This window comes from Bubalus kerabau, chromosome 12 (assembly GCF_029407905.1).
Source record: "Bubalus kerabau isolate K-KA32 ecotype Philippines breed swamp buffalo chromosome 12, PCC_UOA_SB_1v2, whole genome shotgun sequence".
NCBI lineage: Eukaryota > Metazoa > Chordata > Mammalia > Artiodactyla > Bovidae > Bubalus > Bubalus kerabau.
In genome coordinates this window covers 34922846-35032597 of record NC_073635.1, presented here as the reverse complement: position 1 = coordinate 35032597, position 109752 = coordinate 34922846, and the positions used below count along the sequence as shown (strand labels likewise).

The window sequence follows — 109752 nt, the reverse complement described above, 5'->3', positions numbered from 1 at the left end:
AGGTCACCCTCTCCCTCGGGGTCCCCACTGCTTCTCGGAACCATCCTGGAGACTGGACGCCGGCTCTGCGGGACGCACCGCGGGCAGATAAAGGCTGTGTCTCTGGCAGCCAGGACGGCTCGGGGGTTCGCTCCCCACGGAGTGGCCCCGCAGCAGCTTCCAGGAGTTGCCGCCGCGGCCGCGGGCGCGCGGCGCGATCGGAGGCGGCTGCCCTGCCCCCGGGCGCGCTCCCCGCGGGCGGCCGTCCTGCCAGGAGGCGGTGAGGTCATGGGACCCGCGGCTCCGAGAGATGAAAGGGCCCCGGCGCGGCCGGCTGGCACCAGGCGAGGCTCCCAGCGCGCAGCCCGGGCGCAGCGCGGGGGCCCGAGCGCCGTGGGCCCAGACTCTCAGCCCGGGTTGGGGGGCACCGCGGGGGCCTCCTGGGTGCCAGGGAAGAGGAGAACGACGGGATCCGGGTCAAACAAAAGAATCCGAGGGCGGGGAGGCGCGGGGGCGGCTACCTGCTTGAAAGGAGCGTTCCTAGAGCCCTGCGCGCGCGCGCGCGTGCTCACACACACACACACACACACACACACACACAGCCACTTGGCCTGCCTTTGATGTGCGGCAACTGATCACCGATCAGATTACGGGCATTTCATCTCCCTGCTCGTCTGCCTTTGATCTGCACGCTTCATTTTCTTTTCCCGGGTTGGAGATTTCGTCTGGGCTTGTGCCGACATACATTTTTGGGAAGGTACAAGCGTTGGGCGCAGAAGGGCTGCCAAGGAGAAACTCAGTTGCCGAAAAGGGTGGTGAGTCCTTGGAAAGACTTCAGCACGTTGAAGGTACCGCGATTTCTGTTTGTTGTGGCTTTCGGTGCACTTTTCCTGCGTGTTCTCAGAAAAGAGGGTTTTAGTCTAGGGGGCCACGAGCATTTCTGTCCTTGAGTACTCTGTGTGTGTGTGGATGAAAGGAAATCCGATACTCCGGGGTCGGTTTGGTAGTTTGTACAAAGGGTTTGCAATCTGCCGCGCACATTTTACTTGGAAATGAGTTGTTCCAACCGGACCGAAGGGGAGGGAGCTAACTTGAGCCGTCTCCCCCGCCGCTGCAGAGCCCGAGGTCTGCAGGCTGTAACTGCTCCAAGTATTTACAAGTTGCTTTACTCAGTAAACAGGCGGAGGGACTCCATGGATGCCAATGCTTTCCTGTTTTCTCATAGAAAAGAGCATTGCATCTCTGGTAATACTGTTTCTTTATTTATTCTCTCACCTCCAAGACGCCGGCCTAAGAAATACATTTCCTTATGCAATATGTCCCCTCCAAGGAAGCACTGGAGAGCCATTCAAGTACGATTAAAGCCCTTTTCTGGGTAAAACTTAAGAACTGTCAGACAGGGAGGGTTAGGTTGTGCTGAGTTTGGTTTAAAAAGAAATCCTCTGGTGATCTTCTGGAACCTTTGCACAAGCCTCAAGTGCAGACACATCCCGGAGGTTAATATTCTTAAACTGACATGTACTTTTAATGCAGTGACAGCTGTTCTGAGTTAAAATTTGCCAACTGTTTATGAAAACTGGGTGATCAACAGTTACGATGTGACACAGTTTTTAGTCCCATTTTACCTTTAGTTTACACTCAGTATGGCAAAACCAAAGTATATGGCTGTGCTGAATTTACAAGTTAACTTGTCAATTCAATGATCACGCGTGCACAGTGGAAATGTAAGAGCACCGTGTTCATATTCGCTCATTTCAATGTTTTGGTCTTAGTTTTACTGGGGTAGAGTAGGTATCATCACGGTAGTCTATTTAATGCCAGCCGAACCACAAAGCAAGTATAAGTGATGAGATCAGTTATTTTTTAGTCAGAAATTCTGTTGAGACCGGAAGGGCCTAATGAGCCTCATTTCATGTGTAATTAATTTTTCAGAGCCAATTAATTAAATTACTTTCTAAAGTTTCCTCTTGATATTTGAAGGAGCATAATTAGCATTATTTACTTAATTTTAAAACTGATAGCTGTTAAGTGGAGATTATTTAAAACCATACCAAACTGACTTTATTTTTAAGATGTATCAGTAAGAATTTAAAAGATTTAACTCCTGTTTGTAGTCATGCCAAGACAGGCATTTAAATTTTTGTTTTACTGACAATGTGACAAAGCATGTTCACAAAATCCTGAATGATCAGCTTAGGTTGATTTTTTTTTTCATTTGTTTGCTGAAAAAGTCCTCTTTACATCACACCGCAGCAATAATGTTCACAATAGTTAGGATAAAACAATAATTAGGATAAAGAAAATTAAACTTTTAAAATAATGACTAAAGAGAAGATGCCTAAAGAAATAGTGTGCTTAAGAACTCAGTCATTTAATTCAGATTTGGGACTTAAAATTTTTTTTAATGACTATTATTCTGCTACTAGGCTCATTCTAACAAACACACACTTTTTCAACAGAAAACAAAAGGGAAAATTGGCAATTATCTGATTAATTTAGGCTTTGCAGAGAGCTTGCTTGGGCAAGTCAAGTCATTGAAAATCCACTTCAGGGTCTGAATTAATTCAGCGAATTGTTTACATCTTGTGTCTTGGTTGAGAAAAGAAGCAGATTGTATTTGATTTTAAAAGAAGGCTGCCTATTGCTAAATGTACAGGTACAGTCTTAAAAGTCATCTCTAAACTGATTGCTTTATGTTGATTTTGACTGTGATTTAAATCGGTAAGATTTCCACTGAAGAAAACCCTTACATTACATTCTTCAAAGCCCTTTCCTATCTGATGCTTCAATGGCAGCTTTGTTACTGCAGAAACTCCAAGACTTCAAAAGACTTATTTCTAGTCCTGATTCTCTCATTGAGCAGCTATGTGACCTTAAGGGATTCACTTCACTCACCAGTGTTCTCATGTGGGGAATGAGGGAGTGGACCAGATCGTCCTCCTGAAATCAGCAGGGTGGAATTTTTATAGCTATTGTACTGATGAGGAAGCTAGGACTATGGAAAAGTCACTTGACTTTCTTAATTAAGTTACGTGGCCAGTTTTCCAAGTCTTGGTCCTGTGTCCTTCCCAGTTCACCATGGATATTTTCCAACACCTGCTAAAACAAATGCACTGCTGACTGGAGAACAGGGTTAGTTTGAAGATCAAGATAACCACTTCCTTCTGCTGTGTAGTTTTTGTTTCCATGAGATATGTGTCAGTCAACTGGACCAGTCCTCTGATTTCCCGATTGCTGTTGCTTCTGTGTTTCTAAGCAGTCTGAACACAATTACTGCCACACGCAATTTACCAGAACATTAAAAGTAATTTTCACAAAAATGTAAAATATCTATGCAATGTGGAATTATATATACTTGTGTATGTGTAGATACAGGTGGGCATATATATTATGCACATATTTTGACATTATATGCACATTCTTTTTGTGTTTCCAAGGAATTGATACTTTCTTGAAGGATGTCAGTGAAAGTGAAAAGTTTGATGTAATAGTTAACTAAAGGTTGTTATTCCTTCCTGGAGAGTCCCAGTGGGATTTTGTGAGATTTCAGTTTACAGATTCAATATGGGCTTGTACATGATATATATTTCATATTACATTTGATTATATTAAGAATTCTTGAGCAAGTTTTCACTAACTCCTTCTGGGATTTTTTTCTTGGAAAAAAAAAGAATATATCTCTTGTGAATAAATTTATTTATTGACTATAAATTTTTCACATATACACTGATCTCAAGGCCAAATAGCTATCTCTCATGTGTTATCACCCTCATAAAGATTTCATATAAAGCTTTACAGATTAACATTCACTAGCATTTATTAATGCACTAGTTATTAATTCACTCATATCTATGGAGTTCTTGTGTGCCAGGCACTCTGACAGTATTTTTAGGACACCATCTCATTTCCAGCAATTAATTTTGCCGCTGCAATTATACAGATGAGAAAGGTGAATCTCAGAGGGATTAAATATCAAATGCAAGCTCACAGGACTAATTAAGTGCACCATTGGAGTCTGATTTCAATTCAGGTTCTTTTGTTTTAGGGCTGGGCAGTTAATTCTGTTATAAGAATTGCATGGAGCTGAACTTGACTGTTTAGCACACATTACAGCCAAAATTTTAGGAGGGGAATGGGCTTTTAAAAAATTTTTGTTTGGTATATTTTATGAGAGTTATTAGAATTTTTTGATCAAGTTTTCCATCACTGGCCTAGAATCTTCAACTATAAAGGACCTCAGGATCTAAGTCGTTCTTTATCTGCTTCAGGACTGGACCACAGTCATGCATCCATCATTGGTGTGGTTGGTCAGACTCTCTGTGATAGCAGGGCCAGTCCAGGACACCCTGGAAACTTTCAGAAACCAGTGCACCATTAAGGAGTGATTCTTTAACATGTTGTCAGCACTACTTAGAGGAATGGGCTACGAAAGGGGGCGTGAGGAGGCTCCCTGGTAGCCATGCTCCCTCAGGTCCACTCACTGGCTGAAATCACCACTCCAGCCTGACCATCTCTCCCATCCTTGCTTGCAAAGTACTTCAGCATCACCTATTGTGACTTAACTCTGCCCTTTGATGAGGGGGCGGAGGGAGATAACATGGGGGTTCTGAGCAACTTGATCAGACCAATTCTTCCAACAACCTGCTCCCTCTCTGAGAAGCGTTCTGAGAAGCACAGCTTTCTCCATCCTGTCAGTGGCGCCCAGGACTCAGACAGCCCTACAGCCTAGCTTTGGGGGCTGCTACCCAGTAAGCCTGCTTCTTCATCCCACCATGTACAGAGGAGTCAGTCCCCTGTGTTTCTTGGGAAGCAGAAAAGGAGCATCATGGCCTGTTTCTTCTCTCAATAAACACAGAAGAAGATTTTGACCAACGTAGTGTCATAAACTCACCAGGATCAGTGCACCTGCTGCAACTTATAGCAATTTTGCACTATAGATGTCATGAGTTTGACACTATATCAACTGAATAAATACCCTCCTTGGCCTGTGTTAGTCGCTCAATCATGTCCAACTCCTTGTGACCCTATGGACTATAGCCCACCAGGCTCCTCTGTCCTTGGGATTTCCCAGGCAAGAACACTGAAGTGGGTTGTCATTCCCTTCTCCAGAGGATCTTCCCGACCCAGGAATCAAACCTGGCTCTCCTGCTTGCAGGCAGATTCTTTACCATCTCAGCCACCAGGGAAGCCCTAAGCCACATGTATTAATTTATGCATTCTTGGTATGGTGATGATTATATTAGGAGTCAGGAAGCCTGGATTTTGGATCCTGCTTTGTTATTAACTTGGTGTGTGACCTTGGACAAGTTGTTCCCTGTCAGGCCCCTGCCCTACACAGATGGTCTGACATCATTGGTCAGCAATGGGTGCTGGGAATTACTTAAATATTTGGGTTTTTGTTATATTCCCCTTTATTTTCCTAACTATATTTGGCAAACTTTGTAACTCTTTGAGATTTTTACCCCTATTTATTTATTCATTCAACAAATTTTTAATGAGTACCTACTATGCGCCAGGCACTGTGAAGGAACAGACAGAATTCACAATTCTCATGTGACTTGCATTCTGCTCCTTTCCCCCATGGAATAGTGTTTTATGCTGGAAATTACTTGAAAGTCAAGCAATTTTCCATTAACTTTTATTTCAGTGAGCTAGCTTATCACGGAAACTATTTTCCCAAGAGGTTTGTTAACTTCATTGGTTCAACTTTTTTAGGAACATATTCTAAACAAATACACTTCAAATCAGCCTAACTATTGCTAAAACTAGCTTCAGAAAGCCAACTCTTAACGTAATCTTTAAAACTACACCTCTACCAAAATCCTCGTAAGAATTTGGCTCTTTCAGGGAATTGCTTAGTGGTCTAGTGGTTAAGTCTCTGGACTTTCACTGCCATGGACCAGGGTTTGATCACTGGTCCCAGGGAACTAAGATCCCTCAATCCCCAGTAGCCAAAAAAGAAAAAAAAAGAATTTGGCTTTGTCAGTAAAATTTCAATTCATTAATAACAACCAGTTGGGAACTTCCCTGGGTTTCCCAGATGGCTCAGCAGTAAAGAATCCTTCTGCCAATGCTGGAAACAGTTTCAATCCCCAGATAGGGAAGATTCCCTGGAGAAGGGATTGGCTGCCCACTCCAGTATTCTTGCCTGGAGAATCCCATGAGGAGAGGATCCTGGCGGGCTACTGGGTCCACAGGGTCCCAAAGAGTCACACTGAGCGACTGAGAACACATGCATGTGGGACTTCCCTGGCAGTCCAGTGGTTAAGATTCCACACTTCCACTGAGGGGGTGTGGGTTCCATCCCTGGTCGATGAACTAAGACCCCAGATGCCAAAAAGTTAAAACAAAAAGAGTAAAAATGCACTCAATAGTCACAGTGCAGCCATTCAGTGCTCCTCACTGTCAAGCACCATTTGGGTTATCACAGATCTCTGATGCTTGGCACTGTGTGCCTGACAAAAGGCTGCCATTTAGTGAGCACTGATGGTGTGCCAGACACTGGGCTGAGCTCTTTGCATCCCTTATCTTACTGAACAACGACCAATGGAACAACACCTTTCGCAGTTGAAGAAGCAGAAGTTTGGGAAGGTCAAGTAACTTTTCCAAGGGCATACAGCTAGTGAGTGGTGATTTAGCATCCAAGGCCAGAATGTGCAACGCCAGCGGCCGTGTGTGTGCATCAGACCTGTCCATGGAGAGTTAGCGAGCTCAGGGGAAACTCAGCCACACACATGCGAGATGGTGCAGAATGACTGAATGAAGTAATGTGCTACTGTCTCAAGCAGAAAGGGAGGCCAGAAGAAAACAAAGGAGTTCCTGGTCTGGCAGATTAAATTCCTCTCAGAAAACACTAAATGTTCATGTGAACGTTCGATACTATCAAAGGTGTACGTTTGAGCAAAATATGCTGCTTCTTGAAAGCAGAACTCCTTTTAACTCCTTGAGGAAGTAAGCTAACTCACAGAAACAGGGCAGGAGGGAGAATGTGGCAAGTGCTGTCCTTGTCTTAAGAAGGCCTCAGACCTTAGGGAGACTCGTGAGAGCTGTGGCTTCTGGCATGCGAAGGAGTCAGGTGAGGGAAAGAGGTGAGCATGAAGCGGAAGCTTGGGGAGCAGAGGAAGGGCAAGTTCAGGGCACGCTGGAGGCAAGGCATGCAGACCAGTTTGGCCGGAATATGAAATGGTCGGTCCAGAGGGAGGAAAGATAAGGCTGAAGATGTGGGTGGAGCCCAAACATGGAAATCCCTGACTCCTAATTTAAAGGATGGAGAAGCCATTCTTCACAGTGAAGAATCCTTGTAAATCTTTTCACTGGTCAGTGACCACGATGTAAGGCAGGAGGAAGACAGATGGGCTGGACAGGGTAGCAGGGAAGGAGGTTTGAAAAGGCAGGGCATTCAGGTGAAAGGTGCGGAGGGCCTGCACTGTGCTTGAGGTGATGGGGTTAAGAGAGAAAGAGGGAAAAGGGTGAATGTGTGAAACCTTACAAAGAAGCAGCAATAAGTCAGCTTAAGGATGGTAGATGGAGGATCCCCTGTGTGCTAAGCTCTGGGCTACTAAGAAAATAAGAGGTGCCCTCGGGGAGGTGGGGTCCAGTTAGACAAACAGGTGACTTCCATCTAAGAGGGAGCTTGTGAGTGAAGTTCAGGGAGTATTGTGGTCCCAGATCACAGCTGACAGGTAGGTTTGGGAAATGCAGGCTCACCTTGAGTTTCAGGTATAATGTGTGTGTGCATGCTAAGCTGCTTCAGTCGTGTCCAGCTCTTTGTGACCCCATGGACTGTAGCCCTGGAGAATTCTCCATCCATGGGATTCTCTAGGCAAGAATACTGGAGTGGGTTGTCATTCCCTTTTCCAGAGAATTTTCCTGACCCAGGGATCGAACCGGCATTGCTTATGACTCTTGCACTGGCAGTCAGGTTCTTTACCAATGGCGCCACCCAGAAAGTCCTCACATAGGATACGGCGTATCATTTGTAAATTATTAAAAGTGAGTTATTATTGCAGTTTCTATTCCGGCCATGATAACCTAGAGGTTGACACTTGGAAGGATATTTTTAAAGTATTTTTCATAACTGCCTAGTACTGCCCTGGGCATTCTCAGTGTGGGGTCATGTGTATGGGTAACTAACTGTAGCAACGTACTCAATCTACAAACACTTATTGAAGGCTACTATGGGCCTTGGGGTACAGAAAGGAAACTATAGGATTTGGTTCCATTCAAAGGAACGTGAAGTTTTGCCAGGGAATCAAAGCCAACAAAGGGAGCAGTGCGCTCCTCTGCACCAATGCAATGCCTGCGTGGCATCTTGGGCTGGAGAGAAGTTTGTCCACTTACTCACTGGCCAGATGATGATAATTGCTTACATTTCTATAGCATTCTACTGCGGAAAAACTTTTTCTGTACTTGGTCATTTTACTTCCTCCACCGAAGGTGCGGAGTAGGCACCGTTAGCTCCGCTTCTTAAGTGTGCAAAGTGAAGTTTGGACACCATCCGTTCACGAGATGCGTGTGGAGGCCTGGATCCCCGGGAGCTTGGACCAGACCGCGCTGGGCCTATGGGTGCACCGGGCCCTCTGGAAGCCAGTGTCCCGTGGACCCTCCGGGAAAAGCCTCTGTGAGTGGGGACGAGCCCGGTGGGCCAGGTCCTGGTGATCTGGACCCACTGCACTCGTGTCACGTGGCTTCCCGCGCCTTTCCTGGCCCAGAGGCGGGCTCAGGGTAGGTGATGAGCAGCGCAGAGGCACGAAGCCTGGAAGCAGGTCCAGGTGGACCCGAGGGTGCCACTCTAGCCGCAGGCAGTGATACAGCCCCGCTCTTGGCGGTCCGGATGAGCACTCTCCGCCCTGCCCAGGCCCGCCTTCGGGATGCAGTCAACAGCTCCCGCAGCCCCGGGGGCCACGGGCGGCTCAGCTGCGGCCTAAGGTGCCGGGGGCCGGTGGGGACAGCCGGCAGCCCAGGGGGTGTGCGGTGCCTCTGCTGTGGGCGGGGCCACGATGTAGGCGGGTCATGGGGTGGGCGGGGCTCAGACGTGGGCAGGGCAAGCGGTGGCGCCGCCGGGAGCCTGCGGGCCGGAGGGGACGTGGGCGGGAATCCTGGTGGGCGGGGCCCCTGGTGGGCGGGGCCGGGAGGCGGTGGTGGTTGCCGGGCTACCGGGGAGCGCGGGGCCGCGTCGCGGGGCAGTGCAGGGCGCGCGCGTGAGGAGCGGACCCCGGCCCAGCTCCGCGCCGCGTGCCGCGCGCCCCTGAGCCTCCGATCGCTGTCGGGACCTGCGGGGTAGCCTCCAGGCGCCGGGGAAGGTAGGTACCCGCAGCCCACCCGGCCACGCCACGCGGCTGTCCCAGCCCTCGCCCCGGCGGATCCCCGCGAAACGCGCGCTGAGAGGAGGCGGCCGCGGGTGGAGGCAAGGGGTGCCAGCCTGGGCTGCCCGTGCGCAGGGCAGGGGTCGGGAGGACAGGGCCGGCGGAGGCGACCCCCGGGGAGGGCCGACGGCGGGGGGCACGGAGATGCAGGAGCTGGGGGAACGCCCCCCGGCCCGCGTGGGCGACCGGACCGAGCGCGCCGACCCTCTGTGCAGGGATCTAGTCAACAGAATGCTGCGCGCAGGCGAAGGTGTGTGTGTATGCAAGTGTGTGCTCGCCCGGCCTGGACCGGGCGCTGCAGCCCTCCCGGCGGGAAGCGGTCTGCAGGCGGGCGGGCGGTGTGAGAGCCCGGGAGGGAGGAGGTGCGGGCACGGTGATGCACAGGGCCGCTCTCGCAGCCTTGGTCAGGGGTCTCCTGCCATTCAATGGCATAGAGATGTAGCTCATTCCCTCTTGAGGAGGAAGTTTGCAAGCACCCAGCTGCAGCGATCTGTTTCGTTGGTAGAGAGCTCTGCGTCACACCTACAGTTACCATTGTAGGAAATGCATGTCACTTGTTTGTTTGTTTGTTTTCATTTAAAAAAGGACTCAGTTTGCAGACAAACAAGACCATTAGCCATTGTTTGGTATTTCTTTAATTGAAATAGTTTAACTCAAACTATGAATGGGTGGTTTTTACTTCAGTGACAGTTTTCCTTTACTGTTTACAATAGAAGAAAATTTCTTTATATAAACAGGAAACAGTTACTGTTAAACAAGACTTAGGCAAACAGAAGAATTTATTTTGATGTGTTGTTATTTCATAATCAGAAACCTGTATGCAAAGGAGAAGATTATATTGCATTAGTTCAGGGTTTACCCCCTATGTTTTCTGTTGTACAGCTTCACCTTAGACGTCTTTGCCATGCTTCTTTCATGTAGTTTAAAAACATGTCTTATTTCAAGCACTTTATCATCTAATTTAAAGATATATAACTAGAGGGGGTGAGAATAGAGTCCTACCCTGGAAGACAGTTTTTGACAGTTATCATTCACAGAGATGTCAGTACTTGAAAAGAGTTTTTCTTCACATAATATTTATCAAGTCCTGGCAGTAATACAGAACACAGAAATGCAGTTTCACTTTGAAAATACTCCCTTGGCATGAATACATGGTGCTTTATCGTGAGCTCTGTGTTTGTTTCTTTTTAACCCTTGTAAGTGTCTCATGAGGTCTACTTTGTTATGGAGGCCAGGTGTCTTTAAGTACTTTGGAATTTTTTCCATACTAAGTGCTGACTCTAGGATGTTGTATTAGCATTTTCTGGGACATTCATGGAATTTTTTTGTTTCTTTGATGGGAGTGTCTTTAGGCCCTGAGTCCAGACTGAATTTTGAATTTGAAGGTAAGCACATAGGGAGACTTTTTTATGCACTTGAAATTGTAAAGTGCCTTTCCCACCCAGATGACTTGAACAAAGAACACTGCTAACATTTAAGAGGCTTTTTAAAAGAACAGAAAATTTGTTTTTTAACCTCAGATGATCATGAAGTTTAACTTACATAGAATGTATTTGTACATACATGTAATAATTACATGCTGTGCTTAGTATGTTAATTTAATTTACTAGTTGTAGCTCTAATATGTGAATCCAGGGTATTTGGGGACATTTGACATCTGAATGTGGAGTTCTGCTAACACTCCTGAAGAGACTTTGGTTCTCCTTTTTCACCCATTTAAACATCCAAACCCAAGCTTAACCCAGCCCTCTGCAACCGGATGAGCCATTCAAAAATTAACAAAACACAAACAAAGACTGAAGGATCTTTAAGGAAAATAGCCAAGTCCTCTTAAATCTGATAAATCAGTATTTAAAGTCAAGCATTTAAAGATCTGGAAAAGGCCAGCATGCTCTGTCTGTCGACAACAGATTGAATAAATATATGCCCCGAATAAAGAGACAGCTGCTCATGTGATAAGAGAGCAGGAACAGCTTAACAGTGAGAGGTGTTTGTCTCATGGCAGCTGATTCTTAAATGTTCATAACCTTTCTAAAATGACCTTCTGGCTGAAGAAAAAGAACAGTCAAGCAGTACGAACGCAATTTCCTTTCATGATTTACTGGCTGAGCAGTGAGTTCATTCATCGTCTTTTATCTGTCTCAACTGTTTACATTTAGAAGTAAGATGTTTAAACAGTATTGGGTTATCACGTAGTCCACACATCACAGAATATGTGCCTTTTAAATTGAAGTTTTGAGAGCTGGGTTTTTAAAAGGAGGACAGCCAACCTCAGCAATTATATACCAGAGGAGCTTGTCTACCTGAAGATTAAATGTTATTCAGCCAACTCTTCCCCTGTGTGTGCTCGGATAGTTCTAAGATGAGGAAGTTCTAAAAATGGAGGCCACTTATAATGGAGAGCTCTGCACATGCTACAGAGAGGGGTTTGGGCCTCTGTCCAGACTTCTAAAGTGAAAAGTTAAACAGCTGTGTTGTAGACATTGTTATGCACAATTCTCTTAGAATAGACTGTATGGATGTTTGGGGTCCCTTAGACCCTGATGCTACAATTGTCCTATTTGTCTTTTAGGACTGAAAAACGTTAGTAAAGTTGGGGAAGAGTACCCAGTTACAGTATGCTAGTTGATTAAACATTTTGAGAACACTGTGGCTTCCTAAGGCAAAAATGACAGCATTTAAAACTCAGAGAAATAAAAAGAATTATTTTCAAAAAACCTATCCTAGTTTGCTGCTGCTGCTAAGTCGCTTCAGTCGTGTCCAACTCTGTGTGACCCCATAGATGGCAGCCCACCAGGCTCCCCTGCCCCTGGGATTCTCCAGGCAAGAACACTGGAGTGGGTTGCCATTTCCTTCTCCAACGCATGAAAGTAAAAATTGAAAGTGAATCAGCTTCTGTTAAAAAAAATTGTAGGAGCCTGATAGTGAGTGGCCCCTAATGGTTTTGAACTTTGAAGGAATTGAAGGTATTGTATTTGGCAATAGAACATTTTAAAGCTTGTAGAGTTTTTAGTAGAAAATATTTCTTGTCTTGAAAAGGGAAATCATTCCCACTTCCCAGCCAACAACAATATGTATATTTTCATTACCGCATACTTTCCTGAGCTTTCTAGGCCGCAAAAGGGGCTGCAAATTCTACTGTGTAAGAAGAACAATTTTCAGGATAGAGTGAAACTGAAGGTGAAGATACAGAAGAGCCAGCAGCTAGAGGTTGTTGCCATGTGTGGAAATAGCAGCACCCTAAATTTCTAATTAATTTTTTATTCTCTTTGCATATGGAACTGAGATTATTCTCAGCCAATATTTATGATTGTGTTCCACCATTAAAATATAAGAGGCCGTACGTGTAGCGTTGGCGTCATTTCAGTGCTGATTTTATAAGTTGTAAACCTGCCAGTTTAATGTTAATTTCTTAAAAAAAATATCTCAGCTTATTGCATATTGGAAAAATGTATGAGTTGGTTGTGGCTTCATGACCTAGTGTATGTATAGTTTTACTAGATGAAAACGTTTTCCTGTTGCATGCTCTGCGTGTCAGATAATAAATCAAATGGCTTTGAAATGTGAGGGGAAAAGGAAAATTAAGCAACTTTTTCTCGGAAAAAATTATTTAGATTATTTGAACCATTCTAAGATTCATATATTTTGGTCATTTATAAGATCAAAAATAAGGACCATTCTTGAAGATGTTACTGAATTGTTAAAATTTGGAAAGGTCACACAAGCTCTTCCTCCTTGGGGATGTTTGTTATTATTATAGCTCTATACTCAGAAACACCCTCCTCACCTGAACCGTGCTCTCCCACCATCACTTACGTTTCAAGCTTAAGGTGTGGTTGGTCGCACACATTTCCCCTTATATTATTTTACTCTTTACGACAACCCTAACATTTTACTGTTTCTAGTTAATGAATTTCTTCATTGCTTCAACATGTATTGCGTGCATATTTTGCATGTGTTACAGTTCTAGAGCAAAATCACAGTTCTGATCACCAAATACTCCAACCCCAACTGGTGATGAACTCTTAACTGCTCGGCTGGTGATGCAGGAAGGTTGTGACGACAGGGGAGGTGGGGACCATAGCCCCCAACGCCTGAATTCCTCAGCGGATGGGATGGCAGCCGCTCAGCTGGAGCTTGGGTCGCCTTGACATGGGACTTGTGGATGCCAGGCTTTCAGTTTTCAGGGAAAGTCTTCATTTTTAATATGAAAACTGATCTTTAAAATTAAGTGCTATAGTGACTGAAGGAAGCGATGCGTCCTGACAAGATGCATTTCAAGGGCAACAGAGAGAGAGAAGGAACCGGACGGTCACCCTGTGGGTTGGCAGGGCACCCAGGGTGCTGCAGGAGCCCAAGGGAGGGTGCCCACGCTGGGTTTAGGGAGACCCAGTGTGGCAGATCCAGGGAAGGCATGGTAGGTGAGGCCCCGCGTGCAGGAGAGCCTGGGGGCAGGAGCGGGGGTAGCTGGAGGGATCTGTAGGTTGGAGCAGCCCCGTGGTTCAGATCCAGTGGGTCTGCCGCTCCCAGCCACTCTTGGAAACCCTGAGCTCTGCCCAGTGACACACGCACCAGCCCAGGTCTTCGGGATCTGGATCAGCAAGGGGAGGAGGATGCCTTTCATTTCCGCACCTGTGGATTTACCCTCACCTGGGGCTGGCAGTTAGGTGGCCTCCATGTTAGTTACCATTCATTCAAATGAGCAGGCTGAGCAGCTTGATCTGATAAGCAGTCACTTTCTCTGCCGCTGAGAAGTGTTTACCAGCTCTGGGCTCTTCATTTTTGCTTGCCTGGTTCTCTTGACACCTGCTTGCTGTTGTTGAAGAGAGATGGAGAGACAGCAATCCCACACGCCTGGATTCCTGTACACCAGACATCTTTGGTCTTCTGCTGATTGCCACGGCTGTTTTCTCTGCACACATTTTGGAAAAACAGGCACCAGACTGCTAGTTGATGTATCGTCTGGACACTGAGGCAAAGTGTGAAAGCCCCTGTGGGCCCATTGTTGTTTAGTTGCTAAGTTGTGTCTGACTCTTTGCGACCCCAGGACTGCAGCCTGCCTGTCTCCACTGTCCATGGGATTTCCCAGGCAAGAATATTGGAGTGGGTTGCCATTTCCTTCTCCAGGGGATCTTCCTGGCCCAGAGATCAAACCCACGCCTCCTGCATTGGCAGGCGGATTCTTTACCTCTGAGCTACCAGGGAAACCCAGACCCATTGTCCATAATCTCATAATGTGTATATTCTGTGCTTGTCAGGTCCTTCCCCAGATAAACAGAATGCTGGCATCTATAAAAAGCGTTTCTTTACCTGGGCCAGTCCCAGAAGTTAAAAGCAATTTCAGTAAATACCTTTTTATTGCCTTATTTTTATTTTAAACATTATTACTTACATGCTTGTTATTCCATTAAATTTTCCTTCTTTTTTTTATGAATGCCAACACATTGCATAAGTGATTTCATTTTATTCCAGGAAATTCAAGGTCACGCTTAGAACACTCCCCCGGCTGAATGGTTTATTTCTGAATAGTTCTTGGTCGGGCAGTCTGAAGAGGTTCAGCAGCTCTGTTCTGCCAGGAGCTCAGGCCAAGTGCCCCTTTACCGCACCCTCCCTCAGGTGGCTTCTCCTCCTTGCAGGCACTAACAGCTGTTCCGCAGAGCTGGTGGGATGAAGGGTTGCACTGCTGAACACGTTATTTAGGTGGTTGTACAGCTTTGCAGTATCGATCAGTTTGGTGGAGTCCTACAGAGCTAAGGGTCTTAGATACTCACTGGGATGGGTACAATCCTTAGTCAGCCTGGCAGAGCGCCCAGAGCCCTGCCTTGGGGTCACCAGGAATGAGTTTTCTTTGGTTTCCACCATTTCTAGTCCATGTGTCCTTTGGGTCTCAGTGTCCTCCCTTGTATGGGGATAAACACCTCATGAAGAGAGTAGGTAGTGAGGAAAGAAGCTGTCTTTTGTCCAGAGCACGGACATGGTCCTCGATGCTGTGAATGCCTAGTTCACTGGCCCTGTTCTGTCTTCAAACACCCTCTGTAGCCTCAGGTCCAGAGGTCTGAAATGCTGCCTGGTCAATCGTGACCATTTGGGTGTCCCACATTTGTCCAGCAGGTTGCAGCCTTCAGGGACTGTCAATACACTGGATCGTTTGCTCCTCAAGGATAATGTCATTAACAAAGGCAGGGTGTGTTCATGCTAAGTAGCTTCAGTCATGTCTAACTCTTTGTGACCCCATGGACTATAGCCTATCAGGCTCCTCTGTCCTTGAGGATTCTCCAGGCAAGAATACTAGAGTGGGTTGCCATTCCCTCCTCCAGGGGATCTTCCCGAGCCAGGGATCGAACCCAGGTCTCCTGCATCTCTGGCGTTGGCAGGCAGGTTCTTTACCACTGATCCAGCTGGGAGGCCCAATAATGTCAGCACCCATTGCTGACCTGTATTGAGCACTTATTATGTGCCGGGAACCGTCATGTCTCAGAGCTGTCAGGCTCACTTATTGCTCACAGCCATTCTGGACGCAGTCCTGTCACTGCACCCAGTTCAGAGAAGAGGAGACTCGGGTCAGGTCCACAGTTAGTGATGCTCCCAAGGGCAACAAAAACCATGGCATCCTCAGCAGCCATCATCCTTTAAGCCTTTACTCTGTTCCAGGACGCCAGCTGTGCCGCTTCCCTGCATTATCTCCGCAAACCCTCCCACACCCCACAGAAAGGGCCTGTTTTTGTCTTTACAGATATGTGATCTCAGAGTGACTTTGCTGAAAACCCAGGGATCCTGGCTGCATTTTCTCCTGACCATTCCCGATTACCTGCAGGCTGTTTTCAATTATGGTTGGTTTTCCTCAGTTCAGTTCAGTCACTCAGTCGTGTCCGACTCTTCCATCACCAACTCCCAGCGCTTACTCAAACACATATCCATCAAGTTGGTGATGCCATCCAACCATCTCACCCTCTGTCATCCTCTTCTCCTCCTGCCTTCAATCTTTCCCAGCATCAGGGTCTTTTCAAATGAGTCAGTTCTTCCCATCAGGTGGCCAAAGTATTGGAGTTTCAGCTTCAACGTCAGTCCTTCCAATGAATATTCAAGACTGATTTCCTTTGGGATGGACTGGTTGGATCTCCTTGCAGTTCAACAGATTCTCAAGAGTCTTCTCCAACACCACAGATCAAAAGCATCAATTCTTTGGTGCTCAGCTTTCTTTAGAATCCAACTCTCACATCCATACATGACTACTGGGAAAGCCATAGCTTTGACTAAATGGACCTTTGTTGGCAAAGTAATGTCTCTGCTTTTTAATATGTCGTCTAGGTTGGTCATAGCTTTTCTTCCAAGGAGCAAGTGACTTTTAATTTCATGGCTGCAGTCACCATCTGCAGTGATTTTGGAGCCCCCCCCCCCAAAATAAAGTCTCTCACTATTTCCATTTATTTGCCATGAAGTGATGGGACCGGATGCCATGATCTTAGTTTTCTGAATGTTAAGTTTTAAGCCAACTTTTTCACTCTCCTCTTTCACTTTCAAGAGGCTCTTTAGTTCTTCTTCACTTTCTGCCGTAAGTGTGGTGTCATCTGCATCTGTCATCTGAGGTTATTGTTATTTCTCCCAGCAATCTTGATTCCAGCTTCTGCTTCATCCAGGTCAGCATTTCTCATGATGTACTCTGCATATAAGTTAAATAAGCAGGGTGACAATATACAGCCTTGACCTACTCCTTTCCCTATTTGGAACCAGTCTGTTGTTCCATGTCCAGTTCTAACTGTTGCTTCTTGACCTGCATACAGAGTTCTCAGGAGGCAGGTCAGGTGGTCTGGTATTCCCATCTCTTTCAGAATTTTCCACAGTTTGTTGTGGTCCACACAGTCAGAGGCTCTGGCATAGTCATTAAAGCAGAAGTAGAAGTTTTTCTGGAACTCTCTTGCTTTTTTGATAATCCAACAGATGTTGGCATTTTGATCTCTGGTTCTTCTGCCTTTGCTAAATCCAGCTTGAACATCTGAAGTTCATGGTTCATGTACTGTTGAAGCCTGGCTTGGAGAATTTTGAGCATTACTTTGCTAGCATGTTAGATGAGTGCAATTGTGTGGTAGTTTGGTCATTCTTTGGCATTGTCTTTCTTTGGGATTGGAATGAAAACTGACCTTTTCCAGTCCTGTGGCCACTGCTGTTTTCCAAATTTGCTGGCATATTGAGTGCAGCACTTTCACAGCATCATCTTTTAGGACTTGAAATAGCTCAGCTGGAATTCCATCACCTTTACTAGCTTTGTTCGTAGTGATGCTTCCTAAGGCCTACTTTGTGTTCCAGGATGTCTGGCTCTATGTGAGTGATCACACCATCGTGATTATCTGGGTCATGAAAATCTTTTTATACAGTTTTTCTGTGTATTCTTGCCACCTCTTCTTAATATCTTGTGCTTCTGTAAAGTCCATGCCATTTCTGTCCTTTATTGTGCCCATCTTTGCATCAAATGTTCCCATGGTATCTCTACTTTTCTTGAAGTGATCTCTAGTTTTCCCCATTCTATTGTTTTCCTCTATTTCTTTGCATTGATCTCTGAGGAAGGCTTTCTTATCTCTCCTTGCTATTCTTTGGAACTCCGCATTCAAATGGGTATATCTGGGTTTACCTGCAGAAGACTATTTGAACTTGGCCTTTATACCACCATAGCCACTCCATAGATAGTCCGCCCAAGCCTAAACTACTTCTCAGCCTCTTGGTATAAAAAGCCAGGTTAAAAGAGAAGCCACAGAAAAGAGAAGTGACATAGTTCATTGGCACATTTCAGCCCCCAGTTCCCAGTTTAAGAAATCTTCTGTGAATGACCGCTTGCATTTTTAAAGTGAATTAAGTTATTTAAAAATACGTCACTATGTCATTTAATCCTGTCTCCTGATCTAATGTGGGCTTCCCTGATGGCTCAGCAGGTAAAGAATCTGCCTGCAGTGCAGGAGACGCAGGGGACTCGGGTTCAGTCCCTGGGTCAGGAAGATCCCCTGGAGGAGGGCATGGCAACCTGCTCCAGTATTCTTACCAGGAGAATCCCACGGACAGAGGAGCCTGGTGGCCCACAGTCCATGGTGTCACAAAGAGTCGGACACCTATGAAGTGACTGAGCATGCAATCTAATGTACTGAATGCCTTGAGCAGGTAGTAAGATTTCACATATATATGTATATTTGTCTGAAACAAAAAATATTTACCCTGTGCACCACAGAAGAATTAGATCTGTCATCCGCAACCAAATCTCAGGTGTTTTCCACGAAAGTGTTTTTCATTGTTTTGTGCTTCTTCATCCACTTAATTCCACACACGTTCGCTGAGCACCCTGGTGTGCCTGACACTGGGAACGGAGTCCCAGGTGTGGTCCCTGCTGTGAAGGACCGTGTCGTCTGGGGAGTGAACCTGCTGTGCAGTGTTGTGGGTCTTGTCCGTGAACATGGAAAGGGCTGTGGGGCCAACGAGAGCCGCGCTTTTCCCTCTGCTTGGCTGTGGACAGCATTCAGCAGGGTGGTCACTGAGCTGGCTCTTGGAGGGACTCAGAAGGAGAAAGGCTCTCCAGACCCAGAGGAGCAAGATCACGGGCGTGCAGCAGAAGGGTGGGTGTCAGGGTGTGGCTGAGCTGGGCGGGCAGCTTGGGCAGGGACCAGTGATGAGATCTCTAGGCCAGCGGGCAGATGAAAAGGGCATAGGTGTGTGGCCGAGGAGTTTAGAAGATAATTTGCAGGCACAAACCCACTCTGCCCCTGGAAATGTAGGCGTAGCAGTGCTCCTTTTGTATTTCCCATTTAAACTACTCAGTTTAGTGTGTGTTGGGAAGATAATATTTTGGGCTGGTCAGAAAGTTCCCATAACATCTTACCAGAAAACCTGAATGAACTTTTTTGGGTGAAAGAAAAAAGTGAAAGTGAAAGTTGCTCAGTCGTGTCCGACTCTTTGCGACCCCATGGTCTGTATAGGCCATGAAATTCTCCAGGTCAGAATACTGGAGTGGGTAGCCTTTCCCTTAACCAGGGGATCTTTCCAACCCAGAGATCGAACCCAGGTCTCCCACATTGCAAGCAAATTCTTTACCTGCTGAGCCACACGGGAAGCCCGAACTTTTTGGCTAACCCAATACACATCAGCACATTGGGTCTAGTTTCATTAATTTTTGTCTACCGTATCATCTAAAAAAATTTTGTGATGCAAAAATCATAGTACTTTGTTCAGTGTTCTCCTTTTTGGGTAGTATATGTATGGTTTTTATCTCATCACCTTTTTTAATTTATAAACTTTTAAGAAGGATCATGTTACTTACATTTTTGGCCCCCAAAGCACTATACATGTATTTGTTTCATTATTAATGAAATATTTATACTACAAAGAATGTTCAGGATAAAGAGGGTAAAAAATCCCCCCAGATTGCCACAGTATAAACCTAAACCATTGATAATATTTTGCCATATTTATTTTTGTACATAAAATGGGCGTGTCTTGTGAAGTCAGAATCGAATTGCCTTGACTTCTAGCTTGAGGTGTGTGTCATCAGTCGTCTTTACAAGAAGATGCTACATGTTTTGTCTGCCTTCCACAGTAATTAGCACCATGCCCCAGTAGAGTTATCTGTCCTAACTGGACGTTCAACTATAGACTGATTATTCACAGACTCTAGAAGAAGGGGATGACAGAGGATGAGATGGTTGGATGGCGTCACTGACTCAGTGGACATGAGTTTGAGCAAACTCCGAGAGATAGTCAAGGACAGGGAAGCTTGGTGTGTATCGGTCCATGGGGTTGCAAAGAGTCAGACACGACTTGGCCACTGAACAATAACAACGGTGCAGAGACTCTAGCAATCTCTTTATTCCTCGTGTTCTATGTATATACTTTGGTATTTATAACCTCTTTTCTGTGTTAGTTTAATTCCATATAGGTTTTGTGTTTTTTATCTTAAAAAAAAATTGAGGGCCCTGCTGGGAAAGAGACAGCCTGAAGCATACCATTCAGGGAATGTGATGCTATCTTCTGATCCCTATCCTGCGTCTACACAGCAGCAGGTTGCATGGTTGGGTAATTGCTGGATGATTTTGAGATATGCAAGGGGGGTGAGGAAAGCTATGATCAAGAAGCTGGAAAAGAAAAAAAAAGAGCTGTTTGAATTCATTCAAAATGGGTTATTCACTCAACCAAATTTAAAAATGACTTTTTGTTGCTGATGTTTGGACCTGCTGGGGCAGCCGGGATGACCACCTGGACAGTCTCCTGGCAGGGGTGGGGTGCCCCAGGCTGGCTGTTTGGTCCACAGTTGGGACAGCAGCCTGCTCAGCTCAGCCTGCTTCCTTTGTTGTTACTGTTGCTGTTTTTCTTGAGCTGTTTGATTTTTGCTCTGGTTTCTTTCCAAGTAGTCAGGCTATCTGCTCTGAGTTCTTGTTAGAAACTGAACCACTGTTCCTCTGCCTGACTGGTGGAGGGAACAGGTGAGTCTTTACTTTTTAAAAAAGTTCAAATAAATCTCTTCTCTTGACATGGCGTGAGTCTGTAAAAACAAAACAAAACACACTTGTCTCTGCATTTGGCAAAGAGAAAGAGGTTTAGTTTGTTCTTCTTGAAGTGTCAGGGTAGTGCCTCCAGTTCATCACTTGTAAATGATTTTTAGGTGTGTTTTTTTTTTTTTTAATAAATGCTCATTTTTCTGCTAGTAGATAATTTGCACTGTACTGGTTTGGGGAAGAGTTTACAAATGCCAGATGTTAGTTGTTCTTGCTTCTTAGTGAAGCTCAAGATCTGAGACACAAGCACGCAGTTTGTATTCAATGGAGCAGGTTGATTTCACGGTGTCTGTCATGGGGACACTGGAGCCACCCACCGGGGTTGGCATCCAGCTCTGCCTCTTACCACCAGTGTCGCCCGAGGCAAGTGACTCAGCCCTTAATGAGCCTTAGTTTCCTCATCTCTAAAGTGGGGAAAATGACAGCATCCACCTTCTAGGGTAGTTGTGAAGATGAAATGAGTTCTGCTAAGAATGGCGTTGTGTGCTTAGCATGTGTTAGTTATTTTATCATCGGTATCATCCTATATGACTAAACCCATATAAATGGGAAGTTTCTGTAAGTATGAATGTAATTTTCTGCTGGGTGAAGTTGACACTGTAGAGACTTGGACAGAAAGAAAATAAAGGCATGTGTTGCCTAGGAATTCAGAGCCGGTAGGTGTTTTCTATGTACTGTGTAGGTTGACAAAGCTTCAGTTCTCATAACCTAAATTTTTAAAGAGTTGTTTAGTATTTATCTCTGGTATCTTTGAAAAAGATGAGTTCTTTTTAAAACATAAATGATATTTTGTTTTATTAATATACGAAATAGTATTATGTTTTACTAGTGTATATAGTAAAGGGTAGCACTGTGTAGTAAATACAAAGCAGTCACTCCTGGATTAACATTAACTGTATCTTCTTCTCTTTTAGAGCTCTTCAACCAGAAATACATTTAATAAGAGCAATGGCTTCAAAGGTGCTACTCAGGCAACAGAAATCTTTCACGGTTGTAGTTTTACTAGCCTGTTTGGTAAGTCAACTCTTAACTTTCATAAGAATGTAGGGGAAAAATTCATAGAACTAGTACCCAATCTATTTCCCATTTTTAACCCCATATCTTCAAAATTTTCTTTCAAATTCCTTTTATCATTGTTGCATTTAATTAATAAGTCAGAGGTTGCTGTTGGGTCTTGACTTTTGTGGCAATAATTGCACTTATTTATTTCAATCTCGATGAGATCATCAAGTCATGGCATTACTTATAGCCCCAGGATAATGATGCTTCATGGGCTCACAGGCAGGTGACTCCTGGAGTGACTAACACTTTCCTCTAAGATTGGTTGTCAAGTGTGGTTAAGAGAGGCTGGAGGTGATTACTAAACTTTTAGCCCCAAATTAGGATCTTGAACCCCACCTTGAATTCTCCCTCCTGCTTGCTCTAGAGGATAAGGCTGGGATTTTATTTAAAGAGGTTGGATGACATTGTTGTAGATATTTGCTTCAAGTGGAGGCGGTTTGTACTGAATAACTGCACATGCCCATGCTGTCACTACTAAAGCCCATTCTATGCACCTCCGTGTAAAGAGCATTGCACACTCCAGTCTCTATTCTGCCCATGCCTCCTGAAGCTCTCAGTTTTCATTTAGGGCAACAGAATTAGCATCAGGAATATTACTGAAGGGGTCCTTGCTTGGCAAGAGAGTTTGAACTGAATGTTGTCACCAGTCTGAGATTCTATTAATTCCAACACTTTTTAATGAAACACCAGCTATTAAGAAGCAGATATACATACTTTTGTAGGATGAGCGCACATATAAGATGAACTTAACTGTCTTTAGGTAAAATAAGAAATAAAGTCTGTATCTTGAAAATAACTTACAACCTTTGTTTTTGCAAAGTAGATAGTCCTTCCATTTAAGACCTATGCTGTGAACCAAAGTATATTGTAAGGACATAGAGAACAGACTTTCAATTGCCAAGGGGGAGAGATGGAATGGGAGGTTAAGGTTAGCAGGTGCAAACTGTTATATATAGGATGGATAAACAAAAAGTCCTACTGTATAGCACAGAGAACTATGTTCATATCCTGTGATAAACCATAATGGAAAAGAATATTAAAAAATAAAGTATATACATATATAGTGGTAAAGAACCTGCCTGCCAATGCAGTGATGTAAGAGATGTGAGTTCAATCCCTGGGTTGGGAAGATCCTCTGGAGGAGGGCATGGCAACCCACTTCAGTATTCTTGCCTGGAGAATCCCATGGACAGAGGAGCTTGGCGGGCTACAGTCAATGGGGTTGCAAAGAGTCATACACGACTGAAATGACTTAGCATTTGTGCATACATATATATGTGTAAATATGTATGTATGATTGAGTCACTTTGCTATACAGCAGAAATTAGCACAACATTGAAAATCACCAATACTTCAATTTTTAGAAAAAGGATATTGTTAGGTCCCAATTAAGTGGCAAAATGGCAATCAATAGGAAAGTAACACTTTTACTTTGAAGAGCAGAGGATTTGGCCATTTTTGTCATCATCATAATTATTAGGAATTTTACTGATCTCAGTATTGTCAGAATTTTTTGAATGATGGACTCTAAGTAAATGTAATTCAACTGAAAAGGTGGAAACTTCTGCATCAAAGTTGGGTGTTAGATATGTCTAAAAGATAATAGCAGAATTCTTGAGGCCAGTCTATATGTTCCATTTATTTATTTATTATTCAATTCATTATAGCTGAATATGTTTATATTAAAAATCAAAAAAATACAATTTTTAAATTCAGAATTTTTCCAGTTGAAGAAGTACCCTGGGTCTCTGCATATCTGTTCTTTTAAGTCATCTTCTCACTTAGAAAAGAGAATAGCTTCTAGCAATTTTTACCTTGGGTTCACAAATGTGTAGGAAGAAGATGGCGATTGATTCCAGAAAAGGGGAGTTCTCATTCAGAAGCAGAGAGAGGACTCGGGCTTGAATTGTTTCGCTGACTTTTCCAGAAAGTGGTTTTCCTTCCTAAAGTGGAAACTGAATTGGTCTCACTCTGAATTAATGTTTACCTTCAGTGGTTATGTCGATAATACTGAAGATACTGTTCCCTTTTTGTGAAAAACAAAATTACCTCACCTTAAGATAACGTTTTGTGAAATGTTTTTTTTCAGGCGTGTGGAGTGATTTGTGAAACAGGAGACTGCGGACAGCAGGAATTCAGGGACCAGTCAGGAAGCTGTGTTCTGTGCAACCAGTGTGGGCCAGGCATGGAGTTGTCCAAGGTAACTGTTGGGTGTGTGGGACGGTCGTACGCCTGTGTTTTTTATTTATATTTATTTGCTTATTTGCTTGGACGCCTCAGGTCTTGGTTGTGGCACACGGAATCTTTTGCTGCAGTGTGAAAACTCTGTAGTTGTGGCGTACAGATTTAGTTGCTCTGCAGCATGTGGGATCTTAGTTTCCCGACCAGGGATCGAACATGGGTCCCCTGAACTGCAAGGTGGATTCTCAACCACGGACCACTAGGGAAGTCCCACGTCTGTGTTTTTTTAAATGCATTCTTATCAGCTGAATTCTTTTCCAGTTGATGACTGGTGATGACTTCCTCCTTTAGCCAAGTATTGAACAATTCCCTTCTCAATACGTTCGATTCATGTGTCTCACTGAGACAAAAGAAGTTGATTCTGGTAACCATAACTCATAGTTCTGTATACTTTAATGTTTACCATATTTTATTAAAAGAATAGAATCATTAAACAATAAGGTCTCACTGTGTAGCACAGGAAACTATATTCAATAATCTGTGATAAACAATAATGAAAGAGAATGTATATATTTGTATAACTAAATCAGTCTGTGGCACAGCAGAAATTAACATAACATTGTAAATCAACTATACTTCAATAGAATAATTTTTTTAAATAGTTTTATTTATTTATTCTTGTGTGTGCATGGGCTTTTCTCTAGGTGCAGAGAGTAGGGGCTACTCTCTAGTCACAGTGTGTGGGCTTTCAACTGTGATGGCTTTTCTTGTTGTAGAGCACAGACTGTAGGCACACAGGCTTCAGTAGTCATGGTACGTGGGCTCAGTAGTTGTGGCTCCCAGGCTCTAGAACTTGGGCTCAGTATTTGTGGCTTTGTTGCTCTGTACCACGTTGGATCTTCCTGGATCAGGGATTGAATCCTTGTTTCCTGCATTGGCAAGAGAATTCTTTGCCACTGAGCCACCAGAGAAGCCCTGAAACAATCTCCTTAAAATTAAAAGAATCATTAAGGTTTATTTGCATTAATTAAAAAGAATCAGCATTCTACTAATGATTTAAAAATAAAGCATTGATAGCAGAATATGTTAATGTTCCTATTTACTGGGCCTTCTTTTTCTTAAGATGAAGGTTACCATTGCTAGTCAAGGAACAGAGTCCAACAATGTCTTAAGTAACCAGGCTCCAAGGGAGCAGTTGTTTTCCAAGCCAGAGTTTTGAACATTCTTTCAACAATGCCAGTGTGATTATTATTTTTCCCATGCTGAGTATGGACTTCCCAGATGGTGCTAGTGGTAAAGAACCCACCTGTCAATGCTAAAGATCTAAGAGATGCAGGTTCAATCCCTGGGTCGGGAAGATCCCCTGGAGGAGGGCATGGCTCCACTCCAGTGTTCATGCCTGGAGAATCCTGGGGACAGAGGAGCCTGGTGCGCTACCGTCCAGGGGGTCACACAGAGTTGGACATGACTGAAGAGACTTAGCAGCAGCAGCATGCTGAGTATAAGCTCCTTTCAGGAACATCTTAAATAGACTCATCTTCAGGACTGCTTATGAGTCAGCCGTGTTCTAAGAGGCATCTTGGGTGTTCTGGGGCCCTTCTCTGTCCTGAGCACCTTGGAAGCTACGCACACATTTGCTTTATTGACTGACCTTTCGAAGATGTTACCGGTTGTGGACAGTTGATGTATCGTTTTGTTCTAAATAATGCACCAAGATCTTCCTGTTAGAAAAGAAACAAAAAATGTCTCTTTAAGTGACTTTTCAAAGAGAAGTCCTTTCCCCTCCAGTCCACTGTGCTCTGAAGTTGAGTCTTGTCATTCATGGACTTTTGATTGATGATCTGCAAACATTGGGAAACAAAGAATTATGCATTCCACAAGTAATTCTGTGGATGGCCTGTCTGGGTGTTGTGTTTAATATGCGATGGCTTTCAGCCTCCTGGGCCTTCCGTCTGGGCAGAAACTGGCTGAGTTTTGAACTCTGCAAAGTCAAGTTAACTGGAGTACCCTGACTGATGTTTTTTTTAATCCCTGTCCATTGTAAAAAGGTCCTTTATAATGGCAGACTGCATATCTGGAATCTATCGACAAAGTTAAGAATGTAATCATGCCTGGGAGGAAAATAGCAGTGTTTCTACTCCTCAGAGTTCTTTTTCCAAATCTCTCTTAAATCAGAATGAAAACTCACAGATTTGAAGAGATGAGTTAAGTCATTTCTAAGAAACTGTTCACTAACCTTCATCATTTATCTAGAAAATGAAGATGAAGTTTCTATCAGCTCCAAAATTTTTTTTAAAAACTCATCTTCTGAGGTTAACTGATAGTAGTTTCCATATTTCATAATTTCCCATGGATAGCCAGAAGAAGTATTTTTCATTAGGGAGTAATTTTCCCTGATTGTTGCAATAGCTGTCTAACTATATTTCATTAACAGCAACAAAAGGAAGCAATGAATAACTCTCCTATGCGTACTCTTTTTGTTTATTAGTATTTATGATCTATTTCCTCATTTTAAAAATGTCCAGGACAAATAAAGGGAAAAAGACTAAAAGTGAAGGTAATGATGTCCCTGAAACATTAGATTCTGGAAACCCACTCTACTACTGTAGGCAAGAATCCCTTAGAAGAAATGGAGAGGCCATCATGGTCAACAAAAAGAGTCCAAAATGCAGTACTTGGACACAATCTCAAAAACAACAGAATCATCTCTGCTCGTTTCCCAGGCAAACCATTCAGTATCACAGTAATCCAAGATTATGCCCCAACCAGTAATGCTGAAGAAGTTGAAGCTCAACGGTTCTATGAAGACCCACAAGACTTTCTAGAACTAACACCAAAAAAAGATGTCCTTTTCATTATAGGGGACTGGGATGCAAAACTAGGACGTCAAGAGATACCTGGAGTAACAGGCAAATTTGGCCTTGGAATACAAAACGAAGCAGGTCACGAGAATGCACTGGTCATAGCAAACACCCTCTTCCAACAACACAAGAGAAGACTCTACACATGGACATCACGAGATGGTCAATACCAAAATCAGATTGATTATATTCTTTGCAGCCAAATATGGAGAAGCTCTATACAGTCAGCAAAAACAAGACCGGGAGCTGGCTATGGCCAAGATTATGAACTCTTTACTGCTAAATGCAGACTTAAATTGAAGAAAGTAGGGAAAACCACTAGAGCATTCAGGTAAGACCTAAATCAAATCCCTTATGATTATATAGTGGAAGTGAGAAATAGATTCATGGGATTAGATCTGATAGATAGAGTGCCTGAAGAACTATGGATGGAAGTTCATGACATTGTACAGGAGCAGTGATCAAGACAATCCCCAAGAAAAAGAAAAGAAAAGACAAAATCGTTGTCTGGGGAGGCCTTATAAATAGCTGAGAAAAGAAGAGAAGCTAAAGGTAAAGGAGAGAAGGAAAGATATACCCATTTGAATGAAGAGTTCCAAAGAATAGCAAGGAGAGATAAGAAAGCCTTCCTCAGTGATCAGTGCAAAGAAATAGAGGAAAACAATAGAATGGGAAAGATTGAGATCTCATCAAGAAAATTAGAGATACCAAGGGAATATTTGATGCAAAGTTGGGCACAATAAAGTACAGAAATGGCATGGACTTTACAGAAGCACAAGATATTAAGAAGAGATGGCAATCCACAGAAGAACTGTATAAAAAGATTTTCATGACCCAGATAATCACGATGGTGTGATCACTCACGTAGAGCCAGACATCCTGGAACACAAAGTAGGCCTTAGGAAGCATCACCATGAACAAAGGTAGTGAAGGTGATGGAATTCCAGCTGAGCTATTTCAAATCCTAAAAGATGATGCTGTGAAAGTGCTGCACTCAATATGCCAGTGAATTTGGAAAGCTCAGCAGTGGCCACAGGACTGGAAAAGGTCAGTTGTCGTTCCAGTCCCAAAGAACTGCTACTGCTAAGTCGCTTCAGTTGTGTCCGACTCTGTGCGATCCCATAGACGGCAGCCCACCAGGCGCCCCTGCCCCTGGGATTCTCCAGGCAAGAACACTGGAGTGGGTTGCCATTTCCTCCCCCAATGCAGGAAAGTGAAAAGTGAAAGTGAAGTCGCTCAGTCGTGTCCGACTCTTAGCGACCCCATGGACTGCAGCCTACCAGGCTCCTCCATCCATGGGATTTTCCAGGCAAGAGTACTGGAGTGGGGTGCCATTGCCTTCTCCATCCCAAAGAAAGGCAGTGCCAAAGAATGCTCAAACTACTGCACAATTGCATTCATCTCACACGCTAGCAAACGAATGCTCAAAATTCTCCAAGCCAGACTTCAACAGTATGTGAACCATGAACTTCCAGATGTTCAAACTGAATTTAGAAAAGGCAGAGGAACCAGAGGTCAAATTGCCAACATCCATTGCATCATCAAAAAAGCAAGAGAGTTCCAGAAAAACATCTACTTCTGCTTTATTGACTATGCCAAAGCCTTTGACTGTGTGGATTACAACAAATTTTGTGGAAAATTCTTTAAGTAATGGGAATACCAGAACACCTGACCTGCCTCCTGAGAAATCTGTATGCAGGTCAAGAAGCAACAGTTAGAACTGGACATGGAACAAGAGACTGGTTCCAAATTGGGAAAGGAGTATGTCAAGACTGTATATTGTCACCCTGCTTGCTCAACTTATATGCAGAGTACATCATGACAAACACTGGGCTGGATGAAGCACAAGCTGGAATCAAGATTGTCGGGAGAAATATCAATAATCTCAGATATGCAGATGATACCACCCTTATGGCAGAAAGGGAAGAAAAACTAAAGATCCTTTTGATGAAAGTGAAAGAAGAGAGTGAAAGTGTTGGCTTAAAACTCAACATTCAGAAAACTAAGATCATGGCATCTGGTCCCATCACTTCATGGCAAATAGATGGGGAAACAGCAGAAACAGTGAGAGACTTTATATTGGGAGGCTTCAAAATCAGTGCAGGTGGTGACTGCAGCCATGAAATTAGAAGACTCTTGCTCCTTGGAAGAAAAGCTATGACAAACCTAGACAGCATACTAAAAAGCAGAGACATTACTTTGCCAACAAAGGGCCATCTAGTCAAGGCTATGGTTTTTCCAGTAGTCATGTATGGATGTGAGAGTTGGACTCTAAAGAAAGCTGAGTGCCAAAGAATTGATGCTTTTGAACTGTGGTGTTGGAGAAGACTCTTGAGAGTCCCTTGAACTGCAAGGAGATCCAACCAGTCCATCCTAAAAGAGACCAGTCTTGAATATTCATTAGAAGGACTGATGCTGAAGTGGAAACTCCAATATTTTAGCCACCTGATGTGAAGAACTAACTCATTGGAAAAGACCCTGATGCTGGGAAAGATTGAAGGTGGGAGGAGAAGGGGATGACAGAGGATGAGATAGTTGGATGGCATCACCGACTCAATGGACGTGAGTTTGAGTAAGCTGTGGGAGTTGGTGATGGACAGGGAGGCCTGGTGTGCTGTAGTCCATGGGGTCGCAAAGAGTTGGATACAACTGAGCAACTGAACTGAACTGAACTGAAGACCCACTCGGAAGCAGAAATTTACATATGTTGAGGGTGTTCCTGCATGTCCTGATATATCCATTCTGCAGGCAGGCAGCCTGTCAGCTTTCACCCTCACTGTCTACACAGACTGCCCAGCTCCGTTTAACAGACTTAATGTGTCTTTGCTAGAGGAGTGAACAGATCGGTCAACCTCAAATAGGTTTTGGAAAGTAAGTGCTAGTACATAGTGTACATGGTGCTTCGGCACTCAGTCGTGTCTGACTCTTTGTGACCCCACGGACTGCAGCTTGCCAGGCTCCTCTGCCCATAGGGATTCTCCAGGCAATAATACTGGTGTGTTGCCGTGCCCTCCTCCAGGGTATCTTGCCAACCTAGGGATCGTACTCAGGTCTCCCACATTGCAGGCAGATTCTTTACCGTCTGAGCCACTTGGAAAGAAAGGTAACAGTTAAATCTAGTAATATAAAAGTTAATGAATGTGTGATCAGTGTGTTATTAATAATATGTTTGCCAAGTCTTTTAGTTTGGTTTTAGCTCTTAGTAAATAAAATTAGCAAGTAAGCCTTGCTCAGGCTCTAAATTGTAAAATATAAGAAAGACAAAGGATTCAAACATACCAATGGAAGTAAAAAAATATTTTTATTTCCCCATTAATTAACCAAGGCAAAGGATATGAGGGTTTTTGTTTTTTTTTTTTTAATATAAGCCATTACTTTGGAACTAGAAATCTCCAAACTGCCTACCCGTGAATTTGCTGTTTTTTCCTTCCAGGCTGATTTTATTAAATTTTTAGCAAGTACATATATCTTTCAGAGGAAAGAAAAGTTCTGAGTATATTAAAATCAGATAAATTACTTAAATCAGCAGGTATGTTCAGTTGGTTAATGAGTCACTTCCAAGTTTTTCAAAGTGAGGTAAAACATTTCTTTTAACTAAGTTTTTGTTAAATTGTTAGATATCAACATTTATAAATAATCTAATTGCTTTCTTCTTGGAATATTAAATACATAATTTGGAGGGGGAATCTGTTCATTTGTAGGGAAGCAGATGAGTACAAACATCTTTGCCTTTTAAACTGAAGCTTACCAGTTTGGTTACCTGTGGTGTTTGATATTGTGAAAGCACAATAAATACTTTTAGATTAGTTATGAAAAAGTAGAAAAGCTGGGTCAAATGATCCATACCCACAACCAAAGTTTTCTTCATGTTAAGAATTTTAAAAGGAGCATTTTCACCAAACATAGAGCTTTCAAATAATCTTTCTTCTAACATTACTATATAATGTATTTTGCTGTACTAAACATAATTTAAAACTTATATTTTCTACTATTGTGTCTCTCTAAAATAACAAAGTCTGGGTCATGCAGTTCTTTGAATTGCAAACATGTATCTGTATCTTAAAACTCAAGCTTGGAAATTCGTTGGGTGAGCAGGTATACTTAAAATTTCCATCTGTGGTTTTATTACTCCTAATTATTATTTTCTTTGGAAAGCTTTCAGCCCTGCCTTTTCGCAAGGTGTCTGGCTTCCTCCCCCATGGTTAGGTCCCTACCCTTAGGACACGCAGTGGGGCTTGTTGCCAGCCGCAGGGAGCACTCACCCAGGGCGCTATGCTCTCCACTCACCTGCGGTGTTGGTCATGGTTCCGACCGCTTTTCACTTCCTCCCAGTCGTGAGAGTGTAAGGCGTCTACCCTGCAGCCCCAGGTTCCATAAGATCCTTGCGGCTCATTGAGATGGACACCCTTTCCATCTTTGGCCACTTTTTAAACGAGTACTTGTTTTGAGACTTCGTGTGTATACTTTCTGTTATGTGCATCTGCAGGGTGTTTCTTATAAAAAATAAGGCCTCTCTCTCAAAATGTCTGTCACCGTGACTCAGTCATACCGATCATGCAACAAGAATGGACAGTGGTGGCTGACGTCACGAGCCGGCTTCTGTGTGATCTCCGTGTATGCCATCAGAAATCCTCACAGCGTAGGTCTGAAGAGGGGAGTCTAGCTGCTCCTGTTCACAGATGGGGAACCAGAGACACAGAGATTAGCCGGTGTGTCCACCACCGCTGTTCGTGAGTGATGGCGTGGGGAGGGTGGCAGGGCCACTTGGGCTACCCTCTGCCTATCGCTGCCAGGGCATGGCGCACCTGGCCGGGCTTTCTGTGCCGAGGAACATCTCAGCAGCCCATTTGGTTCCCAGGTTAACCGCCCCCCTCCCACCCCGCCCAAGAGCCCCAGGCACCATCTCTCTCATTTAGGCCCTTTTTAAAGAAAATTTCATATTCATTTTGTTACTTACATTGATATAGTATTGGGTTGGCCAAAAAGTTCGTTCTGGCTTTTCCAAAATGAGATTTTTGGCCAAGCCAGTACTAACATGGTTGTACTTACTGTACAAGCCAGTCTTAAGATGGTTGTAACAACAAATTAATACATTTCAGTACTCATGTAGCATTAATGGAGCCATGATAGTGGTCATTATCAGTGGGTCACTGGAATCTCTGATATGTTAAGGTAAACAAACACGTAAGTACACATATGTATTTGTATGTGTAAATATGTATTATATTAGCATTACATAATTGATATTACATAGCTCATATATAAGGGACTTCCCAGGTGGCGCTAGTGGAGAAGAATCTGCCTGCCAATGCAGGAGACCCAGGTTCAATCCCTGGGTCAGGAAGATCCCCTGGAGAAGGAAATGGCAACCTTCTTGCCTGGAGAATCCTAAGGACGGAGAAGCCTGGTGGGCTACAGTCCATGGGATTGCAAAGAGTTGGACACAACTGAAGACTTAGCACAGCACAGCACAGATCATATATAGTATAAATACATATACAGTGTATATTACATTTATAGAATATGTAATTAATATTTTACATGACATATACTGATACATAATTAACCTGTATGCAAAATTTTATTATTTTAATTAGACAAATGTATTTGATCAGCTTCCCTGGTGACTCAGAGGGTAAAGAATCTGCTTGCAATGTGGGAGACCTGGGTTCAATCCCTGGGTTGGGAAGATTCCCTGGAGGAGGGTATAGCAACCCACTCAAGTATGCTTGCCTGGAGAATCCCATGGACAGAGGAGCCTGGGGGGGCGGGCTACAGTCCATGGGGTCGCAAAGAGTCGGACACGACTGAGTGACTAAGCACAGCACAGCACATTTGATCAGCAATATATGATCCATGCAAATGTTAGCTCAAACTCTTTATTATTTAAAATTAAAAACTCAATTAAGGAGGAATTTAAATGGGGAACAAAAGAGAAATCTTCAAAAGAAAAAAAAGACTTTTTAGTAACTCAGCTTAGGAAGTAGATTTCCTGAATCTTTTGGAAAGTAATGTGGTAAGTCATGGAACCATTCGGAGTCTGTTTTGAGGGTTTTATTCCCTTGAGCCATATTTACTGTCTCCCCCACTGCATGGTTTAGGTTTTAGTTTTTGAGAGTCTATGATAAAGATAATGAATAATGTCTTTTTCCTATTTCTGAGGCAAAAAATACCACGTGTGGTTTCCATGGCTCTGTGAGCAGCCCCGCCGGTGTTTTGACCAGGACCGTGTGCCTGAGTGTCAGGTGGCGTCCCAGGGGCTCATGAGAGCAAACAGCATTGGGATGTGTGGGAGATGATATTTTCGTTTTCCCGAAGTGACCACGTAAGACTTGGATTCTCACCATCTCGAGTTTGCCCAGCCCCTCCCCCGCACCGAGTATTGATGCCAACAGTGAGCTTTTAACTCGGTCGCCTCTCAGCAGTAAATCAGGAAACTAGTTTTTGCATGAGCCTCTGGAAACAGACTTCAAGTCTCTGGCATGGTTTTCAAAGTAAGCTTTGCTAAGCAATTATTGGGATGATTTTAGTTAATGTGAAAAAATTGACTCTTGTAAACAACAAGAGTTTATGCGAGTCTATGCGGGGCTTCCTATTTTTAAAGACGTCTCCCTCTTGGAAAATTGTTTTCATCCTTATGAACAAAGTTACACAAAATTTAGTGTAATTTTCAAGCATAAAAGGATTCATTTCTGCCATTTAATTACACCGTTGCTCACTTTATTTGTGTTTAATTATACCTAATCGAGCCTAGTGATGTTTGGCAGATATTAACAAGCTCTAGCTTGTCATTTTTCTTTAGAAAAACTCAACTGTGGGTTTTCACAAACCGAAAGTTTGGGGCAGGGGATGCATCTTTGGTGTTATTTTATTAAGGGAAATTAAAAAGCTGATTTCTAAACACCGGCCACATGAATCTAATTCATCATTCCCATTTCTGTGCCCTAGATTTTCTCTATAAATAACTTCTTCTCCATCCAAGTTGAGCTTTTAAAGTTCAAAGAACCCAAGTTAATAGTCACTGGCCGCACAAATAAATAGTGCTTTCGGCTAGAGTACCCAGAGTGTGTCTCCAGGACATTTCGTGGTCTGGGAGGATCTCCCCTGTTGGGGGTGGGGGCCTGCTCCCCCAGCATGTAGGTGGGATCCACTTGTGTTTTTGTTCGGTTCTGGCTTTGCAGAGGGAGGGAGGAGAGAAGGGGATCTGAGGACTGTTTACTTTGAGTCATTTTGCTACTGGAAAGCCACCAAATGTGGCTTAAAAATATTGGGCAGAGTGACAGAGCCATGGCCGCCGGCTCTGTCCAGCCTCCTGCTGCCTCGGAACCAAGACAAGGCAGCCGCTTGGTGCATCCGCGCCCTCCCTGGAGGAAGGCTTGGCCTTGCCAACCAGGAAATATTGCCATGACCTTTACAGGCTTGCTCCCTGGAGTTAAATAATAGCACCAGTAGTAATGGTAGTAATAATAACACACTTTAGGAAAATGCACAATATTTGTTCATCCATCTTAAACAGCAGGCAGTTCTTTATTACACATTGGCTTAACTACTGCTAAAGAAAAGTTACTCAGTGTCTCTTGTTGAGGATGGTGGAACAGGGATGACTCAGAAACTTGGCAGCAGGTGTGGGGTGCGCTGTGGTGGGATTTTACAGGGGGAGGGGGTCATCTCTGCATATATCCTGGAGAAGTGGGAATTCATGGCTGAGGAGCACTGTAGTCCACCAGGCTCCTCTGCCCATGGGATTCTCCAAGCAAGAATACTGGAGTGGGTTGCCATTCCCTTCTCCAGGGGGTCTGCCCAACTCAGGGAATGAACCCATGTCTCCGGCAGGTCATAATTTAAAAAATAAAGGCCATAGTATTGTCTTGAAGCCTCCATGTGTTTCTAGCATGGATATCAATGGGAGATGGTCCTCTATAAACAAAAGTGAAAGTGTGGGGAAACTCACTCAGTTGTGTCCGACTCTTTGTGACCCCCGGACTATACAGTCCATGGAATTCTCCAGGCCAGAATACTGGAGTGGGTACCCTTTCCCATCTCCAGGGGATCTTCCTGACCCAATGATTGAACCCAGGTCTCCCGCATTGCAGGCAGATTCTTTACCAGCTGAGCCACAGTGGAAGCCCGAGAACACTGGAGTGGATAGCCTATCCCTTCTCCAGCGGATCTTCCTGACCCAGGAACCGAACCGGGGTCTCCTGCATTGCAGGCAGATTCTTTACCAACTGAGCCAAAACATGTCACTAATTCTAGAGCCCAGGCTGGTGACTGACTCACTGTTCCCTCCCACACCACACCCTGCTAGACACACACACACACACACACACACTCCTTCTAATAAAAGGGTCAGAGGGAGAACTCAGGGCCACCTGGGATGTGTCGGACAGAGGTTAAAGCAGTACAAAGAACTTCTGTTCAGGAGCTTTTGCAGCAGAGACTTCAGCCTACAACTGGGTTCAGTTTCAAATCCAGGTGGACATGTGGGGGGGCAAGCGCCTGGGAGCAGTATGGGGATCGGGGTGGGAACTCCCGAAAAGGAAGCATCAGGGGAAGGGGCATCCCAGCTAAACAGACAGGGGGATTCCTGCTGAAGGTGGGCATATGATCAGACATCACCCCTGAGTGGGGAGGATGGGGGGGAGGGTGAGGAGAGCTGGTCAGATACGGAGAATAAGCATGTGTGGAGAATGGGAGACACCTGGGCTCTTCAAGACCAGACCTAAGAACAGGGCATGGTCAAGAAATTGGCTCAGAGAAGCTTGTCCAGTTTGGTCAAGTGGAGGGTCTGTCAAAAGTAAGATGAAGCAGATCCACCACGGGCAGCCTGCTCCCTGCCTCCTCTCCAGAGACCCATCCATACTTCTTCTGCTTCTGTACTCAAAGAAAGCAGTCTACCAGAGAAATCACCCCCTCCTAGCCCAGAGTCATGAGGGAAAACCCCAAAGATTGGATGCTATTTTGGTTAGATGCTGTAGTGTATCTCGTGGTTCTCACCAGTGAATTTCACCCGGGGCAGAGAGGTTGTCCTTGGGATGCAGTGGTGAGACCTGTATCCTGAACACTGCCAGCTTGCCCTGAGACAGGCAGATGCACTCAAGTTGTACACACATGTACACACACCAGAAGGGTATGTCTGTGACGTTTCCGCAAACCTGGCTGTAGTGTTTGACTGGGGGTGGGGGGTAAGAAGTTACAAATGAAGGATGGGTTGTTTACTGAACTTAATATGGAAGATTTCAAGGCACTTTAACCACTTTGTTTCACTGAATGAAATAAAAACATCAAAGTAGACATTTATAGTGGGATATAATTTAATATTTACGTGCTGTTTACTTTATAGCCTGGATTTCAAATAATTATGGCATCTGTATGTTTACGGTGCTTTAGAAATACGACAAATCAGCTCTAAAAGTGGTTGCTGCCTTGGACGCTGTATAATAATTCTTTGGAAATAATTGCTCTGAATTTCTAGTTAATTCAAGATGTCTAGTTAATTCAACGCGTGAAATGGTCACTTCATACACTTAAGCTGTCATGAACTGCAAGCTGTGATGTTATTCTTAAAAGTTTAAAAATAGTATTAGAATAGTATTGTTTTAAAAATGGCAAATACTTTAGAGAAAATATATACTTTTAAAATTTTATTGAAGTATTATTGATTTACAATGTTGTGGTAATTTCTGCTGTGTAACAAAGGGATTCAGTTATATGAGATATATGCATTATTTTTCATATTCTTTCCTATTATGGTTTATCACAGGATACTGAATATAGTTCCCTGTGCTGCACAGTAGGACCTTGTTGTTTATCCATCCTGTTTATAACAATTTGCATCTACTAACCCCAAACTCTCAGTCCAGCCCTCCCCCACCCCCCTCCACCTTGGCAGCCACACTTCTCTATGTCTATGAGTCTGTTTCTGACTGAAAGCGCAGGTTGCTCAGTCGTGTCTGACTCTTTGCAACCCCATGGACTGACTATACAGTCCATGGAATTCTCCAGGCCAGCATACTGGAGTGGGGAGCCTTTCCCGTCTTCAGAGGATCTTCCCAACCCAGGGACCAAACCCAGGTCTCCTGCATGGCAGGTGGATTCGTTACCAACTGAGCCACAAGGGAGGCCCAAGAATACTGGAGTGGGTAGCCTATCCCTTCTCCAGCGGATCTTCCCAACCCAGGAATTGAACCAGGATCTCCTGACTTGCAGGCGAATTCTTTATCAGCTGAGCTATTTGAATAAAATTCACCCAAATAATCAATCTCTGTACAAGTATGACTCATGGTTCCTGCTCTGTACATTTTGGTACTGTTTTATGATACTAATGATGCAAAGCCTTACCTCAACCCCTAACCCAGTGCTACCCCAAAGAAAATTGCTATTGCTGCCAGAAAAACATGTGAACTCCAGGCAGAAATAGTGAGCCAGTATCCAGTTATTCAGGAAACCTCTGATACAATTGGAGCCCCACTTTTTTCTTTCTATATATGATTTGGCCCAGTGTAGAATGAGCCAAAAAAAAAAAAAAAAATCATGAAATCCTCATTCTACAAAATCTGATGCCATGTAAATGACACACAGCAATATATGGCAAAAACTCTTGAGCCAAAACAGTCCTCATGTAGGATATATACTCTAGAATACAGCCAAGAATCAAAAAAGAAGCACAAAAATTTCTCCGACACTAAAGTATATGTTCTTTCTCAAGAGAGATGGGACTGTCAACACCCCTGTGTGTATTCTTTCAAAGTCGGATCGTTTACCCAGTTTCTCGGGAATGGGGAGAGGAAGTGAGTGGCTGTGGATGGTGATGCCCGGCAGGAGGGAGGGAGAGCAGCTGACCGCCCTGCAAGGGCGTTAACACAGCCACAGCGCCTGCAGACCCAGGGCTGCCTGGTTCTTTGTGCAATAGCGCAATGCAGCAGTGGATTCAACCGGGAAAGGTGAAATTCTATTTTGTGTACCCATTTTCAAAAGCAAGTAGTTGAGACTCATTTTAAACAGACTTTTATTCAGTAAAAATGTTTTAGATGAAAAGTGATGCTTTTGTTGTTATTGTTCAGTCTCTCAGTCATGTTGACTCTTTGCAACCCCATGGACCACAGCACACCAGGCTTCCCTGTCCCTCACCATCTCCTGGAGTTTGTGCAAACTCATGTCCATTGAATCAGTGATGCCATCCAACCATCTCATCCTCTGTCACCCTCTTCTCCTTTGCCCTCAATCTTTCCTAGCATCAGGGTCTTTCCCAGTGAGTCAGCTCTTTGTATCAAGTGGCTAAAGTACTTCAAAGTGATGTTTGAAGTCACCTAAAAAACTGGGGTCTGCAGATCCCTTTGTTCCCCGCCGAGACTTTATTATACTGGAATCAGGAACACTTGGGCTGTAGATCATCCAGAATAATAAAAGCCGTTGGTATCCCTTCTTTGGCCGGATGCTAGTGCTTGATTTCTAGTTTGGAGGCTTTATATGTTTTCCAGTTTATTTCTCAGAATAACCCTGTAGGGCCAGGTAATATCCCCTCTCACAGATGAAGCAGCTGAGGGTCAGAGAGTTCCCAGAGTACCTTGGCTGGCAAGTGGCCCGTGTGGTTTGTCTCCATTGTGGGAGAATACCCCCATTCTGCTGCGTCAGCCTGGCCGGGAGAGCAGCGTTTCAGAGGTGTGCTGCCGGTTCACGGACCCCTACCTCTTTCCCCTTGTTTGCTTGTCTTCCTCTCCCCGCTTTTCCTTCCCCTCTCTGTTGTGTGTTAACCTGTATATGGACCCATGCAGTCCAAGCCACCTGCAACCAAGAGTGATTTTGCAGTTGTGGCCGCAGGGACCTTTGACGGGGACACTGAGCTTGAGGCCCCGCCCCGGATGTCACATGCTTTGATCCCTGATGCTGGGGGCATGGGGTGGGAGGTGCTCTTCTGTGCCAAACGAAAATCTTGGGATGCCCGGCTCTCTCTGCAGCTAACGTGGTCCCAACGCAGATCACACTGAGAGGCGCAGCCCCCCAAATAGCAGGGGCTCCCCCCACCCCACTGAGACCGAGCACACACCCCAAGAACTCTCTCTAGATGTGTGTCTGTGTTGTTTTCCTGATTGCTACAGCTGCTTTCTGCACGAAAATCAAATCATTACGGAGTTGTGAGAACTGAAAACACCTCATCATTCCACCCCCCACAAAAAAAAGAATCCCTGTTAACGATTTTAAGGAGATTCTAATTTGTGAACTGGGGCTTCCCTGTGGCTCAGATGGTAAAGAATCTGCCTCAATGTGGGAGACCCCAGTTCCACCCCTCTCCTGTCCCCCCCTGCCTTCGGGTCAGAGCTTTGTCCAGCTGGAGCCCTCGGGGTTGAGGAGGGGCTGACCTCCTGCTTTGTTTTTCTCCCCAGCTCTTTGCTGCGCTTGTTCAAGACACTTCTGAAAGACAGACAGAGGAGCTGCAAGGGGGACGAAGGGGCCCCTCCCCCCAAATGTGCATGAGTTCATTAGTGGATTGAAGCCTTATTGCTAATACTCTTTATTGAGTTTCTTACTGAGTACAGGCAATACTATTCTTTGTATTGGTTTTTGTTTTTTAATTGAAGTGTAGTTGATTTACAATGTGTTAGTTTCAGGTGTACAGCAAAGAGATTCAGGCATACATATATAATACCTATTCTTTTTCAGATTCTTTCCCCATTATAGATTATTACAAGATATTGTGTATCGTTCCCTGTGCTATATTGTAGGACTGCTGTTTATCTATTTTATATACAATAGTGTGTATTGGTTAACCCCAACCTTCAAAGCTGTCCCTCTCCTCCACCTCCCCCTTTGGTAACCATAAGTTTATTCTCTATGTCTGTGAGTCTGTTTCTGTTTTGTAATTAAGTTCATTTGTATATTCTTGTATGTGTGTCTGTTGATTTAATTTTAATTAGTTGTCTTTGTATCTAAATATGGATGGAGAAGGAAATGGCAACCCACTCCAGTACTCTTGCCTGGAAAAATCCCATGGACAGAGAAGCATGGTACTACAGTCCATGGGATTGCAAAGAGTCGGACATGACTGAGTGACTTCACTTCATGGATGGAGAAATTAAATGTGTAAATTTTATGGAGAAATGAGGATTTTGACCTCCCTGGACCTGTGTTCTGGCTTCCATGGTTCCCAGAAGAGGGAGCTGAGGCTGTGAGGGGAGCCCTGACTCCCGCTGCCCCTCTAGCTGCCCATGGGCCCCTGGCACACCCTCATGTGGGGCCACGTGGGCCCCTGGCACACCCTTGGTGTGAGGCTGTGCGTGCAGCTTATGAGTTGCTGCCTGATTTTCTTTTTAATGGCCAGTGTTCTATAGAATGGAGATGGCGATGGCACCCCACTCCAGTGCTCTTGCCTGGAAAATCCCATGGACAGAGGAGCCTGGTGGGCTGCAGTCCATGGGGTCGGGAAGAGTCAGACACGACTGAGCAACTTCACTTTCACTTTTCACTTTCATGCATTGGAGAAGGAAATGGCAACCCACTCCAGTGTTCTTGCCTGGAGAATCCCAGGGACAGGGGAGCCTGGTGGGCTGCCATCTATGGGGTCGCACAGAGTCGGACACGACTGAAGCAACTTAGCAGCAGCAGCAGTTCTGTAGAAACCATTACATAGTCAGTTTAACTATGATATGTAACTCTTCAGACATCCTCGGGTGTACATGTCAGATAAACTGCCAGAAAAGCCCACAGTATAATAATAATAAGTCTGGCTCTGGAATTAAATGATGTAGGTCTCATACCTTACGCCCCAGCAGTTCTGCTCCAGGGTATACATATGAAAAAAACAAAAACACTAATTCAAAAAGATATATACACTTCAGTGTTCATAGTAGTACTCCTTAAAATAGCAAAGGTATGGAAGCAACCTAAGTGTCCATCAACAGAGGGATGGATAAGAAAGATATTGTGTGTGTGTGTGTGTGTGTGTGTGTATAGTGTTCTTTTAGGTGTTATATAAGCATCTTCTATCAGACAGCAATAAACAGCCCGGGCTTCCCAGGTGGCACAGTGGTAAAGAACCTCCCTGCCCATATAGGAGATGCAGGAGATGCAGGCTTGATCCCTGAGTCAGGAAGATCCCCTGGAGAAGGCAATGGCAACCCCCTCCAGTATTCTTGCCTAGAGAATCCCATGGACAGAGGATCCTGGTGGGCTATTAGTCTATGGGGTTGCAAGAGTCAGACTCGGTGTTTAAATGATGATAATAAACAGCTAAATATTTCAAGGCAGTTCACTGGATAGGTTTCTAGGCTTGTAAGCCTCTGACATTTCATATGCAGCCATCCTTGCGTTCTAATATTTATCAAAGCACTTATTTTCTGCCTTGATAAGTGAGTGTGTGTCTGCCTGTTTCCCTGACTCCAGTTTCTGAGGATTCAGATGACCGGCCGAGTTAGAGAAGAAAGTGCCTGATTCCGCCCTAAGCCAGCAATAATTCAGCAGCGGGAGGCAGAGAGCCTTTCGTATTCAAATGCTCATGCTGCTGGAATAAAGTGGATGACAAAGTATACTTCTGGCTGTAAGAGAGATTATTAGCAGGGAGACACATGGGAACCGCTGAAGGAGGGACCTTTGTGTGCAGGGAGGCGGGCGCTGGGTAATTACCAGCCCGGTTCCCCGTCGTATCTCGTCGTCCTGCTTTTTCACGCTCTCGAGGTCTGAATAGCCATCTCTTGTCTCTTCATCCCCACAGGAATGTGGCTTTGGCTACGGGGAGGACGCCCAGTGTGTGAAGTGCCGGCCGCACAGGTTCAAGGAGGACTGGGGCTCTCAGAAGTGCAAGCCGTGCCTGGACTGCGCCCTGCTGAGCCGCTTCCAGAAGGCCAACTGCTCGGCCACTGGCGACGCCGTCTGCGGGGACTGCCTGCCTGGGTACGTGGCCAGTCCTCCCCGGGAGATCAGGTCGTTATTCTGAGCAGGATTTTCTCTCTGGTTCCCCTCCAGATGCGGATGCCTGCTGACATCCACCCCAACAAGGTTGCCGAGGTTCACAGCTTTTCTGTTTCCCGGGCCTCCCGCACGCCCTGCACAGTGACAAGCAGGGGGTTAGGATCAAACAGATAAGCCAGTGACCAAGGCTCGGTGTCACAAAAGTCTGCAGAGTCCCCACCGGTCAATAAGAAAGAAAAGATGGACAAAGGGATGAAAGAATAAGGCAGCTCACAAAAGAGGAAGTGCATGCGGCCTGTGGTGCTAGGAAGATGGCCATCCTCCACATGATCAGAGGAATGCAAACACCACCGTCCAGCCGGTCACTTCTGCGGTGTTTGTGGGGCAGCTGCCAGGTGTTGCTTTCGGGACGGAGACAAAGACTGCTGCCCATGGGCCGCTTACATCCTAATACGGTTTGAAAGATACCTGCTTAGTAAATACTAAGAAGTTGTGCAGAAAGGTAGAAGGTGGTGGTTCCTGGGGAAAACAGAAAGTCTTCAGCAGCTCAGGGGGCTGGGTGTGCCCCCTGGGGACAGAGAAGAGAGGCAGGTGGCAGGATCAGAGTGGGTCATCAGGCTGGGTGATGCTGAAAAGCTGAGGTCTCTGTGGACACAGGCCCTAGGGGTGGACATGTGTGCGTTTCAGAAACAGCGAAGAGGACAAGCGGGTATAGGAAGCAACAGAGCGGGCTGGAGGGAGAGGCAGAAGGGGTGCTAGGTGTGGACTCGTGTGATGCTGGAGACCTTAAATGTACACATCGGAAAGGAACCCAGGCCGTGGACAGAAAGCGGACCACACCTGGGCCAAGTGGAGAGACAAAGCCCAGGAGGAGGGATTTTTAAAGTTTTAAGTGCTTATAGGTAATGGTTGGCTGGACCTGCCAGATAAAACAGGCAGCTGGAAGCCAGCGTGGTGATGAAAACTGGGACCCACTGGGGCCGAGTGGTGGTCTAGAGAGCAAAGAGGCCTTGCTGCAGGAGGTAAGGCAGGGAAGAGACCAGGTGACTGCCAGGAGGACGTCTTTAATACAGAGCAGAGCCAAAGGAGAGACCGGGAATCCTGGAGCTTGCCTGGAACCCAGGTTTTATGGCAGAAGTGAATCGACCAGGGCCAGCAGCATTACGGGAGCAGCAGACATGTATTACTTAGTGGCTAAGCACTCTGTAACTTCTGGAGGAGGAAATGACAACCCACTCCAGTAACCTCACCTGGAGAATCCCATGGACAGAGGAGCCTGGAGGGCTGCAGTCCATAGAGTTGCAAATAAGTCAGACAGGACTGAAACAATTTAACACAGAGAAGCACTTTACACGAATTATTTTCTGTAATGTTCACAGTGTTTTAAAAATGAAGAAACTGAGCCTTATCATTAAGGTTATTCAGGCAAGATTGCACGGACAGTACGAGGTGCAACTTGGAGCCGTGTCCAGGACTCTGCTGCCAGAGTCCACGCTCCAAGTCATGACAGATGCAGGGCCCTCGCTGCATTTGACCAGCATGTGCCCGCAAGACCAGGCGTTCGGCAGATGCCAGGTGCTTGTCTTGGGGCTTCTACTGAAGCCAGAGGACAGCTAAAACTCTGGGCCCAAAGAAAGAGCAGAAAATAGCCTTATGAATCATGTCCTCATGCAAAAACTTACCACCCAAACAGATGCAAAAAGTAGTGGTCTTACACCAACAGCACAACAATCAAAGGGAAAAATAGCTGTATTGGACTTCATCAAAATTAAAATCTTTTGTGCTTCAAAGGATACTGTCAAGAAAGTGAAAGACAACCCCCTGGAATTAGAACTATTCATAAATCATAAACCATATATGTGATAAGGAACTATCTTATCTAGAATATCTAAAGAGCTCTTACAACTCAATAACAAAAAGACAAGTAACCCAATTAAATTATGGGCAAAGGATATGAATAGACATTTCTGCAAATAAGATACACAGATGATACTCATGAGTGAGCTCGTGAAAAGATACTCAACATCAGTCATCAGGGAAATGCAGAAAAATACCCCCACATATACTTCACGTCCATGAGGATCAGTTCATTTCAATCGCTCATTCGTGTCCAACTCTTTGCCAGCCCATGAACTGCAGCACTCCAGGCATCCCTGTCCATCACCAACTCCCAGAGTTTACCCAAACTCATGTCCATTGAGTTGGTGATGCCATCTAACCATCTCATCCTCTGTTGTCCCCTTCTCCTCCTGCCCTCAATCTTTCCCAGCATCAGGGTCTTTTCCGATGAGTCAACTCTTCGCATCAGGTGGCCACAAATATTGGAGTTTCAGCTTTAACATCAATCCTTCCAATGAACACCAAAAACTGATCTCCTTTAGGATGGACTGGTTGGATCTCCTTGCAGTCCAAGGGACTCTCAAGAGTCTTCTCCAACACCACAATTCAAAAGCATCAATTCTTCCGTGCTCAGCTTTCTTCACAGTCCAACTCTCACATCCATACATGACCACTGGAAAAACCATAGCCTTGACTAGACAGACCTTTGTTGGCAAAATAATGTCTCTGCTTTTTAATATGCTGTCTAGGTTGGTCATAGCTTTCCTTCCAAGGAGCAAGCATCTTTTAATTTCATGGCTGCAATCACCATCTGCAGTGATTTTGGAGCCCAAAAAAATAAAGTCAGCCACTGTTTCCCCATCTATTTCCCATGAAGTGATGGGACCAGATGCCATGATCTTAGTTTTCTGAATGTTGAGCTTGAAGCCAACTTTTTCACTCTCCTCTTTTACTTTCATCAAGAGGCTCTTTAGTTCTTCTTCACTTTCTGCCATAAGGGTGGTGTCATCTGCATATCTGAGGTTATCGATATTTCTCCCGGCAATCTTGATTCCAGCTTGTGCTTCCTCCAGCCCAGCGTTTCTCATGATGTACTCTGCATATAAGTTAAATAAGCAGGGTGACAATATACAGCCTTGATGTACTCCTTTTCCTATTTGGAACCAGTCTGTTGTTCCATGTCCAGTTCAAACTGTTGCTTCCTGACCAACATACAGGTTTCTCAAGAGTCAGGGCAGGTAGCCTGGTATTCCCATCTCTTTCAGAATTTTCCACAGTTTATTGTGATCCACACAGTCAAAGGCTTTGGCATAGCCAATAAAGCAGAAATAGATGGTTTTTTGGAACTCTCTTGCTTTTTTGATGATCCAGCGGATGTTGGCAATTTGATCTCTGGTTCCTCTGCGTTTTCTAAAACCAGCTTGAACATCTGGAAGTTCATGGTTCACGTATTGCTGAAGCCTGGTTTGGAGAATTTTGAACATTACTAGTATGTGAGATGAGTGCAATTGTGCGGTAGTTTGAGCATTTGTTGGCACTGCCTTTCTTTGGGATTGGAATGAAAACTGACCTTTTCCTGTCCTGTGGCCACTGCTGAGTTTTCCAAATTTGCTGGCATATTGAGTGCAGCACTTTCACAGCATCATCTTTCAGGATTTGAAATAGCTCAACTGGAATTCCATCACCTCCACTAGCTTTGTTCGTAGTGATGCTTCCTAAGGCCCACTTGACTTCACACTTCAGGATGTCTGGCTCTAGGTGAGTGAGCACACCATCATGATTATCTGGGTTGTGAAGATCTTTTTTGTACAGTTCTTCTGTGTATTCTTGCTTCTGTGTCCACAAGGATGGCTATAGCCAAAAGACAGACAATAGCAGGTATTGGTGAGGACTGGAGAAATTTGGAATGTAAAATGGTGCAGCTGCTTTGGAAAACCATGTGGAAGATCCTCAACAAGTTACACATTGAGTTTCCTTGCAACCCAGCCATTCTGCCCTTGGGTATATAACCAGGGGAATTGAGAACGTGCCACACAAACACTTGTACACAGCTGTTCACAGCACTATACGTAATAGTAAAAAGTAGAAATGACCCAAATGTCCTTCACCTGATCCATGGATCAACAAAATGGAGTGCAATTAATGAATTAATGACAGAATGCTGTTCGGCAGTAAAAGGAATGAATTACTGATACAGGTGACAACGTGGGTGAACCCAGAAAACATGATGCGAAGTGAAAGAAACCAATCACAAAAGACCCCGTTCTGTGTGATTCCATGTGTGTGAAATGTCCAGATGTGGCAGATCTAAAGAACAGAAAGTAAATTAGTGGCCGTTGAGGGCTAGTGGCTGGGGAAGATTGAAAAGAATGGGCTGTGGTTGCCAAGGAAGCAGAGTTTCTTTTCTAGAGTGGTGAAGATGTTCTAAAATAGTCCACAGAATGTGTCGATGAATGCTCCGTGAATGTGTCGATACTAAAGATTGTTTACTTTAAAGGGATGGAATGCATGGTATGTGAATTATATCTTAATAATCTACTCTGTTTTTTAATGAATTTTTATTTCTTGACTGTTCTGAACAGCATGTGAGAGCTGTTCCTGACCAGGGATCGAACTCATGCCCCCTGCATTGGAGGTGCAGAGTCTTAACCACTGGATCACCAGGGATGTCCCTAGTCTGTTATTAAAAAAAAAGTAATGTAATCTCAGAAGGCACTGATACCTGTTGAGTATCATTATGCCAAGTTTTGACCTTGTGCAAATCTAATGCAGGGATAGAAACTGAACACCTGTCTTATCTCTGTTCCTGTCCTGACAAAACCGAGTCTGCACCTCTGCCCTCTTCACTGGGGTCGGGTGTGGGAGCAGGGGGAAGAGGAGTCCCCGGGGGCTGCCGCCCAAGGTGGGCAGTGCCTGGAGACCCAGGACTCGCTGTTTGTGGGACTGGGGGGACCCCAGGTGTGAGCTGCTGGACTGTGAGAGGATCCAGCCTCCCCCGAGCCTCCTTCCAGACGTGCTTCTTCATCTTCCACCAAATTTGCTGCCACCTGAAACCACAGCTTTAGTTTCCGCAATGTTTGCTCATCCTGTAAATAAATGCTTCCAGTTAGAAATGAGTAGATATTTGAATAGTGTTTCATAGTTTATTTATATGATTAGTTTAAAATCACATCCTTTCTAAGCCAGCATGAAGGTATGGGGCAGGCAACAATTACAGAGTGACTTGTACACAGGTCTTCCTGGGTATGTTCAAAATGCTCACCCAGCTTGACTGTGTTTGTGTGAAAGAGGCAAATAGTTCACACGTGCTTTACAGACAGGAAAATTGAGGCGCAAAGAAAATAAACAGGGACGTCCCTGGTGGTCCAGTGGCGAAGACTCTGTGCTTCCAATGCAGGAGGCCTGGGTTTGATCCATGGTCAGGGAACTAGATCCCACATGCTACAACTAAGATACGGTGTACTCAAATAAGTAAATATTTTTAAAAAAGAAAGAAAATAAATGAATTGTGTATTACCTCCAGAAAAATGCCAAGATTTGGCACAAGGTGGGCATTTTTATTCCTGCTGCCACGCCCAGCTTCTGCAGCCATGGTCTTACTGGGATAGGGACCTGACCGTGGGCTTGGCCCCTCTGAACCCTGGCGTGGAGAGTCTGTCCTCCAGGTACAGTTTGACCAACCAGGGAAAGTCAGTGCCCTTGTTCCCAAGTATGGTCGTGGCTTCCAGCCAGTTACTTAATTTCTCTGACATCAATTCTTCTCACCTATAAAAATGTCATCCATCTAATATAGACTTCCCTGGTGGTTCAGTGGTTAAGGCTTCACCTTCTAGTGCAGGGTTCAATCCCTGGTCAGGGAACTAAAATCCCACAGGCCTTGTGGCCAAAAAATCAAAACATGAAACAGAAGCAATATTGAAATGAACTCAACAAAGACTAAAAATGGTCCACATCAAAAAAAAAAAAAACCAAAAACCTCTTTAAGTTAAATAAGTCAGTTATGTAAAAATCAAGGCTATGGTTTTTCCAGTAGTCATGTATGGATGTGAGAGTTGGACTGTCAAGAAAGCTGAGCACGGAAGAATTGATGCTTTTGAACTGTGGTGTTGGAGAAGACTCTTGCGAGTCCCTTGGACTGCAAAGAGATCCAACCAGTCCATCCTAAAGGAGACCAGTCCTGGGTGTTCATTGGAAGGACTGATGCTGAGGCTGAAACTCCAATACTTTGGCCACCTCATGCGAAGAGTTGACTCATTGGAAAAGACCCTGATGCTGGGAGGGATTGGGGGCAGGAGGAGAAGGGGACGACAGAGGATGAGATGGCTGGATGGCATCACTGACTCAATGCACATGAGTTTGGGTGAACTCCAGGAGTTGGTGATGGACAGGGAGGCCTGGCATGCTGCAATTAATGGGGTTGCAAAGAGTTGGACGCGACTGAGCAACTGAACTGAACTGATGTATATATCATGTAGTAATGCTGCCAACCTGTAGCATTGATGGAAGGGTTAAGAATAGAGCTAATGTCCAGAGCCTGGCAGAGTGCCTAGGGCACAGTAAGCACTAAATACATCACAGACATTACTGTCAGTTGTGCAGGGCCTGTGAAAGCTTTGCAAAAGGGCCCACATGGCCTCCAGCCCTGGCCCCACCCACCTTTCTCTGCTGAGGGGGCCTGGGGCCCTGCCCTGGAAGAGGAACCCACGTTGCCAGTTCTTTGCTGCTTTTAGTAACTGGGATGGCTGACATTTTCCAAGCACGCTGTACTGATTCGATGATTAATCACCAGACCACTCTGTGAAGAAGGGATTAGCATCACCCCTTCCTCGCAAAGTACGTTTTTGTTGTTGTTCTCGTTCAGTCTTAGTCGTGTCTGACTCTTTGTGGCCCCATGGACTGCAGCACTCCTGGCTCCCCTGTCCTTCTCAAACTCATGTCTTTTATGTCGGTGATGCCATCCAACCGTCTCATCCTCTGTCATCCCCCTCTCCTCCTGCCCTCAATCTTTCCCAGCATCAGAGTCTTTTCCAGTGAGTCAGCTGTTTGTATCAGGTGGCCAACTTGTTGGAGCTTCAGCATCAGTCCTTCCAATGAGTATTCAGGGTTGATTTCCTTTAGGATTGACTGGTTTGATCTCCTTGCAGTCCAAGGGACTCTTGAGAGTCTTCTCCAACCCCATGATACAAAAGCATCAATTCTACAGTGCTCAGCCTTCTTTATGTTCCAACTCTCTCATCTCTAGATGACTAATGGAAAAACAGTAGCTTGCTGCTAAGCTAAGTCACTTCAGTCATGTCGGACTCTGTGCAACCCCATAGATGGCAGCCCATGAGGCTCTCCCGTCCCAGGGATTCTCCAGGCAAGAACACTGAAGTGGGTTGCCATTTCCTTCTCCAATGCATGAAAGTGAAAAGTGAAAGTGAAGTCACTCAGTCGTGCCCGACCCTTAGAGACCCCATGGATTGCAGCCTACCAGGCTCCTCCGTCCATGGGATTTTCCAGGCAAGAGTACTGGAGTGGGGTGCCAACGCCTTCTCTGAAACCATAGCTTAGGAGTTATTTAACTCTGGATATCAACCCCTTATCAGATATATGATTTGCAAATAAATTTTCCCATAGTATAGGTTGCCTTTTCATTCTTTTCGTTGTCTCAGTTTTTTTTTTAACTTCCGAAGAAACTGTTACTAAAATTCAAAAGTTTTTTTTTTTTGGTTGTGACATTTTTAACCACTTTGTTGAGGTATGATTGACTGAAGCTGTACATACCTATTATATACCACTCCATGAGTTTGGTAATAAGTACATATCACATCAGTAGTATCCTTTGATATACAAAAGTCCCAGATTTAATATACTCCTTGTCTATTTTTGCTTTTGTTGCCTATTTATTATATGCCTTTTGATGTCGTATCCAAGAAATTATTACCAGATGTTGTCATGAAACTTTTCCTGTATTTTCTTATAGGAATTTACAGTCTGGGGTCTTATGTTTAGGTCTTTAATTCATTTTGAATTAATTTTTTATTTGGTGTAGAATCAGGATAAAACCTCAGTTTTTTGAATGTTGCAATCTAGTTTCCCAGCACCTTTTGTTGAAGAGACTGTCCCAGAGCCATTCATTAGACCAAATGTTCAGACTCATCCAGTACTTGCTCAACCTTCCATTTTCATTTGACTGTGAAGATCTGCTTCAATGATTGTAGTATGGTGACTTTCCACCACAATTTAATAAAAAAAAATTTTCTTTTGGAATTTATAAAGTACAAATCAAAGAACAAAGTTGGAGGAGTCACACTTCCTGATATCAGAACACATTACAAACTCCAGTTTTCAGTACAGTGTGATGCTGGCATAAATGCAGACACACAGAACAGAACAGAGAGCTCAGAAGGGAACACGCACATGCATGGTCAGACGATTTTCTGCAAGCTTCTACAAGGAAGTGTGACTCCTCCAACTTTGTTCTTTGACTTTTACCTTATAAATTCCAAAAGAAATATTTTTTTATCAAACTGTGGTGGAAAGTCACCATATTATGATCAGATATTCACAATCAATTGAAAATGGAAGGTTGAGCAGGTACTGGATGAGTCTGAACATTTGGTCTAATTATCTAGTTTTAATGCAGATTTTGCTTCAACCACAAATCATGCAGATTTGCTAAATAACCCAATTCCACAAAATAATTGCATCTACCTGTCTCTATAAACTTGATCTGTAGTTTATTCTCCATATCGGTATTTTTGTCATGGAAAGGTCGGAAAATGCATGTGTATATACCTACATATATCATGTATGCATATGTATGTATATAAAAATCACTGGAATCCCCACCATTTAGAAATAATCACTATTAATATTTGGTGTATAATATACCAAGCTATTTACAATGCACCTTTACACACATAAATGTCTTTAGCTGCATTGATAAATAAATAATCTGAAAGAATCTATACCAAAGTGTATGTTTGTGCAAATTAGAATTATATTATTCACAATTCATTTTCAGTTAATGGTATTTCATGAATTGAAAAAAAAAAATAGGTATGTAGACCTGCATTGTGGTTTCTAAAGGCCCCCTTGTATTCCACAGTCTTGGGTCCACCACAGCTGAGGTCACATCTGCTGTTGGGTATGGGCCAGGCCTCTTGGGTTTTTTTCTTTTATAAGCAATGCTGTGGTTTCTCTATTTACATCCAATTTCCCCCAATTGATTATTTTTTGAGGATAAATTTCAAAACATGAAATTACTGGATAGGATGTAAACTGTTCTATTGAGTTCTGAAGGCCTGTTGCTAAACTGCCCTGTAAAGCAGCGGTTTGTATTCCCACTGCACACGTGTGCCCGTTTGCCTAGGTGTGTGCCAACAGGTGCCCAGTTTTCTAATTCAAAACAGTATATTTTCATTGCAGTTTGCACTTGCTTATTAGTAATGAGGTTAAACATTTTAATGTTAAAATTTTTTAAAGGTCTTAATTTCATCAACTTTTCCCTCTTAGCTCAGTTGGTAAAGAATCCCCTGCAATGCAGGAAACCCTGGTTCGATTCCTGGGTCAGGAAGATCCGCTGGAGAAGGGATAGGCTACCCACACCAATATTCTTGGGCTTCCCTTGTGGCTCAGCTGGTCAAGAATCTGCCTGCAATGCGGGAGACCTGGGTTCAATCCCTGGGTTGGGAAGACCCCCTGGAGAGGGGAAAGGCTCCCCACTCCAGTATTCTGGCCTGGAAAATTCCATGGACTGTATAGTCCATGGGTTCGCAAAGAGTCAGACACAACTGAGCAACTTTTTAAATTATGAAATTTTAAAATTATGGTATGTTCTTTGCAACATTAATGTTCTTTGCATGTTTTTCAGTTGCCAGATTTACTTTTATAAAAATTTATGTATTTATTTTAATTTGTGTTTGGCTGCACGTGGTCGTTGTTGCTGCGTGCGGGCTGTCTCTAATTTCGACAAGTGTTAATAGTTGTAGCCCCGGGGCTTTGTTGCTCCGAAGCTTGTGGGATCTTGCCAGGGTAGGGATCAAACCCGTGTCTCCTGCATTGGCAGGCATATTCTTAACCACTGGACCATCAGAGATGTCCCATGTTTACTATCATCATCATGATTTTTAAGTTTTAAGTTTTAAGTTACAGACAATGCTGTGATTAGAACTATTTTCCGGTTTTCTTCTGCCCACGAATTATGTTGACGATTTGTTTTTGCTCTTCAGATGTCTCTAGTATTTGTGCATGCATGTGTGTGTGAGTGTGTTTATGTGTGTGTGTGTGTTCAAAACTGTTAATCTCTTCTATTCTGGTTCCTGGATTTCTTCTCATTCCTAGAAAGGTATCCCCGTATCAAGATTGTACAAGTATCTGCCTACATTTTCCTGGTGTTCCTATGGTTTGCGTGGCATTTTGGTTTCTGAATTTCAAAGGTTAAAAACTAGCACTGCATAAGGTATTTTGTCATTTAAACAACAATAGAAACATCCAGATTTCATATTCCCTCTTGGCGCACCCCCCCCCACCTCCATGTACAAAAGTGGGGCTGAGTAGAATCTACAAAGTCACATTGAGTGAATTGTCATTTCTTAAGTGTCCATGGCATGCTCAGAGTGCTTTCTAAAGTTGTGCCTGTCTAAAATATACTGTAACATTTAAGCCTTTGAGAACCTTTTTTGAACATAGAACTGGTAATGGAGACTGACAGTAATTTATGACAGAAATCTGTTTGCTGCATCTGTGAGCTGAGATGAAAAAAGCAACACAAAGATTATTCTCCTTTCTCTTCTAGGTTTTACAGAAAGACAAAACTTGTTGGTTTTCAAGACATGGAGTGTGTGCCTTGTGGAGACCCTCCACCCCCCTACGAGCCGCACTGTGAGTCATGCCCTGCACGCAGAGAGGGGCTCTGGGCCTTTGTAAAAGCTTTCTCCAGTTGGCAGATGGAACACAGTCTCTCTCTACTGCTGGCTTAGACGGTACAGTCTTTTGTCAGGTGTCCAGCAGGACAGAAAGCCCTTTTGTGTGTGTCTCAGTCAGCAAACTGCGTCCACTGATTGGAACCTCGAAGGGAAATACAGACATGTTGCTACTCCTGTTCCCTCCAGACTCTTATCGTTCAATCTAGATGATGACTCGGGCAACTCCAATTAACTAGGGGTCCAGATTCTGCCTGATGTGTCCTGTCTTTGTGCTGTGGCCCCCTGAGTCTGCGTGTTTCCCTTCCTGGTCCCCAGACCATGGACAGAGGAGCCCGGTGGCTACAGTCCATGGGGTTGCAAAACAAGAGAAAACTCGTTTGCATGTTGGTAGAGAGAATATTAACGAGTTAAACTTTCTGACCATGTTGTTTCTTAGATATAAAAGGTATTTGTTACAGGTTATCAACCTGCATTGATTTTGATTAGGAAAGAGAGGCTGCTGACTCGTCTTAATCCTAAATATAAATCTGGCTGGTGAAAACCCCTCCAGGAGATGGTGAAGGACAGGGAGGCCTGGCGTGCTGCAGGCCATGGGGTTGCAAAGAGTCAGACACGACTGAGTGACTGAAGAACAACAGCAATGAAAACCCACTAACAAGGGGCCAGGAGAGGAGTCAGGGTGGGCGCCCCGCCACCCCCTAGGTGTGCTCGGGGTGGGCTTGTCTGTGCTGAGGAGGGCTTTCCTGAGCTGGGGGGGTGCAGCAAGGTCCAGGAAGGGGGTCGGAGGAGGACACTATGCTCAAATGGGTGTTGCTCTTTCCTTTCGGGGAGCATAATACAGACATTTATTTATTTAGGGATTACTTTGATGTCATTCTCCATGCCCAGGATCTGACCTCTTACTTCTTTTCATGACAGAAGCCCCCTTAAATTAATTGAAATTTACTGCATTATTTGATAAAGTCGCATGGTATTTTTGTTTCCGAGAATGCTATGGAATTTTGAAGTCCCTATTATTATGTCCTTTACCAAAATGCATTCCTTTCTACGTTTGAAGTGACAGGAAGGCCAAGGGCTTGACTCTTTTATAGAAATGCCGCTGACCCCTCTCTTTGTAATAGGTAAATGTTCACCAGATAATTCATTGCAGTTAACAGATGCAGTATTGAATGTCTGTTCTGTGTGGGTCACAGTTGGTTTTACTTAATTTTCTCAGGGTCTCATCATCAGCTCACAGTCATCAGTGTGAACACTGGTCCAGAGAGGTTAATGACTCTCCGCTGTTGGCTGGTAATTGGCAACCGCGGGTCTAACTCCAGACACTATGTTCTCCCCCGCACGCCCTGCTGTCTCTGTGCAGTCCCCAGCTGCCCAGTCGATCCCCTGTTGGCTGATGTCATCCATTCCATGTTGACTTTTTCTTGTATTATTTGCTTTACTGTTTGTCATCTAAGGAAAACTCTAAAAGTCCAGCTTAGGAGAGGTGCTACATAGCTCAGAAAAGGACATGTCCTCTTGCCAGTTAGAATGGCACAGCTCCCAAGTAAAGTGGGTCAGACAGAGAAGGAGAAATACCATATGATGTCCCTTATATGAAAAATCTAAAGAGAAATGATACAAATGAACATATTACAAAATAGAAACAGACTCACAGACTTAGAGAATGAGTTTACAGTTGCTGGGCACGAACGAGAGGATGGGAAGAAGGGATCATTAGGGAGTTAGGGATGGACATGTACACACACGGGCCTTGCTGGCCCTACTGTGTAGCACACGGAACTCTGCCCGATGTTAATATGGCAGCCTGGATGGGAGTGGAGTTTGGGGGAGAATGGATACATGTGTATGTGTGGCTGAGTCCCTTTGCTGTCCACACCTGAAATTATCACAACACTGTTAACTGGCTATACCCCAATATAAAGTTAAAAGTTAAAATGAGGCAGCAGCCTGGTCTTGCCTATGGCTCAGCTCAGCCATTATTCTGTCCAGAAGGCAAAGATTATCCCCTTCATCCAAAACTATCAGAAAAAGATTTAGTGAAGAAATTGATATTGCCCATAGAGTTAGAAAGGCCTAGGTTTTTTGTTTTTTTTTTTTCCCTTTAATTTATTGGGCTTAAATTTAATGTGATTTAGTCATGTTTGAGGCACTGGAGTTGTTTGCCTTTGGGAATCTGGCTAAGCTTGGACATCATAAATTAGCCTTTAAGCATAGATTTCACATTTAACTTTTAATGTCTTGTAAAGCCCTAAGTAAGTGATCATTTGAAAAGAAAATTGGCTAGTTTTATATATATATAAAATATTTATATATATATAAAATATTTCTCTAGTATGAGACTTTTTAGAAAGCAAAGAAAAAAATAAAAATTTTTTCCAAGCCAGAAATGCAGCGCACACTGCTAATAGCTTTTCAAATTGTGAAACAGCTGTCTGGTGGTCTTTAGTGAGCCTTAATCCTTATCTCTTTAAAGGAATGTTTGCTGCATTTGGCACAGTTCTTGGGAATAATTCCAGAACGCGGCTAATCTCTTCAAAAGAGTTCTCTAGGTCTTTGGGGAAAATTATGTAAGGCGCCTCATGTTTTCGTTTCTCCTGCTTCAGGCTTTTGCACTCATCCACGAACAACTGCTTTTTTAGTGACTTTCCCAGAGGCGTTCCTGTGTTATTTAGACTCAAAGCGTGAAGTTGGTGGCCTCTGGGAAGCTCCCTGCAGAGACAGGCTCCGTTTCAGGGGTGCATGTGGTGGTGGGGGACTGGACTCCCCAAACCAGGAGCAGCCCCTGCTCGAGACCCCAGGTAGCCCTGGGGTCTGGGGATTGCAGCCGCCGCAGCAGGAGGTTCCCTGTGGCTACTCTCTCAGCCTGCAGGCTCTGCTTAGGCCTCCTGGCCTCCCCACGCTCTCAGCAGGCTCCTGGGGTGTGTGCTTGCCCCTCAGGCTCCTGAAGGAGCGAATCTGGCAGGTGCAGGTGAACACCATCGTCCTGGGAGCTCCGCCTTTCCCGCTTGCCTGCTGAACAAATACTTGGGTATCTACAAGGTGCGAACCCACCATGGGGCAGACATGGGCGCAGCCCTTCCCTTCATGGAGCTCACAGTGCAGGGGGCGAGCTGTCAGGCCACTCAGACGCCGCACACCTGGACGCACCTGGTGACGGTCAGTCCCACCTGGGAGGACCCTCGGCTCTAAGGTGATGGTGCAGGAGCCGCAGGGAGGGTGGCCCCATCTGTGACCCGAGAGTCAGCCAGGGGAGTGCGAGCCCAAAGAGGGGGACGCCAGGAAGGAGAGTGTTCCGTGGCGTGGGGTGCTGACTGTGGTCCAGCCAGCCAGCACTGGCAGTGCCTGTGCACTTGGTCCCTGGGAAGTCTTTGATGGCTGTTTCAATGAGTGATGGAAACGGGGCCCATGTGACGGGGACATAGGAGGCTGTACAAGGGAAGGAGGGAGCTGACGGTAGGTCACTCGGTCCAGAGCCTGCCTCGACAGTGACCGTGGGGAGCATAGTCAGGGGAGGGGTCTCCTCCACACAGGAGAGGAACACCTGTCTGTTTGCAGGTTAAAGGGAACGATCCAGTTGAGACAGGCTGACTGTTTTATCTGAGAGGACAAGAGAATGGTGTCACGTAAGGTCTGTTGAAGGATCCAGAGAAGGGTTGCCCTCTGGTGGAGGCGGTGCCTGCTCCATGCCCCTCCAGGGCAGGGGCAGGCGAAAACCCGGGCATGTGCATCCAGTGGCCGGCAAGGGGCTCTCCTGTGAGGCTCTGTGTGTGTGTGGAGCACAAAGCACCACTCTCCCGGGTGAGACTGGACCCAGGCCCGCAGAGATTGGGCCAGCACGGACGTCTGAGGTTCTGTCATCAAGAGTGGAGGGGACAGGGGAGAAAACAGTGGGCTCCCGGGAGCACCAAGGGTCCAGCTGGATCAGTGGTCATGGTGAGCCTTGTTTTCATCTCCTGTGATGTCTATAGGGGCCTCTGTGCCACAAGACGTACCTAAACTGTGCCTGAAATGTGCAGCTTATGGTTGTTGTCATTCAGCCGCTCAGTTGTGTCCCACTCTTTGCAACCCTGTGGACTGCAGCATGCCAGACTTCCCTGTCCTTCATTATCTCTTGGAGTTTGCTCAAACTTATGTTCATTGAGTCAGTGATGCCATCCAACCGTCTCATCCTCTGTCGTCCCCTTCTCCTCCCACCTTCAATCTTTCCCAGCATCAGGGTCTTTTCCAATGAGTTGGCTCTTCGCATCAGGTGGCCCAAGTATTGGAGCTTCAGCTTCAGCTTCAGCATCAGTCCTTCCAGTGAATATTCAGGGTTGATTTCCTTTAGGATTAAAGTCCTTTAAAAGGATGACTGTCTGTGTTAATAACATGAGAATAATTTTAAAAGAATATAAATACATTTTATTAAAAAAATTTTTTTTATTGGAGGCTAATTGCTTTACAGTGTTGTGATTGTCTCTGCCATACATAAACTCAGATCATTCATAGTTATATATATGTGTATATATATATATATATCCCCCACCTTGAGGCTCCCTCCCCTCACCCCGTTCCACCACTCTGGGTCATCACAGAGCGCCAGGCTGGGCTCCCTGTGTTATACAGCAGCTTCCAGCTAGGTATCTCTTTTTTACATGGTAGTGTATTTATGTTGGGCTTCCCAGGTGGCACTACTGGTAAAGAGCCCACCTGCCAATGCAGGAGACGAAGAGGTGAAGGAAGATCCCTTGGAGGAAGGCATGGCAACCCACTCCAGTATTCTTGCCTGGAGAATCCCATGGACAGAGGAGCCTGTCCTCAGGGGTTTAGCACAGGCCGTGGCTCAGAGACTAGCAGTGAGTGTGGGAACCTGGACGGGGCATAAGGAGAGATGGAGGGAGCTTCGGCTGTCTGTTCTCCGCAGCTCAGATTTGTGACCAAGAGTGTCTCGGTGGCAGTGTGCATTCCTTATAAACTGATTTAGAAAACTAGAAGGAAGTTTATCCAACCCCCTGCCTTCCAACTGTGTATATTGGCCCAGTCTTAAGTCCTCAGACCCTGGCATCCAAAAGCAGCTGAGGGTGGGACACAGCCTGGAACCAGCGAGAAGTCTGGGCACCCTTTCCTCTGGCCCAAAGCACCGTGCCCGCGGCCCAGCCAACATGAGCTTTAAGCTTCCCTGCCCCTGAAGAATGGTGGGTGTGTGAATCTTCATTCACGCCCAGGCTCTGCCTTGGACTGCAGATGTTACCTCAGGTAAGTCAGCTCACCACTTTGAGCCTCCCCTTGCCCCTTGGGAAATAGGGATAACCGTGCCATGTTGGCAGAGGGGAGATAGATACAAACGGGATTGCCTCCAGGAGCGCCAGCCTTCTTCCCAACGATGACTGCACCTGGCCTGCCGTGCCACGGCCCCGCCCGCTTAGGTGTGCCCTGTGTGGGAGGTGGCGGCTGGGAGCTGCCCTATGCGGGGAGGGTCCCAGATGCAGCTGGCTTCAGTCCTCCCCTAGCCCTGGGGGGCGGGGGGTGGGGGGTTGAGGGTTACCTGGATGGGGCTGCAGAGGACTTCTGTGCTTGGTGACCTGGATGGCCAGAACACCAGACCGCCCGCTTTCCTCTGCCCCTTGGCCCAAAGCCCTACACCCGCTGCCCAACCAGCTCAAGGTTTTTTAAGCTCCCCTCCCACTGGCAGAATGATGGGTGTGTGAACATCATGGATTAGTCCACCCAGAGCATTCTAATTTGTGAGGATGGAGCTGCAGGTAAATAAAGGCACCCTTTCCACAGAAACCCCTGCTCCACCCTTTGATAAGGGGCAGCTGTTTACAGCATTAGGAGAAGCACAGAAAAACACAAGAAATTTTAGAACTACTTCCTGCCCTGGGCCTGATAAGAAATGCAGGATTGGAGTGATTTCCTTTAAGCAGTGTTTACTTAATTTGGAACAAACACTGTGGTTGGAACAAATGGTTTTGAAAACATTCAAAGCGGTTTTTATTTAAGGGTGTTTAACCGAGATGTTTGCTTTGTCCTTGGGGGCTTAGTAAAACAAGCCACGTGATTCCTAGGAGATAAGCCATCAGATAAGTCGCCCTGTGGGGGAGACGGGAGGTCTCGAGCTGTGCTGACCCGTGGCGCTGTAGGATTTAACGTGACTTCGTCCTCCACCAGTAAAGCATTTCATTGTTAAAGGCTGACTGTTTTCCAAAGGAAACTCAAACCATCTTCTAAATAAATGTAATTTCAAAATAAACTTTAAAAAGAACTCGTTGCTCATGGGGCTTCCCTGGTGGCTCAGTGGTGAAGAAACTGCCTACCAACACAGGAGACGTGGGTTCGATCCCTAGGTCGGGAAGCTCCCCTGGAGGAGGAAGTGGCAACCCATTCCAGTATTCTTGTCTGGGAAATCCCACAGACAGAGGAGCCTGACAGGCTATGGCCCACAGTGTCCCAAAGAGTCAGACATGACTTAGCAACTAAACAACAACTCATTTGCTCATTTAGTGGATAATTTTTTTAGGTTTAGTAGGAAAAGACGAAGGGGAGATCATCGTAAACAAAACATTTCCAGCATTGACACATATAGAACAAAATTACAGTATTCTGATGGTCTTTTCATTCTTTGTTCTATCTATACTACTGATTTTTTTTTAAATAGGTGTAATTATGCTGTACACAGTTATGTAACTTTTTCCCACTTGAGATGTATATTCATATACTAATCATTACTTCAGTGATATTTTTGAGTAAGTGCTGCGGACTTCAGACTTGAGGTGGACTTCAGGGCTGTTGCCACACACACTGCTCTGTCCACACGGGTGGGAGCCCATCCCCAAGTGTGCAAGTGGATTGATGCCCACAGGTGCTTATGTGTGCAAAGGCATATCTTTCATATCTTTCTCTCTTTCTTTCTTTCTCATATCTTTCTTTCTTCCTCATATCTTTCTCTCTTGACCTGTGGTGCTAAATTGTTTTAAATAAGGGTGCCTGGTAAACACCTCTTAAAGAAAACCAATTTAAAAGGAGGGCTTCCGTGGTAGCTCAGATGATAAAGAATCTGCCTGCAATGCAGGTAGACCCAAGTTCGATCCTTGGGTGGGGAAGAACCCCTGGAGAAGGAAATGGCAGCCCACTCCAGTATTCTTGCCTAGAGAATCCCATGGACAGAGGAGCCTGGCAGGCTGCAGTCCACAGGGTCACAAAGAGTCAGACACGACTGAGCGACCAACACTTCCTTTCAACTTAAGAGGAAACAAATGGGGAGTGTTCTGAAATTGATACCCGTGTGGGTTTTCAGGTTGCCTGTGGTGGAGAGCAGGTGACTTTAGCCGCTACCTGTGTTCAGCTGAACCCCTGAGGATCAGAAGTCAGTTCCTGCTACCTCCTTGCCCCCAGGACTCTTCATTCAGACACTCAGCACTCACTGAATCTGATCAGAGTGATGTAGAATGAGGTGCAGAGAGATGTATATAATCCAAAAGATTTATAGCAAAGCCATGTGCTTCAGAAGCATCACGTGGTGTTGTTGCATCTGTGTGTTTCCCGTTCCTGCAGGAGAGAGTTCTTCTCCTGAGTTTGTTCATACTTAGTGGCCTGACTTTGCAGAGAACTTGCTAGATCCTCTGCCGGACAGGCCCACAAAGCCACCCTGTGCTGATTACGGGTTCAGTTTACACGGGATGTTCTCGGAGTCTGTGGTCCTCAGGCCGAGAGTCCAAGTGTCGGGCGGGAGACTGGCGCCCTGGCTCCTATGGGTGTGCCCTGTATGGGGGCTCTTTTCAGGGCAGACAGGCGCTCCCGGGGCCTCCTGAACAGTAGGGAAGGGCAGCTTCTTCAAGATGCGGCTCTGTCCTGTTCACAGAACAGGGCGAGGAGGAGGAGGACAGGGCGATCAGAGAAAACAGCCCTGGCTCCCGGAGCAGACTGCAGAGCGGCCCCCAGGCATCCGGAGCATGCTCCCTGCACTGCCCACTTGTTAGAGTCGCTGGTTCTGGGAAGTGCTCTCTTCTCTTTGTTCATCTTTCCCCAGTTTCCTGCTTTCCTCCCTTTCTCTTTCTCAGTTCCTTGTGATTTCCTTACTTATTGACAAACAAGCTAACAGAGTGGACATGGAAAGTGGTTTACATGGGAACCAAGAGGTGAAAATCCACGAGGGCACCCTGCATGGTCCCCGCACCAGGGCTTGGCCCCAGGATACCCTGAGGGGTCCACGGAGGCTTTTCTGTGGACGATGCTCTGCCAGCTCCACCCGCCGGGCAGAGGGCAGAGGGGTCCACGGAGGCTTTTCTGTGGACGATGCTCTGCCAGCTCCACCCGCCGGGCAGAGGGCAGAGGGCAGCTACGGCAGGCAGAGATGCTCAGACGCAGGAGGAGAGCAGGGTGGCTTGTGCATCCAACCTGGGGGTGGGGACCCTAGACAGAGCACCCAGCGTGCTCCAACTTCGTACAGACGGATCCCTGGGTTATCTGATACCACCTGCTACAGTCATTGCAGTTTTCATTATTACTCTGGACCCAGGAGGGGTGGGGAAGGGGAGACCCAGTCACATTGGTTGGAATCTATTCCTGAAAACAGAAAGCTGCTCTCCTTTCTTTGAAATGATTTCCATCACACATAGTTAATCTGGGTTTTTTTAAATGCAGATTTGCTGCTCGGGTAAGCAACTGTTTTCTAAAGATACGTTGAAAATCTGTCATAGCAAATGGCTTGTTTTCCAAGAATGTTGAGAAAACAGTGGGGCAGCTTTAATGTCTTGGCTTCTTTAGAGAAAGAAGTGCTTGGTGAATGCAGCCGCTTTGAGTGATTATTTAGCTATTTCAAATATTTGCCTTTCCTTGGCCCTAGTTTCATTAAAGTTAACAAAAATCAAGACATTTTAAGAGAAAAATGTTTCTTAGACTCACGTGCTCTACATGCATGCTTTTCTCCCAATATAAAATGCCCAAGTGTCTGTCAGCCATGGTTCCACATAAGGAGAAGAAAAGCAAAGAACAGTCTGAATGCTGTCCCCGGGTCCCTGGACCATGTTCCCTGACCCTGGAGATGCTTCAAGAGCTTGTCTGCTGGCCGCAGCCTGGAGGCAGGGGAGTCCTGAACTTGAGGTGCTGAAGGCTTTTATCCAGCCCCTCGAGAACAGGAGCACCTGATCCTTACTCAGTCGGCTGTAAATCCAACTCCTTGGCCTTTCTCTGCAGTCTCTTTTAGACATTAAAGTCAATGAGCTGGTTTAAATATTTACTCACCAAGAAACAGGTTGTAGTTTGTTAAAGGCCATCACTAAATTAAATGAGTGTTAGATTAAGTACAGTTTATTTTAAAAATATAAAATCCGGCAGGCCTGTTTCATTAAGTCATGGACTTTTGCAAAGGGAGCAGTGATTTGTGTGTGTACCCATTAAATGCTTAAAATAAAAAAGCGTGGCGTAAAGCGACCTCACGGTGCATGCCAGACCCAATGCAGAGACTGTCAGAGATTGAGCTTAGCAACGACTCCATCCCTCAGAGCTGAGCGTCTGTCCTCGGGAGGAGGTGTGTGAGCTCTGTCCTCTGGGGGCCACATCCCAAGGGCGACTGGAATAAGCGTAGCTGCACCCACAGAGGGGGTCCTTTTGTCTCTAAACCTGCGTGTGTATCCAGCCCCTTCGCACACCAGCTCTTGACCAGGAACATCATTGGAGGAGCATCACTTTGAGGAGGGAAAGAAGAGGAGAGCCCCAGGAGAGTTTAAAGCAGCAAGTGGGTCTTGAGTCCTGGAGGGAACCACTCTCCCTGTGCTTCTCTCGGCCTGCACCACCCCCACGTCACTGCAAAGAAGCAGCCACAGCAGAGACGCCCCAGTCGGCCCCACTTCTCCAGGCCAGCTCCAGGACCAGGAGTGAGGGTGTTTTAATTTTAAACTTAAGAAAGAAATCAAAACAATACTTGAGGTGGAGTCATCCTACTTGAAAAAGAGTTAGACCATACACAAAGCTGAGCGCTGAAGAATCAATGCTTTTGAATTATGGCATTGGAGAAGACTCTTGAGAGTCCCCCAGATTCTGATCTGAAGAATAAGATGCAGCAAGTTTCTCTCTGACTTCTAATGCTCGTTAGCACTGAAAGGACATAACTGTCTTACCCTATCATCTCCAAATTAATGCCAGCCAGTCTCTATGGGAGCTTGCTTTTGAGTCCTAGTCCCAGTCCTTAACTGCCAGACAAGTTATTTAGGTGATCTGTGTCCCAGTCTTTCATGAACCAGTTGAAGATTCTCACAGTTTTTAAAATTAATTTTACCTGTTTCTCTCATTTACTTTATCCAATTTTGGTTGTGCTGCGTCTTCACTGCTGCATGGGCTTTCTCTAGTTGCAGCAAACAGGGGCTACTCTCTGGCTGAGGTACGTGGGCTTCTCATTGCGGTGGCTTCTCTCGTCGTGGAGCACGGGCTATAGGGAGAGAGGGCTTCAGTAGTTGTGACACATGGGCTTATCTGCACTGTGGCATGTGGGGTCTTTCTGGACCAGGAATTGAACTATGTCCCTTGCATTGGCAGGCAGATTTTTAACCGCTGGACCATCAGGGAAGAAGCCCTGAGCACCTGTGTGCTCAAGTCCTGTCCAACTCATCACGATCCCACGGACTGTAGCCCACCAGGCTCCTCTGTCCATGGGATTCTCCAGGCAAGAATATTGGAGTGGGTTGCCATGACCTCCTCCAGGGGATCTTCCTAACCCAGGGATCGAACTCCAGATTCTCACAATTGTAAAACAGAAAATAAAGCCTTGGTTGAAGTCCTAAATCTGCAGCACATTCCAAACCTCAAGACATATGGGCTCTTTCTGACCTAACCCAGACTTGGGTTCTTCACCAGAAGTTCTGTCAGCTGTAAGATTATAAATAAATTAAGAGCAAGGTTGATTCTGCTAGAACAGGGATGGCAAGAAACACAGTCTACATCCAGGTTTTCTCCTCAGTTTAGGCCCCGCCGTGCTAAACTGGGCAGAGACATACACATTTTTCTTTTCTTAGTAAGAAGTTAATGGGTCGAAGTAACTTGAGTTTTATCGTCTTAGAATCATTTCACAGTACTACTACTACTACTAAGTCGCTTCAGTCGGGTCCGACTCTGTGCGACCCCATAGACGGCAGCCCACCAGGCTCCGCCTTCCCTGGGATTCTCCAGGCAAGAACACTGGAGTGGGTTGCCATTTCCTTCTCCATTCACAGTACTGCAGTGAGGTAAATAAGAATTATCCACTCTACTAATAACAGGGAAGCTGATGATTCCAGGAGCCAGAGTTCTTAGGTGCAAGCGTGCCAAGCTGGACGCTGCTTTTCCCGTAGATGAGGTCGAATGAACAAGGTTCCTTCCAAGGGAATGCGGAGTCCTGGGCCCCCAGTGCAGCCTGGCACTGCAGGGGTTAAGCGGAGTCCTGTTCGGGAACAAGGAGGGCAGGGGCCCAAGTCTCATGTCTTTGTTCCAGTTCCCAGATGGCAACCCCATCCGTTAGTCCCAGTTGAGGCAAAACTATTTTTGAGCCTGTGTATCCTTCAGCACAGATGGTCGAGGCCGTAATAATGTGTTTCTTTTATGGTGTCTTTTCTGTTTCTTGGTGTGGAAGTTTCAAAGCTTCATTGTTTCATCGGTCAAATAAACACAGTGAGACCTTCTGGGACTGGGGGATAATAAAAAGAAGAAAAACATCCTTGAAAGCAGGAAAAAAAAAATGCTTTTTATTGTATCTACAGAGAAATGCTATAGACAAGCTGCTGCCATTTTATGGCTTATGATTTTTTCAGTATTAACTATGATGTTTATCATAATTAAAATACCAGACAGTTATTTATAATGCACCCACTGCCAAATGTAAAGTGACGAGCTTGCTCTGGGTGTCATGTCACAGACTTTCTCTGAACGGCACAAGCGGTGGAAGTCGTCAGTCGACCCTGTGGTTGAATGGTGGGCAGTGCTGGCCTGGGGTTCGCCTCCCTGCCCCTCCAGCCGCTCTCCTTTGGCAGTCACCTGCTCTGCCTTTTCTTCTTTTTGTTCCCCATAAAGACATGCATGATCATATCTGGCTCAGTCCTGGTGGGGAATAGATCTCCAGGCCAAGTAGTCTGGAAGCAAGATGAAGAAGAGCAGAAACCAAGTTTAGTTAAGTCATTAACCGAGTCTCAGCATCTGGGACCTGCAGCCCGGCTGGGAACAGGTCCCCTGCCAGGACTTTCCTGCCCAGGGCTATTTCTGCTCACTGGGTTTGGCCTTCAGGATGCTCCCCCTGACCTCAGCCTTCCAGGTCCCTTCTATCCCCAAGCCTCCTGGGATGCCTTTCCATCTGCTGGGAGCCTGAGGCCCTCATCCATCATCTCAGCCCCTCTCTTAACACCTCTGCTGACCCCTTTGCCTGCCCGACCTCCTGTCACAGTTGCTCCAGGCCCATTGCTGGGCCCCCGAGGGCCTTTGAATCCTGTTTTTGTTTGGTTTTATTGTTGCATTTCTGTTGGCACACCTGAGGACACACATATCTTAAAGCATAGAAGACTATTTGTCTTGTCCATCTATAATTTTCTTTTGTCCCGCTGAGAAAAAAATACAGCTGTTCAGTTCAGTGCCTTATGAATATGGTTAATTTTCATTTTCTGGATAGAAGCGTTGATGTTTTGTACTAAGAAATGAGATCCAAACCAAACCTGGGCTTCCCAGGTGGCGCTCGTGGTAAAGAACCGGCCTGCCAATGCAGGAGACAATGAGACGCAGGTTCGATTCCCAAGCTGGGAAGATCCCCTGGAGGAGGGCATGACAACCCACTCCAGTATTCTTGCCTGGAGAATCCCATGGACAGAGGAGCCTGGCGGGCTACTGTCCAAAGGGTTGCAAAGAGTCGGACACAACTGGAGTGACTTAGCATGCATGCACATACAAACCAAATTTAAAGAAACAAAACACAGGAAAGCTTCCCACTCCCGATGGTAGCAGTCGTGGACAGCGGCATGAGCATCCGTGGCCGGCACACGCAGGGACGCAGGCCCAGCAGAGACGCAGCTTGCTTCCCAGCTGCCCCTCGCCCCTCCGGCCAGCACCACGCCGGGGCTCAGTGAGCCCACCAGGGTGGGCTGTGCGCCCATGGCCCCTCAGGGCTCTTGGCCAGCAACAGTGAAAGCTGGTGGCTTTCAGTCCACTGCAGCCACTGCTACAAACAGAGCAGCCCCTGAGGGACCAATTCTGGCAGCAGGGCGGGGTCTGTGGGGAGCAGGTGAGTGGGAACCAAGTGGAGGCTGGTGGGAGAAAAGGATAGAGACCTGGGGATCTGGAAAGAGGACTCTCAATGCAGTGCGCACCCTGCTGGATGAGAAGGAACATCCTAAAATCATGATTTTCTGGCCATTGAAAGACAAAGTGCTCATTATTGTGGGCAGACTGAATGATGTTACTGTGGCTTTACACCTTGGAACAAAACAGATCACTGCTGGCGGATACTGTGCTACTCGTTAGGTGGCTGAGAGCCCATCAACTCACTAGACATCTTGGATGTGTTCTCATGGGCGAGCATGCTGCTGGTGGCAGATGGAGCGGTGGGACGCTTGGGTGCTGCCCCACTCTCAGGAGGAAGGCGATTGGCTGCCCAGGATTTTGTTCAAACACTACAGGGGCCCGTTTACGTAGTTGGACGAGGTTTACAGTGGAAACGCAGCCTCATTTGGACGGGGAACCAAGCCCTTGTCTGCATACACCAAGGAGAGACTTGGTGAATTCTGCTCGATTTTTTTAAATCAGTTTTTGCAACCATGCAGGTTAGTGATTGAAGTCAGAGATTGTAGTTGTTGTGTAGCTGTGTTGGTGAGAATGTGAGCCTGCCGCATTCCTCTGTAAGTTCACACCGTCAACTTATTGTAAACACACGCATCACCAACTTCCTGACCCTGAAGTGTCCCCAGGTGGGAGTGAAAGTGACACTCAGGTAAAAGGTCCCACGTTAAGATGAAACATCCCCGACATTGGGGGGACTTTCCCGTCAGTCAGTGTGTCTTTCTGGTTGTAAATGCTGTGCTGGCCGGGTGGTGGTCCGGCCTGCTTCCTCTTCTCTATCTCCCCTTCACCCCTCTTCTTCTCAGGTAGGAGGGTCTCTCTTCCCATGCTGAGACCCACGGCTTTGAAGATGCACACTGAGCATCACCATCCACCCTCAGGAATGAATTAAGTCAAATTTCCTTGTCCACCAAGACAGTTATCACACATTCATGGAACTGGCCTTTTTTTCTGCTGTAATTTCACAGTGAGGCCGACCATCTAAATATTGGTAGTAGAACCAGGCAAATATATACATGAGAAAGTAGTTTTCATTTCTATTAATCATCTTCTATCGAATAGCCTTACAAATAGCTGAGAAAAGAAAAGAAGCCAAAGGCAAAGGAGAAAAGGAAAGATTTAGCCATTTGAATGCAGAGGTCCAAAGAATAGCAAGGAGAGATAAGAAAGCCTTCCTCAGTGATCAATCCAAAGAAATAGAGGAAAACAATAGAATGGGAAAGACTAGAGATCTCTTCAAGAAAGTTAAAGATACCAAGGGAACATTTCATGCAAAGATGGGCTCAATAAAGGACAGAAACGGTATGTACCTAACAGAAGCAGAAGATATTAAGAAGAGGTGGCAAGAATACAAAGAAGAACTATACAAAAAAGATCTTCATGACCAAGGTAACCATGATGGTGTGATCACTCACCTATAGCCAGACACCCTGGAATGTGAAGTCAAGTGGGCCTTAGGAAGCATCACTACAAACAAAGCTAGCAGAGGTGATGGAATTCCAGTCGAGCTATTTCAAATCCTGAGAGATGATGCTGTGAAAGTGCTGCACTCAATATGCCAGCAAATTTGGAAAACTCAGCAGTGGCCACAGGACTAGAAAAGGTCTATTTTTATTCCAATTCCAAAGAAAAGCAATGCCAAAGAATGCTCAAACTACCATGTAATTGAACTCATCTCACACGCTAGCAAAAGAATGCTCAAAATTCTCCAAGCCAGGCTTTAATAGTATGTGACCGTGAACTTCCAGATGTTCAAGCTGGATTTAGAAAAAGCAGAGGAACCAGAGATCAAATTGTCAACATCCATTGGATCATCAGAAAAGCAAGAGAGTTCCAGAAAAACGTCTACTTCTGCTTTAATGACTATGCCAAAGCCTTTGCCTGTGTGCATCACAACAAACTGTGGGAAATTCTTAAAAAGAGAATTTTTACCTTACCTGCCTCCTGAGAAATCTGTATGCAGGTCAAGAAGCAACAGTTAGAACTGGACATGGAACAACAGACTGGTTCCAAATTTGGAAAGGAGTATGTCAAGTCTGTATATTGTCACCCTGCTTATTTAACTTATATGCAGTGTATATCATGGGAAATGCTGGACTGGATGAAGCACAAGCTGGAATCAAGATTGCTGGGAGAAATATCAATAACTTTATATATGCAGATGACACCACCCTTATGGCAGAAAGTGAAGAAGAGCTAAAAAGCCTCTTGATGAAAGTGTAAGAGGAGAGTCAAAAAGTTGGCTTAAACCTCAACATTCAAAAAACTAAGATCATGACATCTGGTCCCATCACTTCATGGCAAATAGATGGGGAAACAATGGAAACAGTGAGAGACTTTATTTTCTTGGGCTCTAAAATCACTGCAGATGGTGACTGCAGCCATGAAATTAAAAGACCCTTGCTCCTTGGAAGAAAAGCTATGACCAACCTAGACAGCATATTCAAAAACAGAGACATTACTTTGCCAACAAAGGTCCATCTGGTCAAAGCTATGGTTTTTCCAGTAGTCATGTGAGAGTTGGACTGCAAAGAAAGCTGAGCACTGAAGAATTGATGGTTTTGAACTGCAGTGTTATAGTAGACTCTTGAGAGTCCCTTGGACTGCAAGGAGATCAAACCAGTCAATCCTCAAGGAAATCAGTCCTGAATATTCATTGGAAGGACTGATACTTTGGCCACCTGATGTGAAGAACTAACTCATTGGAAAAGACCCTGATGCTGGGAAAGATTGAAGGTGGGAAGAGAAGGGGACGACAGAGGATGAGATGGATGGTATCATCAACTCAAGCTCCGGGAGTTGGTGATGGACAGTGAGGCCTGGTGTGCTGCAGTCCATGGGGTCACAAAGAGTTAGATGCAACTGAGCAACTGAACTGAACTGACTTGATCTCCTATCAATGCCCTCTTTCGTATGTAATTTAAGTTTATGACACTATTTATGCTTAATGTCTATTTGTATTTATCTGTCACTAAGTTGGTAATGGGCCTTCCCTAGTAGCTAAGCTGGTAAAGAATCCTCCTGCAATCCAGGAGACCCCAGTTCAATTCCTGGGTTGGGAAGATCCCCTGGAGAAGGGATAGACTACCCACTCCAGTATTCTTGGGCTTCCTTGGTAGCTCAGTAGGTAAAGAATCTGCCTGCAAGGTGGGAGACCCGAGTTCAATCTCTGGGTTGGGAAGATCCCCTGGAGGAAGGCATGGCAACCCACTCCAGTATTCTTGCCTGGAGAATCCCCATGGACAGAGGAGCCTGGCAGGTTATCGTCAATAGGTTCGCAAAGAGCCAGACGTGACTGAAGTAACTTAGCATGCATGCACGCACATGTAGGTAATAAGGCCAAACCATGGTCTTAGTGTTCAAGAAGCTAAAAGGGAAAGAAGCATACTATTTTCATTTATTCATCCCAAATCCCGTACAAACACTGTTTAATAATAGCCTTTGAGGAAGACTTAGAAATTTTGGACAAACATCATAGTCAGTTGTGACTCTCACCTGGAGCCTCATTTACTCAGAATTCCCCACCAGTGTCTTTAAGGAGCAGCGAATACAGGTCCTATGGCTTGTCTGCCTGCCATGTCCCTCCTGCTCTGTATTCTCCAAGCTGTCTTTGTGCCTGACAATTAATATTTTTATGTTTTGCCTGAAGTTTTTTCCTACAGGCTCTTCTTAGTAATAGCTTTACCATTTTATTCACAATATTCCAAGAGGTTGACTTACTTTGCTCGTGGTTGTTCTTTGGGCAACATTGCTTAATGTTACTTTGGGCAATCGTATGGCGGGAGGGACCCTTTGAGACACTTAGCTAAAAGTAGTGGCAGCTGTGTCTTTTGTAAGAAACCTAAACTTCTGGGGAGAATTCTGTTGGTTTTCTTCACTGTGCACTTCCCTGCCCTCCAGGGCCATGTGATGAGGACACAGGCTATCCCATCAGGGTGCTCAGCGGCCTGCCTGCTACATAGGTGGTTTCACTTGGTTTAAGAGACCATCCAGATTCCACCATAATAACAATTAGAATATAATGTCTGATTCTGAATAATAATAGGAGAAAGGATGGCTAATTCAGGAAGTTCGCTGTGGGAGGTTCCAAGATGACCCTCTGTGTGTGCATCACTTCCTTCAGGTCTCACAGACCTTCAGGTAGATACTTTTATTTCCTGGCTTTACTGATGAGGAAACTGAAGTCGTCATTTGCTGGTTGGTGACACAGCTAGTAAGTGGCTGAGCCAGGATTCAAACCCAGAGTCTGACAACAAAGCTCTTAACCAAGAGTGTGCAGCACCTTGCAGTATATTTTAGAGCCAGGAAAAGAGGGAAGGAAAAAAGGATAAAGACCCCAGATGTCCACATGCCGCACTTGGGCCCGTGGAGGGAGGCTTCTGCCTATCCTTTTAAAATTTGAGCTCTGATCCTTCAGCAGCAAAGTGCTTACATTCATCAGCCCACAGCGCTTCCAGTTCAAGCAACAGCCCCTGACAGGCTGCCCAGGAGAAAAAGCCGCAAGTTTGCTATTTTAATTTTCACTCAGTAGAATCAGGTTCGTGTAAACACAGCATGCATGAGCTCTCTACATATGAGCCGATTACCACCAGGCTCTGCTAGTTGTTTGTTATTCTGTATGTTAACTTACCTGAAGGGCCACTGCCACTGTCTTCTGCTCCGCCATCAGGAGGCCTGCTCAAGTGTGATAGTCGCTCAGTCGTGTCCGAAACTTCTTTTTGACCCCATGAACTGTAGTCCACCAGGCTCCTCTGCCCATGAAGTTCTCCAGTCAAGAATACTGGAGTGGGTTTCCATTCCCTTCTCCAGGGGAATCTTCCCTACCCCGGGATTGAACCCAGGTCTCCCCCATTGCAGACTGATTCTTTACCGTCTGAGTCACCAGGGAAGTCTCAGGAGACCTAATCATAAGCAATTGTTTTTCTGTGTAATCAAAATACTGATATTGCATTCTTATCTTTAACCCTTTGATTGGTAATAACATTCTGTCGCTTCCAAACTCTTAACAGTCAATTACCTATTTCGGCATTTGGTCCAATCACAACATGGCAAATAGATGGGGAAACAGTGGAAACAGTGACAGACTTGATTTTTGGGAGCTCCAAAATCAATGCAGATGGTGACTGCAGCCATGAAATTAAAAGATGCTTGCTCCTTGGAAGAAAAGTTATGACCAACCTAGACAGCATATTAAAAAGCAGAGACATTACTTTGCCAACAAAAGTCCATCTACTCAAAGCTATGGTTTTTCCAGTAGTCATGTATGGATATGAGAGTTGGACTATAAACAAAACTGAGCACCAAAGAATTGATGCTTTTGAACTGTGGTGTTGCAGAAGACTCTTGCGAGTCCCTTGGACTGCAAGAAGATCCAACCAGTCAATCCTCAAGGAAATCAGTCCTGAATATTCATTGGAAGGACTGATGCTGAAGCTGAAACTCCAGTACTTTGGCCACCTGATGGGAAGAACTGACTCATTGGAAAAGACCCTGATGCTGGGAAAGATTGAAGGCAGGAGGAGAAGGGGGTGACAGAGGATGAGATGGTTGGATGGCATCACCGACTTGATAGACGTGAGTTTGAGTAAGCTGTGGGAGTTGGTGATGGACAGGGAAGCCTGGCATGCTGCAGTCCATGGGGTTGCAAAGAGTCAGACATGACTGAGTGATTGAACTGACTGACCACTGACTTTAGTTAAGATTTTCTAAGAGCAGAGATAAAGTTGGAGATAACAACTAATGGGCATGTGGTTTAAAGAAGTTTCTGCTTTTCTAAACACATACCTCTTCTAGGGTAAGAAATTCAGGAAAAAATGTTTTCATAAAAGCTTTCCATAAGGCAATAAAGGGCTTTGATTCATATCACCAGTGTTTTCATTGCAAGATTTGGACTTTCCGTCTTTAATTCAAAAGATAATAATGGAATAATTGGAACCATTTTGGAGTATTGGCTATAATCATCTTTTTTTAATGTCTCATAATACAGGGTAATATTTATTAATAATCTAAATTGCTTCCCAGGCGGCACAGTGGTAGAGAACCTGCCTGCCAATACAGGGAGACATGGGTTCAGTCCCTGGGTTGGGAAGATCCCCTGGAGAAGAAAATGGCAATCCACCCCAGTACTCTTGCCTGGGAAATCCCATGGACAGAGGAGCCTAGCGGGCTACAGTCCATGGGGTCAGAAATAAGAGGATATGACTAAGCAACATGAGCACTTGCACTTACAAAAGAAAGACTCTGTGTATAAGATTGTGAGAATAGACAAAAATGTGAAGGATGTGTATGCTTTCAATTTAAAAGTGAATAGAATTATGTCCACCACCCTCCCCCTCTTCAGCTTCAAGAAGAACAGTTTGCATTTTTTCATGGTTTCCTCCCAACATGCATGGTAAAGGCTGAGAATAGCAATAGAGCAGTGGTGGGCAGGCAGCCCAGAGAGAAACAGAAATTGACGGAGGCAGAATGGCAGATGGCGTGAGGGCTCAGAGGTCCTCCGTGGGGGTCTTCCGCTCTCCTGCTCTCAGTAACCTGGGGAACCACCATCCCATAGTCTCATAATCAGGGACCCATCTTGACACCGTGGGGTACCCTGGGTTTCTTTGGTTCCGCAGGCTTGCGGCTTTTACGTATTGCTTTATTTATCCTCGGTGATTCACCCAACTTGAGCAATTGGGAAGCAGAGACACAAAAGTTTACTTCTCAGAAGCCGGCTGTGCTTATAATAGAACTGTATTTATGAATCATCTGTATTAGTATTAAAAGAAAGCAGAGTGGAGGCCGCCTCGGGGTTCTGCCTTGATTCACTTGAGTTTAAATCATGAAAGGACTAGTAACTGGGGCAGTGCCCGAGAGGGAACTTGAAAGAAGGAATCCAGCTCAGAAGTTCTGTGTTTATAAACAGATGTTACAGCATTGCTCAACAAAGGAAAAATGTTTGCCTAGCCGTACTGTTTTTGATATGCTCTTAAGTTCAAAAAGGAAAATAAATTTAAAAAAAAAAACAGTTTAGGGCATTAGCTTGGAAACTCAGTACTCAGAGCATGTTTGAAAAGCAGACTGACATGATGAACTTGTGGTTTTACTTGCACACAACTGGCTGCCCCAGATATAGTTGTAAGAAGGTGGTCTGGCCAGTGCTTACCAGGCTCAGATTCTGGTCAACAGAGACATCAAGTCGAATAGTTTGTGTGAAACTTTAAAAGTAAGGTCAGAATGATTCCTTTTTTAAAAAGAGAAAGATACACATCCTCATATAATCCTTCTACCATTCATTTGAAAAATGATGCTTTCTTAATTTAAATAATCTTGCTTCTGATGAATAAAATCTTCTTATATCTTGATTACTGTTTTGTTGTAAACTCCCGTTGAGCTTTGCTTCTATTATTTTCTTAGTGATATTGTATCTCAAAATCACATCTTAGTTTCATTTTAATCAGATGGTTTGTTTTTCTGATCTTCAGTTGTGTGAAAGTGTTAGTTGCTCAGTCGTGTTGGACTCTTTGCGACCCCACAGACTGTAACCCACCAGGCTCGTCTGTTCCTGGGGATCCTCCAGGCAAGAATACTGGACTGGTTGCCATTCCCTTGTCCAGGGGAAGTCCCAACCCAGGAATGGAACCCCATTCTCCCACACTGCAGGCAGATTCTTTACTGTCTGAGCCACCAGGGAAGCCCATATTTAAGGAACCATTGCCAAATCCAAGGTCATGAAGATTTTACCCTATGTTTTCTCATTTTTAAGGTAGAGTTTAGAATGTCCATACTGATTAAGGCACATTTAAGAGAAGACTCTGGAGAGTCCCTTGGACTGCAAGGAAATCAAACCAGTCAATCCTAAAGGGAATCAACCCTGAATATTCATTGGAAGGACTGATGCTGAAGCTGAAGTGCTAATACTTTGACCACCAATGCAAAGAGCCAGCTTATCAGAAAAGACCTTGATGCTGGGAAAGACTGAAGGCAAAAGGAGAAAGGGGTGGCAGAGGATGAGATGGTTAGATAGCATCACTGACTCAATGGACATGAACTTGAGTCAACTCCAGGAGATAGTGGAGGTCAAGGAAGCCTGGCAGGCTGCAGTCCATGGGGTTGCAGAGTCAGACGTGACTTAGCAAATGAAGAATAACAACAAAAGGGAATAATATCTTAAGTAATTTTGAAAGTTGCCTGTCTTCATCTTATACATGCCACTCTAGCACATTTAATACTGGTATTCATCATGCTCTTCAAGCCAGTCAAACTTGGGATCCCCAACATTTCTGTGTCAGTAATGTAAGGTGCAAAACAAGCAGATTCAGTAAAGACCTGCTTCATCCTCACCTGCTTCATCAGTGGGTGTCTAGATGCTATTCTGGTTGGGTTTACAGGATGGGGAGTGGCGATGATTCCTGGCCCGAGTCTCCTAACAGCAGAGATGTGGAAGGGAGGAGAAGATCCCCAGGAGACCGGTTGTTGACTGCAGACCGCTGCCCCTGGCCTCGGGGTGGTGGTGGTGGAACTGGGGGCAGCCGTGGTGTCCTGGGAGGAGGACCTGAGAGTTCTCAGAGTTGTCGGATTGGAACAAATCTGCCTGGGTGGGAGCAACACCTGCACAGCAGCCCAGTCCAAGCCTGCCCACCACCACTCTGCCCACACCTGCCCCGAAGGCACATGGCACGTCTTGCTGGGTGTGCGGAGAACCGCTGGCTCAGGGCAGGCATTGGCAAGGGTGCCTACTGGTGTATTGAGTGCTTGTATTATAAAAGGACGTCGGGTTTTGTCAAGTGCTTTTTAAGCATTGTTGTCCCCCTGTGGGCCCATCATTGTTTAGTTGCTCAGTCGTGTCCGACTCTGTGACGCCACAGACTGTAGCCCGCCAGGCTCCTCTGTCCATGGGATTCTCCAGGCAAGGATCCTGGACTGGGTTGCCATTTCCTTCTCCAGGGGATCTTCTCAACCCAGGGATTGAACCCAAGTCTTCTGCACAGGTAGATTCTTTACCTTCTGAGCCACCAGGGAAGCCCTTTTTTAAGCATAATTGAGGCGATTAGTGCGGTTTTTTGTCCCTTTCCTTTTTTTTTATCATGGGTTACATTGATTTTGGTATGAATCATCATCATTGCCGTCCTGGAATGAATCCCACTTGGCTGTGATGTATAATCCTTGAATATGCACTGATTTTTATAAGGTACGTTTTTGTTGAGGGTTTTTGCATCTGTACTTGTCAGAAATCTTGTTCTGTAGTTTTCTCCCCTTAGAGTGCCTTTTTCTGGCTTTGGTATCAGGATAATATTAGCCTCATAGAATGAGTTAGGATGTATTCTTTCCTCTTCATTTTTTGCAAGAGTTTGAGAAGGATTGGTATTAGTTTTTCTTTAAATATTTGGCAGAATTCACATGAAGGCATCTGGTTCTGGGCTTCCCTTTGTCAGGAGGTTTTTAATGACTGAGTCCATCTCTTTGTTGTGGTCTATTTTGGTTTTCTATCTCTTCTGTGTCAGTTTCATTGGCTTGTGTATTTCTAAGAATGCCTTTTTTACCTAGTTATCCAATTTGTGGTACCTTTGTTCATGGTGTTCTCTTATAACCTTTTTATTTCTGTAAAGTCCATGGCAATGTCTTCTCCTTCATCTCTGATTTTACTTACTTGAGTCTTCTCCCTTTTCTCCTCTGTTAATCTAAGTTTCGTCAATTTTGTTGATCTTTTCAAAGAACCAACTTTCGGTTTTATTGCTTCTCTCTATTGTTTTTCTCTATTTATTTGTCTCTGTGCTAATCTTTATCATTTCCTTCCATCTGCTAGCTTTTGGCTTAGTTTACTCTTATTTTTCTAATGTAATAAAGTTAAACATTAGGTTGTCGATTTTACATCTTTTTTAGTATAGACATTTACTGCTATAAATTTCCCTCTGAACACCTCTTTTAGAGGTGTATCCCTCTTTTGCTGTATCCTTATCAATATAAGTTTTGATATTTTGTTTTTTATTCTCAATCATCTCAAAGTGTTTTCTAATTTCCTATGTGATTTCTCTTTGTCCCATTGGTTATTTAAGAGTGGATTATTTATCTTCTGCATATCTTTGAACTTCCCAGTTTTCCTTCTGTTATTGATTTCTAGTTTAATTCATTTGTGGTTGGAAAAGATACTTTGTACGATTTTAGTCTTTTTAAAGAAGAATATATATTCTGCAGTTGTTGAGTACTTCCTATTATTCTTAGAATAGAATTCAAGCTCCCCACTATGGTTTAAATTCCTACAAGTACGGATCCTGACTAGCTTCTCTGGCACTGTCTCTCTCCACTCTTCTCTTGGTTTGCTCAGGAATCTTTTTTTTTGTTTTTCTGACTTATTAACATAATGCTCTAGTGTAATAACATTACGTATGTGAGTGACTGATTAACATAATGCCTTAGTGAAAGAACACTAACGTATACCTTTTGATAGCATGTGGAGCCATTGTGTGTATCTTTGTGAAACGTTTAAGAGTGTATGGAGAAAGAGTGAACATGAATGTTCACAGCAACATTATTCACAATAGCCAAAAGGTGGAGACAGCTCAGATGTCCACCATCCGATGAACAAATAAACAAAACATGGTCCATCCATCCAATGGAATGTTATTCAGTCATAAAAAGGAATGAAGTTCTGTTGCATGCTGACATAGATGACCTCGAAAACTTTCTGCTAAGTGAAAGAAGACAGACACAGAAGGTCATGTAATATTTTATGGTTCCTTTTATAGGAAATATCCAGCATAGGCAAATTCAGACACAAAGCAAATTAGTGCTTGTCAGGATGTGGTGGTGGGGAAATAGGGGATGAGGCATGACTACTTCATGGGTTGGGGGTTTCCCCTCCAGTGGTGACGGTTATATAACATTGTCAATGTACTCAGTGTCACTAAGGGTAAATTTTATGTTATGTATATTTCACCACAATGAAAAAAATCAATCCAGTTTAAAATCTTTTTTTTTCTGTGCAAAAGAAAGCGCTCATTTTCAAATAATGTTTATTATCAGTATTGAAACACAAACCACATTGTTCAAAGACCAAAGTTTAAGATGAAAAATAAGTAAAATGATTAAGACTCACTCTTACATGACATTACATCCAGTGTCAGAGAGCTTGGTATAAAATGGACTTTAAAAAGTCCAACTATTTTGTTTATTGGCAGACTGTTCTGTGGTACATCTGGAATTCATATGTTGAGTGTTACGGTAGATATTTTTGTTTAACCAGTTTGGATGAACAAGATAAAGCTTACACTCCAGGCCTGTATCCTTGCCCCAGTTAAGATTGCAAAATGCTCTTTTTAAATATATTTTTAAAATAAAGAACATAGCTAGAAATCAGTCCATCACATTTTGGTCTTGTTACACACTCAACATGAGTTTTCTTGGTGGTGGTGGTGGTGGTGATGGTGATGAAAGAGCACAGAAAATAATGAATTGATTTGTTGTTTACTTGAAAAAATATGAAAGTCAAAGATAAATATGTTACTGAAAATTATTAGAGAATGTCTGTTTATCTTCCAGAACTAATTGTCATTTGAATTACTCATGACAAAACACGGCCATCAAAAGTGAAAATGTTCGCATGTCCGATTATGGTGGAGCTTCCATGTCACATAGCATGCAACCTGAGGTTTTATTTTCTTCTGTAAACTCTCTGATTAAAACACAAGGTGTCAGTGAAATCTTAAACATGGAAGCCCAGACAGAAAGCATAATTAGTTCATATATGACAGTTCATATCCTTCCCTACTCTGTTTAATACTCATCTAGTTATACTATATAGACCTTAACAAGAATGTTTAAAAAATGAATTTAAAGAGTCATATGTTCTTTTTCACTGCGATAAAATGCAATAGCCTCTTTAATCTTGGGGGCAAGAGAGGTTGGACTTGTGAAGCTCTGTTTGTGTTTTAAATTAGGTCAAGTCGTATTGTACATGTTAGCTAATTAACTAGAATTTACTGGTCTGTACAAAATTTGAATAATAGTCCTTCACATTCCTTTTTTTTTTTTTTTTTCCTCTAAACAATACTGTTGGAATGTTGGGAGGAATATAGCATAATTTTTTTTAAGAGCATACATATATTTTAGAGTCGGACAGATCAGGCCTAAATCTTGATTCAACTGCAGGTTGTTTAAGTGAAAACCCGTTTCTAGATTTGTAGAGTCATCTTCATCTGTAAGACCCTTGCTGTGGAGGATTGTCATGACATTTCGAAGGTGGGCAACACGGGGCCAGTCCTCTGCAGGTATTTGGTGTGTGGGCTCTGTGATAACGTTGATGGTAATTTAGATGACTTTCTACCAAAAATTTTCAAGGTCTCCTGTTGTTAGCAGATCTCTAAATAATCTCATCATTTTTTCCATCCCCCTGTGTGGTTTTAGGGAGTGCTCAAATTGTTTAGTCGTGTCTGACTCTTTGGGCTTCCCAGGTGGCACCAGTGGTAAGAAACCTGCCTGGCAATGCAGGAGACATTAGAGATGAGGGTTCGATCCCTGGTTTGGGAAGATCCCCTGGAGGAGGTCATGGCAACCCACTCCAGTATTCTTGCCTGGAGAATCCCATGGACAAAGGAGCCTGGCCGACTTTTCTGGCTTCTTTGGTTAATTCACAATGGACATGAGTTTGAGCAAACTCCAGGAGATAGTGAAGAACTGGGAGGCCTGGTGCACTGCAGTCCATGGGGTCACAGAGTCGGACACGACTTCGTGACTCAACAACAAATGGACAGGTGGTCCACCAGAGAGAATCTGAAGGCCAGGGTCTAGTTCTCAAGCTGTCTCATTTGGATGACAGACTGGCTGAAGCCTAGTGTTGACTGGAGCTTGGTTACTTGATGGAAAATTTAAGCTACAGGGCCCAGTCTCACTCTGAAGTAAACCATTTTCTCACAAACATGAATCAATCTCACGGTTTGGTTGCAATAAGCAATACTCAAGTTTCCCAAGTTACTTAACCATTCATTGTAGCCCACACTTTTACTTGCGTTAGACATAAGTTCCTATTCCTGTGTTTATTTGTCACTGTTTACACAGCTGTGTTTGTTTGTGTTCATACATCCTCTCGTGAATTTGCCTGCTTATAGAGGCTGTTTCGGATTTAGGTTTCATCTCGATCAGGTCCGAGGTATGATCTTTTTAACTTGCTGTGTGGTGAACATCTAATGTGTGCTGTTTGATTATGACATTATGTCTGCATAACTAGAAGCAATATTTTTATGAGTATTAAACACATTTACCAACAAATATCCTTTAAAAGGTATGATTGGATTATAATTCTTATTCATCCAGGTCCAAGCCATATGGTATTTGTGCCTTTCCCAGTGACAATGAGAAACATGTATCAGGGTGGCCCAGAGTCATGGAGCCCAGATACACCAGGACTCAACATCCCCAAATGACCGTTCTTGTTTTTGTTCCAGCTGTTGTGTTTTTATGGTTCAGTAACTCAACCCTCGGAGAAGGCAATGGCAATCCACTCCAGTACTCTTGCCTGGAAAATCCCATGGATGGAGGAGCCTGGTGGGCTGCAGCCCATGGGGTCGCTGAGGGTCGGACACGACTAAGCGACTTCACTTTCACTTTTCACTTTCATGCATTGGAGAAGGAGATGGCAACCGACTCCAGTGTTCTTGCCTGGAGAATCCCAGGGACAGGGGAGCCTGGTGGGCTGCCGTCTATGGGGTCACACAGAGTCGGACACGACTGAAGCAACTTAGTAGCAGCAGCAGCAGCAGCAACTCAACCCTGATGGTTCTCTCTGGCTCTGGCCACAGTGGAAACCTGACTTTAGGGGTTAGGATTGGGTGCTCCTGTGTGGCCAGGGACAGGGCGAAAGTCCCAGGTGTTCCAGGTGGGCTTTAGTGCCTCACAGCTCAGATGCTGGTAGCAGCCGCGTGGGCAAATGGGCCCTCAAAACGGGCTCCATCCAGATGGTGGTGGTAGCTTTTTTTTTCTCCAAACCGTTGGTGTTGTTCAGTACTGTAACAGCAACAGTGTTAAAATAAAGTAATAATAATAATGTTCACTGTCTCAGAACATGGGGGCCCACGGCAAGGTTGTGAATAATCCAGTTCCTTGTTTGCCCCAAAAGTTGCCTTCCAGAGCACACCTCAGTTCAGCCTGCTTAAAACTGTGGAGAGTCTGATTCCAATGTGCAGAATATTAAGTGCTTGCTGTGTGCCCTACGCTGCTGGGTGCTGGGGAGACAGAAAACGATGACAGACCCCCATCTGGCAGACGGTCTGGTCTGGTGGGCCTGAGGACGTATATGTCGGGGTGGCACGTGTTTGCTTCCCTGTAAACAGAGGAGAGCTGCAGGTGGAAGTGCAATATTCCAGCCATGTCCCAGGTGGAGGGAGTGTGTGAGCCGCCTAGCACACCTTCCCTCCTCACCCCGATGTTGCACGAAGGCCCCTGCAGGGGATCCTGTGTGCAGTGTGCGCGTCCGAGTCTCCTGGGTGGTGGAGATGTGAGAATTCCGTCCCCGTGGTTTTCAGGTACCAGCAAGGTCAACCTGGTGAGGATCCCGTCCACGGCCTCCAGCCCGCGGGACACGGCCCTGGCGGCCGTCATCTGCAGCGCCCTGGCCACCGTGCTGCTGGCCCTGCTCGTCCTCTGTGTCATCTACTGTAAGCGGCAGTTCGTGGAGAAGAAGCCAAGCTGTAAGTCCTGAGCACTTGCTGTGTCTTGGCATCCTGCCGAAGGGTGTTGATCATCATCATTGTCCTCTGAGTATCCAACGAGGACCTGAGAGGAGCATCTGGCTGCGGCCACGGGGACAGAGAACATGTGCTCCCAGGGGAGGCGCTGAGGGTGCAGCCGAGGGGCGGCATCACTTCACGGGGGTCTGAGGAGGCAGGGCCGCCCCCGCCCTCCACAGAAACACAGTTCCTTCTAAGTTCTGGCAACACAAAGGCCCCCCATCTCGAGCTTTCTTGACTGATTGTTTCGTTTCTCTGCCTTTTTGTAAGAAGTATTTTTAAATGTGAACCACAGCTGTCCTTTCCTCCCACACTGCAGAAGCTGGGTGGTTCTGGCCGCGCTGTGATGTTCCTGGGCTTCCCCTGGGGAACTTGTCTCGCTGACCGAGTTCTCGGCCTCCGCAGGGTCCCTGAGGGCACAGGACCTGCAGTACAACGGCTCTGAGCTGTCCTGTTTCGACAGATCCCGGCTCGGCGCCCCTGCGCCCCGCACTTGCTGTCAGTGCCTGCGGGACTCGGCCCAGGCCTGCGGTAAGTTCAGAGCTTGGGGTCCACTAGGAACGCAGGCCCCGAGGCCGCAAAGAGCGCTCCTGCTCTGTTTTCCAGTTAAAGCTAATCGAGTTCAGTCATTCTCCCTCGTACCCAGAGGTTTGGGGTGTTGTGCGTCTTTAAGTATTAATATCAAATAGAAAAGAAGCATCTCATTAAAATTCTAGGACTTCTCAGTAACTTTTAAAACAAGTTCGCCTTCATTTTGGTGTCAATTGATTTAAAGTCATGTGAGCCTTTTGTAGAGTAAGGTTGTCTGTGGGTTTCTTGTCTGGTGGGTTCAAAGTGAAGCTGCACATGGCTGTCTTAGTGTCTTTCTGGATTTCTTTTTCTTTTAACTAGTTTATTTATTTATTTTTGGTGTGCTGGGTCTTGGTTGCCGCGTGGGCTTTTCCCTGGTTGTGGCGAGTGAAGGTTACTCTCTCTTTGTTCTGTGGGGGCTTCTCATTGCTGTGGCTTCCTCTTATGATGAAGCAACGACTCTAGGGCTCATGGGCTTCAGAAGTTGGGGCCCCCAGGCTCTGGAGCACAAGCTTAGTAGCTGGGGCACACAGGCTTAGTTGCTCCGTGGCATGTGGGATCTTCCCAGACCAGGGATCAAACCCATCTCTCCTGCATCGACAGGCGATTCTTTTACCACTGAGCCACCAGGGAAGCCCCGGATTTCTTACAGAAGAGGGAGGAGGGAGACCTGTGACAGGGTTTTCCACAAACCAGTGTTGCCTCTGGGATAATTGACAGAGATGGAAGTTCAGGGAAGTCCAGGCAGACCCCAGAGACACTGGGGTCGGTTCCAGACCATTGTAGTAAAGAGAATATTGCAATAAAGTGAGTCACGGGACATTCTGGGTTCCCCGGTGCCTATAACATTATCTTTATGCTATACTGTAGTATATTAAGTGTGCAATAGCATCATGTCCTAAAAAATAACATATAAACCTTCATTTAAAAATAATTTATTGCTGAAAAATTCTAATCATCATCTGAGCCTTCAGTGAGTCATACTGCAACAGGCACATCAAGGTCCCCTGAGCGCAGAGCATCGTAACAACTATAATAATAATGAAAAAGGTTGAAATACTGTGAGACTTACCAAAATGGGACACAGAGACACAGAGTGAGCAGACGCTGTAGGAAAAATAGCGCCCCTAGATGGTGAGACATGGGGCTGCCACAGACCTGCACTTCGGGAAAAAGCAGTAATTGTCAGGCACGATACAGCCAGGTCTGCCAGTAATTCAGGTGGACTAAGGTTTCTAACATGGGCAAAAGTCAGCAAAGGAACACTGCTGCTGCTGCTGCTAAGTCACTTCAGCCGTGTCCGACTCTGTGCGACCCCATAGACGGCTAACTTACGCTTAACTTCTCGCCGCATCCCCATGACCTCACCTCCTCTGCAGGGCATAATCAAGGTGGCCACAGCCCTTCCAGAAGCCTGCCCTCTGCCCACTCCATCCTCACCTCTGTGTCCCTGGGGACATAGCACCTAGCAGTGTGTCGTGTCCTGTAACCATCCATGAGGTTCCGTATTTCCCAATTTGATGGCTGGTCCTCTCAGAACTGTCCGATCTTTCATTTCAAGACATCGAAGGGTTCAGCTTTTCAATCTAATATTTAATATGGGAAATAAGGCATTTTTAGCACAATTCTTTCTCTGCTGACCATTACTGTCTGTATTTATTAATTGATTTCCTAGGTAAGCAAGAACTTCCCTTCTTCCCCATTTATTCTTTCCTTTAATTACCGTGGACGCAGTATCCCTGATAAAGGGGTGACGGTCCTTTTTTATCATTATTTATTTTGAGGCTCATATTTTCCCAGGTTTGGCCAGAGGGAGTCCCTTCACCCTGCTCAGGCGTCATTTGGACATAGCTTTATTATCCTTTTAGCTTCTCTCTTATTTTCTGGCTCAGAAAGAAGTTCCAGGCTCATCTTGTATTTTCCAACTGGAGTGCTAGAACCAGCCATTTCTACAGGGAATGGCAGTGCCTTTCTTTGAATAAATTTGAAATGTCCCACAGCGAGGGTGACTTGCTGAAATGACTGGCGGTGGATTCAGGCGCGTCCCCACGATCACGGCCGCTCAAGACAAGGGCTGCTTCCGGATAGAATCGGCTGCAGGCTGGGCGGCCATCCCTCTCAACATGGTTTGCTGCTGCATCTCAGTGGTTAACTTTCATTTTTAAAAGGGAAATGGTTTCATCATCTTTTTTCTTTTGATAAAAGAAAAGAAATAATTCATCGTGGAAACTTTGGATGTGTGTGTGTTTGTGTATTAATATATAATTTCCTCAAACCTTTCTCTGTATATTTAATATGTGTGTGTCTTTGCATTTGTCAGTATGCTTTACTGTGTTTATGGTTTATAAAATCAGATTTACGTATGTCTGTATGCATAGAGAGAGGAGTCTAGAAGGCTATTCAGAAATGTGGACAGTGTTTTGCAGTGTATAGAAGTGGGAAAGATTTATTTTTCGATTTCTGATCTAATCTCTCTATTTTTAAAGTTTGTCTTCAATGAATGTATATTGTCTTCGTAACCAAAAATAATATACATACTGCTTCAGTGAACAGAGTAGTTAGTAAAGCTGTATGCACATAGTTATTTCTTAAGCTACCAAAGTGAAAACCAAAGTGTGAATGTGTGTTGAGTTAAAGGCTGTGGACATTCGTGTTCTGCCCAGCATCACCCTGCCTGCTCACAGAAACACTGTCCTTCCTGCCCTCATCAGCCATGTATGACAGACTCATTTCATTTCCCCTCTCTTCGTGCCTTTTCAGTATTATTTTCATTGCAGAGAAATTGACATCACATTAAGTTTACCGTTTTAACCATTTCCCGGTGAGCAGTTCGGGGACATTAAGCACATTCACCACCACCATCCCCAGAATGCTGTCCTGATCCCACAACAGGAAACCCCCATCTTCCTACCTCCAGCCCCTGGGACCACCCTCCAGCTGCCCATCTCCAGGTCCTTCATAGAAGTGGTTCATCATTTTTTAAGAGAAAAGAGAAAAAAATTAAACCTCATGGCCCATCCCCCTCAGAAATCACCCAAAGGGGAACAGCTAAATGTTCAAGTGCAGTGTTGAAGCGATGTAACAAGCCCTCCGACTTTCCTAGGGCCCATCCACCTCGTCCCATCCCGGTGCTGTGGTGGGACCTGCGGCATCGGCCAGGACACTCCTGGTTGTCGGGGGCACTGCAAGGCCACCCTTCAGGACAGGTAAGTGGGTGGGTCTTTGCAAAATATTTTTTTATTTAATTGCTTGGCAGCACTGGATCCTAGTTGCAGCACATGGGATCTGGTTCCCCGGTCAGGGATCAAGCCCGGGCCCCCGGCTTTGGGAGCTTGGAGCTCCAGTCACTAGACCACCAGGGAAGTCCCAAAGTCGTGTTTTTAATCAATATAATTTCATATTCCCTTGTGCAAATATACATCCTATTTATTTTCATTGCATGTAAAACTATGGGGACATCACTTTCTTAGTAGTATTAATGACATTCTAGACATTTAAGAGGGTGGGAACTTTGGAAAGAATTAGGTAAGTCTCTCGGGGTTACTTAGAGCCAATGCAACATTCTTTATACTGTATATCCTGCTAATTTTATTTTTGTCTTATATTCATGATTTGTAGCACTTTTGTCATCTCTAAGTAATTTTTAGTATGCCACATACCCAGAGAATTTCAGGATAGTAGTCAAACTCAGTGAAGACCTAGGACACTCCATATTTTAGACGTTGGATTAAGTATAAATATAAGGAAATGGCAACCCTCTCCAGGATTCTTGCCTGGAGAATTCCATGGACAGCAGATCCTGGTAGGCTGCACTCCTCAGGGTCGCAAAGAATTGGACATGACTGAGCGATCAACACATGTTGATTAGAAGAAGTAGGTATAGAAATTCAATTTTATAGTAAATGGAGTAATTTAACTTATTGTACTGAAGCAAGTTTATAAAAAAGGAGGCACGAGAATTCTGACTTAATAAAATGTTGTTTATTTCATGTTGTTGTTCAGTCACTCAGTTGTGTCCGTCTCTTTGCGACCCCATGGACTGCAGCACGCCAGGCTTCCCTGTCCTTCCCATCTCCCAGAGTTTACTCAAACTCATGTCCATTGAGTCGGTGATGCCATCCAACCATCTCAGCCTCTGTTGTCCCCTTTTCCTCTTGCCCCCAGTTTTTTCCCAAATCAGGGTCTTTTCCAATGAGTTTCTTTCACCTAGGAAACTTGAAAGCATAGTTGGAGTGTTGCTTTATAGGAAGTTTTTCTCCCGATAGAGTACTTATACACTTTCGAACATGTGTCCAGAAACACAGGTCCAGCGGGGGAGGCGATTCCCACTTTCTTTGGGTCCCTGTCAAGGTCCCTCTGTGGCGAGTTCTCAGACGCCTGGCCTCTGATGCAGAATCCCGGTGGTGGTGACGACGTCTCCTCCTGCGACTCCTGCCCTGAGCTCCCTGGAGAAGACGCTCACTCTCTCGACCCAGAGAGCACAAGCTTGGCTTCCCTGGACTCAGACAGCAGTCGGGGTCCGGTCGGTGGGGCGGGGCCAGTTCTAGCTCATCCGGAGACCTTTACAGACACTACTGATTTGTCGAGACTCACCAACACGCTGCCAGAGCTTGTGCGGGCTCGGGTCGTGCTCACTGCTGGAAACCAGCTGGATCAGGGGCGAGGAGATGCCCTACACCTGACCACACAGCCACCCGCCCAGGTAAGGCCCCCCCCAGTGGTGGATCTTGGGATGGGTGCAGTACTGACTCAGGGATGCCCAGAAAGAACCAAGCTCTGACCCCAGAAAATGTGGGGGACCCTGGGGAGAAGGTCTTTACATCCTTCATACCCTCTTGTGTGTTATAGGAGAGTATGTTTACATTAAATTTCAGGAGTTGCTTTTTTTTTTTGTACTAACAACCCCACCCCTTTGAAAATAATTTATTTCTATTTTATTTTCAATGAAACTTTAAATTCCTACCCAGACACTCATTTATATTTTAACCTCTATTTACTCTTTTTTCCCCAGCTTTATGGAGATAGAATAGACATATAACATTGTATAAGTTAAAGGTGTGCAGTGTGCTGATTTGATTTATTGCCAAGTACATCCTGGCACGTCCCAGTGCAGGAGACGTGGGTTTGATCCCTGAGTTAGGAAGGTCCCCTGGGAGAGGAAATGGCAACCCATTCCAGTATTCTTGCCTGGAGAATCCCATGGACAGAGAAGCCTGGACAGCCACAGCCCACAGAGTCACAAAGAGTTGGACACAACTAAGCGTGCAAGAAATTAAAAAAAAATTAGCAGATTTCTAACTTGTGATGCATTTGTTCCCCAAAATGTATTTTTACGCAACAGTCTTCTTGTGGGTGGTTTAAGCCGCCCAGAGTCTGACAGGGATAGTTATGGTGGTGGTGTAGTCGCTCAGTCGTGTCTGACTCTCGCAACCCTGTGTGTGGACTGTAGTCCGCCAGGCTCCTCTATCCATGGGATTCTCCAGACAAGAATACTGGAGTGGGTTGCTGTCTCCTTCTCCATGTAGTTATGGTTCAGGATAAAGCAAGTAGGAGTAAGCAGCTTCCTTAGTCTGTGTGACTCAAATTTAGTCCAATTTTCCCTCAACACACCTCTCCAGAAGGGAAGAGGACTAAGATATTGAGACATCACTTGCAAAGACGTTTGGGGAATGAAATAGCTTGTTCGATTACAGGAAAAGCTTTTGTGGGTGGTGTTTTTGAACAAACATTTTAAATGTCAGCATGAAATGTGGGAGGAATGGTAGGAAAGAGATGAGATGACCTGGGTTCTAGTTTCTCAATCTATTAAAATCTCTTTTTTTTCCTCTATTGACCAATTAAGTCTAATTTGCCTTCCATAGTAGCATTAACAAGGTTGGTATTATCATATCAGTTGACCAACATATTTGACAAAACTATCTTATTATTGAGAGAGCCTCAGAAATTTCTATTTCGAGATAATCTGCTTAGACTTATGAAAAAAAATTTTACTGTAGATGTATCTGATATGTCATCAACGCCAAATTAGTAGTAAGTTGATGAAAAGTGACTGCAGAAATGAGGGTTTCACGCATGTATGATAATATGCAGTGGCCAAACCTCAGCCCCTCCCAAAGTGAGGTCACTGCCCTTTTGTGACAAGGGTCACACCTAAAGGCTGCTTCCTGCCAATGATGTTTGCCCTGTGACATGTATGAGTGAGTGTTCCAGGGAGGTCATTTATGAGAGGAGTCTCCTTCCCAAACTCTTTCTAAGCTTTCTCCAATAACATCACAGAAGTTCTAAATTCAAAGACCAAGAATGGCACTAATCATTAACCATCTTTGTTCTTTGAAAGAATAGACTAAAGAATCCTAAAATCTTTGCCCATAGTTGCTTTAAAGAAGTGCGACACAGAACCAGGCTTGAAATGTTTGACAGGTTGGAAATCAGCAGAAGAATTGTCCCTTGATATAGTTTGTTGGGGTTCATTTTCATCTTTTAAGGGCTGTTTGCCCAGATGGAGTGGGTGGGTTGTTAGAAAGTCTTTATTTTTATTCCCAGGGTACATGGGTGCCTGATATTAGGACGCCGTAACAGGATCTTCCCGTCCATAGGTCATTAAATTCACGTGCAGCGTTAGGCAAAGCGAAGCACCGTCCGCCTTCACAGCCACAGCGTAGGCCTCCAGTTCAGGTGCTGTGTTCAGAGCTCTCCTTGTGTCGCCATTTCAGGGGGACGAAAGGACTTGCTTCTTTCTTCAGTGAAGTGTCCAGCAGAGCCTGCGTGTGGACTCGCTGCCATCTGGACTTCTCATGGCTTCTGGGGAAAAAAGGTGAATCTGAACTGAACTGATGTCATTTAAACTTCTGAGCCAGGCCCGCCATGAGCCGAAACCTCGAGGAATGGCGCCTCCAAGCTTTGCATCTTTTCCACACAAGGAGCGTCTGAGCGGGAGGCCAACTTCAGAGACCCAGTGGGCCGGGTTTGCAGCCTCCGAGCTTAGGGGTGTGACGAGAAGCAGAAACACAGTCACGCTTCTTTTCGTGGTGGATGTGGTGGTTTGACGAGACTGAAGGCCCAGAGTATAACTTTTCATTCACACTCTCTGGAAATAATTTCACATCTCCTACTCAAAGTCAATGTCAGATCGGTTACCTAGTTTTTACGCAGGATGGGTTCACAGGTGAGTGTTTCTGTGTACTGGAGGTCACCTTTTCATCATCTGAAAAATTAGCATGGGAGGTTAGAATTGATCTCCCACGGCCTGCCTGAGTCTTGGCTCATCAGATGGTGGCCGGGAAATCGGAAGAGATCAAATCTTATAGAATGGACACTTCTCCATCAGCCACTGTCTCATCAACCCCAGCTGAGTTAGTGACAGGAGGGGCCTGAGTTAGCGAATGTGGTTGGGAAAGACTACCCAACCCCCCCCCCCCCCCCGAGTTAAAAGCTCCTTAATCCTCATCCTAGATTAGCAGATTTCCTCGAAAATCCACTGATATGGAAGCATTTGTTACTTCTGTCCCTGGGACTGAGCTCAAAAGATCCAGATTTTCTCTTCTGTAGAAAAGCAGTATTTATAATAATCTTTTGTTTGCATCGTGTTTTATAATAAAGGCTTTAGAAATGCCAGCACATGGTGTGTCCATGCCACTGAAACACGATGCCAGGTGAGTAGTCTTAGGAGACGACTCTGCGTATTAGGACCAGGAGAACGAGCACAGCGAGGTGGATGGCTTGTAACTGCCGTCGTGTCGTCTGATCAGCACGTTACAGGGCTCTCTTTGATCTCCTAAGCTTGGTCAGCCCAGCAGTTTCCACCACATCCCAGCGACACTGGATTGAAGAGTCTGGTGCTTCTACGAAGGCGATCCACCCCTGCCACCTTGACGTTGACGTACTAGAATTTGCTCTACAGCTAAGACAGAAACAAACACAGCTCAGTCGTGAACCAGGGGACGGCTCCTTAGCTCTTCATCTCTGCACGCTGGAAAGGATTTATTTGAGCAGGATTTCTTTCTTTTCCTACCATGTTCATAATCAGTCCTGGCTGTTGCCTTTTAAGTGATGATTATTAGCTTTGTTCCATTTGCACTTAAAAAAGACATAAACCTTCAAACATCCATGCGTTAGAGAATGCTCACATATTTTGTTTCCGAGTTGGTCCTCCGAAATCAGTGTCTTCTCCTGACCTTCCACATAAGCACTGGAGGCAATTGCCAGCGGTCCAGTGGTTAGGACTCAGCACTTTCACCGCCAAGGGTCTGGGTTCAATCCCTGGTCAGGGAAATAACATCCCACAAGCCACATGATATGGCCAAGAAAGTTTGAAGTGAGCATTAGAACTCTACCTTTCCCGGGACACTGTTACTCCTCTCTTATTACCCCGTGCTTTTCTCTCTTGCATTCATGAGATCTTACAGGGTGCACCCCCTCATCTTCCTTCATCCACAGCTCAGGCTCCCTGCGAAGACACAAGCTCACCTGGGCTTGGTGTGTTGTGTGTGTGACCTCCGTTCCTTGGACTGAAATAGGAAATTAGAGTGTCTCGCTGTAACGCATAGCCTTTCCCATCAACCTGGTGCCCAGCCAGAGTTAACTGACTTTGTTTTTTCTCTTCCGTTTTTTTCTAGTCTAAACCAATGATTCTTAAGCTCTGGCATGCACCAGCTCTTCTGAGATGTGCCTTTAGGAAACTCATGCAAAGTACTTAGGATCTGAGCACAAGAGGGCCAGGAAAATGCAGATAAGCTTAAGTCACATGTGCTGTCGGAGAAGGCAATGGCATCCCACTGCAGTACTCTTGCTTGGAAAATCCCATGGACGGAGGAGCCTGTTAGGCTGCAATCCATGGGGTCGCTAAGAGTCGGACACGACTGAGCGACTTCACTTTCACTTTTCACTTTCATGCATTGGAGAAGGAAATGGCAGCCCACTCCAGTGTTCTTGCCTGGAGAATCCCAGGGACGGGGGAGCCTGGTGGGCTGCCGTCTATGGGGTCGCACAGAGTCGGACACGACTGAAGCGACTTAGCATAGCATAGCATAGCACATGTGCTGTAGTCTGCAATCCAATCACTTTTGTTACAACAGGGTGGGCCAGGGCTGTGTTCCTTTTTATAACCAGAGTATATCTTCCATGTGTAGAGCCCTCATTAATGTCAAAGGCAAACACTTGGAGGAGAAAGCTAAGATTGATGGAAAAGAGGCTCTGGCTCCAAATCCTGAAACATCACTTTTGATCAACAGAGATATTGTTGTTGTTGTTTAGTTGCTAAGTCGTGTCTGACTCTTTGTGACCCCATGGACTATAGTCCACTAGGCTTCTCTATCCATGGGGATTCTCCAGGCAAGAATACTGGCATGGGTTGCTATTTCCTGCTCCAGGGGATCTTCCCAGCCCAAGGATCGAACCTGCATCTTCTGCATTGGCAGGCAGATTCTTCACTGCTGAGCCACCAGGGAAGCCTCCAGGAGAAAATTAGGGTTACAAATGGATTTTATTTGATGCAACATTTGAAAAATCCTGGGTTATTTTAATCAAGATGAAGACATTGTCCTACCACATACTACGGGAACAGACAATGATGTTATATCCTGCGCTCTATGTAAACACTGGAAAAGACAGTCCAGCTGGCATCTCATATCATTGGAATATTGGCAGCACTCAGATAAAATCAGCTGCCGGCATGCCAGGAAATCAGCATCAGGTGATAACAGGACTGGGCGTGCGAATCCTTGCTACTTTCTGCACCACAGAAGCTCACCAACAAGGATGAGATGATTGGACAGCACTCACAGAAAGGCATGGGTTTTCTGATTTTGTGTATATGGAATATATTTTTCCAATATAGATTTTTCTACTTTAGATAAAGTGTTCATGTTGCTGTTACCTAGGTCAAGCACTGTTGTCTGTGCTAATAAAAAAAAAAAATAGAAAAGGAAAAATCCCATCATTGCTTTAAGGCAGTCAGCTTGCATCCATTTAGACCTCATCTTGACTATTTTGCATACTGGAATTTATGAATTTGTAAATGTTGGTTTTCTTACACAACTAGTTTTGTAAGACCTTTTTTTAATTTGTGAATAAAATTGTTACCTTGTATTCTTGTCGACACATTGGGTGAGAAAATGATGGATGGTGTGAATGCAGCTGTGTTTCCCCTCTTACTCCCCATGGAGGGTCTCACTAGGATCCTGTCCTCCCCATGACCCCTCTCCAGACCTCTGACCTCTGAGGATTTAGAATCCTCCCGGGTGACCTGGTTACATCTCTCAGGCATGAGGCGGGTCAAGCTACTAAAAAATGTTCTAAGTTATCTGAGAGGCTTTGGTATGAAGATTTTATCATGATCTCTTTTTTTGGTCCTTCATTTTGTGACACCAAGTGGGAAGGTCTGAAGAAGAAATTCTCCATTCATCCTCTTTGGAGGTCAGTGGGGCTGGGGGGACGAGGGGCTCCCCTGGGGCAGCAGTGGTCACCTGAGAGCCTCTTTTCTCTTGGCTCCTTCCCTTCTCCTTTCTCAGCCCCCTCTTCCTCCCCTCAATAAAGCTTTGAAAGCTGTTCCTAGATTTTGAGAGGACTTTAGACTTCCTGAACAAAACATGGATTATTCATTTTTTGAATTTAATTTTTATCTTAGAGTTGATTTACAATGTTGTGTTAGTTTCAGGCATGCAGCAGGGTGATTCAGTTATACGTGTATCTATTCTTTTCAAAAAAGACAGCTTCCCTGATAGCTCAGTTGGTAAAGAATCTGCCTGCAATGCAGGAGACCCTGGTTCGATTCCTGGGTCAGGAAAATCCCCTGGAGAAGGGATAGGCTACCCACTCCAGTATTCTTGGGCTTCTCTTATGGCTCAGCTGGTAAAGAATCCGCCTGCAATGCGGAAGACCCGGGTTTGATCCCTGGGTTGGGAAGATCCCCTGGAGAAGGGAAAGGCTCCCCACTCCAGTATTTTGGCCTGGAGAATTCCATGGACTGTATAGTCCATGGGGTCGCAAAGAGTCAGACATGACTGAGCAACTTTCACTTTCCAAAAATAGGTTATTTAAAGTGTCACCATGTTCTCAGCTTACTGTTAAGTGTCCCTGTGGACCCCATAAGGGAAGGACACTCATCACCCTCTTTCCTCTTTCCCAGTGTCCATACAGACGGCGGGTGGGGGCCGGAGGTGCCTCCAGCTCTCTAAGGAAGGCAGCTCAGATCCAAGCAGGGTCCCGCAGGGGGCCCAAAGGACTCTGCCGTCACTTAAACGGTGTGATGACCACCATGATGGAGGTCGGTTGGCAGTTGCCTACTTATCATTCTGAACTTGTCTCTTTGTTCCATTTCAACTTGAACAGCTGTCATTTTTTTAAAAAATATATATTTAGCATCTGATAAGGTATGAAAATATAGCTTAAATGTTCCATTTGGTTATCTTGAAACTAAATGGCAGTCTGAGAATTTCCAAAATCTTCTATAATTTCTAAGACATTTCACGATTCAAAAGTGGTCATTATGCAGAGTCAGCAGAGGAAGGTCAAAGCTTTCTTTCTGCCCTCCAGATTCCGGCAGGCAGGCAGCGGCCGGGTCCTTTCACAAACCACAGTCGCCTTTGAAGTGGTGTGATTTATGGCTGCTTTCAAATCAACCTCTCCAAGAGCCTCGAATGTTAAAAACTTAACCGGCAAAACACTTTCTCTGGAGCCATGGGTGGTCTTCCGAGCCAGGTTTTAATGATTCATCTGTAGAAATGGAGGATTTCTTTTTATCTTAATTTCTAATAGCATTAACTATTCCTGTTTGAGACAGAAAGAGCTGTGTTCTCTGTATTTTGTTTGGGGTTGAGCATAGCCAGCAGGGCCCTGTAGAGGCATCTCCTCCCTGGGGTGGACTATTTACAGTCAATAGAAGATCTGAGAAAAGGCTGGTGATCCTTTAATTGCAGGTGAAGGGAGGCAGGTGGCCCATGCCTGGCACATGTCCCGCGTTCTCCGCGGTGTATCAGGTAAGAGCCATCTCCCTTGAAACCTAATCAGGAATCTAATTCCTCCCAGAGGCCTGGCTGTTTCCTGTGTCAGGCCTGCCTTCCTTCCTCCAACATGTATTTGTAGAGTTATATAGTGCTGCTGTTTAGTTAAGTCGTGTCTAACCCTTTGCCACCCTGTGGACTGTAGCCCAGCAGGATCCTCTGTCCGTGGAATTCTCCAGGCAAGAATACTGGAGTGAGTTGCCATGCCCTCCTCCAGGGGCTCTTCCCACCCCAGGGATCAAACCTGGGTCTCCTGCATTTCAGGCAGATTCTTTACCGTTTGAGCCATCAGGGAAGCCCTGGTCACAGTCTGTAGCTCCATGGGTATAAATGTTGGTTTTTCTCCAAAATTGAATCCAGTGGGTAGAGTTACCCAACCAAGGATATGCCCCCTTTGGAGGCAACTCTGAAAGATGCACTTGAAAGAAATCTTAAGTAACAGCAGCATTATCAGAATAATGAATTGTCCAACCAAGGAACAAACATCTTTGAAGTTAACGATATTTATCTGAATATTCAAGGCTTGTTTTTCTTTTTACTCTGAATACTTAACCGTTAGACCTTGTGTGCCGGACGTTTCTGTTGGTCGTGATGAATATGCTCAAAGCAAGATTCTTCGCTTGGGGACCCACATGTGACATTTGAAAGCAGCTCGTGTCTTCTTCAGCACATTTACATCCGTTTTCTTATTTGACTTCAGGTCTGTCCTACGAGCAGAATTACGATCTTCCTCTTACAGAGAGGGAAATGGAGATTCAAGACAGTAAACACCAGTCTTACAGTCAGTGAATGGTAGGAAGTGGTAGAAAGCATGGGGAAAAGTTTTCAGCCAGTAGTGGTGGAGCTGGGATGTGAACTTTGGATTCCAATCTCAGAGCCACGATCCCCAGCTGTGGAAGCAACCGCGGAGTCCCTCTCCATACTGCAAGGTGGGGAGTGAGGATCCCAATTTCTGGCCGCATTTGTGTGGGATGAAGGCACGGGCTCCTGGCTTCATCCTACAGCCTCAGGCTGGAGCTGGAAGGACCACAGAGATGGGTCCAGCCGTTTCAGCCCAGAGATCTGAGGAGGCTGGCCCAGGGAGTAAGAGAGGCCTGTGGGCAGTCCCTGGTCCATCTCGGCCCTGCTCCAAACACAGGACCGTTCACCTCTTACTGTGCAAGTGCACAGATGTGAAAACAGAGAATCTCCACTTCATCCCTGGTCTGCTGGCTCTGAGCATGGAGGACAGCTGTGGCTTGATGAAGCTGGACACCGAGGCCAGATGCCAGTGAGTCCTGCCACCAGCAGCTGGGTGAGCTTGGGCACGTCACTGACCTTAACCACTCCCCATCCACGAGGCTGCCGGGGGTCCACCCTGACCTGGCCTGGGGACCCCTTCATTCCTGGTCCAGCCTTCGCAGGCCAATGGGAATGTGCAGGGTCACCAGGGGTGTGGAGAGTCCGGTTCCTGGGAGGCACGGAGCCCAGCCGTGGGCAGGTCCTTGAGCTTCACTCAGGCCCGGCCACGGCCTGTGTCCCACTGGCCCCCACCCCAGCCCTGCCTGCCGACCGTCTCAGCCACCTTAACACACCGCTCACCAGTATTCGTCCCTTCACACGGTTGTCAGCCGTCACTACCCTCCATCCCCAGAGGGAGGGAAGTTCTCCTTCCAAACTGAGTTTCTGCCCCCATTAAACACTCTCCCCCCTGCCCATGGCCGTCCAGCCCCTTGGCGAGCACTGTTCTCCCTGTCTCTGACCGTGAGGATGCACACAGATGGAAGCTTACAATGTTTATCCCTTCGTGGCTGGTTTGTTCCACTGGGCTTAATGTCCTCAAGTTCCATCTGTGTTGTAGCCTGCGTCAGAAATCCACCTTGAGTTTTTTTTTTTTTTTTTTAACTACTTCTGTGCAAAATGGTGACTATTTCTAACTCTCCAGAAAGAATATTGTAAGAATCAGAACATATCTAAAGCTGTCACAGAGGGGTCCTCAACAAGTGGAAGATATCATTATTTCTATATATATTACCAGTGTAATAAGACGTGGAAACAGGCTGCAAGCAAAATGGAAAGAGTCTTCAGACAAAAAACCATGGCCTGTCATTCCAGTGAATGAGGAGTGTTGCTTCCCGTGAACCATCAGCCACGGCAGCTGCCCCAGTGGTACACCTGGAGGGGATTCAGGATGCAGGAAGACAGGACATTGACCCTGGACAGTTAAGATGCAGGTTGAAGGAGTAATTTGAATGAGCCCAGACCTCTTGCCTCTTGCCGTACACAAAAGAACTGAAATCGTTAACTTGAGATATCTTCTGTTACTTAGGCTCAGCGGTAAAGAATCCACCTGGATGTGAGAGACCTGGGTTCAATCCCTGGGCTGGGACAATCCCCTGGAGAAGGGCATGGCAACCCACTCCAGTATTCTTGCCTGGAGAATCCCATGGACAGAGGAGCCTGGCGGGCTACAGTCCAGGGGGTCGCGAAGACAGATATGACTAGGTGACTAAGCACAGCAGTTATTTTTGACCAGTGGTCATCATTTGCTGTTTCACTACGTGTTTTGGGGTTGTTGTTGTTTTTTCCCTCCCCAGCAAACACACCTGCATATCCTGACTCCTCCCTTCCCTCCGCCGAGCAGTTTCTCAGAGGACCCGAGAGGCCGTCTCCTGGGCTACAGTCCTCAGTGAGCTCTGGGAATAAAGCCCAACTTCATACTTTTAGGCTGTGCGTTCTTTTGAGTGAGCAAGTCACAGTTCGTCTGGGCCGGTGGGGCTTGGGGTGATTTCTCCGCTTCCACGGTAACATGGGGTTCTTTAGAGGCAGAAGAAGAGAACAGCCGAGCTGTGGTTTGGGGGCCTTGTTCCCTCCTGGAGGAGGTGTGTGTGAGGGGTGGGATGGGGGCTGCAAGGAGACCAGGGTATCCCAGCCCCAGGTCGGGGGAGGTGTGCAGGCCCTGCAGTTGGGAGCTCCCTGGGACTGCCATGAGACGTGGGTCCCCTGCGCAGGATACAGAAACCAGACGTGCAGACAGACAGCAGTGAGCAGCCGAGCCCCGCGGGCTGGGAGACCCCAGGCCCGCTTCCCAGGGAAACACCCAGAATTTAAAGGGAGAGCTCAGCCGTGAGAGGCCACTGCTGTCGGGGGGTGGCAGGGGCCGGACCTGCGGGGTGGCAGGAACATCAAGGTGACAGGCCGGGGTGACAGCGGCTAGGAAGTGGGTGTCGGCAGGTGGCTCAGGGTGCATGCATGCTCCCCTGCTGTGTGGCGGCTGGGGTTCTACCAGTCCTTGCCGGGTGTGTGTATGCATGCTAAGTCGCTTCAGTCTGTGCTACTCATTGCAACCCCAGGGACTGTACCTCCCAGGCTCTGTACCTGCCAGGCTGTCAATGGGATTCTCCAGGCAAAAATACTGGAGTGGGTTGCCATTTTCTTCTCCAGGGGATCTTCCCAGCTCAAGGATCGAAACCACATCTCCTACATTGGCAGGCAGGTTCTAGCACCACCTGGGAAGCACCCCTATTGGGTAAACCTGTCTAATACCCCTCCAGGAATGGAGAGGGGCCTGGGCAAAACCGGCCACCAGGAGATGCCCAGAGAGCCAGGGACTTGAGCGGCTCCAGCCTCACCCCTTGTGGGACTTGGTCCACGCTAATAGCCATAGACGGCTCTTCCTAATCCAACTGATGGAGGCCAGGAAGGCTGGCTGCAGCCACAGTGCCCACCACCCAGTACTGTCCATCAATGAGCAGGGAGGACCTGGGCGGCCCCACAGGAGCACAGTCGAGTGAGTGAGCAGCAGGGCTCCTCAGGCCTCCCTGAGCTTCAGGCCTCAGGACACCGTGGGGTACTGGGGGCCCCGGTATCCCCAAGGCCCACACCCACCAGTTCAGACCTCAGCACCATGATCCCAAGCACTGGGGCCTGTGGACAAACCTTCTGAGAATGAATGAATGAAGTCGCTCGGTTGTGTCTGACTCTTTGTGACTCCATGGACTGTAGCCCACCAGGCTCCTCCATCCATGGAATTTTCCTGGCAAGGATACTGGAGTGGGTTGCCATTTCCTTCTCCAGGGGATCTTCCCAACCCGGGAATCGAACCCAGGTTTCATGCACTGCAGGCAGACTCATTACCATCTGAGCCATCAAGGAAGCCCAGCCTTCTTGGGAAAGATGCACTAAAGCTGGTAGGGGAGAAAAGCTGTTTGGTGGTTTGGCTGCTTTTCATTTGCTTTTCTGGGGGCAGAAGAAGCTGGAGAGCAGGCAGAGAGCCCACTGGTGGCGCCAGGCCGAATTCCCTCCCCCGTCACCAGCCTGTGCCCACCTGCAGGGACCTGGGCCCCTCTCCTGCTGGGATGGTGCTGGATTGGGGGAGGGCACCAACTGGGAGATGGTAATCAAGCCAGCTGGACCCTGGAGGTTCCCCGAAGCCTGCAGTCCATCCCAAGCGTCCTGCGTGTGGGGTGCCCACCCCGGGGGGGCTCAGTACACAGACCCGCAGTGACTGCTCCTCCCCAGGTGTGGCCTGCCTGCTCTACTCTGATCTGATCTGCTCCTCAGGGCTGAGATCAGAGGGAGAATTTCTTCTTTCTTGTGGTTCCTTTGAAGGCCCTGAGCTCGCATTCCTTCCCAGGACGTCTGTGAGCCCAGCCACACTCCCCTCGGCCCCTGGGGCTGAAGCTGAGATTCCAGCTTGTGCCAGGCTGTGATTTCTCCTAACATGGGGCCCCAGCCCTGCCTCAGTCCCAGGCCCAGCATTGACAAGCCTGCCTTGGCCTTGCCCAGCGAGTAGCTTCTGTGACAATGTCCTGGGGTTGGGCAGCTTCGGGGCCTGTGCCACCGAGTCACAAGGCCCAGAGCACAGAAGGGCCCACTTGGTTTCATGCCCTGTCTGCTGTCACCTTTTAGAATCCCTCAGTACTGGTTTGAACCTGGAACTTTGTGTTCAATCTGGACCAGGCCCTAGTGGGGTAGAAGCTGGGGCCCAGCCTGGAGCACATTCATGTGACCACTGAGGGCAAGCAGTCATGGGGAGACATGAGGGGAGGGTGAAGGAGGTGGATGTGGGGTCCTGCCTCCACAGCTTCTCCCCTCTCCCCTGCACCGACCCTCCTGTGACTCTCATTCTAAATGCCCATTGTGCTTGCTGGGACCTAGGCCCAAAAGGGTGCTGGGCAGCTCTGTGCCCATAGGCCAAGTCACCCCTGCCCAGGGGACAAGGAGCGGGTCCCCCTGCCTCAGGTTTCACTGTGTTGGAAGCGTCTCAAATCATGGTGCCTTGAAAACAAAGACAAAACCTCTTTTGGGTTTCCAGGTATAGGCTAATCAGAGAAAATGAAATGTCTTCTGAAATGTGAAATGCAGTAAAAGCAGCCAGTGATGGCTTCACATGGTGGGCGTGACCCTGCAGAGACCAAGAACAGGGTCAGGGGTGGGGGCTGCACTTTGCGATGCTCAGAAGACCGTGGTCCAGCTTACCCCAAGAAAGCCTGACTGGTGACTTGGCTCTCAGTGTGATTATCTCCAGGTCCATCCATGGTGCTGCAAACGACATCACTTTCTTCTTTTTATGGCTGAGAAATATTCCATTGCATGTATGTACCACATCTTCTTTATCCATTCCTCTGTCACTGGGCATTTAGGTTGCTTCCATGTCTTGGCTGTTGTGAACAGTGCTGCTATGAACATAGGGGTGCACCTATCTTTTTAAATTAGAGGTTTCTCCAGATATGTGCCCAGGAGTGGGATTGCAGGATCATATGCTAATTGTTTTTACTTTTCTGAGGAACCCCATATCATTTCCCACAGTGACTGCACCAGCTTACATTCCCACCATCCATGTAGGAGGGCTCTCCTTTCTCCACACTCTCTTCAACACTTGTAATTTACAGTGTTATTTACAAATAGCACTTGTTATTTTTATTGATGGCCGTTCTGAGTGGCATGAGGTGATATGTCATTGTGGTTTTGATTTGCATTTCTCTAGTAATTAGTGATGTTGAGCCTCTTTTCAGATGCCTATTGGCCATCTGTATTCTTTGGAGAAATGTCTATTTAGCTCTTCTGCCCATTTTTAAAGTTTTATTGTTGTTGACTTATATGAACTGTTTATATATTTTGGAAATTAAGCCCTTGTCAGTCACATCACTTGCAAATATTTTCTTCCATTTCTGTAGGTTGTCTTTTTGTTTTGCTTATGGTTTCTTATACTGTGTAAAAGGTTGTTAAGTTTGATTAGGTCCTATTTGTTTATTTTTGTTTTTATTTCTGTTGCCTTGGGAGACTGACCTAAGAAAACATTGGTACAATTTATGTCAGAGAATGTTTTTCCTGTTGTGTCTTCTAGAAGTTTTATGGTGTCATGTCTTATATTTAAGTCTTTAAGCCATCTTGAGTCTATTTGTGTGTATGGTAAAAGGGTGTGTTCTGACTTTTACATGTGGCCGTCCAGCTGTCCTAACACACTTGCTGAAAAGACTTTTCTCTGTTGTATATTCGTGCCTCCTTTGTCAAAGATTAGTTGACCATAGGTGTGTGGGTTTATTTCTGGGCTCTCTAGTCTGTTCCATTGATCTTATGTCTGTTTTTGTGCCAATACCATGCTGTTTTGATGACTGTAGCTTTGTAGAATTGTCTGAAGTTGGGGAAACATCCTGACAGTAAATGATGAGTAGGGGACATGAGGCCCAGAGGGGAAAACACTGACTTAGCCTCTTCTGTACCCTGTTGTCCTCACTGTCAGCCGCCCGCATGGCCACCAGCCACTTAGTCTGTGTCGAGCACTGCGTTTGCCACATCTGCTGCAACAGCCGTCCCGGGATGCAGGCAACTGGAGTGTCGTGTTACGTATCAGTGGTGTAGGGGTTCAGTTCAAATTGTCCCTCAGCTGAGACTCCTCCCTGGAGATGCTGATGGCCAAGACCCTGAAGCTGTGGGTGTAAGGTGATATTTGAGAGCCGAGGAGGGTGGTAACATGGTTTAAACATAAAGCATTTTCAGCGTCTGAGAGGAGATGTGTGGAGATCAAATAAGTTTCCAGGATCAAGAAGGCCTGTGGTAAACCTGCTCATTTGTCATTTACAGCATGCTCCTAACCCAGAATAACCCTGGAGATACTGAGATTAGACAGTTGAAATAGGATAGAAGGAGAAAGTATCATTGAGAACAATATCCAAAGGATGGAATCAAAGCCAGAAGATGTTGATAGCGTTTAAATGTAGTAAGGGTCCCATTTTACAAGGCTCGGACTTAAGCCCTCCTGGATAGAGCAATCTCCATTTTATTTTTAAAGATCCTGCAGAAACTCTCCCTCTGTGCCCCATCCCCCACCCCCAGGAAATCTGTCCTTGGCTCCCATCCCATGCCTCCGGATTAACTGTGGAGAAACTTTATCTCTAATCTTGTTCTAGTGCTAACCCATCTGCATCATATAAAAAAGATGGGAAACACAGCTCATCCTGCCCTCGACAGGAGAACGCCTTACCCTTGGGAGGAACACTTGTGCCCGCACATGCGTTCACAGTCCCACAGGCCCGGTTATTTCATGTTTTCACTGGAGCTCACGTCTCTGAGTCTTCCCAGGACTTCCCCAACGGCATGGCCGGCAGGATCTGGAGGCAGAAGGAGGGGTGTCCGTGGTAAGGCCCACTCCCTCTGGCCTCGCCTCCCAGATGACCCGGGGAGGCAGCTGCCCTGTAACTGAAACTCCGAAACTCCACAAGCCCCCTAGATGAGGATGAGACCAGGATGCAAAAAGCCAGAGGCACTCATTGAGGGCAGTGAATAAAAGGCATCAGGGTGGAAAAAATTTAGGGATTGCCCTGAGGAGGGCAAGAATCCCAAACCAAGTTACTAATGGCAGGGAGATTAAGTGTCTGGAAAAGACAGGCACTGAGAGAGACCTCAGGGGAATGAGAAAAGGCCAGCAAATTATATGTGAGCCCGGAACGGGATCGGGGGAGCAACCACGCAGAGCACTTAGTTGTGAATCACATAGTTGAGGGATGGAGTCAGGGACCAGGAACGAGGGCCGTCGCCCTGGAGCCCTGGAGCCAGCAAGCCGGCCCGCAGATGGTGGAGACTTAGCTGAGGTGGAGGGGATGGACAGAGGGCCCGCGGACAGGGAGGCGCCAGGGGCTGAATGGAGAGAATTCCCCACAGAGCTGGTGCCTGTGGACATGGGCTGGCCAGGCCCAGCCCCAGGTGCGGGGTGGCCCACGAGGGCAGACCAGCCATCACCAGTGTGTGCAGAGCCTGGAGGCTGCGGGACTGCTGGCCGTGCCGCTCTGCAAAGCGTGTCGGGGACCAGGCGGTGTCAGAGCTGTGGGCCCGCGAGGGCTCTGCACAGCGGCTGTGGCTGTGGCCCCTCGGAGCCCGGGTGAGCTCTGCAGGAAGGGATGAGTGTTTCCTCAGCCTCTCAGGTCGCCTGCAGGACGCTATCACAGGCTGACCCTGCCAGGGATTGGGCAGCTTGTTCCCACCTCCGCTCACGAGACCCAGGTCTCTGCAGAGGCCCCCTTCCTCAGGCCTGGCCTTTCTGTCCCTTCTTGGGGTCTGTTATCTGCCCTTGTCTCAGGCTGAGAGACGGAGGAAGGCAGGGTAGACAGAGACAGGCAGAAGGCAAAAAGCCTCCAGACAGGGTGGGCAAGGGGACAGCCCATGAAGCCGAGGAGAGGAGGCACAGGGCGGTGGGGGAGCCTGCGGATCCAAGGGCATCAGACAGCGGGCAGAGGGCAGGGAACCATCCAGGGGCCTGGACCCCATTTCAGCCACAAGCCTCATGGGCTCTGCGATGCACGCCCATCTCCCATGCTTTGTGCAAATGTGTATTGACCCCATGCACCAGACTCAAAATGCAAAAATGACCCGCATAGACCCTGGTGGGGACTCGGAATCGGGGGGATGATGGGGGAGCAGATGATCACACTCGGGGGAGGGGCAGTGACTGAGATGTGAGATGAGACCCAGGATGGGGGTGGCCGTTCAGCTGGTGGTGATGGCATTGTGAGGGGTGATGCGTGGGCTCCTGCAGATGGAGTGGGGTCTGGTGGGCAGGGCAGGGCTGAGGGCAGCTCTGCACAGGAGCATAAGGTGGAGGCTGGGCTCCCTCTGCCTGGCTTCGTAGCTGTGCGACCTCAGGCAAGTGACAACATCTCCGTGCCTTGGTTTCCCCATCCATAAACAAGGATGGAGAATGGTACCCGCCTCCCAGGGTCGTTCTGAGGATTACACATGTTAATATACATAAAGATCTTAGGAGCATGTCTAGCACAAAGAAAGTAGCCATTCTGTAATAGTGGCCGTCTTTTTTGTCATGTGTTGGGAGAACTTGGGGGAATTCAGTGTGACCAGACGGGAGACACCAGATCCAGGGCTGGAAGAAGGGTGGGTGCAGAGGCCTGAGAAGGTACCACGGACAGGTGCAGGCCCTGGGTCTTTTGGAGACTGAGATGAGAAATAGCTCCCGACACTTCATGCTATAGATTTCTAAGTATATTACTTTTTTTCATTATATTTAAAATTATTCTCTAATTCCATGACTTAAAAAACCAAAAACACACTGCTACTTTTATATTACCTCATTCAAGAGCTGTACAAAGCTACTGTTCAAACGTGTATTTGTGTGTGTGCATGCTTAGTCATTCAGTCACGGCCGACTCTGTGACCCCATGGACTGTAGCCTGCCAGTCTCCTCCATCCATGGGATTCTCCAGGCAAGAATACTGGAGTGGGTTGCTATGCCCTCCTCCAGGAGATTGTCCCGACTCAGAGATCAAACCCGCATCTCCTGCTTGGCAGGTGGATTCTTTACCACTGAGCCACCAGGGAAGCCCTCTACAGGTGACCCCAAATGGTAAGAATAGCACGTGTGTGTTAGTCGCTCAGTCGTCTGACTCTTTGTGACCCCACAGACTGTAGCCCCTCTGTCCATGGGATTCTTCAGGCAAGAATACTGGAGTGGGTTGTCATTCCCTTCTCCAGAGGATCTTCCCAACCCAGGGATTGAACCCTGGTCTCCTGCACTGCAAGCAGATTCTTTACTGTTTGAACTACAGGGAAGATTAGTAATCAAAGCAAAAGCCATTGACATCTCAGTGCTTCTGAAAGCCTTCACGTGAAGGCAGTGCTCTGGGGCTCTGCTGTCCTTTCTGGTTCTTGGCCTGGGAGGTGCCCAGCAGAGGTGCTGAGGGTCCGGGAGAGGACTTGGGGAAGGACCTGGGGAGAAACCGTGGTAAACCTCTGAGATAAGGAAGAAGACACTGATTTTTAAATTAAATTATAAGCATTCACCTATGCTTCTTAAAAATACTTACATCCCTTCCCCCCAAATTACATTCTTCCGGGTGAGGGGTGGAAGGATGGCACTCCCAGACAGAACGCTGGGTCCTGACGCCTTCAAGGCAGGGTGACATCTGAGAAAGATCCTGCTCCTCGAATGGCAGCCCTGAAATGTAAAGAGTTAAAAAGACTCTGAGGTCAGGAAATTCTACCCTGGTTTCGACAGCGTCTCCCCGGCCCCCGCTTTCCCACAACCACCCGATGGCGGCCAGGAGGTCCTGCCAGAGGCCACTTGAAAGAGAGGGGTTGGTCCACGCTCCTGGAACTGCGAGTCTGCACGTCCACAGCCCTTGATAAACATCCGCGGACAGGCTGGGGCTCAGCTTTCCCCACCCCCAGCTGGGGGAGAGCAGGGGTGTCCCAGGGCGGACGGGGCCTCTCGTTTCCACACTGGCCTCAGCGTGGCCTGGTGGCGCGCCTGGCCAGACCCCGGATGTGGCCAGACCCCTGGAGGCCCCTTCTCTGCACACACGTCCCGCAGGTCCTGGGTGCCTGGTGCTGGGCTGGCAACATGATAGGATGGGCCGCCAGTCACCCTGGCACTGCTCACTGTGCTGGGGACACAGACAAAAGCGGCACTGGGCCACCAAGGGGCTTCCTGGAAAGTGAGGGGGTGTGGTCAGGTCACGGGTAGACACGCCAAGTAGGGGATGCTTGTCCTGAGTGGGAGGACAGGGGACGGAGCGTGGGGCGGGGGGGAGGGCAGAAGCGCTGTGTGGGCGGCAGCCTCGGATGTGCTGGGCCTCCAGCTGACAGGAAGCGGTCAGCGGGCACCCCTGGGCAGAAGGCAGGCGAGCATGGTCCCAAGACATGGTGTGGTGGGAGCCCAGGAGCCACGCTGAGATACTGAGCATGGCTTCTGAGAGGAGGGTCCCCGCGGCTGTGGGGGTGGGGTCCCCGGTTCAGACCTGACTCTCCCCTGGCTGCAGAGCCCCACATCAGGCTGCCCAGCGGACGTGAATATGGATGGAGGAGACTCGTGGACACAGGGGAGGTGATCGGGAGGGGCCGCCTGTCCCCCGAGCAGGGCTGGAGCCTACACCCAGTGCCACAGGCACCCTCCGTCTGCACGCCAACACCGGATGTGACACTGACTTCTGCTCACAGGGACCCAGGGGACGTTAGCCCTGCTGTGACGACAGCTCGCGGGGGCCTCCGTGGACCTAGAGCAATCGACCGCAGGGGTGCAAGTCGAGAAATGTGGAGAAGGCTGGAAGCCCGTTGTGAGGGGTGAAGGATGGGTGGCGTCAGTTGTGGGCTTGTGGACAAGCTGGGCGGCAGGACACACCCCACTTTGCAGGGCTTTCCGATCCCCTGCTGTCAAAGCTCTCACTGTGGCTGGTTTCTAGTTACCCAGGGGAAGCCAGGAACTTGGAGCTGGGAAGGGATGTGCACAACAGGCTCTTTGGAGCTGTTCCCACGGATGCCAGCTCTCCACTGGGGGGGGACGTGGTCCCATCAGGGACCCAAGCGTATAGAGGTAAAGGGCGTGGACTCTAAAGTCAGGCAGACTGGGTTCAAATCACAGCTCTGGTGTATATTAGCTGTTGAATCTTAGACAAGTAACCTAACCTCTCTGTGGTTCAGCCGATCCCTTGTAAAATGGGGATAATAATTATAGCTACCTGGGGAGCGTTACAAGGAATAAGTGAATTTATAAAACACCTAGCATGTAGTACATATTTAAATGTTTTCCAAATAAAATATAAAAGAAAGAGGGCGGAGTTCATGTTTTTGAATGTTTCTACGTTCAAGGACCAGTTCACAAACAGGCACTTATGTGCCTGCAAAGAATGTTAGACAACAGGTAAGTGTGGAAAGAGACCATATGTTGTTTGCTTTTAAAAATATATCATTAGTATTCCACAGAGCTTAGTGTCTTAACGTAGACCTCTTGCAGCCTTCAAAGAGTCAGGCACATCTCCACCCGAGGGCCTTCCCATGTGCTATTCCCTGGCTCCTCCCCCAAGATACCTGTGGCTCCTCCCCCGGACACCCCAGAGTTCTTTCACTGTCTTTTGTTACTTTCCCAGGGAGGCTGCCTCTGACCTGCAATTTTCCATTGCCTGGTTCCCCAGACTCCACATTCCCTCCCCTTTTTCGCCATGGATCTTGTTACCTTTTAAACTACTACTTGTTCATTTTATTTTCCATGATTCTTTGCTGGAGTCGAAGTGCCACGAGAGCAGAGGGTGTTCCCTGTTCCGTTCACTGATCGAACCCTAGTACCCAGAAAGTACCAGATGCACAGCAGGTGCTTAGGAAGTATTTGTGAAGTGAATAAAGGAACACATGTGTCTCTTTGGACTCAGCTAAATTCTCAGAGTTATTAACTTCATAATAATCATGCCGAATTGCTCTGAAGCTTCAGCTGTAAGTTCAGTAGTCTGGATGGTTTTTTAAAAATTTTTATTTGTGTCTGATTTCACTGCGTCTTTGTAGCTGCACTTGGACTTTTTCCATTTGCAGCAAGCGGGGGCTACTCTCTAGTTGCCGTGTGTAGGTGTCTGATGGTGGTGGTTTCTCTTGTTGTGGAGAACAGGTTTTAGGGTGCTCGGGCTTCAGTAGATCCAGCTCTAGGGTTTGGGCTCAGTGGTTGTGGTGCACGGGCTCAGTTGCTCTGTGGCATGTGGGATCATCCTGGACCAGGGTTGAACTTGTGTCCCCTGCGTTGGCAGGCGGATTCCCACCCACTGTACCACCAGGGAAGTCCAGTAGTCTGGGCTGTAACTCAAATATCAAGGTGGTTCAATCAGTTCAGTTAACTTCAGTTGCTCAGTTGTGTCCAACTCTTTGCGACCTCATGGACTGCAGCATGCCAGGCTTCCCTGTCCATCAGCAACTTCCAGAACTTGCTTAAACTCATGTCCATTGAGTTGATGATGCTATCCAATCATCTCATCCTCTATTGTCCCCTTTTCCTCCCACCTTCAATCTTTCCCAGCATCAGGGTCTTTTCAAATGAGTCAGTTCTTCACATCAGGTGGCCAAAGTATTGGAGTTTCAGCTTCAGCATCAGTCCTTCCAATGAATACTCAGGACTGATTTCCTTTAGGATGGACTGGTTGGATGTCCTTGCAGTCCAAGGGACTCTCAAGAGTCCTCTCCAAAAACACAATTCAAAAGCATCAGTTCTTCGGCACTCAGCTTTCTTTATGGTCCAACTCTCACATCCATACATGACCACTGGAAAAACCATAGCCTTGACTAGATGGACCTTTGTTGGCAAAGTATTGTCTCTGCTTTTTAATATGCTGTCTAGGTTGGTCATAACTTTCCTTCCAAGGAGAAAGTGTCTTTTAATGTCATGGCTGCAGTTACCATCTGCAGTGATTTTGGAGCCCCCAAAAATAAAGTCTGTCACTGTTTCCACTGTTTCCCCATCTATTTGCCATGAAATGATGGAGCCAGATGTCATGATCTTAGCTTTCTGAATGTTGAGTTTTAAGCCCACTTTTTCACTCTCCTCTTTCACTTTTATCAAGAGGCTCTTTAGTTCTTCACTTTCTGCCATAAGGGTGGCGTCATCTGCATATCTGAAGTTATTGATATTTCTCCTGGCAATCTTGATTCCAGCTTGTGCTTCTTCCAGCCCGGCATTTCTCACAATGTTCTCTGCACATAAGTTAAATAAGCAGGGTGACAATATACAGCCTTGACGTACTCCTTTTCCTATTTGAAACCAGTCTGTTGTTCCATGTCCAATTCTAACTGTTGCTTCTTGACCTGAATACAGACTTCTCAGGAGGCAGGTCAGGTGGTCTGGTATTCCCATCTCTTTAAGAATTTTCCAGTTTTTTGTGATCCACACAGTCAAAGGCTTTGGCATAGTCAATAAATCCTTTGTTAGTGACAGTAGCAATCAAGTGCTGTGTGAAGATGGGATAAACCAGTGTGTATGTGTGAAAAGCCACTTTCACTTACAGCTAGCAGTGATTGTAATGATGGGAGAAGGAAAACCTGAAAGGGGGAAGGAAAGGGTTAGAAGGAGGGGAGCCCAGCAGGTGGGCTTTCCCCCCAGCCCCACTAGGGCCTGACCCATCCCAGGGCACTGGGTGTGCGTGGATCTGTACTAAATGAGTTTTGTGAAATTGCAGGGGAACAGCTCTTTCTGTGAGCATCAGTTTGGCTGATCCCAGGCGATGGTTCTTGGTCTGGGGGCTTGGGGTGGGGAATGCTGTGGAAATGTGCAGTTGTTGTCTTTGAGGGAATCCGCAGTGGGGTTTCAGTTGGCTGGTAGCCCCTAACGCTGTTACTGAACTTCACGTGGGTCCCTTCCTCTGGTTCCAGTAAAGCCTACCTGTGACTCCTGGCTGTGGTGAAGGACAGGGCAGCCTTTACTGCAAGGCCAAGCAAAGAAAGGTTTTTGAAGACAGGTTGGGGTGTGAGGAACCGGTAAAGCTCCTGCACATTCTTCTGATTGGTTGGTGGTGAGGTAATCAGGAGTTAACAGCATCAACCTGGTTCCAACGTGTTTGAGGTCAACTTACTTGTGCTCAGTCAGCAGTTAACTTCTTACATCTGATGGGGGTTTCAGTATCTGCAAAACAGCTCAAGGATGGCTCAGACTATTATCTACAGCCCTTAAGGAGGAACTAAAGGTCTGACTTTGTTTAATGGTTAACAGTTACTGTTTTGAATTGCTTGACTATTTGCCATGGTTTCTGCATTTTCTTACTTCTCTGATTTGATTTGCTCTTTGGAACTCGGTGAAGACCTATGAGGCTAAAGTTTTTCTACAAACAAGAGGCAGTTGGAGGACATGGCGGAGAGGGGTCTGACAAAGGAAGGACCACGGGGTCCTCCTCCATCACAGTGCCCCCGCTTCTTTGATACTCCTCATTCTTGAAGGGGAACAGGTGCAGAACAAGAAAGGGAATAAAGTTTAGGATACAGAGGTTAATCATAAACTTGGCAGAGGACTCGGTTCCAACTAAGCCTGGAGGCTCACCGCTGTGTAATGGGGCCATGCTTCCCCTGGGTTCGTCCAATCCATGACTGAGCATGGACCATTTCTTCTTTTCATGTTTCTTTTTTCATTTTGAACACTTTGAGGTAAAATTCACATAGACACACACTCATTTTGTGTGTATAATTCAATGCTTTTTAGGGTATTCACAGATTTATGCAAATATCACCACTAATTCTAGAACATTCTCATCTTCCCCAAAAGAAACCCTATACCTTCCAGCATTCACTCCCCATTCCTCCACACCCAGCCCTAGGCAACCACTAATCTAGTCTCTGTATCTATAGAATTGACTATTCTGGACATTTAACAGGATTGGAGTCACAGTTTGTGGCCTTTCACTTAGTATTATGTTTTTGAGGCTCAACTATGTTGCAGTATTTTGTTTTTACTGCTGAATAATATTCCACTGTATTGACATACTGCTTATCAGTTGATGAACTGTGGGTTGGTTATACTTTTAGCTGTTATGAATACATTTTCTATGAACATTCATGTGAAAATTTTGGGGTGGACATATTTCACATAGGTATATGTAAATGGGTTTTATTCATATAAGTGTCAAATATATTTGATATGCTCAATATATTCATATTTCATTTTCTTGGGTATATACCTAGGGTGGAATTTCTGAGTAATATAATAACTCCATGATTAACTTTTTGAGTAACTACAAACTGTTTTCCAAAGCAGCTTTACTATTTTCCATTCGTGATATAGGTTTCCAATTCTCACGAACACTCGTTACTGCCTGCTTTATTCTAGCCATGCTGGTGGATATGAAGGTGTCATGTTATTTTAGTTTTGATTTGCATTTCCCTGGTGGTTAATGATTTTGAGCATTTTTCAGTACTTATATGTATACCTGTTTGTATGGCTATTTGTATGTATTCTTTGGGGAGATGTCTATTCAGATCCTTTGCCATTTTTAATTGGGTTGTCATTTTATTACTGATTCACAAGAGTTCTTACTATATCTGCCTATAAGTCCCTTATCAGAGATAGGATTTGCAACTATTTTCTCCCATTCTGTGGACTGTCTTCTCATTTTCTTGTTGGTTTAATTTACAGGAAAATTGAAAAGTTTAAAATCCTGATGCAGTCTCATTTATCTATTTTTTCTTTTGTCTCTTGTGCTTTGGGTGTCATATCTAAGAAACCACTGTGTAACCCAAAGTCATAAAAATGTATAGCTGTTTCTAGTTTTAGCTCTTATATTTAGGACCCTCTTCCATTTTGAGTCCATTTTTGTATATGATGTGAAGTAGATGTACAATTTCATTCTTTACTGTGTGGAT

General features: G+C 45.9%; 1 protein-coding gene across 4 annotated transcripts; it reads left to right on the top strand.

Annotated features, from left to right (window-relative positions):
- The first annotated feature begins 442 nt into the window (after positions 1–442).
- TNFRSF19 (TNF receptor superfamily member 19) lies at positions 443–91399 on the top strand. 4 transcript variants are annotated; one of them, XM_055542542.1, is made up of 10 exons: positions 443–791; positions 21787–21886; positions 24024–24134; positions 41684–41862; positions 52502–52587; positions 80393–80557; positions 81002–81127; positions 84270–84372; positions 85463–85868; positions 87763–91399. In XM_055542542.1, exons 2-10 carry the CDS (start codon positions 21821–21823, stop codon positions 87826–87828), a joined length of 1308 nt encoding a protein of 435 aa, XP_055398517.1. In that variant the 5' UTR covers positions 443–791; positions 21787–21820; the 3' UTR covers positions 87829–91399. The 4 variants fall into 4 exon arrangements, with proteins under 4 accessions (XP_055398517.1, XP_055398515.1, XP_055398518.1 ...); XM_055542540.1 differs by having other exon boundaries at positions 443–827; positions 87763–91397; XM_055542543.1 differs by having other exon boundaries at positions 443–827; positions 87880–91390.
- Positions 91400–109752: the final 18353 nt, after the last annotated feature.

Excerpts from the sequence above, each read along its gene's own strand:
- TNFRSF19 (XM_055542542.1), top strand. The coding sequence starts at position 21,821 with ATGGCTTCAAAGGTGCTACTCAGGCAACAGAAATCTTTCACGGTTGTA. Across the intron at positions 21,887-24,023 it reads TAGTTTTACTAGCCTGTTTG|GCGTGTGGAGTGATTTGTGA; the intron begins GTAAGTCAACTC and ends GTTTTTTTTCAG. Across the intron at positions 52,588-80,392 it reads ACCCCCCTACGAGCCGCACT|GTACCAGCAAGGTCAACCTG; the intron begins GTGAGTCATGCC and ends CGTGGTTTTCAG.